The 122,348-nt window shown below is 44.4% G+C and overlaps 9 protein-coding genes across 13 annotated transcripts; 2 read left to right on the forward strand and 7 right to left on the reverse strand.

Moving 5' to 3' along the window:
* The first annotated feature begins 1,246 nt into the window (after window positions 1-1,246).
* Window positions 1,247-5,607, forward strand: LOC115046363 (V-type proton ATPase subunit S1-like). Its single transcript, XM_029506681.1, has 10 exons — window positions 1,247-1,378; window positions 2,369-2,489; window positions 2,854-2,928; window positions 3,021-3,214; window positions 3,332-3,369; window positions 3,465-3,550; window positions 3,634-3,860; window positions 3,990-4,025; window positions 4,199-4,430; window positions 4,565-5,607. The coding sequence occupies exons 1-10, from the start codon at window positions 1,257-1,259 to the stop codon at window positions 4,775-4,777; spliced, it is 1,344 nt and encodes a 447-aa protein (XP_029362541.1). The 5' UTR covers window positions 1,247-1,256; the 3' UTR covers window positions 4,778-5,607.
* Window positions 5,608-6,005: 398 nt separating this feature from the next.
* LOC115046686 (protein pitchfork) lies at window positions 6,006-8,314 on the forward strand. The gene is made up of 5 exons (XM_029507209.1): window positions 6,006-6,155; window positions 6,299-6,394; window positions 6,597-6,730; window positions 6,812-6,929; window positions 8,249-8,314. Exons 1-5 carry the CDS (start codon window positions 6,006-6,008, stop codon window positions 8,312-8,314), a joined length of 564 nt encoding a protein of 187 aa, XP_029363069.1.
* Window positions 8,315-8,396: 82 nt separating this feature from the next.
* On the reverse strand, window positions 8,397-13,412 carry taf8 (TAF8 RNA polymerase II, TATA box binding protein (TBP)-associated factor). The gene is made up of 8 exons (XM_029506891.1): window positions 13,264-13,412; window positions 11,940-12,099; window positions 11,124-11,222; window positions 10,978-11,040; window positions 10,205-10,329; window positions 9,868-10,015; window positions 9,646-9,788; window positions 8,397-8,898 (listed from the first exon to the last, which is right to left on the reverse strand). The coding sequence occupies exons 1-8, from the start codon at window positions 13,309-13,311 to the stop codon at window positions 8,758-8,760; spliced, it is 927 nt and encodes a 308-aa protein (XP_029362751.1). The 5' UTR covers window positions 13,312-13,412; the 3' UTR covers window positions 8,397-8,757.
* An 873-nt stretch (window positions 13,413-14,285) lies between these two features.
* g0s2 (G0/G1 switch 2) lies at window positions 14,286-15,153 on the reverse strand. The gene is made up of 2 exons (XM_029507020.1): window positions 15,041-15,153; window positions 14,286-14,917 (listed from the first exon to the last, which is right to left on the reverse strand). Exon 2 carries the CDS (start codon window positions 14,895-14,897, stop codon window positions 14,550-14,552), a length of 348 nt encoding a protein of 115 aa, XP_029362880.1. The 5' UTR covers window positions 14,898-14,917; window positions 15,041-15,153; the 3' UTR covers window positions 14,286-14,549.
* Window positions 15,154-17,710: 2,557 nt separating this feature from the next.
* camk1gb (calcium/calmodulin-dependent protein kinase IGb) lies at window positions 17,711-26,027 on the reverse strand. Its single transcript, XM_029506385.1, has 13 exons — window positions 25,901-26,027; window positions 24,538-24,649; window positions 21,767-21,892; window positions 21,590-21,664; window positions 21,358-21,496; window positions 20,615-20,738; window positions 20,449-20,524; window positions 20,133-20,245; window positions 19,946-20,024; window positions 19,632-19,719; window positions 19,030-19,364; window positions 18,825-18,922; window positions 17,711-18,528 (listed from the first exon to the last, which is right to left on the reverse strand). The coding sequence occupies exons 1-12, from the start codon at window positions 26,025-26,027 to the stop codon at window positions 18,865-18,867; spliced, it is 1,452 nt and encodes a 483-aa protein (XP_029362245.1). The 3' UTR covers window positions 17,711-18,528; window positions 18,825-18,864.
* Window positions 26,028-29,075: 3,048 nt separating this feature from the next.
* Window positions 29,076-46,792, reverse strand: mical1 (microtubule associated monooxygenase, calponin and LIM domain containing 1). 4 transcript variants are annotated; one of them, XM_029506260.1, is made up of 25 exons: window positions 46,708-46,792; window positions 46,220-46,310; window positions 43,468-43,778; window positions 42,303-42,510; window positions 41,290-41,397; window positions 41,114-41,209; window positions 40,771-40,926; window positions 40,052-40,152; window positions 39,550-39,807; window positions 38,898-39,013; window positions 38,191-38,317; window positions 37,944-38,022; window positions 37,624-37,771; window positions 36,027-36,217; window positions 34,931-35,037; window positions 34,673-34,735; window positions 34,336-34,573; window positions 34,076-34,143; window positions 33,022-33,802; window positions 32,779-32,888; window positions 32,583-32,696; window positions 31,825-31,918; window positions 31,190-31,283; window positions 30,910-30,983; window positions 29,076-30,403 (listed from the first exon to the last, which is right to left on the reverse strand). In XM_029506260.1, the coding sequence occupies exons 3-25, from the start codon at window positions 43,723-43,725 to the stop codon at window positions 30,210-30,212; spliced, it is 3,783 nt and encodes a 1,260-aa protein (XP_029362120.1). In that variant the 5' UTR covers window positions 43,726-43,778; window positions 46,220-46,310; window positions 46,708-46,792; the 3' UTR covers window positions 29,076-30,209. The 4 variants fall into 4 exon arrangements, with proteins under 4 accessions (XP_029362120.1, XP_029362118.1, XP_029362119.1 ...); XM_029506258.1 differs by having other exon boundaries at window positions 30,210-30,403; window positions 46,766-46,790; XM_029506259.1 differs by lacking the exon at window positions 46,708-46,792 and adding an exon at window positions 46,459-46,478 and having other exon boundaries at window positions 30,210-30,403.
* Window positions 46,793-48,959: 2,167 nt separating this feature from the next.
* src (v-src avian sarcoma (Schmidt-Ruppin A-2) viral oncogene homolog) lies at window positions 48,960-73,111 on the reverse strand. Its single transcript, XM_029505516.1, has 12 exons — window positions 72,826-73,111; window positions 57,570-57,831; window positions 57,379-57,478; window positions 55,788-55,886; window positions 54,433-54,536; window positions 53,361-53,510; window positions 53,019-53,174; window positions 52,076-52,255; window positions 51,680-51,756; window positions 51,452-51,605; window positions 50,483-50,614; window positions 48,960-50,361 (listed from the first exon to the last, which is right to left on the reverse strand). The coding sequence occupies exons 2-12, from the start codon at window positions 57,820-57,822 to the stop codon at window positions 50,153-50,155; spliced, it is 1,614 nt and encodes a 537-aa protein (XP_029361376.1). The 5' UTR covers window positions 57,823-57,831; window positions 72,826-73,111; the 3' UTR covers window positions 48,960-50,152.
* A 3,694-nt stretch (window positions 73,112-76,805) lies between these two features.
* kcng1 (potassium voltage-gated channel, subfamily G, member 1) lies at window positions 76,806-80,086 on the reverse strand. The gene is made up of 2 exons (XM_029507140.1): window positions 79,307-80,086; window positions 76,806-77,585 (listed from the first exon to the last, which is right to left on the reverse strand). Exons 1-2 carry the CDS (start codon window positions 80,084-80,086, stop codon window positions 76,806-76,808), a joined length of 1,560 nt encoding a protein of 519 aa, XP_029363000.1.
* Window positions 80,087-101,371: 21,285 nt separating this feature from the next.
* nfatc2a (nuclear factor of activated T cells 2a) lies at window positions 101,372-117,291 on the reverse strand. 2 transcript variants are annotated; one of them, XM_029506376.1, is made up of 10 exons: window positions 116,981-117,291; window positions 115,734-116,664; window positions 115,475-115,643; window positions 113,475-113,677; window positions 113,219-113,391; window positions 111,413-111,553; window positions 109,281-109,336; window positions 109,069-109,201; window positions 108,233-108,940; window positions 101,372-103,200 (listed from the first exon to the last, which is right to left on the reverse strand). In XM_029506376.1, the coding sequence occupies exons 1-10, from the start codon at window positions 117,111-117,113 to the stop codon at window positions 103,145-103,147; spliced, it is 2,703 nt and encodes a 900-aa protein (XP_029362236.1). In that variant the 5' UTR covers window positions 117,114-117,291; the 3' UTR covers window positions 101,372-103,144. The 2 variants fall into 2 exon arrangements, with proteins under 2 accessions (XP_029362236.1, XP_029362235.1); XM_029506375.1 differs by having other exon boundaries at window positions 108,227-108,940.
* Between the last annotated feature and the right edge of the window lie 5,057 nt (window positions 117,292-122,348).

Raw genomic sequence — 122,348 nt, forward strand, 5'->3', positions numbered from 1 at the left:
TTTGCTGATAAATTTATAGATGAAGTGAAAGTCAGCAATCGGAACAACTTTTGGGTTGTCGGTCTGTTTTATCATTTCCTCCAGGATGATATTCTAACTGTATTTCCAGGCGAAATAGCATGGACTACCATGGACCCTGAACATCTGTGGCCAAACAACAGATGTTGCCTGTTGCAAAACCCTTTATTAAGTGGAAACCTGCTAACTTATCAGAACACTGGACACCCAAAGTTTACAACCACTTACAGTTTAATAGCTGAGCTGGTGTTTAGTTGATGAGCATTGGTCATAAACAATAGCACACTGAATAATTTACTGAAGGTTTCTACATGTTAAAGGAGGGTTTTCCTTCCTCCCTGTTACCAACCGCTTGCACTTGGAGGAATTTGTGTGCTCTCTTTAAATGATCCCATAAAGAGTTTGGTTTATATATAAGTTTTATTTAATTTTTGCTTATCTGATTTATAAAGAACAACATGCAGTGACATAAATCAGTCACAAAAAATAAAAAGAGGGCCGCACCAGATTTAGCAAAACGTTAATTTCCATCTGTAGTCCTAACATAAAAGCCAGACACAGTGCACAGTACATAATTTACACCAATCCTATACAACGCCTTACAATAGATACATAATGCTCAGTATGAAGGATGTGAAATGTAATGTGCAAGATTTGCAAAAGTGCACAGATAAATAATATAAAGCGTGTGGCATAATGAATGTAACGTGTCTTGAAGTATATTTGTTATAAATACAATCTGATTTTATATTATTTGAATAAAGGCCTGTTAATCAGACATCCCCTTTCAGAACATTAGGCTGCCATTCAGTTTTTCTACACTTGGACCTTTGGATAATTAAATCACATTCACCTTCCCAACTATCAAATACTGAAAACAGTCGATTCATATTAAACACAGCTGGGAAAACACACTGGGTACTTTAAACTTGTCAGGATTTTTTTCCTTTCAGACAATTAACCAGCTGTGAAGAGAAATTGGTGTGTTTCCGGCGAACTGGGGAAATAATGAAACTACTCATCAGCGATCAACAGTAAACCTTTTGTTTTTCCAGGATGCTTTGGGAAGGGGGAAGTGACCTTGAAGACTAAAAGTGACAGTGACAGTCTTTAAGGGAGAAAACTAGTTTTTCGTGGAGCAGACTTCAGCAGCTGCAGCAGGAAGTGCGGCTCTGACCGCACATGATCGTCAGGTGGTCCGGATCACGTGACTGGAGCCTTTGCGGAAGAGCGGAACGATGTCCGGATCGAGGTGGCCGAGTAAAGCGGGACTGCCGGCTCTTTTGGCCGTTTTCTCCTCGCTTTTCGCCGCGGGGAGCTCCGCAGCTCAGGTGCCGCTTCTGCTGTGGTCCAGTGACGGGTAACTTAATTTAGTTTCCACTCTTTAAGTTGTCAAATCAGACTCGTTTGTTGTCACCTATCCTCGGCTAATGCTAATGCTAGCACTAGCACTCGTAGCTAGTCGTATTTCTCCTTCCAAGACTGTTTATTTTTATGTTATTAACCTGACAGTGTCATAAAAAATAAAAAAAGGCAGGCAGGTAAATCTTCAACTACTTGGTTAAAGTTCAATTACAATCAGAATAGGTTTTTTTTTTTAGCGGAAAGCTAAAGCAACATCTGCTGTGTAACTTATCTGCTACTTTTAACACGAAGGTGGTAAAGGAGGATTTTACTGAGCAGACAGATGTTAGGGAGAGAAAAGGTGGAAATGTAGTGACACAAGGCCACAGGATCTTTGTGTGTTAAGAGTGAAATCTCTGATATGAAACAACACAAAGGTCTGTAAGTCTCACACATTTGTTGCAGGCGGATATTTATCTTAAACTAGTGTTTGTTGGTGTTTATCAATACCCAAATACATTAAGTGTAATTGAAGTGTAAAGTGTAATGTGAAGAGACATCGAAAGGACACCGGCCTTCTCATCCTGATGTTAATATATGTTTGACTGAGCATGTGGTGAAGAAAAGACAAAGGGAGGACAAACGTGAGCTTCAGACTATAACAAAATGTAAAAATCAGATATGAAATAGATGCTGCAGAAACATTTCTACAGTAGGATTGTCATTTTTTAATATGACATCAAGGTTTATACTAACAATGAATTACTCTCGCATCATATAGATTCAGATTTTCTGTGGTGGATTATTGAGATGCTGTATCTAAGTGTGAATAAAAAACGTATTGTCAGCAGTGATTGATAGAAATGTTATTTTGGTGGCAGCGATTAGCTGACATGAGATACATGATTTCATTGGATGATGGCCTTTTGCAGGACTAATGAAATGTTCACTTATGTGTTGAGGTACAAGACGTCACAATTTGTCCTTGTCTTCCTTGCGTGTTTAGCCTACCACCACTGGCCACATCTGCCGAAGGTCACGTCACATCCATTGACCAGCTGACTGCCTATCTCACCGCTGCCTTGGGCTCTGGCCCCCACACTGTGCTGCTCTTCCTTCAGGACAAGGTCAGTCCCTTAGGGATGAGAATTGTATCGCTGCTCTGTAGTAAACAATGTACAGTAAGAGCTAAATCACTGAGATTTTCGACAGTTGGAAAGCTTGTCCTTGGATATGCCAGTAGTGAGTCATTTGTTGCTGCACTGCAGTCCCACGAGACACTGTGTAACAGTCTTTTTATTCTGGTTCTCCAAAGAGGTTTGGCCTTACTTCCCATATCCCAGTTCCTCTATTATACATCTATTGCTCCGGTTTGTTCTGTGTGTTTTACGCTCCTGGTCTTGATTAATGTTTCAGTCTTTACAATTTTCACAGCTTTAACATACTGATGTAGGCGGACTGTCATATTTTATTTTCTTTATCGGTGCTCAGCTAAGCAAAGATGACTTCACAGTCTTTGGTGGAGTGTTTGGAAACAAACAGGATGGTGCCTTTCAGAACCTTGAGGTAGGGCTTTTTTTTTATCATGTACATTGATCCTAAATGAAGATGATTTTTGTCAGACTGCCAGGCCTGATAATTCTCTGCACCTTTTACAGGCTGCTCTTCGATCGTCCTCCTCATCAGTCACGCTTCCAGCCTTAGAGTGGTCGGGCTCCTCTGCCGTCCTGCCTCTGCTGCAGGAGAAGCTTGGTGTCTCGCCTCTGCTTGTAGATGCTGACACTCTGTCACATTTGAGCATCAACACATCTGTCAGCAATCTGTTGCTCATCAATCTTCCTTATTGTTCTGGGTGAGACGTTTGTTCACTGCTGTGTTTCAGCTATTGTTCTCTTTTTAAACTAGACATGAAGAAAGTTAACAGTTTGGTTTTTTTTGTTGTTTTTTTGTGTTTTTTATCGTTTCGTAGCTCACACAAGTCTTGCAAAGAAGTTCTGCATAACAATGGTAAATTTTAACAGTTAAAAGAATTTCTGTGTCAAATTGTAAGCAGTGTGTAGTTGTTGACTTGGCATTACTTAAGTGTGTTTTATTTTCAACAGATCAGATAATTGGGAAAGTTCTTAGTATCATGAAATCCCAAAACATCTTATACACTGCGATCTACACAGGAATCCAGCCATCACGAGTAAGATATTCTCACAGGCATCATCACTGCTATCGTATTAAATCCATGGTGTAGTTTAGTAATACAATATCATGTTTTTACAGGTAATTTCAGAGATGTCAGTGCCTGAGCAGTCTGTGGGCCGCTCTTTGCTCCAAGAAGCTGTGACTAATGCCAGCATGCCCATCATATATCGTGTTTCTGGGAGTCCCTGCATAATGCTGTGGGCTGAGCATATCATCCTCACCCTCTCGCCGTCTGGGCCCGGGATCGACCTCGCTAAAGAAACGGCTTCTGTGGAAGGATCTATGTGTAACGGCAGTTACTCGCTGTAAGACAGTCTTTGAGTCCTACTGAGAGATATTAGTGTTAGTGTTGATTAGTGTTGATGAGGGAACTTCAGTTTATTGATATTTATTGACAGAAATTATTCCAAATGTATGTCTCTCTCCCTGTTTAGGCTCCACCTCAATTATTCATCAGGCATAACACTAAGGTAAGACATTGAACAACCTAAACACAGAGAGCTGTGAGGTAAAGAATTATTAATCCCGAAAATAACAATAGTAAACGTTCTTCACGTTCCTACCCATGAATACGAGTTGTGTTCCTGTATATTGTGTTGTGTGCTGTTGTTTTGGTACTCAGCAGTATTTTGTTGATCCCCAGTTTTGCCATGAGTCAGCGGTTATATCCCGTGTCTGCACGGAACTGGTTCACCCTGGACTCTGTGCAGCTGCAAGTTAACGACTCAACTGTGTCGTTCACTGGGAGGCGTGGCATCTACGCCCCTGCAGAGTATTCCTTCCACTGCCAGACCGTCAGAAACTACCAAGACGGGCTACTCGTGCCAGACCCGAAGACACCGAGCCAGTGGAGGCTTGATTTTGAGGACTTTCAGGTACAACTATTTTGTTGAATTTTCCTTAGTTCCTTTTTTGGACATCGTTTTTGGCTAAACAAATTAATATTTCAATGCTTCTTCTTCTTTTATTTATTTTTTTATTTTTTTATGTTTTTTTTTACTGAATACAGATTCAGGGCTTCGGTTTGGCAAATGGGACAAATTTCTCCTACGCCAGTGACTGTGCAGGGTTCTTCACCCCAGGGATTTGGATGGGGCTGCTGACCTCGCTGCTCATGTTGTTCATTTTCGTGTACGGTCTGCACATGATTATGCAGTTAAACACCATGGATCGATTTGACGACCCCAAAGGTCCATCGATTTCAGTGCCCCAGACAGAGTGAATCACTCATCACACACAGACACAAACTCCTCAGTCTTTCAGTGCCTCCTATTACATTGTGGACATGGAAAGTCCCTCTTGGCCATATAACATTTTTGTTGTTGTTGTTGTTGTTGTTGTTGTTTTTGGGCCTTTTTCATGGAAATTGTTTGTCGGGAAGAATTTCTTTTCCTCTCACATTCTTTCCTAGAGTTTTCTTTTCTGAATCTTCCCACAGATTGTATTTGGGATACTGTTATCCTGAATGGCACATTCCATTTAATCGCTTCACATTTGCAAGTGCCAAAACGGATGCACCTTTATCTTCCCACAATTCAAAGTTGATTTTGTGTGTCTGTGCTAAAAGATATTTTTCATGTTGCTGTTGGCCAAAGTGGACTTTTCTCCTTAAAATAATTTCCGCTCTCACCAGAGGATGCCTTCTGTGCCAATATGAATGTCATTGCTGAATGCTGCAGGACCTTTTTCAGACCTCAGTTATTTCTTTTATGTCTGTTCTAACTCAGCTGTAATTTAAAGACTACTGTTCATGAAAGGAGTGCCTGTACATAAAAATGAGACTGTAAATTTTCTGAAATGTTTGTTCTTCTGAAATTGCCTTACAGAAGCATGTTAATGCTTCCTCTTGGTTTAATTGTGTTTTCACTCGTTCGGTTCAATTACAGAGATGCATCTCTGAATCCAAAGTTATGCTTACACTTAATTTATTTAATGTCCTTTGTTGCATTAACAAATTCAACGATTTAACGATTACTCTGTTCTGCTTTTGTCAAATGTGCAATTAACAGCCTGTGATTTACATTGTGTTCAATTTAAAATAAAGCTAAAAATTAATTTAAGTGATTTTAGTTTTACATCTGTCATAATCTCTTCAGAAATTTTGAAAACGTTTTTAGGTGAAAAAAAAAAAAACACCTGCTAAAATTTGAAAGTCTTTTCTGAAAATGCTAAAGATGTTAAGTGATTGGAAGGAAACGAAAGGAATTTGACTTTCATTCTTTATTTTACTTTTTATTAATATTTTGATCGTTGAAAACAACATAAAAACGTGTAAATGACGTCAACACGGAAGTGCCACCCGCTCCGTCGCCATGGTTACAAACGGCAACACGACGCCAGTCATGGCCGCCCGTTCCGCTCACCGATTAGCTTAACGTCTCCTGCGGTGTTGTTTTTGGGTTGTTTTCTTATTTTCTTCAGTGTTTTCTCACCTCTGGATGTTGTCCCAAATGTCGGCCACTCCGCCTCAGAGAGTGTTTTTTGGCAGCTGTCAGGAGAGGAAGCTCCTTCCGCTCCATTATGCTCCGGATCGTCTGGGAAACCAAATGTTACGACAACAGGCGCCGCATATCGGCCCTGGTTGCTATGACAACCACCAGGTTTGTCTGTTATTTATCTCCACCAGGATTTAACTATTATTATTATTATTATTATTATCGTGCTCCTGTTGCCCATTTAAATTTTAAATGAACAATGTGCAGTTTATTATTATTATTACTAATTGTTTTCATTCTCCTCCCAGTTTGGCACCATCATGTATGACTTGGAGAAGATACCACAGAGTAAAAAAGGATATGGCCTCTCTGCGAGGACTGCAGCACGCTTCCCCTGTCAGAAGGTATTTATTTCATTTTATTTAACATGGTACATTGTAAAAGAGGCTGATGAGAGTGTCCGAAGTGTTTTTCGCAGCTTGGGTTTACAACACTTTATTTTAACCCAAGTGTTCATGTTTGTGTCCCCTTGTGAATCCTCCGACTTCATTCAGCTTTGATATAAAATTGCTGCAGAATCCCTTTAATGTGTGGTGGTGTCTCCAGACAGTGACCCCTTCGCCTCAGCAGTACCAGCAGGATCAAAGCCAGTCCAGGATCCCCCCTCCTGGGAAAGTACCTTTCAACTCAGCCACACAAAGGTTCAAAACCACATCACGTGGGGCTGAGGGCAGTCCAGGGTGAGATGTAGAGCAACACGGGCCCAGCTCTCTGCTGTGACACCACTGAGCTCAGCTGACATGTGCTGTTTCCTGATGCAGCCCTGGGACTTACCTCCATGATCCAGTAACAAACAGGAAAGTGTCCTGGCCGATGAGCTTTGGGAGACCAGACTGGTCCAGACTGCCTCAGCTGGAGAAGAAGTCACTTAGGGTGAAGGTGGGTACAGCAAACTCCATTTCATGGATATGATTGAGCTCCCTTTGCGTTTTGACTCCCATATGTGTGCATTCAAAGTTTTATGTTTTCTGTTCAATCAATACCGATAAAACTCTTGATTGTAGGCTTGATTTTAGACCCAAAAATGTTCATTTTATTTTCATAGAGCTGAATTTTCCTGCCTTGCACATTTGCCATATTTAATGAGATATGTGCATTTCCTTTCTGGTTTCATATCTGCTATAGGACGCCACAACCAGTAAATGTTTAGCAAAGTACAGCATAAACAGTGGTGTCTGGAATTAGAGGGAACCATCTGGATCTAGTTGTTCATCTCAAAAAGTAACAATTTCACCAACTAGTGTTTCTTAAATGTACAAATGAACATCGACCTCTTAACTTCGTTTGTTTCACCCAAACACAAGGCAGCGCGTTAAGATACCAACCTGCGGTTTGACAGGATTATGTGAGTGACTGTTTCTTGGCAAGGAGCAGTGACTTCCTGGAGTCACTGTGAGGTCGCTAGACAACCAGAGGAGGCTCCTGGTGGTGCCTGTGGCCAGCCAAGCAACAGTCCACTGTTAGTCCGTCTGTGTGGAGGAAACCATCTTGGCATATATTCATCAGAAAGCTTTATGCTACAACCATCCAACCAGTGGACACAGAGTTGTGCTAATGAAATACACAGAACCAGTTCTTGTTGACACTGTGGTATAGAGGAGCCTGCTGTTTGTGGATGTTAATTGTATTGCATTATACAGACTGCTCTTATTTTTCCAAGCATGTGTCATCCCATTGTGACACAACACATTGGTTTGAGTGTCACACTGTAGCCACACCCTTAAGGCATTCCCGGCTGTACCGTTATTTTTTTTTTCATTAAATGACACCTTAATATTAAAAATGAATATCACGTTTTACTGAAGAAGACTTGAAGCCAGAAGTTGAGACCGTGAACTCGTTAGGAAAATGATTGCTGAGGTAATAAATCCAGTAAGAAGTAATTTTTTACAGTCTGTGTTTTCACCCCATCTGTGTCAGTAAGGTTCAGCCAACTGACAGAAAATTCTCTGTGATGCAGTTCAGTCAAACTGTACCACAAATTGCAGCCTCTTCTAAGCGGTGTGACCAAAAACAACAAACCTCCATAGCTGATTAACAGGTTGAAACAATGTGCTGGTTGTGTTGAGTTTTAATTATAGGAGCGGTTTTGAGCTGTCATCGAATGCTGGGCCAAAAAATGGGAACCATTTCATGATTCCAAGTTGTGTGATGTGTTGTGTAACTCATTACCTGACACTCTTTCCTTTTCTTTCCAGCTAACCAATGAAAAGGACTTCCTGAAGCAGAGGAACAGGGTGGCCTACCTGAGTCTGTACTATTAACATAACAAGTCTTACTTTCCTAAACTTCCTTTCAGCAGAACAATGCTATGAGCCATTTCAAAGGGTAAGAAAAGCTGACTTAAAAAAAAAAAAGAAAAAGAAATTTATTTTTTCTTTATACACAGAGTGCCCAGACTCCTGTGTTTGTATATTACACTGTGATGTTCCTTACAAACCATGTAACACAAATTTTTAAACAAAGTGAGTGCCTTCTGGGGAAAAAAAAAAGATTAAACACAGAAAGGCAATAGAAGTCAGTCAGTAGGCCAAAGTCAACAGCAGTTCTGGTCCCAGCGTTGAGGAAAAGCAGCCTCTGGTCCGGGCCAACGCTGCAGGCATAAACACCAGGCCGCTCCTCCCCGCAGAGGGAATCGCTGACTGGACTGCTGAGAGCACCAACCACTGTGGCGAGTGTGAGTCTGTTGGTTCAGGCCAGTCCCATTTCATTTCTTCCTCCTCACTTTGGGTTTCTTGACCGGCCGGAGGTACGGGTTGTCGATCACGTTGTCCTCGCTGGCCTTCGTGGAGGGGACGCCGCCGCTGGGAGGAAGCATGGAGTTCTCTTTGTCGGCTCCTGGATCGTCCTGATTAAGGAAACGGAGAGAAGGATGGAAGTGGGCAGTTTAAAGGAAACGGGTTAATATGACCATTTAACTGATTCCATTTTCTGTGCATCTGATAAATATCATGTCTATGTGCTAAAGCTAAGCTAACTGTCTCCTGTCTCCATTCTTGACAAACAGTCCAACTCTGTCAGTTATTTTCTTAAATGTCATTAGTAACAAAAAACTTATTCATAACATAAATAACTGAAAGCAGTTATGAGAAAAGGCTAAATCATCCCCAAACTTTGATTCTGTAAAACACACAAATCTATTATGACCACCGACAGGGCCGGGAATTTGAATTCCAGCAACTCCACTGATTTCTGGGAAACCTACCCACAAAAACCAAAGATTTTTTATCCTGGTTATATGCAAATCTTTGTTCTCCAGTGACTGCTGCATGTACGAAAAACAAAGACGTCTTCTCTCACTGGCAGCATCGTGTAACTGCTGTAGCTCAATAAAACTAGACGAACCTTCATCTGGAGCAATTTCTGTTAATCTGATTTATTATTAAAATGTTACCACATAATCTAATATCTAATTACCTTAGAAAACCCTCAATTCTCCGTGTGAAGTTGAGTTTATGATGACAAATCCCAGAAAAACTGAGTTCACCCAGAATTTTAAACTTGAATGGGACCAACAATGTGTCTAAAACTCAGGGGTCAAAAACTCCTGACTGAATCAGATGGGAGGTGTAAAAAAAAAAAAAAAAAATCTTACATTGATGATGTTTCCTGTTGTGTTCTCGCTGTCGGTCTGGTCGTCCTGCTCAGAGGAATCCGTCTCCTCCAGCGTCTGCAGTTCCAGCTCAGATGGCAGGAGGGCGCTGAGATATGGGATGGTGCTCGGCCGCGCTGCGATCACTGACAGACAGTTTGAAGGGTTAGGAATCACGCTTCAACAGAGATGCACACGTCATATTTCAGTTTAAGAATGACTCACGTGGGAAGGCAGTGATGTCGTCTTTGAAGAGGCTCTGAGTTTCTCCGGTCTTGGCCATGAAGCGTGTGAGTGCTCGCTCCACGTCTCTCCTCTGAGTAGCTGCCTTCTCTCTCACCACCTGGTAGTCTGACACAGGTTCTCTGAATGTCTGCAGAAAGAACACATGTCACACATGATGGGTCATCATGCCTTTATAATGGATTCTGTTTTTTCTTTATATCAGATGAAATTTGGGGTTCAGCTTTGTGTCCTAAGACAAAAAGGGATTATGGACCGGCTCAATCTCCTGAATGGAAGCCAACCCGCAGTGATTTCTTTGAGAAAAGCTCTGACTCACTGGTGTTTTGATGTAGGTGTGAGGGTCAGGGAACTCTGGGAAGTGGCTGGGAATGTGAGCCGGATGTGTGCGTTTCTGTCCAGCTGACAGAGCTTTGGGAGTCACCGGGGAGTTCGTCACTGGGGCTGAAAACCAGAAAAAGAAATATTTGAAAACAACCTTATGTAAAGACCCAAAGCTATCTGAAAAAACAACTTTATTTCGTACGGAGTCCTTCTGGTGACATTCAACAAAAACAATAAGAAATAAAATGAAAATTATGGGTGGCCACAAGATAATTCTACTTTGTTAGCAGGAGAAATTAAGGATTCTACTAAATATTACTTCATGCTGAACTGCAATGGACTGAAGTATGCCACTGTAATTCATTCTGAAATGAAAATAAACTGAAAATTATTCTAAATTGCCCATATTTGTTGGAAAGAGCAACAACTTGCTCTGCACAACAGCCTCAGAATGAAAATGGAAATACTTAATCTCATGGCCTCGAGATAGTTAATGCGAAGCCGAGTTAATTATCTTGTGACTACGCATGTTTTTTTTTTTTTTTTTGTGAGCAGAGGGGCTACGTCATTTACTTCTCAATAAAACTAACTATACAAGTCAGATACAAATGTCAGCAACCAAACTTTAAATCTACAATCCCCCTTTATCTTATGCTGCTTCATCACTTCCTTTGTCTTCCTCTTGCGTCACCAAAACAAAAAGTTATAATTAAGTCAGTTTCAGAATTCATTACTGTCAGTAACGTGGAGGGCAGAGTGTGGACTCACGGGCAGTTATGACCATCCTCTGGGATCTTTTTGCATACACAGGCAGTGTGTCCACATTGAAACCTGCGGTGACACAAACAGATTAAACGGTGCTATGTTATGTTATGCTACCGGTGTATAATTCATCCGTGTCCTCCAAGACTTACCCATCTCAATGAGTGCGACCACAGTATCCGGCAGGGTGGGAATGCTCCTGGCTGTGTGCTCGCAATAAGCTTTTGCACATCGACCTATTTCAGTTATATCTGAGGGAAAAAAGGGCCAAAGCAGTATTTTAGAAATGTCTCTGCTAATAAACCTTAAAGATGCACAAAAAACTGCTGGGTGGTTATTTAAATTCATGTCTAGGTTTTTTATCCCACAGCAGAGACACTGTATATTTGAGACATCCGAGCTACGGTTGCATCTTTCTACGACATTAAATATTGATCCAGAACCACAGCTCTTTTTATTGTTATCTGTATGACTCCTAGTTTTGTCTTAGAAATGCAAATGTAGTCCTATATTTTCTGAGCGCTTCTTCTTCATCAAGTTTTTTGGACTCCACACTGACTACACATTTGGCATAAACACCTGAAGGCTAAACACCTAAACATCACATATGTGGCGGTGCAGCAGGTTAGTTAGCTTTGGACACTTGTATCTCTACTATGTGTGACTCTGTAACATGAAGAATATTGTTTGTTTTCCTCCCTGAATAAATACTGACAAACGACTTCAAGGGATAGTTTACACAGTCCATTATCTATTAATCAGTCATGCCATTTGTTCAGTATGTCACTGATACAGCATGCACTAAAAGCATCATTTGAATCTTTCCAAAATATCTCAAAGCGAAGTGAGCTGCGCTGGAGAAAAGCTGCAGAATATATTTAAATTTTGACACAAAAAAATATTCAAATATAGAGCTCTGAGGAAAACACACGTGTCACATCCTCAGTGCACGAGGGATTCATACATACAGCTCTGCATCATCTCAGTGAGCGTCTCCACCGCCGCCTTCTCGGCACTCTCGAAACCGCACTCCGTCAGCAGGGCGCTGACAGCAACCTGCAGGGTGCGGCGTCTGGCCAGGTGGTAGTTCTCTGCAGGGCTGGATGCTGCTTTGCTGCTGCCCCCCCGCTGATTAAAACACATGAAAGCACAGGAACGGGAGTGAGAAGATCCATCCTGGATGTTCAAACTACAATATTACTGTCTGTTTATTGTGTGCATTTGACATCTATTGCAGGTCTTTCCTGAAAAAGTCTCTCTGCTGCTCTTCCCATTTTCTGACATTTCTTTTCTCTGGTCTAAGGACTGAGGTTGCTGTATGCTGAAGCTTTTGATTTAAGAGGATATAAAAATGAACTAATTATAGATAGATTATTTATTGTCATTGCATAAAAATGAATGGAACTTTTATGGAAGCAATCCCCTCCACATATCAGCAATATATTTAAAATAATTTAACAGTTAACAAATAGTGGTCACAAAAAAGGGAATCAGTAACTTAACTACTGCTTCTAATGTTTGAATAAAGGCAGATTATTTGACTATTGGATGTTCTAAAAGATCTTACAAACTACAAAAAAATGCTTTTCAGATCAGCGGATTATGAGAACTGAATCTTGTATTTAAAGGTGGATTTTACAGGTCTAAGTCAGACTCTCACTTTCTGAACTGACCACAGGACATCACCGCTCTGGTGATATTTGGCAAATCAATCAGTGTAATAATTACAACTAATTTACTTTACATGTTTAGGTTCATCTGTATCAATGGATGATAAGATAGGATAGGATGCACCTGTATGGATGCCCCATTGAGCAAATTTAACTTTGGCACAGCAGCACAGTGGGAAACAAGAATAGAAACACAATCTAAAAATACATACACAATTAACATTAAATCTAGTCCTTTATGTGCAACATAGGGGGAAAAATCTTCATATTTCTATTGTTTAGACTGCAACAATCGCAAGCCTTCCGGTTCATGGCACATTAAGATGAAAAGAAAAGTTATTTCGGATGTTTGTGTACTTCATAATAAAAGTGATTTACAGACAGTAAACCACACTTCAGACTGACACATTAGCTTCATAAATACACGTCCCACAGCTTGTGCGGTGGCTCAGCAGCTTGGTGTTGGACTCAAATGTAAGATTAATTTAAGATATTCAAACGTTTCCCAACGTTTTGGGCTCCGGCGGGTCCGACCGCTAGCTTAAACCGCAGCAGACCCGAGTCTGGCGCTCAGGACGGCGGGATAAAAATAAAAATAAAATAAAAAAAGGGGGGTGCTCACCGCTCCGGCGGTCAGAGAACCTCCGGAAGACACCGCCGGATCCGCCATCGGTGTCCGTCTGCACTCAGCTGGTTGAAAAAGAGACGCCTTTACCAACAAAACAACTTTATTTCTCCGAGGAAAACCATTCAGCCGCCCGTTAGTAAACACGACTGGGACCGTGTGACGTCGCTTCCGCCCCCTGCACCGGAAGCGGAAGTTACAGCACCGCGTTCACTTCCGCCCTCTAGTGTTCGCTTTTTAAAGTCAACTTTTTTGGGTCAAATGGAGCTCAAATAAAGTTTTAAAAATAGAAACGAAATGTGTAGATTTAACAGCATTAAATTCGTCAGATGGAGGATCAAATGTATCAAATTAAGTGTTATCTTAACAAAAAAGGCTAATTAAAGGTAGCATGCAGGTTCCCTTTAATTAACAAACTACCAACTATATTTTATTCATGCTAAAATCAGAAAAATAAGTCTTGGTTAGTTAAATTAATCAAAGAATAAAATGTGACTTAATTAATGCTCACTATTAATAAACGTACTGTAGAAGCTTGTCCTTAAATATCCAAACTGACCGTTTATATTAATCTGTGGATTGAATATGTAAATGACCTCATTAGCTCGTTTTCTTGATTTGATGAAAGTTTAATAGGGAGAATTTGCTGAGAAGACGGCTCACCCAGTTGGAGTTTTGGGAGCGGTGTGGAGGTTCTTAACTCACAAACAATCTTTACCTTCTGCACTGTGAATCAATTTGTAGAGAAACCTTTGAAAATGGCATTTCTAGTCATGAAAACCAGCTCTTCCAGCGTAGTTCCACCTGTTTCTCCCTGCTGAAATGAATGTCTTGGGTTTTGGATCGTTGAAAAGTCAGTAATTTAAGATGTTTTTTATGTGCTCTCATGAGATAGTAGATGAATTGTTGAAGAAAATGATCCTTACTTGCAACCCTAATTCCGTTTAATCAAAAGACAGCTCTTTGAGGGATCCTCATAAAGTGCACAATAAGTTAAAATCACAACCTGAATCAGTTGCTCCCTGAAAAATAGGTTTATTAGATTGCAAGTTGCAAAATGACTTAACTCACACAGACTCCATCACATCACATCCACAATCATCTGCTGCCCAGCAGCCAGACTTTACTGTACCCTGCAGTGTTCAGCGTATCCACACATCTCAAATCTGATCTAAAACAACAAGTAAAAATGAACCAGTTCAACATGGTGATTTAATTTCCCACCACCTCCATCAACACTGTATCTGCAGCGTCCATTATTACATTAAGAGAGGAGAGTCTCCTTAAGCAGCATGTAAGCGGTTGGCAGAGTTTCTCCGCCCAGCAGTCACCAGATGTTTGGCCTTGGCTTCCATCACGACTGTCTCCATCGCATCGTTAACTTCAGGGTGAACCAAGGTAGTGTGTGACTTCACCACCAGCTTCTTCTTCTTCCTCTTCTCCATGATCGCCTCTACTGGTGCGTCCTCAAATGGCTCCGAAAAGGGCAGGAGAATCGTTTCCACCATTCCACCAATCATTCCCAGCATGGCCAGAGTGGAGCCAAGCATGTAGATCTTCACCAAGCTCCGGTTGGGCCTCTGGCTCAGCATCTCCTTAGCGAAGGGGATTATCTCGCTGATGGGTTCCATGTTTGTGTTTCTTGATTAGTCTGTTGTTGCAAAAACAGAAATGTTTGTCCAAGAAGCTTCAATTGACTTTAAAAAACTGGGCAGTCTGCATAAACAGAAGATCATCTGTACACTCTGTGAAATACTGATAGGCAGATACTCACATTATAAGCACCCCACAAGTTCTGACTCTGTGTTCAGTGCTCGGCCCAGTCAAGCGTTTGCAGGCAAAGTGGCCAGAGGCAGATCCGGCAATTTAAACACAAGTGGAGTCCCGTCAACTCCCACAGTGGTGACACAATGCATAATAATGAGGCCACTTGCACAGCAATTGCTTCTGGAGATGAGGGCTTGTTTGGGTGAAAGGGCAGCAGTTTCCAGGACAAGTAGCGAACCAAATGTTATATGTAGGTGAAACTGTGCATGTGTCATCAGGTGACTTAATTCTGTTTGTTCAAGAACTCCAGACATGCAGAGTGAGGCTAAAACAGAAAGCATCAAGGTGAAAACAATACCGGCTGCAACAGCAGCAATAAATCAGGTGAGCATTCAAACAACGCATGTTTCTGAACATTGAACAACACCAGTGATTGGTTTGTGTTGCGTGGCTTGTTACTATATACATTGACCTGAATCAGGAGAGCGTTAACGGTGTCCAATCACAGCAAAGGACGCCGCAGAAGGCCCGTCCCATTTATTGGTCCACAGATGCCTTTTTGACAACGGCATGGCTGCACATGGAATAACCCTTATTGAACACAGAGAGATAGGGTTTGTTAGAAGACAAGATTCAGCAGAATCCCCCTCATCATGCTGCCCTGAGCTGCTCAGGCTCACGTAAACAGTCTGTCAACGGAGCTGACAGTGGAGCAGTGAGATACTGCACGTCTGTGTGTCTCCTGGCCTGAAACACTCTTGCCCTTTGACCTCATTCGCTCACTGCAGGAGAGCGTGAAGTCAGATGTGAGTTGTGAAAAGTGTCTGATCTTTGGCACAAAGAGACATGTGTCACAAGTGGAGTGAAGATGACAGCTGGCCAACGCCATGAGGCGTCTGCATGCTGTGTATCCTCAACACGTGCACGCTGAGTGGGAGATGCTTTGTATCATAACAAACAGATGTGTGAGGTTGTTAGTCCTGACAGCAGCTTTATGGACCGTCTCTATAGCACCACGATCTTTGAAATGTCCCGGAAATGGCACATCCATGGTCCCATCAGCATGAATCTTAGTAACATTAGTGTTTTCATTTGTACAGTACTGATGGTTTATGGCCTTAATCGCTCAAAAACGAATCAAATCAGTCTCAGTTCTGCTTCATGTCTTGGAATAGCTCGCAAATATCAGCTATTTAAACGAAAATAGACCCAAAAACAAGGTGTGCACTGGAGGAGTGTGTGACTGACAGACGGTACAATCCCCTCCCTCCTCCTCAGCTCTGGCTTCTCTTGCAATATGTTTTATTCTGGTTTAAAAAGAAATCAGGATGATAACGGCCATATTATGAACTCAAGACTGCAAAACTGCAGGTCACAAACTCACAGGTAACAATGTGATCAATGCAAACATCATTGCTGTTAAACGTTAGCATGCTATCACCGTGAGCACGTTACATAATGATGTTTACGCAGGTCAGTTCCACACAAGTGCAAAGTAAGTGCCTCAAAATGGAAGAGGACAGGGCCAAAAAAGGTCGACCACCACCCAAAGAAATAATCACTAATTTCCAATATTAACTTATGAAATATCCACAATTGCAAAATTAAAAAAACAAAGCTTATGGTGCAATTTTTGTGCTGGTGGTTGTTGAGCAACACTTGAACTTTCGTTCTGCAGTGATGAAATGTGCCTGAATTCAAGAACAACCTTTCCCCCTGTTAATCAGTTCTGAACAAGGATTTTCCTCAGATGTTGTTTCTCATATCAACACAATTACTGCGTCCATAGCGTTCCTATATGTGAGATTCTGGGCATCTATGAAACGGCTGTTGGGAGACCTTTGCTCTAAATGTCTGGGCTCTTCTGCCTGAATGGAGGGTTTGTCTCCTCTTCTAGTGACCATGTTGTGTTTTGTGGGGCTCAACATGAGCTCAGGAGGAGAAAGGGGGTTGAGTGTAACACTGGCTTTAAAAAAAATATATATAAATACACATTGGAGAAGTGAGAATAGAATCGTTTTTCATTTTGTAAGCTGCATCAGAATGTTTCTATTCAGGACTAACAGTCATATAAAGTAATACAAAGTCCAAAACTGTTTTAAATTGAATCTGAAACTTTCATGTTGACCTCAGTTGTTGGGACATGTTTGGGAACGGCTGATTTAAAGTCTTCTGCTCTAAATACATGGCTCCTGGTAATCTTGGCTGTGCTTGAACTGCTGACGTGTTGTCTAATCTACTGAAGAAGTACAGTCTGCTAATTGGTTTGGAGGTTAGTTTAATTAGAAATACCTGGTCAGGTCAGAGAATCGTAATTTTTTCAGGTTAATTGTCTCTTCCCTTGTTGTTACCAAAACAATTTCTCACCAATGCGAACATCTACAGTCTCCAGGAACTGACACCATTTGAAAATCTTCCAGAGCATAATTTATAAAATGTTCTATCCTCAATTCAAAGCTCCCATTTATTTTTAATTAAAGTGTTACTGTCTTGCCCTGCGGTGGCAATAACTAAAGTACGTAATAGACGAGAACACAATTTTGTGCCTGATTTATGATCAATTATTTCAATGTGTATTTTTTTAAATTCATTTCCAAGAAAAGTGCAAGACAGTCCAAGCAAATAAAATCTGAACAGCACAGGCTTTATTTATGAGCATACAGTAATTAATATCTGCCGAACCCATCAATACAAAGCCACAAGAAGCTGACAGGCCAGAAAGAAGCACTTGAAGTAAATGAGGAAACATCCATTACAGTAAATATAAATGACATTTTACATGCTAGCCGGTTGATGGGATGGGTGAGCAAGTTGGCAAGTTGGGGAGATACTTGTGGCATTTACACTGTTACTGCTTCGTCGGTTTGAATACATGTCAAGTCTCCTTTTATCTTTAATTATTTACTGTTTGTTTTACTGATACTGGTTTTTATTAACAAAAGAAAGCAAACACTTTAGAAAAAAATAAAACTTTACAAGAAATATATGTGACCAGTATGGCTTATCTGTAGCAGTAAGCATGCAGGTATTCTATATATTTTACTGCAGTTGGGCTTTAGGCTAACGCTTTGCTTGTAATGAAGTGCAATATTTTACTTATTGCGTTGTGAATGTTTGATTTCATGACAGCTGGTGCTGTAAATCTGGACTCTAAGTGTTCTGATGACTGAGACTGCCCGGCCAGCCCGTCACACATCTGAGAGAGAGCCACTCTGAATACTGTCTGAAATATCCTCTTCAACTGAAGTCTACCCTGTGCGACTAAATCAAAGGGAGTCTTGTGCTTTTGTGTGTGTGTGTGTGTGTGTAAAAGTGCGGTTGTTGGGAAACTTCATATAGGCACTCTTTCCAAAAATAAATTGTCCCACAGACTGTGTGGCCCTCGCAGACCCGTTCAGGTCTGTCGGAGGATCATCAGCCACGTCTCATCCTCAGTACCTGGGGGAGCCGCTGACACAAAACAGCTGCATGCTGAGTCAGCGCAGCAATGCTGACCTGGGGGGGGACGGAAACACACTCCGGGTGAGACACACTGCTGATCTGAGGAGCTACACGTTTTCTTTAGTAGGGCAACAACACACCATGTGCTAAAACACAAAATATGGGAATAAAATGAGCACATCATATCATTATCACTGCCACTTTATATTTTTCTGTATCTGTTACCCGTGTTCCCATGTGTGGGATAAATAAAGTGCTATCTTTATCTTGTCTGCTCACAGCTGCAGCTTAAACGCTGTTATTTTTTGTGTTACTCTGTATTTGGTTATAATATTCCTGTAGATACTTACCGAGAAAAATGCTTTTCTCTGAGTAAACTTCATGCAGCCTTCACATGACCGAGCAAACTCCAGTCTGCGTGGGCTTCCCGTTGCGGTTCTTCACATACCTGAGAGGAAAAAAAAAAAAAAAAAAAAAAGGAAAGGTTTTAAAAGGTCATCGCTGCTGTGGTCAAAACTCACAGCTCATCGTACGTCAGGTGACGCTGACACAGACCCGTTGAGGTTGGCGGGCTCTGAGTGGTAGACGTGCTTGCCCTGCTCGGCTATGGTGGGTGCGTGGTGTGCGCCGCACTGGCTGTGCGTCGCTTTCAGTGGCTGATAGTGGCTCTTCAGCTCGGCCTGACTCACAGGGAGGGACATGTGACTCGTCCCCGCCACGCTGTCGCCAGCCTCCGCCGGCTTGGGATCGAGACGTTTGCGGTTCTTCCCTGGGGAGGACAGGTCGATCACCTTGATGTCCGGGATGCTGGCCTGCTTCATGACCAGCTCCGAGTGGGCCATCTGCAGCTTCTTCATGTGGTTGATGGCCACGGCGGCGTTGATGGCTTGCTGTTTGGTGAACACAGAGAAGAAGCTTTAATAGACTCACTCTTGAGGATGATTTAGAATTGTACAGAATGGCTTACATCATATTTTTATTTTTATATTCAAGTCCTCCTCCAACATCAACCCTCAGCCTCCTTGATTACAGAACACTATCTTATTAAATTGGCCCTAATCAGGAGGGATTGAGGAAGCCATCTGATTAATCTACTCTCGACTGCTGGTCCTCAAACAGCTTATCACATCAAAGCCAACGAATCAGTGACGACTGACCTTCCACTTGGATTTGGCAAAGTTCTTCTGGATCTGAACGCTGACGGAATAGTAGATGTCCTGGCTCCGAGCCGTCTTTCCGATAATCCTGGAAAACAGATGACGAAACAGAACAACTGCATTTATCACAAACTTCGGCCTCCTGAACTGCACGTGTTTCCTTCATGATCATAAATCATAAATAAATATCATTTCATTCTAAAACTTTATTAGCTTGTTTGTTTTTTGTTTTCGGTCGGGCCACTTGCAGTGCTTTCACAGGGTTAGGGTTAGGGGAAGTCCCGCTCAGTGCATTAGAGACAGGCGACACTCACCAGGGATGTCTGAGCGCCTGCTCAGTGCTGTAGCGCATGCTGGGGTTCTTCTGCATCATGTTGCGGATGAAATCTTTAGCTGCGGACACGAAGACGACACACATGAGGGCTGAGGGAAGAAGCTGCTGCAGCAGCTTACTCATAAAGGTGAAGGTTCGTTTGTTTTTGTTTTTTTTTTTTTTTTTACCAGATTCAGATATGTCGTCCCAGAAAGGCGAGTCAAACTCATACTGCGCCTTCATGATCTTGGAGAAGAGCCGTGTCTCGCTGTCTTCATAAAAAGGGGGGTATCCACAGAGTCTGCGGTGACAGGATGAGCATTTATCAGAATCTATGAATTATGTGAGCAGCCAGAAAGCACCAGCAACCTTGCACGTCTTCCTGATGCTCAACAGATGGTGCTATTGGTCATTATTCTGTATGTTTCGGACAGACGCAGCCTGCGTGGATTTTAATCCAAAGGAGAACGTTTAAGTTAACAGTTTTGTCGAGTTTCTACTTACAAGATGTAGGTGATGACTCCAATAGACCAGCAGTCCACGGCCTTACTGTACGGCTTCTGGGCCAAAACTTCAGGAGCTGAAATGGAGAGACACTCAGCTGGTGAGAACTCTGATTCGCCACAGTCTCACCTGGCTAACCTCTGTGTCTTACATTTCAGACCCTTACCTACGTATCCTGGGGTGCCGCAGGCCGTCGACATGATGCCGTTGTCCACCATCTTGGAGAGGCCAAAGTCGCTGATCATGATCTTGGAGTTTTCTTCCTGGCTGTAGTACAGGATGTTCTCCGGCTGCACGGGGACAAAGACAGCACAGACAATTCTACGATATATCTCACTTCCTATTAAAGCCGTGTGATGGACACTCATTCCTGCTTTCTTGAGTTAGTTCAGATGATTAACGGGATAAATATGAAGCTGCACAGAGTCTTGACAACCAAATTTTTTTAGCTTTTAGGCACTTTTTTTTTTTATAATTAAATATTGATGATGTCATTTTGAACTTTAAAAATACTAATACATTCATTTTGATACCGGACTGTGTTAAGTCTTTACACTAAGCTGAGATGAGCAAAGTTAACTGTCTGCTAGCTGCAGCTTAGTGAATATAAATAAATGAAAATAGCATTTCTCTTTTCAGCATGAGAGCACGAGTGTTTCTTTAAATGCCAAAATTCTTTCAGCATTAAGGGGTGAAGTCACGGTCGACCCTGTGACCCTGTAAAGCTGAAGCAGGTCGAGTTAATCAATGGACGGAGCTGTAATAAATGTTTTTCTGGAGGTGAGGGTGTTCCAAACCACACAAAAAAAATCTAAAGGGATTAAATGTGATGTAATAAGTGTCTGTAATGTGAAGACATTTCAGTAATTGTGCTTTATCCAAAAAATGCACCTGGTGTTTGGTTCGTACCTTGAGGTCTCGATGCACGATGCCGTTCTGGTGCAGATAGCTGACAGCCTGCAGCACCTGCTGGATCACCCTGCTGGCGTCCTTCTCCGAGTACACCCCCCGGTCCAGGATACGGTCAAAGAGCTCGCCGCCTGACACCCTGGTGAGGACAAATCACCCCCATCACAATCTGTGATCCTAAGTCAACTGACCGCGATCACATCAGCAATAAGCTCATGGGTGGAAAACTCACAGCTGCATGACAAGGTAGTAATGGGTCCGACTTTCGTAGAAATCCTCCATCCCCACAACGTTGTCGTGCTGGATTCTGTGCGAGAAAAGGTCCTGCCGTTACCATCTCACCACAAAATTCAAACACACTCAGGAATCAGACACGGCAGCTGAAAGAGGAAGGGAAGACCGGAATCACCTTCTCAACACGGTGATCTCGTTCTCCAGATTGAGGTCCCTCTTCTGCTTCTTCTTCACACACTTCATGGCGAACATCTTTCCCGTCTTCTTCTCCTTCACCATGTAGACCTCCGAGAAGGCCCCTCTGTTCGATGGCACACAAACAGAGTTACGGTTAGTTTGAAACGGCACAATGACTGATACCAAAGAAAAGTGGTCGTTGAACATTTCACGAGTAGATTAGTAGTCCAATATGATTTTATTTGGCAGAAGTTTGGTGTTCACTGCACGAGAAGTTATTTATAATAGAAGCAAATAAAACGGCCTGTTTTATTTGTCTGAATGCTAAACATGAAGCTCCAGTCTGCTCAGCAGTAAGTCTGGGAGACCACAACAATATCTGTCTGAAACAAACCAAATAAAATGTTTCAGGAAACAAAAACAAAAAAAAGATGCACTGAGGTCATTAAGCCAAAGCTCATAACAACTGCTTCATTTATAAAACTTTAATTTTACTCTGTAATTACTACGGCCTTTTGGTCTTATTTCTCACTTCCTAATTACATTATGCTGAAATGGAGAGCAGGAATCTGCTAATAATCGCAGAGCAAATAACAATATCAGGAGGTTCAATTAAGACCAACCCAATATCTCTGTTGCTCCACCATTGACATGTCAGAGGCTCATTAGGCCGTGCTATCTTCAGCGCTGTCTGGGAATAGTTGTTCTGCCGGGTGGATTAGACCCTTTATCCCTGACGCAATGGAAACGGCATGTACTCAGGTTGGGAACTGAGCATGTGCACCAGGGATCCTTCGGAGCAACAAGCTGGTACGTACAGCACAGGCTAGGTGACAGGTGGGGGTGGGGGTGTCAAAGGCCTGGGGCAAACCGCAACCTAATTGCTCTTTGCTGAAATCCGTTAATAAACGCAGAGGAAACAGCGATATCAGGGCCAGCCAAAGTTCTGACACTGACCCTGAGCTCCGGAGGAACGCACACTCGTGGAGAGAAGCGGCTTTTATCTCCTGCAACATGGGAAATAAACATTCTCAGCCTTATTTCCCATGTCGGATATTATTGCAAAACCGCCTGTCACACTCTCTCATACACGCCAGGTCAGGGAGGTGAGCAGTCGTCATCCTGCTTCCCATCCCATCAGTCCCCGGTTAAAAAAATCTCAATTTCCTTCCCAGCATCTCGTACAGGCTTACTGCGGCTCTTCAGAGAAATCATCAATCAGGCCCTGAGCATGAAAGGCACATTTAATCCGGCAATCAGCCGACTGACACACCGACTCAAGTGTCTACATTTGCAAGTTTAAAATCAAAAGATGTTGGCACTGAATTGAAATTGTGAGACGTTGTGGAGGTTCAGCTTCCCCGTGAATGCTGATTGCTAAGAAACCATCAGGATGTTGTTTACGCCATGGAGCCCAACGGGGAAAGGATGTATTCGTTCCCTCAGGACTCTCTTTTTATTGGTCACAAAAGACAAAAACAGAACACTGAGGCAAACATCTGAGTCCGGACCAGAGCAGCTCACCAGAAATCAACTGTCTCCATCTCTTTTGGGTCGCTGTGGTTTTGCTCGGGGAAATAAATAGATTTGCTGCAGACTAATTGCAAAGCATGTTGGATCACATTAGATTGTGCTGCTGTCTGGATGGCCTCGTGTCCTCCACAGCCCTCCAATCACATTAAACCTGAATGAAATCTCTCGAAGCCTCCTCGTCCCTCAGCGAGGAGCCGCTCTGTTGTTTGCAGCAACAGGCTGATGTCAGTCCGGCAGCGCTCAGACCTTTATTTACTTCTGTTCTCCAGCCGCTCACTAATTACTCAACAGGGCTGGAAGACCTGCTGATTAATAACGCTGACTGCACCAAAAAAAAAAAAAAAAAAAAAATAGGTCAGCACAGCAGACTGTTAACTGTGTGTGCACAATATACACTGATGTTATCAGCAACATTAACTTCAGGGACACCTAAATGGGCCGCAAACAACTGGCGCTTTATCACTTTCCTCAGATGTTACTGTTGATTAATTCAGAACTTATTTACTAACTTACTACTTACTTAGTTACTTACTTACTAACCCTAGCCCTAACCCTATAATACCCTGTTTTATTCATTAAATGTTTTGTCTGTTAAGTGAATGAAAATACTGAGAAAAGTACCATCCATCTGCTGAATCCATTTCAAAGATATTTAGTTTATCATCCCATTGAGAAAAAAGGAGAAAGTTTCTCAGAAAATCCTGAGAAACTGGAACCAGAACCAAGAGATCTGATTTTAAATTGACAGCGCAGTTAAGTAAATCGCTGATGATCATTTTTCACAACTAATCGACATTTTTCACAGTTTTCTGATCTCTCTGCAGCTGATCAGATTTTTTTTGTACATTTCTTCTCTTTTTGTGTGTGACTGCTGTATAATGAATTGTTTATTTTGTGAATGAACTGCTGGGATGATTTCTCGGCCAGTCAGACTAACTCTCTAACACTCACAGCGTCTTGTTGTCTAAGGCTTCAGCAAAGTAGGCTTCTTCCTGTTAATCCAATTAAACTGGCATTCTGTCCTGCAACTCAAGTTAAGAGTCTTGGTCCTTAATATTTCAACATTAAGTAAAATCTCCTGCAGCTTCTCTCTAACTTCTCTCTAAAATATTCCCAGAGGGTTGCAGGAAAAACAGGAGGAAACTGGAAATCAGAAGCAGCTTAGTCAACATGTGTTTGGATTTCTTTAATGGATCGACACCTTTAAATGAAGGCTGCTGAGTCGAATGTACTTACGATCCCAACTCCTCCATAAAGTGAAACACCTCCTGTATGTTGTCCGTGTCCTTCTTCCACACGAAGTCGGCTTCCTGGCGGCCCATGTCTGCAGACGCTGTTACAGGGATTTCTTTCAGGAGCAAGGAGAAAGAAAAGGCATAAGAGCAGATATCACTCATCACAGAAGTCCCACAGTGTCCCTGTTTCCTGAGAGGATGAGCAACTTCTGCAAGCAGCTGCATCAAGGAGGCGACAGTAATCCTCGCTTAATGTCCAGACACTGTCATCATCACAAACACAAGGTCCTGTGGGATTACTGAGCAGTCAGTCAGAGCGGCTGTGAAGGCTGGTCAGTCTGCTGCGCCGCTCAGACTGTCTTTGTCTGGAAGACAAAAGGTTAACGCGCTAATCTGCACAGCAGCGCCGGACCCGGTCCAGTCCGGGGGGCCACGATATGCTCTGACAGAACCTGAGCCATAATCTGCCACACTCTGCTTTCTTTCTATTAGAAACATACAATTCCAGCCAATCAGCTGTTTTTTCTTACACAGTGACCACAGATGAGGATTACAGAGTTGGAGAAAATGAAACTTATATAACTTGAGGTACTGAGCGGGATTAGGAGCGCTTTAAATGAACAGGTTACCCAGTTTGGTTTGGTGCCCTCTTTTCTCTTATATAAGGGATTAGTAACTCTTCATCTGGAGACCTGATCTGGTCACAGAAAACCCTCCACAGGATCTCCTCAAATGCAACTGACACAGAAAGCCACTTGTTGAACACACAAGCACAAGAAGCACATGGACGTCTATAATGCTGGTTCAGATTCATTCAGACATCCACTGTGAGACTGGATCTAAAAAAAGGATCTATCACGTTCCATCACGTTGACACACAACAGACTCTCATTTGCATCAAACACTGATTCGGACATCAACCGTGAAAACAAACGTCGCAACTTCAACACTTCAGCGTGCAGGTTTGTTGTCTTTTCAGATCATCTCATCACACCTGCAGGTTCAGAGTCCATCTGAACATGCAGCTCTGCCCCCCCTCACTCCTTTTTTATTTTTTTGTCCTCCCACTCTCCCACCACATGCAGGACCAAGCTTGCAGAAGCATATCTGTGGACAGATGACTGCGGCAAACCGATCAGGCATTCAGATCAGAGCAGAAAATGACTCATGATCCTGGATGTTAGGTCACATCACAAAATACTGGCAGAATACAAATCAGGCAGCAGCAGCGCACTGACTGATTCTGGGGCTGCAGACACATCCCCACAGACAAAGAATAAATAAATGAAGAAAATAATAATGTTAACAACATCGAAAGCCGCAATTTTTGCAATCAGTGTTTTGAGATTGAAATAGAGACTCACCAAGAGACTCTGCTGCGCTGCAGGAGCTGCACTCTGACTCTCCTGCCAAAAGCTCTCCGCGGTCTGGACGGATTAGTTTGTCTGGGACGTCGCATTTACCTGTTGTCAGGTCGGAGATTACATCCATGGAGAGAGGAGGGAGGAGGATGAGGAGGGGGAGGGAAGAGGAGGGAGGAGGGGGAGGGAGGAGGGAGGAGGAGGAGGGGTTCCCTTTAGGCTGCTGCTGGAGGATCACTCATCTTCCTTCATGGCTGCAGAGAGGAGCAAGGAAAAAACAAACACACACCACCACCACCACTGAGAACAATAACAACAACAAAACTGTGCGATTCATTCACAACAGCCCTGCGTGCATGTGCACGTGCACGCACACGGGCACTTTTACCGAATGAATGCTGATGAATAATGAAATGGGTTCCTCTGGGTTCCAACTAATGGACCCATCAGTTATTGCCAAGGACAGATCACGTGGTCCGAACAGAAACAGGAAGTTTGATGTCAGTTAACAAAATAAAAAATAAAATCTGATTTACTCAATAAAGGTCCCACATTTTGATAAGAGGTACAGAGAAAATGCTCTCAGCCTTAAAACCAGCCATCAGGACTTCTGTAACTTTGTGATGTCACAACAAAGCAGCAATGTTAAGGTTGTTCTTTAGCCTTTTTATCAAGACTCCAAATAAAACATTAGAAAAATGTTCCACACAGGGCCGTTGACAGAAAACACTAAGTTCTTGTCAGCATGAGCTTGCAGCTCCTTACGACTCTATTAAGATCAACCCATTAGCTGTGCCAGTGATTGCGGGGGAGAATAGTTTGCATCAGCGTGTCATTTGGTCATTAAATCTTAACAGATTCACAAACACATTAACATTTCATAGCACTGTTAATGTGTTTGAGAATAGCTTTTTTGCGGGCACTGTAATTAATACTTCCTTAGTGATTTATAGATCTGTCACTATTCTGTGACAAAGTGGTGAAAAGCTTTTTCCATTTTGTGTTAATGCGCTCATAAATGCATGGAAATAATTGGACAAATCTTGTGTCTTAAAGTTAAATAGTCCACCATAGTGGTTTACCCGATGAACTGAAATGTATTAATGATGAAAAAAACATTAAAAACACATTACAATCCATAATCTATTATTAAAAAGAGAGTGGGGCGTTAACCTTTGAAGGATTATCTTACTCTAAGAGGGCAACAGGTCAAACTAGTTCAACTTTTGCACTTGGGCTCGGATGGCGATTGTGTTGAGAGGAAACAGGTTTCTGCACCTTCTGAATCGCACAGGAAGCTGACAAAGGACGGGCCACATTTGTAACACAGTTGGCCGCCTGTGTTTCTCTATTTACTGCACACAAAGCAATTCTGCTTGTGCCACGCAAAATAAATTATCCGTAAATATTTCAAACCAAAATGTCTGACTCAGCTGCAGGTGTGTGTGAAGTCAACAGGAACTTGTGTTAATGACTCCACTGCGAGTCCACGGCCTCTGATGCACCCTACCTGAGAGCAGGACATCGATATCTGGGCCGAGTCATCGTGTTGTCACAGTCAATCCTCAGGTGTGCTTTGGTAATTAAAGCTTCAGGCTGGATGATGGATGTTCAACTGCAGCAGCACAATCACAGCAGCTTTGACCAGGAAAAAAAAAATGTCCAGGAAAATCTTTATCCAATTAAATATTTCAGCTTTACTGCTGGACCGTGGAGTGTCCTCCCCTTTCTGAGCCGTTCACCAAACACGACAGCTACTGAATGCATTTTTTATTCACTGGCGGCGGTGTGCAGCCAGGTTGATGTTTTAGAGACTAACAGGACTCTGAGATCTGCAGGAGCCGGTCAGTTAGTGGAGCTCAGGGTTCAATTCGAACAGGTCCAAATCAGATCAGCAGAAACCGTCATCGCTCTCTGCTAAATTCATTTAACCCCCTTTTCATTGTAGATTATATAATCTGCATTTTTATTCAAAATTTATTGCATTTCAATCAATATGCCCTTCACCACTAGTTTTGTGTTTTTATTTTTCCTCAAAGCACATTTCACAAACTCTACAAATAAACTCTGCATAACACGTTTAAGTAAGCTTAAGTTTAATTGATTTTAAATTCAGGATTTTAGTAGAAAGCGAAATAAAAGAGCTGTGAAACGCAACTGATGCTTTAAAACATCAGCTAAAATCTCCTACTAGAATGGAAAAGGCCATTATGCAGAATAAATATCTTTACATTTGATCACTTTCAACAGCTTCTACTTAAATAAATTTCATATTAAGGACATTTACTCACATCAGGGAGAGAATCTGCATTATCTAAGAGTTTCGAAGAGAAAAACAGGATCAGATTGAACTTTCTGACCCTTCTAATTGGGATTTATCAGGACTGCAGCTTTGGTTATGTCATTAAAGTGATGTAAAACAAAGACGCCCACCCCTCCCTCAGAGAAAAACAATTAACACAGGCCTTAAGCTCTATTGAGAATAAATTAATGGTCAAGAGGATTACACTAAAGGGATCGGGTAAACGTTCAATGGCTTATATAACCTTGGTGGCAACGGAGCACTACAACTCATCACATTTTCAGACCGGCAATTCAAGATTAAGCAAAGGTGAACAACATTTAAGCCCATCAAACAAAAACCGAGTCGTTCCGGTCCATAAAAGTTGAACGTTAAAAGTGAATTAAACAGTTGCTGAAAGCGTTCATTGCTCACACAAGATGAGGTTAAATTTAAATCAGTGCACGAAATCAGATAATTTATTTTCCAGATGTCCATTTACTTTACATCCTCTCTTTGGATGCTTTTTGTTGGACTACGCAACAGAAATTCATTTTAGCTTTTCAATATTATTTACTCTACAAAAGGTTAATGATTAAATCATTTCATTTTGGAGGACATAAACTGAAGAGGATATATTGAGTCTAATTGAATTAGTTCTGAATTCTCTGGTGAGTAAATAACTGCTAATGTTAAAATACATTTTGTTGACACTCTTTTTGTTTACTTACAACTCATGAATGACTTTTAATTGGAGCAGAATATTTTTAGTTTTGCATTTTTTTACATTGGTAAATGATCTGAGTGTTTCCTACACTGGTTTAGTGAGCTTGAAGGAGATGTTACAGCAACAGCCACGCCTGGATTGGATCATCAGAAGGAGAAAAACCGCAACAGCAAAGTGCATGAACTTTATTTGATTTGATATACTGTGAAGTGCTGCCTGGACGGCACAAAATGGCAGCGGAGCAATGAATATATAAGGCTCCTTTTCACTAACAACATACTGCTCTCTCTCTGGATTTTGTCAGCAATAGAATAGAACACCAGCAAATTATAAATGACAGCATTTTATAAATAGATGAACCTGTCCAGCCAGGTCTCTCTTCTTCTTCTTTTTTTTTTTTTTTTCACCCCCCCCCCAAAAAAATCTCCCGTGTTCATATAATACACCAGCACTTAAGAAGCAGCCAACTGTTGAAGGCCATCAGTGAAATAAGCCTAACTCTGATCCTAGAGGACTGAACTACCGACCCCTGAGATTAGCTATCCAACGTGCTGTCAGGTGAACATTGTGAACAGCAGGAAGTGCTACAAAATTCATTGACATTCAGAATGGAAAACTTGAAAACAAACGAAAATAACTAGTCATCGTATTTGACTGAATATAATAATTCTAATATTTTTAAACTACCTTTTATATTTTAAGCGCCATCATATTTCTATTAGGTATGCAAATACCAAACGTAGAATTATGATATGTGATCTAATATATCTATGTGCACTGCGGCACTTATTCATGATGACACAATCAGAAGGATTTTTTAAACCCTGCTTCACCATCCAATGTTTTCAACCTCATCATGCTGCTTCGTTTCAGTTTCTGACACCAAACCCGGTAAAGTCCGAGGCTTGGTACTGATTACCTGCTGAGTGGTGGTTGTTGAACAGTGTAGCAGGCACTAGAGATCCTTTTTATTTATTTATTTTTTTTAAATGGGTCTGTTGTTGTGACTCCATGATCCCAGCAGGTAGAGCTGAGCCAGAGAGATCTCCAGGTTTATGTCTCCCTCTAGGGGCTGCTTCTGCAAATGGTACTCACTCAGCCTCCCGCTCGAAAGCCTGAACTCTTCACCCTTCGTCACAGAGCGGCCCACTCGCGTCGGGTCGCCCTCCGCAACGACACCGTAACATCTTTGGCTTTTGCAAAAGTTTCAGGTTCCAAGTCTGAAAGCAGCTGGTCTCACATGTAGCAGATGTGAGCGCATCCGAAGGGGTTCATGCCGAGTACGGGTGCATGTGTGAAAAGCCTTACGCCCAGTGAACCTGAGCTCCCGCCTTCGAGTGCCGCTTGGCCTCCCTGAGGGAGAAGGCCTCCTGCTCCTCGCTTATCTCCTTCAGCCTCTTCTCGTCCAGAAACGACACCAGGGAGTCCCTCATGTCCACCACCTCGATCATCTGCTGAAGGACTCGCTCCTCTTCAGCCTGCTGCTCTGGTGTCTTGTCTGCAGAAAAAAAAAACAAAAAAAAAAAAACAAAACAACGCTTTAAAGTCGATCTGAGCAAAATTCACACGAAGACCACATCGATGAGAATGTGAAATAGCACCACACAGCAGACACACACACACAGTTTGTCCCTGCTCCTGAACACTGCGGAGAATTAAGCAGCTACACGTTTCCATCCTAACGTGCTCTGTAGCTCGTCTTCAAACTGTGACGATGACGTGTGTCAATGTTGTGTTGACAACTTGTTTCTGCTACCCCCAAGTGGCCAAAATATCGTGTTACTGCAGGTTTCAGTCTGACTACAAGACACCTAGTTGGGAAAATAGCTTTTCCCAAAGATTCTTGTTTTTACTTGTCAGGAACTTATTTCCTCTTGAGCAGCCTCTGTAGGTAAAACGTGTGCTTCAGGGCGCTATTTAAATGCACCGCTTGCATTCAGGTGGGCTGCCCCCTTTAAATGCATAAAAAAAAAGTCAACAACAAATGTTTTCGCGTGTGCACACCGTTCAGCTCCATGTATTTCCTGAGCTCCAACTCCAGCATGCTCTGCTTGTCTTCCAGTTCCAGCTGCCGAGACCTGAGAGAAAAAGCAAACATCAGCCGGGCCATGTCAACATTGCATCTCGCTGTAGCTGCAGGTCACTCTGGTGACACGCGACAAATGCTTCTATTAGGTATGCAAATACATCCATTAACCCTTTACTGCAAATAAAAGCTGTGACCACACGGGATTTCACTGTGTTTTGGGTTTTATAAGCGAGCCAACATAAGGGGCGGACTCACGCAACCATGAGGTCAGACTCCTCAGACACCAGTGCGTTCTTCTCATGGACAAGCTGGATCCAGTGCTCAATCATATCAGGAGAGCCGCTGCTTCCTGTGAAAGTGGAAAACACACTGTTGAGGAGCTGTGCTGCACACGTGTGTGAATATTTTTAAAATAAGAAAGAGGAAGAGAGGCTCTGTGGAAACTTTGGATATAGATCGACGGAAAAACATGCTGTGGTCTGTGCTGTATGTGAAATAACATCCAGCATGAAGATAAGATTCCTGGACGCCGTTAGCCATAAACTCATCAACACATCATTTCTATCATGAATCATAATCAGCTTTAATGGAAACATCTGGTGTTTGTTTATGAGATATTTTACAGAGCAGCCACTAAAATCCACACAAGCTCGTTTTCACTTTTCGTCCATTGTTATCTTGACTTTCTTTCTTTCTTTCTTTCAGAGAAGTCCTCTTTCACTGTGAACTGCAATAATTAGCATGTTCTGGCAGCAGGAAATTATACTTTTAATTGCTGTGCAAACAATTCTCTTGACACACATTAAGTACAACAGAACAAATTAATAATACATGAATAAATACAAATATAAATATAATATAAAAACAAGCCCACATGATGTGGATCTTACCAGCTTCTCCCCGCAGACGCTGCTCCAGTACCACGCCTTTCTCCTCCAACTCCTTGAAGGTCACCTCAATCTCCTCCAGTCTCCTCTGGATGGACTTCAGACCACAAAAATAAGAACAAATGAGAAAGAAACTTCAGAGTCAGGGAAGAGACTTCAAACCTGGAGTCGACATCCATTTTTGTATGCAGACCTTATTAAAGTCACATCATTAATTTCCTGCCGCTGCTGCTTCACATTAAAGAACATTCAGCTGGTGGACATCAAAATGTCTCTTATGATGACATACGTATTCTGTGGCTACTGCATTTGTCTTATGTCAGAAACCTTCTAGATAATGACTCAGCCGTAAATATTGAAAGGAGTTCTGCCAAGGAGACGGGAAGGAGAAGCCAGAGACGTCTGCTGTGGCCGCCGCGGAGAACATGAAACCAGAGCCTGATGGGAAAATGGCTTGACTATTGATCGGCTCAAGTTCGACTTGTTTGCGCTGTAAACTGATTCACCAGCTGCTCTTCTGTTTGTGTTTTGGACAGACTATCATTTTAAGGAGCATTTTGTTCCCCTGCTGAGTGCTGGGGGATGGAGTATTAATCCAAAATTGTTTTATCGCCATGGTAACCTCAGGTGGTTGTGTAATGTAAAAGATACAGCACATATCATGAAACCAAGTGGCACTGACGTTTAACCTTGATGTGTTGACAAATTATATTCATGATACCGACAAAACACGGCTGTAATTCTGTGAGAGAGACACCGACCTGTGCTTTGCGCAGTCGCTGTAGCTCGCTCATCTTGGCCCGTCGCTCCAGCGTCCTCATCTTCATCAGCTCCATCTTCTCAGCCTCGATGGGGTCTGATGGCACCGTCTGAAACTACAGGTGATGACTGAGGTGAACACGTTGCGGCTCAACCTCACGTAAAACGAAAACATCGCAGTTCACGTCCTCTCCTTACTTTCTCGTCATATAGGTCGTCAAACATCTCGTCGCAGTTGTCGTCATCGTCGTCGTCATCTCCATCAGCGCCTTCTTCTGAGGCGCTGTGAACGTGTCTGAATGTTGTTTCTGCAGATAAAAAAAAAAAAGGCTGTAAGTATCACGAAACACGAAATCTCACAGCACAGAAAACGTGTTTCTTCTCTGAAAGAGTTGTTCTTCATCCAAGATGACGAGACGAGGAGGAGAGACGTGTCCTTACCCACTCTCCCAGGATGATTAATGAGGACACTGAGGCGGCTGTCTCTGCTGATCCTCGGGGAGGAGAGATTCCAGGGGGAGAACTTGGATCTCACTCTGGTCTGTCCGCTTGGCATCTCTTTCCTCCTGAAGCAGCGTCGGTTCTTCTTCTCCCGGACACGGCCGGCAGTGCTGCCGCTCCAGTAGCCCTCCTCTTCTTGCCCATCCAGCCCCTCCGGTTTGGGAGGGCTCGGGCCGCCTGCTGTCGCCGAAGAAGACGAGCAGGACGAGGACCCACCGGGGGTCTCTGAATCTGAGTCGGCGCTGAAGCTCTGAAGATTCACCAGCTGGCTTTTCTCCTCGTCAGTCAGCTGAAGCTTCCGCAGAGACTGTTTGGGACGGGAGTCTGGTGCCGCATTAGGGATCTCATTTGGTGGAGTTGAGGGAATAACGTGGTGGATTTTGCGAGGTTTTGCAATTGGAGGGGACGGCTGAGGGCTGGGTGTGGTCTGCCGGGAGAGGCGGGGCTTAGGGACAGGGTGCGGTATAATGGGAGGAAGCTCTTCAAAATCCTCCTCAGTCGGCGCCATTATCTTAGGAGAAGAGGGAGTCTCGGGTTCTCGGGACTCTTCTTTGGATTCAAGTGTGAGCTGGTCCCGTTCATCAGGACTGGGTGACTTTGTGTGCAATGAGGGACCGCAGTCCACAGTGTGCTCATCCTCATCCTCATCCTCATCTGATGGAGACAGTGTGTAATCATCACTGGAGTGTCCATTCTCTTCTTTGTGGAAGTCTTTGACGTCCTGAATTGAGAAATAAATGAACATGCAAAGAAAAAAAAAACAAAACAAAACACAAAGTTTAACATGAACTCATTCACAGACTGCATATGTTTTTCTTAAACAAATATTAATTAGTTGTGTGAAAACTGCCTGCCGTCATGTGAGCCCGGCAGCCATCTGACATCAGACCAGGCAGCAGAAGGATGATGCATCATGCAACAGAAGATTGCGTAACACGAGGACTCAACATGGAGTCTGGACGGGGATGCAAGAGAATGCTTTACATCTGCTCACCTCACAACATGTTTCAGCCCCATTTCCCAGCACCAGCTCCTCAGAGTGCAGCTCACAGTAAAATCTCCCTGAGAAGACGTCACAGATAAAAACAATCAAAGGAGTCAGAAAGTCAGAAACTACAGAAACTTTTCTTAAATTAAAGATTCTCAGTGCAAATTATTAACTGCACAAATAAATGCTGATGCTAAATGTGTGGCAGAAAAGTGTTATTCTGGCTTTGAGGAGTAAGAACATACGACAGTTTCTTTACTATTCACCTGTGCTCTGGTCGAAGGCGTATCCGCCCAGCCTGAGTGTGATGCCACATTCGTGGCAGCTGAAGCAGCTTCGATGGAAGAACTTGCCCTCAGCACTGACGCGCTCCAACACGTAGACCCTGTGACCGCAAAAGTAGCACTCTTCGCTGTTTGTCATGGAACCGCCCGTGTTGGGTTCGGGCTCGGGAGCAGAATCTGGTACGAGTGTGAGCTCGGGGGACACAGGAGGCGCCGGCGTCTGAGGGCAAAGGTCGCAAGGCTGAATCATACTCATCAAAACAATCACAACAATCATGAAGCGAGACAAGCAGAATCGGACGAGAAAGCCTAAACTCACATTGTCGTCATCTCCCATCCTCATCTCTCTTTCTCTTGCTTGTTTATCTGCTGCAAACTTTTCCTGCAGAGAGAAATCATGAAAACTATTAACTACCTTGTGACACGATTATGTGGAGAGTGAGACTGAACCACCGAGTCACCGAAAGTTCAAGAATCACAGACTGAGGGCCGCTGCTCGCCAGTGTGTGGGAAAACATCTTTATCAAACATTTCTTGTTGCTGTGTAAACACTGAACTCCAGTCACGGTGGGCGTACCTTGCGTCTTTGCAGGGAGTTGTGCTTCAGCTTATTCAGGAAGAAGACAGCCGACTGCGTCTGGAAGAGAGTCAGAGGCTTGGACGACGGCAGGAAGCCTGCAGGGTCTGTAGCCGACAGAGAAAATGTCAACACTCACCAAATTCAGTTTGACATCATGTTACACGGGTCGGAAAACCTCTAAAGACACCCGGACCTGCCTTTGGCCTGCTCGCAGCTTCTTCCAATATCCACTGCAACTTTTCACAGTGACGTACGAATGTGGACAGATGACATTGCTCTTAGTTGCAATAAAACATCATGTCACGGCAGAAGAAGCTGAATTGAACTTATCGATCCACATAAAAACTCCTCAGCTGCTGCTCTGAATAACACACCCCCTCTCTCTCTCTCTCATCATTCAGACGAGGTTACTGGAGAGTGACAGCTCCCTCCTGCTGCCTGCACATCAGCCAGCAGCAGCACGGCATCACAGGCACGGAGAGCGTAGATGTATATGTGTGTGTGTGTGTGTGTGTGTATATTAATTCATCCAAACGCTGGGCTCACATCTAAGCGGCACAAACTCCTCATGCAGCAAAGGCTTAAAAATGAATAAATAAACTACCTCTGCCCCCGAACAGTCGAGGGAAAATCCTCCTTCGGTGCAGGAATAGTAGATCCTGTCAAAGAGACGCTAGTCCCATCAGACCCTGATCAGCCAGCTGGACACCGTGCCTGTTAGCTCTGCCTGCTGCTGGGCTGGTTCAGTGCAGGAAAGGCTCCTGGCTCTGAACAACAGCACTGGCCACTTAAGCCCAATGAATTCTGGGTAACATGCTCTTAAAGAGACAGCAGTGATTTGATTGCCTCTCCAAACACCAAACACATTTCAGTGGGAGGACGCCTGACCCTTTTAAGGTGATGCTAATGCCTTGCAGTGTCTAAGCAACCGAGTTATGCAAGATTGGTGCTGCTGTCTCCTGACAGAACATCAGAACATGAATGACTTTAAAAAGCCATTAGCTGTGGAGAGTTTTCTTTTTTGGCTTTTCAGTTTTGACTTTCTTCCTTTTTTTAACCTTTAAAAAAAAATAACCAATGCCCGATCTTTCACCTTTTGCTGGCGATGAGAAGGCCTTTTGGACTTGTGTGAGGTAGAGGACCATGGATAACTTGTCTATCTCACTGCTGTTGGCCAAATCAGCTGCAGACATGACGGGTTGGATGCCCAGCTCCTTCTCCAAGATGCTGAAGGCCAGATGGAAGTTGTGAGCAGCACTGGACTCATCCAGAGCAGACATGTCACTGCGGAGGAATTAGAAAGCAGGGTTTTGTTTTGTTTGGGTTTTTTTTTTCAAGGTGATTTCAAATACTTTGATTTACTTGCTTTGTTTCGCTCAGTTTGTAGATCCCTGTGAGATTCTGATTATGTTATTTGATCCCATAATAATGACGCTCAGCACAAGTTCAATATGAGAGTCTATTTCTATACTACACGTGTGCATACACATTCTTTTAGTCAGAGTTATCAAGGTGTACGTAAAGATTTTCAAAAAACAAATATCACTGGTTAAGATATTAGGTGCATGTGCCCAAGCCTAATTTCCAGTCCCATAATTAGCCATAAACGGATGAAGACGCTGCCTTTATACATCAGCTGGCATACAAAAACGCCACCTGTTATCAGACATGGCACAGAAAAGAACATCCAAAGAGCTTGAGGTCAGTGATTGTTGGTCGGATTACAAACTGAGCGCCAAACTAGACTGTATTTCTGTCTAAATTCATTGGTCAGGAGCAGAGACGTCTTCATTTAGCTACAGAAAGGCTCTGAAACTGTGATTAAAATCATATCTCAGTGTTTTACAGTGATCAGAATGAACTATTAATGAACCGGCTATATAAAATATAAAGCTTATAGTGATAATCAAAATCAGAAAAAAATTCAGGAAGCACAACTTTTGCATCATTTGTGCATCCGGCCGCTGATGAATTTCCACCAGCCAATCACATTTTCTCGGGCATTAAATTAAATGACATTAAAATCTGTTCTCCTCAGCTCCCCTCTGTCATTTCAGTGGATTTTCCTTCAACCCTCCTCCAGCATCCAGCTAAGCTCATCACATACAGATCTCCAGCTTCTCTTCTACTCATCAACAGGACCACTGATGTCTGAACTTCCCCCTTTGGCCTTTTTTTTTTTTTTATTTTATTAATTTTTTTTTTTTTTTTAAACATACAATGCCATTACGATGGGGTTCATCTGCCTCTTGTCAATAAAGTTTATTTGCTAACATAAATTGGGTCTCTCCTGCTGTTTGCTTTCATTTTTTTCCCCCCAAACCAAAATACATAAAAAGGTCTGTCCTGGGGCTTTTGTTAGTTTAACTCAGAGAATAAAATGAGAGTAAACACGAAAATGAATCCACTGTATCTATTTAACCAAATCACAAACATTCAAACTAATTACCATGCTCTCTTTTTCAGAGCTAATGTAATATTTTTAACCTCCAGTGCTGCTGAGTCAGCCTCCCACTATATATACACATGAAGATTACATCAGGTTTTAGGTACTCTTTGTTTAGCTGTGGATTTCTATGAAATGCTAATTTCTTTACTGGGTCACATTTTAAACCAGTAAAAGTTAATTACGGGGCATCCTGTCGTATTAGCGGATGACGTCAAGCGAGAACGTCAAAGCAGCCACTCACATGAGGTGAGATCTGAAGTGGTGGATCAGAGCGCACAGCGCCAGCCCGGATCTCCAGGAATGGGTGAAATCCTTCACGTGCACGTTTGCGTAACCTGCGGTGTGATTCTGACACCATTTCAACAGCTCTTCGGACCCACTGAAGGACTCTGAGAGAGCAAACACAGACAAGTCAAATGGACAGCTGGATTTTTACCTCTTTGTGGTTTCCTGCTGATAAAAAAAGTGCATTACAAGTTTCACACAACGCAGCAGAAAGTGAAAGAAAAAAGCAGATTAACCGCCACTTAGGCCCGACCGGCTGCGCAGTGAAGGACCCACCTTGACGCATGATAGACCACATGTCCCTCAGTTTCTTGGTCGAAGATCGGGATTTATCAACATCATACAGGTGCTGCACCTTTAAGTCAGTGACAGGTTGATTTAGCGAATAGATTCAGAGAGCACAGAACAAAAAAATTAACCCTTAGAACAGCAGGATTTTCTGAAGACCAACTGAAAACTTCATTTTGCTGTGAAAACCTGACTGTGATCTCCACCTGTGACTCAGATCTCTGACATTCCTGACCTGGTTGCTGTGGATGGCTGAGAGGTTGACCCTCTGGTAACGTGTTTTGGGGTCGATGCTGTAAGCAGCGTAGTTTTTGCTGGTGTTCTCCGGCGTGGTCTGGGAAAGGAGCTGGTAGACGCTCTCTCTGCGTGTTGGTGACAGATTGAGAGTGATTCAGAGCAAAGACACACAGAAAGATGCACTGAAATGTAAAAAATACACAGGGAAAAAAAAAAAATGCAATTTGGGACCTTTTTTTTTTTTTTTTTTGAAGGCATGAGTTAAAATAACAAGTTTACCTGTCAGGTTTCTCATTAACATGTTTGTCTGAGCTACTTGTACTTGTCAATACTAAACTCCTTATATTTGCATTTTTCTGGAGTTTTCTTCAAGCACAAAAGCCTCATTATTTCATTCTTGTCACAGACTAATCATAATAATTATCAAAATGATTATTACTTCGCAATCCAAAACACCTATCCATCATATTTGCTATCTCAGGAGAGGGAGGTGTTGCTGATGAGGCAATCCGCAGGCAGTTTGAGATGTTTTTACACTTTAAATCCAATAATCTAATAGATAACTGTAGATTTTCAGTCAGCGCAGGTGGTAAAAAAAAAAAAAAAAAAAAAAGAAGGACTGATAAGTTGATAAGTGTTTCTAATTGTTTGTAATCATAAGACTACAGTGTGTACTGCATTGGAGTAGCATGAAACTTTGCTCACCGCTCAGCCAGGACCTTGAGATGTGGGATCCCCATGCCCCAGCTTCTCACCATCCAGGCCGTGTCAAAGGCAGCTAGAAACCCGCGAGCTATGCCTGTTCCCAGAGGCCAGAACGGCTGCAGAGGACAGAGCACAGGAACTCCCAATTAAGTGAATCAGACACATTTTTATCCACAGAGTGATTACCACACCAGGATGCTTTGAAGCAGGAAACAGCTGCCTTCCTGCAGTTTCTGCACAGTCATTATCTTTGTGTAAACACACTGACAGCTCTGTGGAGCTCTGAGAAGGTATCAAGGCTCCACCGTCTGAGTTCGGTCTGGTGTCTTAGCGTGCCGACACAGCTCAGTCAAGGCTGATGCCAATGACAATAAGATCTATTGTGCAAAAAGTTTATATTAAATATATTAAAATATTATATATATATATATATATATATATATATATAATGTCATGACAAGTCATGAAGAGTAGTCATGACATCATCTGTATTGAGCCAGGAAAGAAAAGAGATGAAAGTCGACGGGACATAAAATGTGCCAATTCGTCCTGCAGACGCTGAGATATTTCACTGAATTCCATCCATCCAATAAATGTTGAGATATTTCAGTATGGACTGACTAATGCTGCCCCCCCACATCATGTGCTCTACCTCCACCAGGCAATCTCCAACAAGAGCCATCAACAGTTTCTTCCCCCTCCTCTCCTTGACGAACGAGGCGTTCTCGGCGCGGTGCATGCAGGTGAAGTCGAACATGGCCACGTCTGGCTGGCCACTTTGGCTCCTAGCAAATTGGAGGTCGGGCAGCTTGCCGCCGGTGGAGAAGTGGGCGGCGTCGTGGGCATAGCTGTGCAAAGCCTCGCGGTCCACATTCACTGGAGCCAGCAGCTCGTCGGCATTGCTGTAGTCCTGTAGAGACACAGGGGTTATCTGATGAATCACAGCACCTTCTCTGACAGACTGACATGTCTCATATTTGGTTTTTGTCTCTTAGCAGCATTGGTTAATAGGCCAGGCTGCAGAGGAAGAGCCAATGAGTGACAGTATACCACTGCTTGTCTCATTCATTCAGTTTGGATTCATTTTTTCCTTTCCAGAAATGCAGCCAGGAAGAATCACACTCTTCCCTCTGTAATGGATGTGTTTGTCTCACCTGTTTAATGACCCCCTTCTTCAGCAGGCTCTTCTTCTTGGCAGTCATGACAAAGTAGTGGGTGTCGTCTTTATAGTAGACAATGTTCTCCAAATCAATACCTGGAATGGAAAAAGGGAGAGAGAGCACGGTGGGTAAACAGAGAGAGAGAGACCGTTGAAAGAGAGTGGGAGAATCAGGAGAGCTGAGAGTGAAGTGTGATGTTTTTCTATATCACTAGCCTGTTTGTTTGTACATTTTTATTGATTTTACTGGCTTCTGGATGAGCAGGGGTTACACAGGTACGAGCAAAAGAAGGATTGCTCGAAGGGTTCTCAAGGTGGCGCATGATTCCTGCAACGTTTGTTCAGAAATGAAAGAGCAGTAGACCCAGAGCCATTTGTAGCGGAAGGGAAGATCATCAGTTAACGCTGCCACAAGTAAATAAATGAATGAATGAATGAGGCATTATCAGATTATCAGCAACATGCTTTCTTTCACACTTCATGTTAAAGCGGATCTGAAGGTGTGAAAGTTCATGTTAAAGCCTTGAGGCAGAGGGTTGTGCTTGCTGAGACAAGGAGACGCAGATAAAAACCTGCCACGTGCTGCATATGTGACTTTACTTCATAATTCATGTTGCTTTTGCTTCGAACATCATACTGAAATACAGCAAACGGCTGGTTCCCTGCAGATCAGCTTGTCCACCTCTGTCCAAACTCACACCACTGGCTTCCTACCAGTCTGGGCGAGCAGGTCTTGGAAGAACTTCTGGTTGTAGATGCGCGCGACACCGCTGATCTCAGCCACCTGGGCCTCTTCGGCCGTGTTCCTGTTAATGAAGTTGGCTGTGATGCCGATGGCCAGCTTGCCTCTCAGCTCCTTATGTTTAAACCCTTAGAGTTTTTGGAAGGAAGCAAAAACAAAAGAAAAGTGAGCTCATGTGCTGAAGAAAGTTGTCACAGGAAGTTTGTGTTCTGTTATGGTGATGCGCAACAGCCCAGCCTTGCAAAACGTGTCTCTGCAGCTGATTGTGGCACCTGCTGCAACAGTGGGAGTGGAAGTGATGTGTGTTTGTCTCACCATCAGGGACAAACCTGCCTCCCCCAGCAGAGATGAAGACGTCAAACTGGAAGGCTGAAGCGGGATGTGATCTGGGCTGCAGATTGGCCGTCCAACCTGCAGGAAACACATCAAACTTTTCTGTCTGGAATGATTTACATGAGAACCAGTGGGGAGAGTCGTATAAATCTACGTACCGCTGTCTCCTGAGGGCTCAATCAGGCCCTGAAACTCCACTCCAGTGTGAACCTCCACCCCGAGGAGAAGGGACACTTTCAATAAGATCAACTGCAGCTGACGAATGCCTGCAAACACACATGTATATTTCAGTGGAAGTGCACACGAGACAACCAAGACGCTCAGACATGCACACAGATAGAGCTGTGGCCAAATTTTATCTTAATGCCATAAAGTAGCACAGGAATCCGATTTAAAAAAAAAACAGTGACAGCAACCAAGATCTAACAAGTGCGCTGCGAATATGTGGCTTAAAAATGGATTAAGAGTGAATTTTGATGTTTTGATGCAGAGAACCACAACGCTGATGCATGTGCACAGAAGGTATGAACAAATCAAGCAAACTCTTACTAAGATTCAAATCATAGATTCCTCTGGGTTTCAAATATGATGATAACATTTAGGGTGCTTTAAAAATATACGTAAAATAGATGTAATCATGAGCAGCAGATTGTTTTCAGCGCTCTGGTTGTTAATGTGTTAATCACAGTAAACACAGTAATATCAATAATAATGCACCTTAAAATTTCCATCACATCCGATCAGTGAATTTTACATACGTGTATTAAATGTTTTTGTTTGCACCAGGGCTGCACAATTTATTTGCAATTAATTTTCACTTAAGTATAAATAATAAAAAAGTATAAACAAGTGATGAAATTCATTAACAAGTTTACGTCTTAACATCTTTTTATTTGGCACATTTTATCTTGATTAAAGATGATTGTTTTCTTTATTTACATCAGATTAATTGTGATGCCGTCGTTTGGTGCCCGATAACTAAGGTGTTTCACACAGTAAGAGATTATGTAATTAGAAAGAGCCTCAGTGAGTGAGTAAATAATCTGTTACGAATGCCAGCAGGAGCCGCAGAGTTAATCAAAATAATACCGGCTGACAGTAAAGTCAAACAGAAGTTACACATTTTCTGTTCCTGATTTGATGAGCAGCACTCGAACCCAAAGTCACTCACTGATGTGATCCAGGGAGCCCGTGCAGAATTTGCCATAGAACTTCTTGGCTCCGAGTGCACGCAGGTCGCAGATGGTGTAGGGCCACAGGTGGAGGACGTTGTTCCTGGTGAAGGCTTCTCTCTTCTCCAACACCACCACCTGAGCCCCCAGCAGGGACAACTCGATGGCCACCCTGAGCCCGCATGGTCCAGCGCCCAATACGAGACACTGACAGAGAGGAGGAGGAGGAGGAAATCAGAAAGGTATCACCAGTCACTGTGATTTTATATCCTCTTCCTGGGTTATTACTGCTAAGATCAAATGGAGCCATGTGATGATTCAGGCTTCACATAAAGACCTCACGTGACGAAAAGACAAGTGCTGAAGTGCCCCTTGAAGAAGGAACGTGGTCTGAATTTTATTATCAACAGACAAAAATGGATCTGAAGGCATTTCACAATAAATTTTTAATATTAATCATCAACCAAACAAATGGAGGCTTGTGCCAATATTCAAAATGGATCTACTTGTTTATCATTAGGGAGAACTGCTGCATCAGCAGTTTTTAAAATTTAAGGCTACTCTTATTAAAAGATTTATACTGTTACCGTCACCCTGATACTTCACTTCCAATTCTAAATCTAATTCTGAACATCTTCATTTTTACCCACAGAATTCAGCAAGCTCCCAGAAATCACGGTGCTCCCCAAAACAGCCAAACTTCCTTTTATTTGCAGCCTTTAGTATGGATGTGTTACTGTTGCTCAAACACCATCTCTGGATAAAGATCATTTCATGCAGTTGAAAAGTCCACCATCTTTTATTGCGTTTCAACAGGAAACTCCGTTATTGCACCGTCTTACTGTCATACCTTAATCAAGGTATAAAGTCCTGTTTATCTAATGATAACGGAAATAAACAGACTCTTACCAACTGGAATTAGTTCCTCCACAGAGGAACTCCACACGTTTCATGTTTTTACATCAAACCTTTTATCTGCTTACCTGTCTCCCCTTCTGTCTTCTTCTTTATTTTATGTCATGGTCATTGTGTTTTTTTGCTGCTTAAATTTACCCCAGGATCAATAAAGTTTTTAATCAATCCATCTATCTATCTAGAAATCTAATTGCACAACATAAAGATGGCAGTCAAAAGTCAAGTCAGGGAAATCAGCAGTAACGGTACCTTGTTTTTGGTGCAGGCTTTTCCTTGCTGGTAATCTGCGTGAGATGCTCTTTTGTCCAACTTGGCCCACAGAGCTTTGGCCTTCCAGTAGTTCAGTCTCTCCTTCAACTTGCCATAGAAGCTCCTGAAATCCTTGGGGTTGATGTCCAGCTGCTTGCAGAGCTCGGCAAAGTGGTGCTTCACATCCTTACAGCTCTGGGCTTGGACGAAGAGGTCGAAGGTGGCGTGCGAAGGATTCACGGGGTCCTGGGTCGCCATAGTGGAGGATGACGGGTGCACCGGGTCCTGTGGTCGCTGGGTTTGATGGCCGACTGAAAAGAGGAGGTTATATTGTGGGATTAGCGCTTCCTGTCTGCAAACAACTGCGCTGTGGGGAAAGGTTGACGGTAAACAATCAAAGGGTTGCAAAGCGCTTGTTGTTGTTGTTGTTTGCTGCAGGCCAGTCTCCCACCTACTGCTCTCTAATTATAGGCCAGATGTTTAAGTGTTGACAGCCTCTTGTCACCTGGTCGGTCGAGTCATCACTAACTTCCTCACTGTGTTTTTTTATTTGCGAAAGGCCCCTTTACAGTTAATAACCCGCCCATACATACATGATGTGTCATTCTCTCACATGATACCTGCCTGCCTGAAACATTTGGCAAAAACATTTTATGATTACAAACTACTTTTTCATGTTTGGATACAAATAGCTGGTCAAACTCATACTTAAAAAAAAAAAAAAGAAACCCTACTTGAAATTGAAGTTGATAAACAATATTAATAAAAACATTTTACAACAATTATTTTCTTCTCTTACGTCTAGAAAATACATGTTCCATCTTCTCACAGCCCAAGATTATGTGTTTATTTTTGCGACCTTAAAATGAAAGTGGCGAATGAATGAAGATTAACCATCTATAAAGATTCTTTATGCAGCAATAAAAATCGAGACATCACATTTGAAACATCTCACGAACGGAAACATGTGATGCAAAATGTGAACTCAACATATTTGTCACTTATTTACTGAAGGTGGGTTACTTTAAAAAAACGTCAGGCCACCTCAGGTTTGAAACAGACAAAGCTAATCTTTAAGTCAACATCATGTTCAAACAAAACAAACACTGAAACAGCACATTGTCACCACATGTTACCTTTTCTCTTGCAGAAACGTCAAATGTGAAAACTCGCCAACGTGCCGTAGCAACACAGCTCAGAGTGTGAGGTGAACGTGTTGCAGCAAACATTTCCTGTGACAAACAGTCATACATTACTTCCTGATAAGATTACGCACACAGTGACTCCCCTCTGCAGCTTTTAACCTCCAACTATAATTACATTCAGGGGCAGCTGCAGCATGTGCATGCATGACTCAGCGTACGTGTGCGGACCTGATGGAAACTGCATTTAAGCTGTTATGTTCTTTTACTGCCGACTTTAGACATTCACTGGTCTTGCTGTCTGGTTTTAACCCACAAACTAAAAATCCCTCCCTCTGTTCCTGTTTGTGCTGCTGCTTTTTCTTCCTGTTGTACCTGGTTACAATTGCACGAATGCCTGCGATGTAGCCAGAGCCAACGACTCTGGAGAAGTTTATATTAAAGAGACGTAAACACATCTGAAGAAAGATTTACCAAAATATCTTTGTGGGGTTTCCAGAGGGCGGATGATTATGTATAAAATGATCTTTGTCATTGTGTCCCCTTCTTCAGCCTCCAACCCTGAACCACTGGGGAGGGCCACAAAACCCCCACCATCAATCCACTGACCAGAACGGGCAAAGCAATCTGTCGGAGAGACTCCCGGCCTTTTGCAATCGACTCCATGTGGGGAGGATCATCGTGAGTCACGTTCAGACGGTCACATCTTAAGACCCCGTCCGGTCCGCATATAGACCCAGCAAGTCCACAAAGTCGACAACAATACGCACAATCCTCACACACCTGGAGAACAGGGATAGCTGTGTTCACCTGCCGTTGACAATTATCGCTCGGCCTTCAATACCGAGCTCTCCACCCTGATTGTGCCCCCCCCCCCTCCCGTAACCAGGTCCAGGACTCAGTGGACATCCAGAACATTAATCACGAACACTGAGTCCTCTGAGGCTCGCTGTTATTTTCTATTTAATCTCTTATTACTGTTCTGTCTTAATTCTGCTGCTCGTCTTTTTTACTTCCCAATGTTGTGCCTTTTTTTGCTGAGAGGACTCTTAGACAGAATAAGACATTCACTCAGGTTTGCCACGATGATTGCCCGCAGACAAATAAGCCTCCTGACAAGATGAAATGTTTAATCAAACTTCAATCAGGGTAAAAGTTTACAGGCTGCAAACGTAAAAAAAAACAAAAAAAAACGAGGCCTTTAAAGACAAGACAGTCTGTCAATGCTAAAAATATCTCAGACGCTCGTCTTGACGTTTTTGTCTCGTTCTCAAATTGGTTGGTGTATTTATATTCCGTTTTTTTTTTCTTCTTCTTCTTCTTCTTCTTCTTTCTGTTATCCAGCTTTAAATATGCAACTTGACAAACAGAGAAACAAGAAAGCGCATGCTTGAAGTAACCCTTTGTGACACTGCTGGATGAAATGAGGACGGTCATGCTGATTTTTAGCGTCAGACAAACAAGAAGGCCATCTGATCATTTGACTTGTGTTTGGCTGTTCTGAGGACGAGGAGGGTCGAAGCGTGAACGTGGCGGGCTGGTTGAGACGGAAAGAAGCAGACCTGACTTTCCTCAGAGGTGGCAGATTGGATTGGATTGGATTGACTCACCTTAACACATGTGCAGGTTCAGAGCTGCAGGTCTGCCAACGCGCTGCGTGATTCTGGATGTTGGACCAAACTCTGATCTGCAGCCTGGCAGCTTGTTGTTGTTGTTGTTGTTGTACAGTCACAGACAGACACACAGACAGAAAAAAAAAGGAGAAATACATGTAATTTCCTGAACTCATCAGCCCCTGACACACATCCACTGTTTGAACGGGGACATTAAAACAACCCAAAGAGCTCACAATGATAGGAAGCTGTGATACGAAGAGGAAGGTGTGGCTGCCAGATTTATCAGAGAGGAAAGCGACAACTGAAAGATTAAAAACACAAACACATCACCAAAAATCTCTTTCACGCGTTGTTAAAATGGAGGTGAATAACACAAACAACACACAAATCTCTGCGCTGCGCGAACTTTCAAACTCACAAAAGAACACAAAGATTCCTGTCGCCATGCAAAAGATATGTATTTCTACGAAAAGTCAAATTACCGGAGTCATGCTGGTTTCCGTGAATCCTTCTTTGTTTACAGGTAGAGACCCGACTCACCTGAAACCGGCGCGTGCACCGCGCGAGTACTGGGGAGCCGCTTCCGGGAGCTTCTGGTAGAGCTCGAGCATCGTCATACGTCACGGGAGGGGGGGGGCGTGGGGGGGGGGGGGGGGGGGGGGGGGGGGGTTAGTCATCCTAATAAGCATTTAACAATAATATTAATAATAATAATAATGATGATAACGATGATGATAATGATGATGATGATAATAATAATAATAATGCTAACAACAACAATAATAATAATAATAATAATAATAATAATAATAATAATAAAATAACTATGATAAAAATAATGGTAATACGTACATTTTTCAAGTTCCTCACATTCACTAACTTACACTGCGGTTGGTATCGGGGAAAAGTACTGCTGTGGTATTATCATCAAAGTTTGTTCATCTTTACTTCCTGTTGATTTATTACAGAGGTGTGTTCGTACACTGCTTTACATGGGAGGGTGGTAATCATGTATGAATTTCTTTTTCATCATTGGATCTTTTTAGACTCTTTTCAATAAATGTCTGTTTGGTAAAATTGAAGTTTGTGGAACAAACCTAAAAAGGCATTGGATCTCATTTAATATTTAACAACACACTATAATTTTAACTGATATGATTCGCACATTGAGCTTCGTAGAATGACAACCAATAAATTAACAACAGTTGAGATGATTATCAGCTGCTGTTCCAGTAATGATTTCCTTAAAACTAACTGTCATAACAGTGACCAGTTCAGGGAAACAAAGATCTTAAAAGCTTCAATTTGTCTTATTCTCTTTGCTGAAAATAATTTTTCTTTAACTTTCCATACATAACATTTCTTTGATGAATTTTCTTGAATTGTGACACATACAACGTTTTGCTTCACATTTCATTTTAAGGCTGTTGCATATTCTAGTGTTACATGACTAAAGCTGTTGAAAACATGATCACAGTCAATCACCAGGAGAGGAAACTGTCGGCATGATACAAATTTTTATTCAAACAAACTGTCAATTTTAAGCAATACTCAGGATTTAACAAAGAAAAATCCCCCGTTGAATACAATAGAAAAGAGAATATATATATATAGATATATATATATATATATCTATATATCTATATATATATATAGATATATATCTATATATATCTATATATATATATAGATATATATATAGAGAGAGAGAGAGTGTAAAATATCTGCATAGCCAGAAAAGGAACCCAAACACCCCCACAGGAAATGTCTTGGCTTGTAATCCAAGCTGCATTTAGACAACATGACCCTCTATATTCTTGCTCCTTGACATTCTTGAAAAGGAAGAGGAAGAAGAAGAACAAGCGGGGAGGACCCCAGATGACCTGACCCGCTCCACGTGTACAGGACGCCATCAACGCTGCACACGTGTCAAACTCCCTCCATTTGCAGTCACATGATCCTCTGATGGGAAGTTATTGAGTCGCAAGGTAAAACCAACAAGTGCCTCCTGAAGTCCAAACTGGAGAGGCCGACCATCAGGACCATTCAGAGGATGGTACCACACACACACACACACACACACACACAGATATACAACACACACTGTGCTGGGTTGAAATGGACAAGAATGACACTTGGTTACCTGCTCACCTCCCGGCCTCTGAGGCAGCACCAACATGTTCTGGAGATTATCACGAGGTTTTGGATTGTATTGTTTGAAGGAAGAAATGATCAGTAACCAGCAAATTATTCAATCAGGTGGATCAGGAATTATGGAAACAGCTAACCAGTTCTGTCAGTCGTATTGGAAATGTGACTGAGGGCTAAAAACAAAAACATACTTGTTATTGAAAAGTGTCTTACACACACACACACACACACACACACACACACATAAATTGTAATTTAACCCATGAAAAGTACCATAAAAATTAAAATTTCAACAATGATGCCAACAGAAAAATAAACAGTTGGGTTATTCTAAGGAATAAATTATAAAGGTGATATATACATTAAAAGAATTAATATATTTACAATTCAGTTTCAAGATGCCAATTTATTTGCTATACATGCTGCTTAAAAGGAGGAAAGTTCCTAGTCTGCCCCCTACAGGCTGGAGGAAGGTGTGACCAGAGCAGACAAAATGGGCTCTCCAGTGTAAGGTTGTGCTCACAGTTGCACTAAATTATTAGGCAAGTACTGAGGCAGCTTCAAAATAGATTCAGGCAAGAAAGAAAATCCACCTGATTTAATTCATGAGGAACAACAAGAAAAAGTAAAAATGGACCACAGGATGGTGCTCAGGATCAAAACTATGTATTACTCTTTGGGGAGCTCTACAGATCCTCCGCTCACGACTCAGAATTCATTGTCAGAAAAGTTCAGAGCAGTAAAATACACTTTAAAAGAGAATACAAAAGTGATTTTTTTTTCTTTCCCCCCCATTCACACACACTCACACACACACACACACACACCCACACACAAACACACAGCAGAACTCGAGTCCATCTCCGTCCTGATCAGTGGCATATCGTTCGTAAGAAAATAGAGAGACAAACTCTGCCTCGCCTCTTCTTTGTGTCGAGCTGTATGTTGGCGCTTGTGTTCACACATAGCACATGTACACACACAAACACAAACACACAGATTTAGCCTCATTCTCAGATCAGTCACCAAACTTGTCTAAAGGTTGCACAGGAAGTGTGTGTGTGTCGGATATGGTTATCAAGTAAAAATCTTCCAATTGATCCAGGGTGAATCACAAAAAAAAAAAACAAACAAACCCAAACAAGTCAACATCTGAAACATCGTGGAAATTTACTAAACTTGTTTCCTCAAGTGGCAAAATTGGAAGACAAAGTCTGAGCACGGTGTGTTTGAATCCACAGAAAGTCTGGTAAAAATAGAAACGGCGCTTTCAGCAGGACAACTCTCATCTTTCTGTCTTCTAATCTTTCAGTCTGGTGTTGAAACTACAAGATCAGGAGGAATGTCTGAGGGATGAATATAATTATAATTATAAGGGCGCCTTACAAACACAAGGAAGGTAGAAAAACCTGCTCGTCTGTCTTAACAGTTGGAATGACTGACAAACAAAGCTCTGCATGACAAATAATCGCCCCCTCTTCTGAAAACAGTCCCTGGAAGATGACCTGGTTGACGGGATGGAAAGTGTGACAGTGACTTTGGAGAGAGGCAGGAAGCGAGCGTGGCTGATTGTGTCGATGTGCCGCTGACGATCCCTGACGTCAGAGAGATGCTGATTGTCCCCAGACTGCTGATGTCTTTTTTTTTTCTTTTTTTTTTTAAAAACACATACTGGCTCATGCACTCTCAAGCAGATGCTCAGTTTTGTTTTGTTTTGTTTTGTTTTGTTTTCCCGTGCATGCGTTAACACATGCACATATTCACTCTGTGCGCCGGTTACAGGTTTTCTCCTGGCTGGTACTGAGGCTCTGTGGATGTGAAGTAATCCTCCAGGAAGCCCTGCAGGTACTCGAAGGTGGGCCTCTCCTCGGGCTCCTTCCTCCAGCAGGTCAGCATCAGCTCGTGCAGAGAATCGGGGCACTCTGCTGGGCACGGCATCCGGTACCCACGCTCCACCTGGTCCAGCACCTCCCGATTCACCATACCTGGGCGCAGCAAAACACACTATTAGACTGATAAATCTCCAATCTGACTGTCTAAAATAAACAGATTAACTCCTCCAATCTCACAAGGCTTGCAGAAAAAAAAAAAAAGAAAGATCCCTACCTGGATAGGGCACTCGGCCTTTGGTGGCCAACTCGGTGAGCAGGATCCCGAACGACCAGACGTCAGATTTGATGGTGAAGCGGCCGTACAGGGCGGCCTCAGGAGCCGTCCACTTGATGGGAAATTTGGCCCCTGCAAGAGTTTATCAGCAGGTTAAAATTAGATCACTGTAGCTAACTGAGACAAGATTATTGTCATTATACAGCTATACAACGAGATTGGAGAACTTGGAGAACTTGGAGAACTTCCTTTTTCAGCGCAAAAAAAAGGCATATATATATATATATATATATATATATAACAAACATAAAAATAGAAGCATAAAAGTATAAAATAGAAGGCTAAAGTGTTGATGTGTAATTGCCTTATTTACAGTGGATGAACCGAAATGTACAGATGTATTGTACAGGGCAGGATAAATAATAAATACATTGCACTGGTGGCAGTACACAGTATTTTACACATTAAATGTTATATTAAATTTGCTGCATTAAAAAGTGTAAACTCATATAGCAACAGACACAAACACAAAATATGTCCCCAAAATATGAGGTGAAGAAGACAAAAACATTTGCTCCTTTTAAACAAACATATGTATTTTCACCAAATCTTTTTCATTTAAACCCCTTAAAGAACTCATGTTGAATAAATCTATGATTATAAACCAGGTCCGAATCACGCTCAGGAACTAAGCCATGATCCACAAAACCATCCCACCTGGAGCCTCCATCCAACAGTGAAGGATTCAGTTTTTCAGAGAGTTGAAATGTAATATATATATATTTTACAATTAACGTTATTCAACAAGGTTTTTAAAATTAGACAGTCGCGAGAAAGGAGATTGAAAACTACCCTGAGGTACATTTGGGTTCTTAGAATGACAAATATATCAGTAAAAATTCCTGCCAACAAAGAGCACAAAATAAATCAAGCACTACCACCACAGCCTGCGCCCCCCTGTGGTCTCACCTTGTCTGGCAGTGTATTCGTTATCCTCAATGAGGCGAGCCAGACCAAAATCAGCCACTTTGCAAACCAGGTTATCTCCCACCAGGATGTTAGCGGCTCGGAGGTCTCTGTGCACGTAGTTCATCCTCTCCACGTACGCCATCCCTGAAGCAATCTGACCAAGAGGGAATCTTTAACTGTTGTCCCTTCAGATCATTTAAATGAAAGAGCAGGAAACGATTGGCTCACCTGTGAGGCCATGTCCACCAGCTGGGGGAGGCGGAGCATCTTACTCATGTCACCTTTCAGGAAGTCCAGTAAGCTACCTGTTAGAATAGAACAGAATAGAATAAATCTTTATTGTCCGCCACGTTGGAAACATTATCTTCGTCAAGAACATGACTGTAAGACTGTATCTGAGCTCTACTCAGAGTCACCCAGAGGATCACGCTGTTGGAGCTTTAAAGATGTTTAATGTTCCTGATGTGAAATGTCACGGCACCTTCAAAAGATTTTGAAGTTGGTAATCTGACGCAGAAGCAGGAGCGGCCCATCTTTCACTGCCTCTGGAACTCCAGGACTAATCTTCAGACGAACTTAAATACTATTTCACGGCGGTTTTAAATGACACCAGTCCACGCTCACCTTGCCCCATGTACTCAGTGACGATGTAGATGGGCTCCTCGGAAACCACCGCGTACAGCTGAACCAGCTTCTCGTGCCTCAGTTTCTTCATGACCTGAGCCTCCTGGAGGAACGCCTCGGGGGACATGGTGCCGGGCTTCAAAGTCTTGATCGCCACACGTGTTGTGCCGTTCCAAGTTCCTGACAAGACAAAGAATAAAAAAAAAAAAATTACTGATTGTTACAACTCACTGAATTCACGTAAGACTAAAGAGAAAATTGTCTTTCGTTTAAAATTCTATCAGGCTTGATAGTCACACGTTTAATTTGTGTGCAAACTCATTATGTGTGAAAGATGTGAGAGGACAAATTGAGCTTGTGTGTCACACACTTTGGGTTTGATTGTCACTTTGTCATTTCAAAATGGGGAAAATGGAAGAAATGCAGGCCTTGTTTTGTTTTTTTTTAAAGCACTTTTTTCCCCCCACAATTGCAATGAGACCACATAAGAAGGCAAAAGGTGAATTTTTATCCTAATATCTAAATAACAGCTCTTGCTTTTGTTGTTTCGTTTCTGATATTTACATCTCTTTTCCTTTTTCCAGAAATGTCTTTGCATGTGACCTCTGACCCCAATTTTTTAATTTTCTTTTCGTCTTTTTATAGCAGCAGCCTCTAGTGAGCAAGATTTGATGAATGTGACAGCCAACCCCGTTCTCCTCTACTGATTGGGATCATGATATGTGGTGTTGTTTTTTTATGGGGAGTCAGTTATCAGCAACAATAACAACAAAAAGGATCAAATAAAAAGAACGCGTAATGCACCTTTCACAAAAAGCCAACGTGCATTTTAACCCCTCAGCTTTTGGATTTTTATTTTGGGAAACTGAAAAAATCTGCAACAACGGCCTGCAGGAGGGCTTTTCTTTTGTTTCTACTGAGGTTTGCAAAAATCACTGCTTACCCATCCAGACCTCTCCGAAGCAGCCCTGTCCGAGCTTGAGGTCAAGACGGAGCGACTCTCTGGGGATCTCCCAGGCGTCCTTGGCCAGCCCCTGAGTCTGAGGCTTCAGTACAGGACAAATTTCTGTCAGGCTGTGACACAGCCCATCAGCGTGCTCTGGGGAACACAAGCCAAGACAGCGTTTGGTGTTAAAACAAACCCGACTTCCTTTTTACTCACAGAACCTGTGACTGTAAAATAATAATAAAAAAAAACAGGAAGCATCTGAGAAAATATAATAAATGTATGATACCTAACGGGAACAAGAAGGGAACAGAAGCAGTGCTTGTGTGGTGGACTCACTGCGGTAATGATTGACGAGCTGCTGCAGGGTGCTGAACTGTGTGCGCGATGTGATGTAGAAGCCTCCGCTGTCCAGCTTCCTGATCTTGTAGTGCTTCACATTCAGCCCTTTGGTGTTGTCGTAGTCCAATACAGAAAGACAGTAGGCACCTGGAAGTGTGAGTTATGTTGGACATGTTTAAGGATGAGGGACAATTCGCTTCGTCTGCCAGAAGAGGGCAGTGTCAGCCAAGTGTAAAAAAAAAAAAACCCAAACCAAAACAAAACAAAAACAAAAACCAAACAAAAAGCAGTCTGAGTCAGCAGGCAGTCCCCAGGCGATGCCCCTCCCTTCTGTTGGCGTTTGAACCGGGTGATATGGCTTGTGGCAGTACGGTCTTCAGCTTCAGCTCCACGTTGACCTGATTCTGTCTGCTTCACCCACCCAGCACCTCTCCACTGCTGCTGCTCACCCATCCCTTTCTCATGCGCCACAGAACTTAATGTACATATCCCATAATAGTAATAATCTCTGCACATCACAAACACACAGAGTCCCAATATGGACTCTGCTCACTGCATCAGCAGCTGCCTATCAGAACATCTCCAGACTGAGTCCCACAGGCGTCACGTCCAACCTCCTTCCATCTGCCTGATTCGTCTCTCTTTGGTACTCTCGCTGCCACGCAGACCGAGGCAGCGCAGCGGGGCGTCACGTCTTACTGCTGAAAAGGGTTTGCTTTCTTCCCCTTGGTGCATTTTTTAGTGAGACACGTCGTCGGATTCAAACTGCACTTCATGATCAGATCTGAACATTTTTCAAGGTCAACAAAAAAAAGAACAAGAAGATGCCGATACATGTACATGACTACATGTGTAAGAGTCACAACTGGATGCTCAATAGTTATGTCTCCTTTATTTGGGAGGGTGAGAGTTTGGCACCTTTGCAAGCGACAGATAGAAAGAAAAAACATGTTTCAAGAACTGAACTGTTAATTATTACATTTACTGACCAGTCAGACTCGTTTGTCTTCAGGATGTTTATGCAAGAGACACTTCAAGGTTTGTTTCTTTGTATAAACGTCAGGCTTACCTTTGGTGGTCTCACTCTCCCTCACCAGGAAAGTCCCCCTTCGGTTCTCTAAACTTAGCAGCAGCCTCTCAGAGTCGCGGCGTGTGATTTTGCCAAAGTACCACCTGGTGATGTTGGGAAAAGAAAAACAAAAACATTAGAGCAGGTTGGTGAAGGGAAGACGATGCACGTAGGTGGAAGGGAAGCGAGGGTTAGTTGTTGTTTTTCAGATTCTGCCTTTGCCTGATAGCATTTCAGATGCTTTGCATACTAATGCCAAGAGAGCATCAGCTGCTTACCTGGACTCCAGGGTCAGTCTGAGATGGCTGCAGCAACAGGAGGCAAAGATGAGAAAGGGAGGTGTTACATAAAGTTAGCTGTATTTATAAGGAAGCAGGTTAGCACGCAAAGATCAGACGAGTAGAAAACAGGGAGGGGGCGTTCAACAACAGCAGTTAGATGAGACCACTGATGCTACTCTTGCAGCCAGCAGGTGGTTAGCTTATCGTAGCATAATACTGAGGGGGAAACAGGGGAAACAGCTTGTCTGGCTCCGTCCCAAAGAATCTGCCCACCAGCTGGGGGTTTATGTGCAGGTCTATTTCTCAGCCGGGCAAAGTGACTTCCAGGAGTCTTTCTGGCCGGCCGAAAAATGTTTTATAGCTCAGGTTTCTAATTGATTGCATATCAGCAACGGTCTTTATGGTTTGGGGGTCATGGGCTGGAAGAGAGCCAGTCTCAGCTGGCGGTGGGGAAAAAGATGGCGGGGCTCTTTCACAATCATCCACACCGACACTCACACTTATGAGTCGCCAAGGAGGTGACAGTGCCAACGCACTGTCCCACTGTGCCCCCCATTAATTGAAAAGAAGGTGCTATCACATGTTAATTAGTGAACTTGTGAGATTCTGGTAGAAGCCAGGATAGCTGTTTATGCTAAGCTAGGCTAATCAACTGCAAGACATAGGCTTAAATTGATGGCACTGATCCTCTTTTTTCTTTTTCTAATGCTACGCGAAGCTAATCAGTTGTTGGATGCAGCCTTATGCTGAACAAATAAGCATTACTGTATGGAACAGAAGCTAAGTTCCCCTTCTCTTCAAGTCTTTATGCTAAGCTACCTGACTGCTAATGCATCTGAGTGGTGTCGATCTTCTAACTTACAAACATATTTCAACAAAATATGTTCCCAAAATAAATTTAAGAGCTCATTTAAAGACAAGGAGACAAAAAGCTGAAAAAAAAACAAACTTAAAGGCCAAACTTTAGAGGATTAATTCCTCCATGCAAAAAAAAAAACAAAAAAAACAAAACAAATAAATAAATAAATAAAAACAGATAAAAGACAGAGCATGAAAAAGAAGTTAGGCATTTACTCTTCTGCTTGGATGGAGTCTGATGGAGCCACATAATTGCTGGGGATGTAACCGCTCTCTCCAGTGGTCAGGGAACGTGCCAGCCACCAGTCCCCTTCTCTGAAACGGTGAAAACGATAAGACAAACTTCATAAAGGCTCATCAGACATCCGAAAAACAATGCTTCCTTTTAGGGCTGATGTTTATCAAGTGTCCCAGAGTAAAAGCAGAAAGACGCAGACTTTCTGTTTTTGGGTGTAACTACAACAATAGTTTAAAATGAAGTGACTCACGGATAAGCTTGATAAATATAAGCCCAAGTGCTTCTAATGTTAAAAAAATAATAATAATTGGAGGTTACATAATGATATACAACCATGCATTCATGTGGGTATGACATAAGTGAGGGATGGTGCTTGTATCTTTAGACATTGGCATGGAGTGAGCTGCTGGAGCTTTGCAGCACTAGTTTCGCTCAGAAAATCTCGAGAAGAGTCGTCAATAGTTTACCCAAATCCTTTCTGGTGGACGTGCATTGATTATAGTGCTGCAAAGCTTCACACCAACTCCCCTGCTGCGCTAAAGGGATCACAGGGCATGAGCTATGAGTTATGTGGTTCGTGCCGTTCTAGTGAAGTGGTATTACGGTGCACAAAGTATATACACTTTAGGTGACACAAACACGCAGGCAGACAAACGGCACGGGTCAAATTGGATTCCAGGGAAGCTCCACCAACCTGCAGTTCACCTTCCTCCTGTAAAGCAATGCGATGGTTTGTGTCGGAGAGATGGAAGGGATGTAGTGAAGAATAAGAAAAGTAAAGAAATACAGAGACTGTGTTATGAGCAGTGGGAGCAGAGCAGAGCGAACAGATCAGGCCATTAAAGTGCACATAATAAAGTTATGAATCTGAAATATTTAAACCATAAACCAACTCCAGCATAACCTGGAGACCACGAAGGAGCAACCAGGAGATAAAAAAATAAAAAATGAGTTTGAGAGGTAATTAAACTAACAGATAACTCCACATGGCTACATTTAACTCCACCAATCAGACCTGTGAGAACATCATGGAGCTGGTCTGTGGATTCTGGGTGTACTTGACCCAGTAATGAACCAGGTCTTTAGCTTAAGGGGCCAGATGCAGCGATAATCCACTATTGTCCTCAGCTCCAGCCTTCTAGGTCAGTAGTTTGTAACTAGGCAAACAGCACTGGGGCTGCAGCACTGTAGTATATGGTTCACTGCACCGCTATTGATTCACAGAGCGAGCACCCTGTTTTGGAGACGAGCAGGTCTCCCCTTAAACAGAATAGTTACGTACGGACTCGCGAGGTCCCTGTGTAGCAGTAAACAAAGCCACAGTGAGCTCAGCGAAGCTTTTGGTGAATGAAGGAAAGGTTTGTGCAGGAGGAGAAAAAAATAAAACAGAATCCAGCACCGCCGAGGTGTTTTCATGGTAATGGGAGGTTTTATTGAGATTCAGCCTGTGAGGAAACCAAGCAGCATCTCTGTCGACAAAAAGAGGGTCTATTCTTGAGATAAACAGGAGTCAGAGGGCAATAAACACAAAAAAGAAAAGAAAAAATAAAAACAAAGTAAGTTCCTTACGTGTTGTTGACTATCTGGAGCCGTTCGCCCTTCCTGAAAGACAGATCTGAGGCCGTTCGAGACTCGTAGTCATACAACGCCACGAAGGTCGTCACACCTCCTGGTGGAACAACAACAAAAACAACAACAAAAAGTTCAAAAGGGAATTCCCACACAAATAAAAGCCTGAGCCGCTGAGCTGAGCTTCTCACCTGCTAGTGTGATTCTGTTGGGAGAGGTGATGCTGTTATTGTCCACGCCTCCAAAAAGGGCCAGCTCCGCGTTGTTGGCCAACGACTGGCCGCCAACCAGACCGCCGTCCATGGTGGGGCTGCGGTTGGGTGTTAGGGACTGCTGATTGGAGTTGAGGTGGTGGCCTCCCGCCCCTCCTCCAGAGCCGAGGTTGCCATCCAGGCTGCGGGTCCGGTGGCCTGATTCCTTGGGCTTGCTCTTGGATCCTCCCATGGCCGAGGCCTGTGCAGGTGAGAGACAGAGAAGCGTGTGAGACTCCTGCAGACGAAGGCCCTTCAATTAAAAATTCCATTTCATTGAGCCGCCGGAGATCAATTACATCATCGGCATCAAACAGACGCTGCGCTTTCTTATGTCATTTCCACAGAAAACATTCTCTGGAAAAAATTCCTCCGACTGCCACGAGACCAGATGCCGAAACCGGAGATGAACTGCAGACCACGACTCTAAACCCGCCGAGACTCGCTGCTATGTAGACCACGAGAAGCAACACGTCCCCACGGACGGCGGAGCAGCTGCCACTCTTTGGTTTCAACACAAACATGAGATCCACTTCACCCTGCTGCCACCAGCTGAGCGCACACACACACACACACACACACACACCCAGCAGACATGTGCCACATGCCTGCATGCACATGTTTCAGACACTGATGCACAGACAGAGAAATGCTCCAGCAATTTGTGGTGCCATAGTCGTTCTTTTGGTTTTATTCACGCTGATCATTTGCAGATGAGTTTGTTCATTCAGTTAATGCACCAAACCGCGTTCATGTCCTCGTCCCTTCAGTCATGACGTGAGAACGCTGCCAGGATATTCATCTTTTAGTAGAACTGCTGACTGGTTTATTTGTTGAAAATGTTTCAGTTTATGACGTAATTATTTATGCAATTTAAAAACAAAGCAAAACATTCAATCTCTATCTTATCTTGAACTGCAGGTTGAAACTGGAAATGACAAATTGGGAACTAAACAAATAATGAATGAAGGCAGGACTCAACATTTAAAAGAATAAATGATCACCTTATAAAATTGCTGCATTGAATGTCTTCAGAATCAGAGACTGAACATGGTTATCGTTCATATTATGGTCATGTGACACGTGACGTGTCACAGTCTGATATTCATTTGTCCCCCTTTTTTTTTTTTTAACGTTCTCTGAGACAGAAACATCTGGCTGCTTTAGCAGCAGAACCCATGTTTACCAGTCTGCTTTTTGGTAATGGTGCAATGTTAATCAGAGCTTGTTTGTGGAAAACACCTCCCTGCTGAACCTGGAAATGAAGCCAGAGAGAGAGAGAGAGAGAGAGAGAGAGAGAGAGAGAGAGAGAGAGAGAGAGAGAGAGAGAGGGAGCTGTTGCCAGGAGGATCAAAACAATGCACTAAAAGAGGCAAAACCACTTCACCGAGCTGAGCAATGTTTTCTGTGGTTTCCTCCATAAAACCAACCACATTTGCCAACTTTAACAGTTGAAACAATAATGATTCATTAGCTGCAGCTGTCCCCGTGTTGCCCACTTCAGTTTAGCTTCCATGCAGATGATTGTAAAGCTTTTGGGTGAAGAAGTGGTTACAGACTCAGGAAAATCTAAGATCTGGAGCCGTGAGCTGACGAGAACAGGCCAAGGTCGAGAGGGCAGCTTCTTTTTTTTGTCTGTCTGCGACTCTTCATTTCTGAAGCTTTCCCCGCCCACTCGGGTGCACCGAGTAGCTCTAATCACAGCTTAGTGCCGCCAATTCATTATACTAAGCCACGGATAATTTAGGGAGTCAAGCCCGTGCTATCATGGGTAGATATAGCCACAGGGAGTCCGCTAGGAAATGCTAATTTACAGAAAACACCGAGGTAGGGTGGCGCCGAGCCCTGCTGATAAGCAGATAGAGGACAGAGTGGATGCTGGTGAGTGTCAGGCCGCCACCGCCGCCCCCCCCCAGAGCCCTGTGCATCTGTTGGATGCAACACTACGCAGAGCACGCTCTCATTCACAAGCCAAGAGTCCAATCCAGAACGAGAGAGCAGCTACGTGACGCAGGCCTGCAGTCAGCGTGAATGTAGTGACTTATGGTGGGAAATGTGAAGCACAAAGAAGAGCACAGTTGGCTACACCACAGAGCGAGATGAGCGAGGCTCTCACTGGGTCTTGTGGGCCATTTTGGATGACCCCCCCCCCCCCCCCCAACAGCTTGCTGTGGAGTCACAGAGAGTTTACTGCTGCCGGTTTATTGTCGATGTGCAGTTTGTGAAAACGGAGAGATTTAAATTTTAGAGCAGAAGAAAACAGGTAGCGATAATGAGATGAGAAGAGGAGCGAGGATCGCAACATTGGTTGGCATCATGAACGGACGAGTTGGGGGGGGTGGAGGAGGAGGAGGGGTCAATGGGTCCGGACAGTCGATATCCCCCACCCCGCCCTGGGGCATGTCTGCATAAAGGGGGTCGCATCCCAGTAAGTGTGACAGTGCAGTGCAGGTCGACGAACAGACACAAAGATGACGGGTGGCTCAGGGAGTCGCTCTTTGTGTGTCTTTGTGCGTGTCTCCCTGAGCAGGCTGGTTGCATAGTTAATGAGCTGTTTGAAGCAGAGCACAGCAGAGACTCTTCCTCTCTCATCTCTTCTTGTCCCCAAATCCACAGATGATGCTTCCACTGAAGAGATGTCGAAGATGATACGGCGGTGCTTCAATAACACACCACTCCTCCATAATGTTGTCTTTTTCTGAATATTCTTAAAGGACACCGACTGTGCATGTGACAGAGCAACAACAAAAGGAAAGAAACCCATTTCCCCCCCGAGACTGAACAGAATTTAATTCCTTTGGCCGACAGTGTGCTAATGCTCAGACCCAGACAAATACACTGAAAACTGAACAGAGCCAGAGCATTAAAGGGAGTCTCTGGTCTTTTTTCACACTCAGTTTCCAACAAAGCCATCTTTTGTCAGCTCACAGCAGGCGGCACAATCAAGACACAGAAGTGGCCTGGCGGTTTTTTTTTTTTTTTTTTTTTTTTTTGCGGGGCTGCCAGATCCTTGCATGTTTCAGCTCCAAGAGCCAGTAGGAAAGTATGGAAACGAGGGAAGTCACGAAGCCAAACAATGTCATGTTTTGCTGCAGAGTAAGTGGAGTCATGTCTGTGTGTGTTTGTCTGTGTCGTTCACAGTAACTAATGATAATTAGAGGCTTATTCTGGCCTAATAGCACTGAGGTACTGTAACAAGCTCCCGCTGTCTGGAGAGGCAGAGATGCATGAAAATCCCTCTGGCGAGGTGGGGGTGTGGCTTGGTAGGTGGGTGGGGGATTTGCTTAATTATGCATAAGATAAGGCAATGAATTCCGAATCCTTTCGGTCTCCTGGGCTTTTGGTAAATGGGAATAGTCTTTTAATATTGCTGTCAGGGTTGGCCCCCTCTCTTCGCCCCCGCTGTCCTCCTCCTCATCATCCTCACAGGATGCTGCATATCCCTGATTTGATTCTTTTTTTCCCATTTCATGTGAAAGCAAAACAATTACACCCTTTGAACGTTGCCCGCTCATTGAAATAATAGGAGCAGAGGTGGAGCCGGTCGCTGATGGGAGTCAGGATCATGACACCGGTCCGTTTCCTCCCCAGAAAAAAAGAATTAAAAAACAACAACACAGGCTTCGCAATGAACTCTACTGTGCTTTGTCTCATTAAAGAAAGACAGAAAGAAAGCAAAAAAGAAATCTTTTGGGAATCCTGAACATCCAAACTGAAAGTGCTTCAGATGTTCATGCAGTCTTTATGAGAGAGACGACTCAGTAATACTGAAACTCTGCTGTGTGAATCGGCACGTTTGGACTTGTCTGTAGCGATGACAGTTACAGCAGACCCCTCACTTCGATCCCACAGCGCCTGCTGCTATACAGCTGTGATCTAATACACAGATTGGGCAAGTTCTGACAATCCACCTTCATTCAGGGACTAAGACTCAGGAACGTCACAGTCTAAAGGTTACAAATAAGCTTTCCAACAATGAAACGGTTGTATAAACACTGATGTTCCTCTCCAGTGATCTTTGATGATCGATCACTGAGGGTAAGCAACGCATTAGTTCGAAAGCTGCGATACTGCAGCATTGAGACTGAACTGTGACCTTTATAGCATTATAAAGTTATACCACAACAGTGTTTAACTGACATACGTGTTCTGGTTTCCATTTACTTTAACTGGTATGTAATTTCCTCACTGCACTGAAATTGAGATTGAAGAAGCTACAGGACTGAAATGCAGAGACAGACTGAGATACGATGAGAATCTGAAGTGAAGTGTTTTTTTTTTTTTTTGAGGAGGGGGCACTTTTACGCCCATTTTGCAGACATGTTTAGTCCAGCTAGTAGCCAGTTGCCTACAGTTCTGATATGTGCAGGGCATTGCAGGGCGTGGGCAGGGGGTTGAAAGACCGCCCCTGGATGGACCTGTGACTGTACGGAGACAAATCACTATTCATGCTCACACTCAGCTGGCGGGCGGGCGGGCGGCCCAGAGTCACTGATCTTACAGAAAGGCTCCAGATCTTGGGGGGGGTTCTGCTCTCAGGGTCATCCAGTCTTATTTTCCAGAATCCACCCTTTGAGTCCTCGTGCCTTTCAGCTTGGTCCATCACGACCACCACGCAACAACTGGACACCAGCACATTGCTATAACTATGCTAATAAGCTAATAAGCATTATTCCTAAACAGCACCAAGTGTCCTCTTCTAGTCTGGTGACTTCACTCACTGCCTTAGAGACCAGCAGGAACTTGCTGAGCTTGGTCGTTTAAAAGGTAAATTTAGGAGCAGAGAAGCCAGATGATGTGATCCTGACATCTCTCGCAGTGTGTAACAGAACTGCATTAACATTTAACCTCAACAGGCCTCCTCTTTCCGTCTGGCTGAGTGAACAACAGGTACCAGACTGCAGAGAGATAACATCCTGTTTTTATAGCATTTGCATAGGCAGACATCAAACGTTGAAAGCGTTATGTGCGTGTGCGTGTGTGTGTGTGTGTGTGTACGTTGGGCACGCATGCTGGAGAGCATGAACTTGCGTGGATAAATGAACAGGCTGTACTCATAGTCAAAGTCTGAATGGTGCAAACACACTCACACTTGACCGATTGCGACCTCATTCCAAAATGGTTTTACATACAAGAGCAAGTGATTTAGCACAGGGGATAGCAAGAGTGTGTGTGCGTGTGTGTGTGTGTGTACACGGAAGGCATGCACGTGTCTTTGCCTGAGTGAGCGAGTGCATGTGATCCTAATGTCAGCCTGGTGGATGTATTCCTTCATCTTAATGCTCTCTATGTAATTACGATGGTTGAGGGGAAAGTGGGGAGGCTTTGGCTCCTGCGTCAACAGCCACCAGTCGCAGCGTAATCCAGTCCTGCTTGTTCTGTCCAGATTATCTACATCTATTCCCTAATCGTATTGGCCCCAAACGCGGTGATGACATTCCATCTGGGGCCTGCAAACAACACGAGACGGGATGGACCGGTCAGACCACAACTGCTGCTGCCGCCGCCTCTGCTGCTGCTGTTGGCCCTCCAAGCACTCCTCTCGTCGTGTCTCAACAAATCCATCTGCTGTGGGAAAGCAGTGTGAAAGATCAACTGTGAGCAGCAGCGGCCAGGAGTGGTTGGTTTGATTAGGTAACGTATGGCAGCAGGAGGGCAGGTGCCCCGGCTCCGAGCGAACACCGGGTGTAGCTGGAAGTCACTTTGTTTCTCTTCTCCTTCAACAAAAATGAATAAGAGGAACTGGGTACAAGGGCGTATTTGCACATCACTACGTTTTCCCCGTGCAGGTTTCTAAGACTGAACCGGCATTCATCCACACTTCCCATTCTGTTAGCCGCTGGGTTGATCATTACAAAGAGCCGAGATAAAGTAACACAACAGAGTGTAACACAAAGCTGTTGGCATTTCACCTACTTTGCATTGTAAGTGTGAGCCACCGCTCAGGGCGACCCAGAGCACTCCTCCATGTTTGGAGGTCTGAAGGTAAACCCCCCCCCCACCCACCACCTCCTCCTCCCCTCTGATGGCAGCAGGACTTTGCTGAGTCCTGGAGAAAGCATCTGTACCAACCCCCCCGCCCCGTTCCCCAGCCCAGCCTGGGCTCCTGTCACGGACAGACACAGCAATATGGGGAGGTGGTGAAGTCAATATTTACCACCGCACACACACACACACACACACACACACACACAGCTGTTGCCATGGAGGCAATTCCGAGCATTCCACAAAGCAACAAACTGCACAGATAGTTGCAGGCACACACACATTTTCTGGGCCAAAACACTCACTGCATGCCTATCTGATGAAGACCCTGATGAAGAGAAAAGCCAAGCCTCCCCATGAGCCGAGTCTGCGGCTCGCTGAAAACATTTGGCTGAAGCAGAAAAAGGAGAGAGCGAGCGAGAGAAGGTGAGATCACCTGGAAAACAAACAAACAAACAAAAAAAAAGCCCATTAATGTTTCCATTATGATGGTTGACCCTGCCAAGCCTGAGCAGAGGCCATGAGCCATGATTCCTTTCACTGTGTGCATCTCTCAGCACTGGTATTTTTTTATTTGTTTAAAAAAAAAACAAAAAAAAAACTGTCACAGTCACGTCACCTTTTGTTTGCCAAGTGCGACAGCCGACCTCAACTTTTAAAATCATATGACATCTCTGGGCTCATGGAGCTGAGCAGCTGGCCGCTCCATCTTAACCCCCCCCGCCTGCTTACAGGCACTTTTTTTTGTCCACTTCCAAACAACAAACACGGCTGGCACCAACTGCAGGTTCATGGATTTTCTGTTATCCCCTGCTTCTAATCCGTGTATGACATACATCAAATTATTTTGGGATTGAGGCTCAGTGAGAAAATATCTGGGCCATTTTAGATGAGGTGATCTGTTAAAGGGATAGTCGGACATTTGGGGAGGGAATACACTTATTTGTTTTCTTGTCAGGGGTTAAGTGAGAAGATCAACAGCACTGCTGTAATCTGTCTGTTCATTATAAGGCTACACGCAGGAAAGGATTCATTTATGTCGTCTGGCTAAAATTCACCTAGCAGCACCTGTAAAGCTCACTAATTAACATTTTATGGCTCCTTTATATAATCTGTTAAAAACTTTTCTGTGAACTTTGCAGGATACTATTTCCTGACTAGGACTTCAGCAAATTGTCATTTCTTATCTTTTTGTGTTAAATTTATGAGCTTCTGGGGTGCTGTTACATTTCAACAGAGCCAATTTTCCCATTCTTAGTTTTCTTGCTAAGCTAATTGCTAACCAGCTGCAGGCTTTAGCCCTTTATGTAATGGAAATATGAGATATTACCAATTTTCTTGTCTAACTCTCGCCAAGATCAAGAGTGAGAGCACTTGTCAAATTTCCAAGTTGTTCCTTTAAGAGAACAAGAAGACACATGGGCTTTATTTTCCACCTCATTTCAATTTATGCCCCGCTTCTTTCCATCTTCTGTCTTCTCCTTCTTCTCGTCTGGATCCGACACCTTCGGAGTCCACAAGGCCAAGCTGAAGCCCAGAAAACTTCCCAGTTTTGGGATTTTTAAACTGGAGAAGACGCCACATCTCTGCGAGGTACATCTGAACACGCCAACCCGTCCTGTCCCTGGGGGGACTGTACCTGTGAGTGTGTGAGCTTCATCACGCTGTCCTCTGTGGTCGCTTCTGATCGGCCTGCTCTGGGGGAATAAAGTCAGTCCAGTACGGACCCCCTCTCACCTCATTTCTCTGAGAACCGTCCTAGACTGGGTGTGACCGGGCCGGCTTAGACCGGACCTGACTGTGATTTCCTCTGCTTAGCTCAACAGGTTTTTGTTACAAAACAGCATCTAAATTCTAGCGCACCAAGCGTGCTGTTGCCCAATGAAACATTTCACAGTTTCTGTGTTTGGAAAGAGCTGAGAGCTTAATGTCCAACAGCTCATTAAGCAATTGTTAGCGAATTAACCTTATCTAAAAAAAACAAAAGAAAAGTTTAAAAAGCGTTGTTTTACAGTTCGAGGTCTCCCAGCTGTTCCCCTGTCACTCGCCATAGATTCAGACACACAACCAGCAGCAGCAGACATCTCTCCGCCTGAGAAACTATGAGCTCTGAGGCATCTGTGGCATGCATGGCGCTCTGACTGTGGCGAACGGACCCTCAGGTATTCACCGCATTGTGTTGACAGTCTGAGAATCCACACTTTGTTCTTTTGTGGTGCATTAAATACCGCGAATAGCCAGAATGGCTTACTACTGTACTACTTCTTGACTTAAATCCAGGTTTACTTTGCTTCTGGGTCTTCGTTACGACATCAGCCCTCTCATCCTCTCTCTCTCTCTCTCTGCTGCTCTAATCTAAATATGGTCATTATGTGAACTGAGACTGATGAGCTGTGGTCATGTGTTCAAATGAAGAAATGGAGAGCAGGGAGAGGGAGCGAGATGGAGGAGAGGAGAAGAAAAAAAAAGAAAAAGATAATCCTCAAGGGCTTTGCCTCCCGCCCCCCCTTCAAGTCTTCTTACTCGCTCTCTTTCGTGCTCTTTCCCCCCCATTCTTGCTCCAATTCTTTCAGGAGATTTCCACGGTGGGGAAAATGGTGCAAGCAAAGGAATCCAACTCCTCTGATGTGTCACGTGAGGAGGAAGAACATAATTTCTCCAAATATTATTGAACTCGGAGTCAAGTTAAAGAATGTCCCTGCTGAGAGAAAGATGTGACACATGGAAAAAAAAAAAAAAAAAAGAAGGATCTAAAGTCTGACTGGCAACGCTGTGACAAATGTATTAGAGCTGCGGCTTCAAGCAGGACGCCGGTATCATACAGGGCTGTGTTTTAACGCGTCTCAGTAGCTGTATGGTGCCTACAGTGATGGCAAACCCTTAAATTCATCTCCTATCATCACATTTCAAAGAGGCAGCATTTGATCTGCTGAAGTCTGCAGAGACTCCCAGTAACCCAAAGGCCTTCACCGTTTAACGTCTCATCAGCAAGGCCAGTCGGTGAGAGACATCTGTTAAGCCCTGAAATCCACCCGACCTAACCCAAATGTTCACACACATACACATATATATAGTTACTGCCAGTCACGAGCAGCTGCTCATTTTTTATATTTTCCATTTAGATCATTTAAATGTATTTCTTGAAGTTATTTTATGCTTTTTATGGACAGGGACAGTGCTGAAAAACAGGAAATGGGAGGAGAGGGTGAGGGATCGACAAACAGTAATTGCTCCATCTTGTCAGGAGTCATCCTGCTGACCTGCTGAACGCTCAGTGTGGCCTTAGTAAGATGCTTTTTTTTTTCCCCTGTTGTGTAGATTGTGTGTTGTGTGTAGAGTGACACCCTCCCAGCTAAGCCACAGAAGAATCCGTTATTTCGATAAAAATGATAGTTACAGTTATGTCTTTCTCCAGTTTTCACTGTAATGAAAGAAATTAAGAAGAAGCAGTAGAAGAATTGAATGAAGCCGTTCCCCTCAGGCCTCCCAGGTGTTTCTTACAAACCCTCTCTGGGGCACAAAGGCTTTGTAGGAACAGGCCTTGTTACGACACCCTCTGAAGGATTATTTGGGCAATAATGCATTGCAGGAAGGAGCTCAGCGTATTGTCATACTGGCGAGAAAAAAGAAGCAGTTAGGAGAGGAAGACAGACTGGTTGTTCAGGGGTTTATCCTGCAGGAAGAACCTGAAACAAACAAACAAAACAAAAAAAAAAAAAAAAGACTTCACAGCAGTATCAGTTTGGGATGAGACGGACTGAAGGCGAAAGCAAAGAAGGCCGCGTTATATTTACATTTCAGAGAGCCATAAGTGTCTCGAGGTGTTGAATCAGTTTCACACAGTACATTGAGATATTATGATGTAAATTTAAACAGCCACCTAATCTTTTGGGTGGGAATGTAGGTGGCACGTCACCTAAGCATGTAAACTTTTGGAGTATGAGAAAACGGCAGGCCCCGTTACTCTGGCATTCCCAGCTCAGTCGCAGCGGAGCCCAGTCACGGCTGAGGAATGTAAGAGTGGAGGACGAGACGAGTTTCAACTCCTCTCCCGCTCACACAGCCCAGAGCAGGAATGTACGGGGAGCAGGTAGAGACACCGTCCGCTCAGGATGTTCAGATGCTCGGGCTAGCCGCGAGCGACGCCCGCCACCCGCCTCGGCACATTCCCGTTACCATCTGCCAGGGAGAGGGAACGCGGTGGCATCGAGCAGCCAAGTTTCACACAACGTTAGAACAAGAATGCAAGTCAAGGTCGCAGCAACAGCACACACCAACGGCTGCTCATCCCGTCGTGGAAGAGACTCCAGACTTTATTGTGTTTATTGTCAACACAAAGCGAACCGCACGCTGAGGCGTCATATGCTCGAGGCTGATCCTCAGCTGATTCTCCATTATCGTTTCAAAATATGTGAGGTTGTTTTCCGGTGACTGAGCAGGACACAAGTGTGAAAAAGAAAAGTGGCTGCAAATGCAAGAAAGCATTTTAAGAGCGATGGGAACAGCACAAGCTTTGTGCTTATGTGCAGAGGCATAAATAAAGCCTGCTGTTCTGACATTTCTATGGCTGCTGTGGCTGAATTGAAACTGAAAACAAGACACAAAGATCCCAGTATTGGGCCCCTGCTTCCTTGGAGATAGACAAATAAGAGCAACAGAGAAGCAGAAACACCCACCAGGGTTTGCCATTAAAATTTTAAAATGTGCCCATGTCACGCTTCATCATGAAAACATAACTGCTCCCTGCCGTGACATTTCCATAAGAGATTGGAGGGCAAGGCCTCCTAACACTGATGAGATTTCCTCCATCCCTTTTAAACCACCCCTTTGTTCAGCAGGGCCTGATTTCAATATTCAAATGCAGCACGGCGGGCGGCGAGGCAGCGAGAGAGCGAGACGCTGCCTGCGAGGCAATCAGCGGAGAGCCGCCAGTTTGGTCGCAGCTTCAATGAGAAACAGAGGGGTGGGTTCAGTGAACGGAGGAAGGTGACCCCACTCTTCCTCTTATCCGGACTCACATCAGGACAGGAAGGGGGCGACACCACAGGAGGAGAGACAAAAAAGAAAAAAAAAAACAAAAACCCAAAACAAATCAGATATTGCACTTCCTGCAACACACACATGGCAGGCCAACTCTAATCTTCATGAAGTCACATTGATCAGAGTTAGCCAAGTTCACTCCACCGAAGCGGGATGAAACAACACAGGAATAATAACACAGTCGCTTGGTGTCCATCAGTCCGGCTAAAAATGCAGCTATGTGGAAAGTGAACATATCGTTAAACGGCCGGTGTTGAACTGTTTCTCCAAAACGGGCTCTGAGCGGTGAAGCCAAATTTGAAAGTGAGAAATTACAGCAATTGGAAAAGGCAACGAGTGAGTCATTGTTTAGTCACAGTTCAGCAACGTCTCCACAGGTATATCATCCCCTGTTAAAGGAAAACCATTATTTATCACCCCTGAACTTAAGTGTCTGCTACCTGCATGTGCAGCTGCAAACAAAACAAAAATCATCCTGAAAATGTTACAGCAGATATTCAGATTTCATTTTCATTGAAAAAAGTACAAAAATATAACATTCCTTGGAGAATATGATTTATAAATGGGAGGCTTCTCTGAAGCATCCCAAAACTCACATATTGGAATTTATAGTTTGGTTTATTGTGCAGGCTAAAATGGAACTAAGGATTATTTCTAACATATTATTATTTTCTTTTCTCTAAAAAGTGAAAACAATAATCTTTCTTCTTTAATTCCACGTCTTCACAGATTCTTTGCTTGCTGCCCAAACTCCAACATCCAGAGATATTTAACTATTAATCAATAAAAAAAAAAAAAAGAGAAAAGCTGCAGATTAATTATGTGTTGAAGGGCAGCAGCACAACTTCTTGTCTTCAATCTGATTCTGCATGACAGACAACAGAGATCTTATCGTGTGCCCACATGTCTTCACGCAGATTTTTTTCTTAGGAAATGCCACACAGACATATTTGTGTTATCTGGTTTCAGATGGAATTAAAAAAATCTTCCTGGGCCACAGCTTGACACCCACAAGCTGGAGCACAATCTGCAGAAAAAAAAAACCCCAAAAAACTCCTGCGTCAACTTGCATGGCGCCGATTCTCAAAGGATGAGGAGGGGGAGCCTCAGAGTTTTAAGAGCTGGGAGAAGCAGCATGTGCTCTTCCCAGCATCTCATCATCCTGACCGGCACTCGCACAGCTGCACCCACACAAAGCCGCACATAGAGGCATCTTTCTAAATGCCAAAGATGCTTTTCCTGTCACAAGAAATGTGCACGGAGCGATGGGAAAGAGGGTGTGAGAGTGATCGCTTTTCCACAGAGGCAACAGTGGGTGGATTGAGTGGAGATGCGTGGCCTGTGTCACCCTGGCCCATTCCCAGAGCAGAGGGACAGGAAGTGGCCGGGGATCCTGGGAGGATACAAGCCCTCCTCTGTTTGGCTGTATCAAACCACCATCAGATACTTCATTTAAATGGCCGGCCAGCACAGGCCCCTCTGACACTGAGCTTCGGAGAGATATGTCGGAGCGCTTCAGATCTGCATCTTTGTCACTCAGCTGCCTTTTACTGGGCGTATTTGAAAGCTCTGTGGCTTCATGTTTGAACAGCGTGCACATCTAGTTCCCTCCTGTGGTTACCGATTCAGGTAGTGACACAATGCAGCTTGGACGCAAGTGAAGCTCGTGACCTTTAGGCCAATACCTGGAAAAGGGTACAATAAAAAGGAGACAACAATGGCCGACAAAAAACACAGAGAGAGATGGGCGGATAAGGCCCAACAGGCTGCCGGAGACGCGAGACAGAGGGAAAGAGCGAGAGAACAGGTGGCAGCGGCATTCCCATGCTCAACCGTATGCCCTTGAACATCGCCGGGCACTAATTAGCACTGAATCTGGGCCAGAGCAACAGAAGTTTGGTATCTGCTGCATGAAAAATTCAAAGGCGTTTGTCAGCGGGAGGCCGTCACAAATCTCATGGCCCCCTTTCGTTCGTACAATCCCTCTCTGCTTCGCTCCCTTCTGAGAATATCGCACATCTCTTTGCCTGACTGAAGAGAGCGGCTGACACTGGCATCAGACAAATGTTTTGTTTGTTAAGTGCTCCAAAGCCAAAGGGGAATTGTGTGTTCATTCAACAAAGAAGTGGCAGCCTACGACTATTACCACAAATATGAGCGCAATTAGTGGACTCGCTTACTGACGTCCCCCCGTCAAGCTCTTTGTCAGCCCACTGCTGGCTCTAACGGCCAATGAGCTCCTTTCTCTTTTGCAATATCATAAGCTATCACAATATGTCCTGGCCGCTCGATGCCAATTAATCCTCATCTGACCTGAACGAAAGTGGGACACTTGTTAGATCAAATGATGAACTCGACAAACTGCCAGCGCCAACCGAGTTTGGTTGAGGCAGCTGCAGCTCAGGACGGAAGCAAATACACTCATGGCTCTACAGACCGCCGCTGAAAGGATCCTTTTCCACCTTTATCAGGGGAGGAAGGCCACGAAGGCAAATTTTTTACAATGTGGAAGTTAGTTGTCTTGATGCTGCTGATTCTCCAGGAATTGGTTGGAAGAAGAAGAAGGGGGGGGGGGGGGGGGGGGGGGGGGGGTTATAGCTGCGGAAACAAGCAGTTCATTGATGTCAAGCTCAGTGTATCACCCTGATGGACAGAACAGTCCAGTATGACACACACACACACACACACACACACACACACACACACACACACACACACACACACACACACACACACACACACACACACACACACACACACACACACACACAAAGGGGCCAGTCCTCAGCCACGTTGCCAATTAGCAGGAATTTTCAGCCTGGAGAGCCACTTTCCACCAATCTCGTTGGAGCTGACATAAACATCCACAGCTTTCACTGGGAGGCATTCATGGGATTCCAAGGAGCATTAGGGTCCCTCTCCGCGGAGCCTGGAGCCCGGCAGCCGGAGAGCAACACAATGAACCGTCTCGGACCACTTTGAGAAAGATTCACTCGCTGGTTGGCTGCCTCGGCCCGGTGTAGGATGAATGCTAATAGGCTAGTGAAACTGGCAGCGTTTTGTCTTTACTGTAGGTGGAAGCATTTACTGTGAATCCAGAGCGTAGATGGGAATCCTGCCCGTCCCCGGGTGTTTATCCCCCTCCACCACTGGCCCAATATTAAATTTAAGGATATTGAGTCCATGGGGTAATATGTTTTCGCCTGCCTGCTCTCAGACATCCTAATTCCTTCAGGAGAAAAATCTGCAGGGGGATTAGTCTAATGCACGACTGATAATGAAACTTAATGGCAAATTTTTATTTTCCTTTAAGAATTATTGACGTCGCTGCCTCTCTCTGGAATGTGTTTTCTGGAGAAATGCTTCAGATTTCACAAGAGGGATTATTGTGGGATATTTAGGTGGTAGGACGATCAAAAATCCACAACAACACACCTCAAATAGCGGCGCCGCTGGTTCAAGGGTGCACAGATCCTGATCCAAAGAGTCAGGCCTGACACCACCCAACGTAAACTCAGAATATTAAGACACAGTATGGATGGTGAGGACGAGTGTGTATGTTCAAGGACGTGGCCTCAATAAATTACAGACTATACACCTAAACTCTGAGGCCTGTGCTTACCTCTTTTCTATTATTAGGGCCCCGCCACATTAGAGTCAATATTTGGGCCTTTGAGTCATGTCCAGTGGGAGAGACTAATCCCAAGCATATGACAGCCTGTCTTTAAAGTGTGTGGGACGTTGGGCAGGAAACTCTGTGGTAGACTGAGACTGAACAACCAAACTGTGGCAAACTATTATTCTCCTCATTTGCACACACAGCAGCACAGTAAAGTGCAGCAGGTGGCCAATAAAACAAAAAAAAAAAAAATAAAATAAAAAGAACTGCAGAGGCGCTCCAGCTGCCAAATCTCAGTTTGTGTTTAGGGGTTTTCTACCCAGGGAGCCATTTTTCCTCTAAATAATGTGAAATGTGATGACTGTAGTTTGGATCTCATGAAGCCTCTGTAACTCTGTGGCCTCCATCAATAATAATAATAATAATAAAATAACAGCAAACATCCAACAAGTTCAGAATAAAAAATAAATAAATAAATAAAGGAAGGTTTGAACACAGATGTCATTTCTCAACAAGCTCCAGGAGTCACAATAACAAGTTGAGGCCACTCACCCTGACGCGCAGGTTACCGGCGGAGATTCGGCGTCGTCGTCTTCCCTTCTCTGCTCTTCAGATCAGTCGGGGCGGATTTCTCATTAAAAGCATCAATGAGCTGATCGCAGAGACCAGATGTTCATAGATCCAAAAAAAAAAACCCCTCAGTTTCAGAAAACCAGGATCCGGATCAGGACCTGCAGCAGAACAGACTGTCGGTGCCCAGACGCGGGGAGAGAGCCCATTCAGCTGGAGGTTCGGCCCGGCGGAGTCATGACGGGTCCGGTGGACGGGCAGCTGCCGAGCAGGAAACAACAAATCACGACCAAAACACCGGGATATGAGAGAGACGGGAGGGGGCGGGGCCTCCGGGCCGCTGCCGCACTCTGATTGGACGGATCGGTTTATGCATAATTGACATGTGAATTAGATGAATGGCGTCTAATGGAAGCCACGCCCACTCAGAGAGCGCACTTTCAAACTCTCTCAATGTGGATGTTTTTATTATTATGGGAGGATTTTCTCTGAATATTACATCTATTTGTCTTTTCTTGAAATCCACCAAATAATTTCCAGTTTAGATCTGAAATTCTAAAGTCATGAGTCTTTGTTGCCTGTGTGCAGATGATTTAAGATAAATTAAAGAGCTGCACTCTTTAATAAAACCCGAATGATCTTTGATTGGAGTGGAAACGTGATAAAAAAAAAAGAGTAAACAATCATGAAACAAATAAAAAACTCCTGCCCTGAAGTTATTAAAGTTTATAAGACAATGCTGCCACCTCCTGTTGAAATGAGATTTAACCGCCACATGAGAAATGAAAGATTTAAAGTCAAAAGGCCGCATTCAAAAGACATTTATTTAATTTATATTATTGTGTACAAGATAAATATATAATGATGTTTTTATCACCTGATGCAGTTTGTATTTTATTATCTCATCATTTGGTTTGTATGTGACTTCCATTCCAGAAGAATTTCACTTTAACTTTAACACAGCCAAAAGGCAAAGTATCTGTATAATAATATCAATATTAAAGGAAGTATTAATATTATATAGCAGAGCCCAAATGTGACTCTAGTTGAAGCAGAAAGTAGCAGAAGAAGGAAATATTCAAACGATGAAGTTATAAGTCTTCAGGTCGGAGTCTCTCCTTCACTTGTCACATGACCTCAGTACGTTTACATGACACCTAAGAAACCGAATTAGACCGACCAAAGCTGGACTAAACTGTACTGTAGGAACTCTTTTGTTCAGTATTCACAGTACAGTAACAGCACCGACGCTGTCTGTGGTCTGTGTGTACTCCGGTCTGTGGAGGGGGGGTCTGGTCTGGTCTCTGGTCTGTGGAGGGGTCCGGTCTGGTCTCTGGTCTGTGGAGGGGGGGTCCGGTCTGGTCTCTGGTCTGTGGGGGGGTCTGGTCTGGTCTCTGGTCTGTGGAGGGGTCCGGTCTGGTCTCTGGTCTGTGGAGGGGGGGGGTCCGGTCTGGTCTCTGGTCTATGGGGGGGTCCAGTCTGGTCTCTGGTCTGTGGAGAGGGGGGTCCGGTCTGGTCTCTGGTCTATGGGGGGGTCCAGTCTGGTCTCTGGTCTGTGGAGGGGTCTGGTCTAGTCACTGGTCTGTGGAGGGGGGGTCCAGTCTGGTCTCTGGTCTGTGGAGGGGGGGGTCCGGTCTGGTCTCTGGTCTATGGGGGGGTCCAGTCTGGTCTCTGGTCTGTGGAGGGGAGGTCCGGTCTAGTCTCTGGTCTGTGGGGGGGGGGTCCGGTTTAGTCTCTGGTCTGTGGTGGGGGGGTCTGGTCCGGTCTGGTATCTGGATGGGTCTGGTCTAGTCTCTGGTCTGTGGGGCGGGGGGGGTCCGGTCTGGTATCTGGATGGGTCCGGTCTAGTCTCAGGTCTGTGGTGGGGGGGTCTGGTCTGGTCTCTGGTCTGTGGGGGGGGGGGTCCGGTCTGGTCTCTGGAGGGGTTCGGTCTAGTCTCTGGCCTGTGGAGGGGGGGTCCTGTCTAGTCTCAGGTCTGTGGAGGGGGGGTCCGGTCTAGTCTCTGGTCTGTGGGGGGGGGGTCCAGTCTGGTATCTGGATGGGTCCGGTCTAGTCTCTGGTCTGTGGGGGGGGGTCTGGTCTAGTCTCTGGTCTGTGGGGGGGGGGTCTGGTCTAGTCTCTGGTCTCCATATATCATGTTTTGTGACTGACTCCTGCTGGATAGGAAGTAAAAAACAAAAGCAGACATTCAGACTGCAGTTTTCTGCCTCTCCCCTAAAGGGGAGCTGTGTGGATTATTAACCAGCTGTTTTAGCACAATATCAACACACATTTTATTATTTTGTGTTTGTAAACCTTTCTTCATTATGTCTGTCATGCTGGGAAGTGAACACTCTGCAGTGTAAAGGTGAGGCAGCATGTCTTTGTGTGTCTTTTTGTGTGAATGATGCATGTAATTGAATTTCCCTCAGGACAAATAAAGTGTAGATCTTTGATATTTATAATTTTTATAATAAAAATAAATAAATAAATAAATAAATATAATATTGCACCTGCATATGAACGGTGGTTAGTGATGTTGCCCCCCCCCGACAACAAGGTCGTGGGTTCTATTCCCAGTTTGGGCACCTGAACATGTCTCGGTTAATTGGTGATATGATGTAAATGAAACGCAACGAGAAGGTCGCGGTTCAATTCCCTGTTTGGGTCTATGTAAAGTAAAGGGAACCCCCCCCAAGAGACTAGACAAGACATTACTAGGCCGGGCCAGAGACTAGACCGGACCCCTCCGGTTCTTGTAGGGCCTCTTTAACAGAATCACATCATATCATATTGTATAATGACAATAAAACTACTTTCATTTTTTTTCTGTACTTTTACTGAAGTAGGAAAGTTGTGTACTCTGCTATTTACTAAAGAAACACAAACACAGTACACACCAACATCACTGATGGTAAAAATGTAGTTCACGTAGGAACTGAGTAAAATCTAAAATGTCACTTTGTTTGTTTGGATTTAAGGAAACAGGACAAAAATAATTTCTTATAAAGCACCAGACAATATTTTCTCGGCCAGATGGCTTTAGTTCCTTTCCTTGTATAAACACTTCAGGGGGGAGAAACTGTGTGCTGTTGTGTTGTGTTTTGCTTATATGTTGTATTGTTTTCTTTCCGGTTGTGTGTGATGAAGGTCGTGCTGTTAAAATCAGAGGCATCAGTGAAACAGAAGACACATTTCAGTTTAAATCACCTTTAAAGAGAGAAATAAATTATAAACAGCTACGCACAGCGACTGCAGAAATTGCAAGCACAATAACGCAAAATATTCAAAAGTATTTTAAAAACTCTAAACGGAGCCACCTCAGAGACGGAGAAGGACAGTTAGCACGTCATAATTAACATCTGGAGCCTGACGGTGTCAGAGTGGGGGGGGCTAGAAAGAGCTTCCAGAGTTATATTCAGAGAAAATCATCGGTGAACTGAAGGTTACAGTTTAGCTTAGACAGAATTTCCATTTAACCTTCGTGACACAACAGAAGCGGAGAGCATCTTCCTTTAATCACAACATCTAATCAGTAACAGCTTTGTCGTCGTGTTCGTGATCTGCAGTGATTTCTGATGTCACTTCACACATTTCACATCACATATATCTGAATATACGGGTACGATTACAGGGATCGTTTTCTTAATGAGGTATGGGTATTATGGGTATTGTAGTTGTGATTAGCTTATATTTGGCATTCTGTGACTATATGATGCTTTTTGTTTTTGTTATTTTTGCTCATGTGCGTCTTCTCATCCTCTGTGGATTCTTCTTGTTGAGTCTGAGGTTCACTGCTACACAGCAAGGCTGCATTTGTGGGAAGAGTTAAATAAAAATCCCTTTTTTCCTCCTGTAGTTTCTTCACAGAGATGCTCCTCTCCATCTTTCAGTTCGTCTGAAACTCTCTCTCTGGCTTTTGAACCTCACAGATACTTTGCCCTGTTTTTCTTTGTTGGCTCTCCTCTCCCGTCCAATGGGTCTCAGTCGTCCATGTCTCTGGTGTCAGAGGACCCCAGGGGGAAGAGCATGTCGCTGTCCAGGGAGAGGTTGCTGCCCAGACCGGCCATGCGGCTCCGCAGCAGGAAGTGCGTCCTCCTCTGCAGCAGCCGCTGCTGCTCCTGCTTCAGCTCCACGTAGGAGCGTGAGAAGGTGTGGAAGATGGACGTGACGGGGAAAGCCATGAGGAGGATGCCGCTCAGGATGCTGCTCAGAGCCACCACCTGGCCCGGGATGCTCCTCGGCACCATGTCCCCGTATCCCACCGTTGTCATGGTGATGACCGCCCACCAGTAGGTGGCTGGGATGCTGGTGAACTCCTGCGTGGTGGCCATCTCGTTCTCGATCAAGTACAGCAAGGGGGAGTAGAGGGCGATGGCCACGCACAGGAAGAGGAGGAGCAGTCCGAACTCCCGTGTGCAGCGGCGGGCTGTCAGGCCCAGAGTCTGCAGGCCCAGCGAATGGCGAGCGAGCCGCATCACGTACAGGATGCGAAGGGCTCTGAGGACACGCAGCACCAAGCCCACTTTGTCCAAGTAGCTGCTGCCGGAGCCCAGACGCTTCTCCCCCTTGGAGGTGCTGTCCACCAGCAGGGTGATGTAGTACGGCAGGATGGCCACCACGTCGATCAGGTTCAGGGGCTGCCGGAGGAAGGTCAGCTTGCTGCGATCCTGAATGAAGCGCAGGCTGAACTCCAGGGAGAACCAGGCCACGCACACCGTCTCCACGATGAAGATGTTGTAGCACATCTGGGAGCACGTGCCCTGGTGAGCACAGAAACAGAGCACGTGTGAGCGGTCGCTGCGATCACTAGAGGGAGCCACAGAAACAGGAAATCCACCTCGGCTGCAGAGTCGATCAAAAGATAACTGTGGACATATTAGGAGCTGTGGTGGAAAAATATGCTTTTAACATTTTATATCACACAATAGCTCAGATTCTTGGCTGTGTGCAGACGCTGAATTCAGCTTTCTAAAAGATACTGTTGACTTTTGATTTATTCTAGAAATTGGACCTATAGAGTCTCAATCATGGCACTTATAAAAGTCACTGCTGCTGAATATCTATGAAATCAGCCTTTTGTCTTTCATCACATGTTTTTCTTTTCCCAGAGTCTGGTCATGTCAGAGGGGGGGGGGGTTAGAGTCGCTCAGGGCTGTGAGAGCAGGCCATCCCAGAGAAAAGCATCACTACCTGACACACTCCCCCAGAAGAGCAAAGTGTCCAAGCACATGATAACTCAGGTGAGTCTGTTAACGCAACACTTTGTTGTCTGGCAGGGAGGAATCAGAGCTGCTGAGAGTGAGAGTCTTGGCACTTTTAATTAAACAGCTCAATTCAGTCAGGCAGAGTGTGTCAGGGCAAATTTAATACTGTGGCTTTCTTCCTCTTTTTGTAGTTTACAGATTGTGTGTGTGAGTTTGCGTGTCTTTAAAAAAAACAAAAACAACCACTTTGTAAGAGACGGTGTTGAACTCATTACAACACTGAGGGAGCTGCATGACTAAATGAGACATACAGAGTTGGAACAAAAGGCCCGCTGGACTGAAACTTGAGTCAACAGCTTGAAAAGCCGCTCGCAGTTACTGTCAAACGAAAACAGTTGATATCTTTCGTTTTCCCGTCCACCCACAGCCACTCGTACAGTAACTGTACAAGTGATTTCCTGAAGCTCCCGAGAAAGTAGTCTGTGTGAAAACCGCTGCACCAAATTCTACTCAAACATGGAAAGTAAAAGTGCTTTCCACTCACTCTCAATTTCCACCAAAAAAGGAGATAACATTTTTTAAAAATCTAAATAAAATAAATTAATTAAAAACTTGTTGTAGTGAAATATTACATTTTCCTCTGATTTAACTAAAGAGACCAGAGTGCTGATTGAGGTCAGACATAATAATGAAAGCAGACTGAGACTTCAGATATTTTTTCTAATTATGTAAAACAACTCTCTCTCTGTCAGTCATGACACAATCGCTTTTCTGCAAAACACAGCAATTTTCCTCAATTTGGCTTTTGAATTCAGTTTTAAATTGATATTGATTATTTTTAATGATTGATTATTTTTATTGATTATAAATCAGGTTCATGTTCTGCATTAATAGTGTGAAAGAATTCAAAGTCTCAGTCCACAGAGAAATGCTCAGAAGTGGACCTTAAAATGAGCGTCCACCATCCATCATTCTAATTGCAGTGATTGTTACACACACACACACACACACACACACACAAACCTCAGCCAATCAGAAAAGAGCATTGATTCTCTTCTGATTGGCTCACTGACCTGTCGTTGCTTAGAAAGCCTTAGAGAGCAGATGCAAAACTGCATTAAGATGATTTTTGGTTCGCAAAACCAGAAATGTATGTGTCAACTTTGGGCCCTTTAGATGATCTTCTCTTACATGAGCACATTTCTGTGCATCGTCAGATCTCATCAACTTGGTTTTCCAGGCAGTGACTTTGACTTGTTAAGTGTCTTTGAACTCACCGCCTCCTCCTCCTCCCTCATGGCAGGCATGGTGCTGATGGACAGGTTGACGGCAGTGATGGTGACGAACAGCACCGACAAACAGGCGAAGATCTTCCCAGGGAGGCCCGAGTGAGGCCTCTCCACCATGTCCCTCAGCCTGCTCATGCACCGGCCGACTCTGGACTCGGCCGCAGGCCCGCCGTGGCCGCTCTCTGAGACCAGCAGGTCCTCCAGGAGCTCCTCCTCCTCCGCTCTCTCCATGGCTTCGAACTCCTCCACGCTCTGCAGGAGACGCCGGCGACAGCACCACTCCAGGTTCTCCTCGGGGACCCCCCAGTAGAGCAGCTCCTCCCTGAAGGACAGGGCGCACATCTCCCTGAGGGACCTCAGCTTACCCGCCCGCAGGAAGGTCAGAATGGTCCGGAAGGCACAGGGACTGCGGTCGAAGAAGAACTCGTTGTGTGTGACGTCATAGTCGTCGCAGATGCACATGATCTCGTCGAAGCTGCTGCAGAGGTGCAGCTGGCCCAGACGGGACAGGGGAAAGTCCTCCAAGGTGGTCCAAGGCAGCTGGTAACGCAGGCCGCCCACATTGATGATGGCGTGGTGTCTGCGGGCTCCAGAGAGGCAAGAGTCGTCACGGATGGCGCCGAGCTCAGGAGCGCGCTGGGCCCTCTTGTAGAAAGCCCCCTTTCTGGCCTCCTCCTCTTGTGCGGGGGGCCGGTTGAGGGAGGTGTCGGAGGCACAGCTCAGGGCGCTGTAGTCGTAGTCGGAGCCATCACCCGCCAGCAGGGCCATCTTTACTGGCCCGCTCACATTCCTGAGCTCAATCTGGCACCAGCACGCTGTCGCCTTCAGAGGGGAAAACGCAAAACAAACAGATCAATGTCTTTTATTTTTCACTTTAAAAGGAACAGACTCATTTCTCAGCCACTAAAAACACAGTGGAGTGGGTGATCCTTTCACCCGAGAGAGAGTAATGCTGCTGTGGAGGTACTTATGAATTATTTGCATTTTAATTCTAATGGCCTCTTGTCACTATATGAAAGTCTAACACAATGTAAACAACCCACCCACTGGAGAAATGTAATGAAAGCAGGAGCGCCGCTGGAAATATTCCACCTGACAAGGACACTCCAACAAAGCTTGTACAAAACAAAAGTCAACCTTTTTTCATTCACATCAAAGGTTTCATTTAAAACGTTGAACTCTTTAATGCTAAAAAAAAAAAGGTATTCACACGTGGCCAAGTGAATTGATGGTCAATGCAGTTTTTTTAAAGGTGACAGAGTTGGTTTGACAGTGTTTCCTTACAGCTGCTGTCAATTAGCTTAGCTTAGCATAAGGACTGTAGGGGAACAGCTAGCCCGATGAAAAGACTCCAGGAAATCACTGAACCAGGTTCAAACTAATTCAGCTGGAGCTTTCCTGTTTCTGGCCAGCTGTCACCGTTTGTTTTCAGTTACAGTTGATCATCTGTGGGGCTGCACTGTAGCTCCCAGCGGCGTCGATCTGCTCAGTTTCATGGATCATGAATGTCAAACTCAGGCATCATTGCACCCGTGCTGTTGAAATACCAGCAGCTTTTACTCTTACAACCGTCTCATACTGCAAAACATCTCTCCTAAGTATCAGAGCCGAGAGGCCAACTTTGGAGTCCGCAGAATCTTTTTAAGAATCATCAGTTCTCCAACTCCCCCGATGGCACAAAGAGAAAATTAAATTAAGCTTCTTTTTGAAGCCGTTGTAATGCAAACGCTGTATGAATATGTCATTTATGCACCATTAAACATGGCGACGGAGCTACATACGTTGCACATTAAGGGCTAACAGTTTTTACTCCCCGCAGTGTGCACGAACATCTGTTATCCGCAGCATTCTGGGAATTATAAATAATGGCTGCTGTTAGATAATTCACTGTTCTATATTTAAACAGAGAAAAATCTGTGTGTTTTTCTTTTTTAATGCAATCATTGCGCTCATGTGCTCACGCTTTGACTTGCAGTCACTCTGTCAGACCCCAAAAACAAACACAGACGCTTTGTTCTCAGCAATCAGCATCTTTTTCAAGCAAAACTGTCAGCAGAGAACAATATCAAAAAAAGAAATGTTTACTGTACGTCACCAGTGCAGCGAGGACCTCGTGGCCTGTGTTCAAACTAATTTAATCAATTACAGTCATTTAGGGGGAGGCAGGTTAGACAGTCGGGAATTAAGATGTCAGTGTCAGGATTTGCTGCAGCACCATTTCTGGGTCAGGAAGGAGGCCTCGGCTTCTAAAACGGGGATGTGAATGTGTCGCTGAATGGTTATTAGGCACCTGCGCTGTCAGCCTCTGTGAGCTGCTGATTACAGTCAGCAGCATCCAGCGCCCATGAAATTAGAGCAAACTCACCCTGAGCTCGTCTCTCCGACACTCGACATGGCTGCATTCACAATTGTCGAATCGTAGTGACCGACAGAAAGAAGAATTAAAAGGTCTTCAGGCTTCTTTCTATATACTGAAAGTCCAAACTCCAAACCAACACATGGCACATTTAACAGAACCACAACACGAGAATGAAAATTATTTCTAAAAAAAATATTGTCCAATTGCTCCTTTCTGCTGCTATGAATCCATGAACTCTCACACTCCCGCCCTCCCAAGCGGCGGAGGTAATCGATACGCCTACAATGCATCACCAGTGTGGACGTGCACAGGCCTACACCACTCTCCTACCAGATTAAATCACACTTAACCCCCTTGAGGCTGTTGGATTCCCTCACTTTGCCTTTAAACCGATTTTTTTTTTTTTTACACTCTTGTTGTGTTTTGTTTTGTTTTTTTTTTTTCCTCCTCTCTGATCTGTTATTCCTCAGATGCCTCCTCTGAGGGACGGACTCTATCTTGGAAGGAGAGATGAAACACTACAAAGACAGCGGAGCCTGTTCTCCCCACCAGATCGGCTGAGGTCTGGCCTCTCTCTGTGCCAGCGTTATCGCAGCTAAGCTACGGGGCATGTTCTCCAGATTGCCTGGTGAGTCACCGGGTTGTGAATCTGACTGCATTGTGCACGCCTTCCCCCACTGCGCCCTCTTCAACAGTCTTCGGAGAGCTTCAGTAGCACCAGTATCGATCGAGATGATTTAAATGAGAGGAATAATGATCACCATCACTACAGGCATTAAAAAAAAACAGAAGAAAAGTTACCAACATGTCTGCAGAGACACGTGCTGCAGTCCTGATTGGAGGAAATCTGGTATTTAAATATTAACATGAGTGAAGCAGCAACGTGTCCTACAAAGAGAAATGAATAGCTCATTTATTAATAATGACTATTTATGGCTGCAGACTTGGAAACATGTGTTTCCAATCTGCCACTGAATTAAACACTTCTAGTTGACACCGTCTGTGAAACACAAACAGACGGTCATCTGATGAGCGATCGGTACGTCTGAGCCTCGGGGACTTTAAACGAAGGAAACATCCAGCAGTGTGTAACAAGCGTTCACACCTCTCTTTTTACTTTCTCATCACACAGACACGGACTATTTATATAACAATGATGCATCTCTGAATGTTTGCTGTCCTCGTGTTCTCTGCCTCTCTGGCCAAACCGTATGATGTCCCTCTGTTCTCACCAACAACCAACTCCCTTCCTATTCCCTTAACAGCTCGCTGTTCTCTAATGGACTTTAAGAGCTTCTGTTTCCAGAAATGGACCTAAACCACAAGAGCTGCCAAGACCGGAGTCCCTCTGTTTCTCTCTGAAATCTGGTTAAACACTGAAACAGTCAGGCATGCCAGGAGCAGTTTCCCCCAGAAGACCTTTCCTTACAGTAACTCCGGCAGGAATAGTTGTAAACAAAGATGTCTCTTTTTCGTTGGAGGTGGGCGGTTTTAATGCATACATGCAGAAAACCCTGGAAAAAGCTGCACCTCCAGGGCAGTAACTGTCTCCCCCTAACTCTCATCTGCAGTCCGCCACAATCTTCTGTGGAAAAACAGGCTTCAATATCGAGCTGTGTTTGCACTAATGGCCTGTTTATTTGCTGTTCTGTTAACCATTCCGTTTTCAACCTGGATGCAACGCTCACGTGCATTAAGGAGCGAATCAGAGCTGATTTATCCATCTAATGCATCAGTTCTTCATTGAACAACAATCCGTTGTGATATCCGCAGAATCCACACGAAGAGTGTAGAAAAATCTGTTGAAATTTTTACTTTAATTCTTCACGGGGCTGTCCTGTAAATATGAAACACGTTTCAACCCACCGTGACGTCAACCATTAGTTTATTTTTTGTTTTTGTAAACCAGAAGAAGCCACACTTGGAGGAAAAGGTGGAGTTGAGCAGCCACACCCTGTTAAAGACTGAAATCATTCTTCAGTACAATCTGACTTCTTCTTCCAGTCTTCAGTCAGGATGAGCCCACAAAACACAAGATTTCCATTTTTTACTTGTGTCATTTCTGACTTGCGACGCCTTTTCTTTAGTTTTGTGTTGTCTGCTCACCGATCTGCGGATGTAAATTAGCACTTTTCTGAAAATCTAGCATGCTTACGTCCGTTTTGAATGATCTTCTTTGACATGAGTTGTCTCTTTCAAGCAAACAAACGAATAAAATAAACAGCCCAGGTTGTTTAGATCATCCGTGACATAATTAACCATCCTATTATTATAACCATGGCAACGAAGCTCATCTAATGTTGAGGAAGCACTTATCTTAAACAAAAAGAATGATGAGAATGAGCCGATCAAGGCCAAGACGATAAAGGCAGCTCTGTGTGAATAGACACTCCCCGGGTTGTGCGTTCACTTTGGATTGAATAAAAAGAGAACAATTATATTAATTTTCTCTTTATAGCCATCACTTATTGTCAACATAACACAAACCCATCTTGAATTCGACAAAGACAGTAACCTCTCGAGCAGCCCTTGAGTGAAACGTTTCCATAACTCTAAGCAAACAAGAATCACACCTCTGTCATTGTCACTCCCCCCGTTATTTCCCAGCTCGTCCCCTGGCTGTCCATCCTCTTAAAGCGCTCTATCCCCCAGACGGGGTCTGAGCCGGCTCGCCAAATCCCCACATTTCTGCACCGTCGCTCCACATTATGCCTCAGCCCCTGATTCATCCCCTCCACTTTGCACCTATGCAAACAAATTCAGGGTGTATTTTTCATCGCAGGAATTTTTCTTGTTTGAGTGGATGATTGTTTCCTCTCACCATTTATGAGTGCTAGACTAACTTGATTACATAAAGATTGCATAACATTAAGTCCTCTGCTCCGTCTGTGTGTGTGTTAACCGACACTTTTCGTCTTTTGATGCCATTTTCCTGCTGAGCTGCAGTCTTTTGGCCACCTTGTCAACGTTTAGACAGCTGATTAAAGAGAAGCCAGGTATACCTCATACGGGTGCAGACCTTCAGACGGAGCGTTTCAAAAGACCTCAGGTCCCGGTGGGATGAGGTGACACAGTTAGAGTGAGGAAGTACTTCAGCTGATGAAATGGAATAAGTGGAGAAGACAAACTGCCACACAGTTAGATGGATGTGACACAAAGCTGCTTGAAGAAATAAGATACGCGGTCGATGGTGAGGACTTGAAATGCTTCGTTTTGAGTGCAGAAAATTAGAGCTTTCCTGTCACTGAATAAAAACAAGTCACGGCTTTCAAGCGTGGTGCAAATGGGGGTGGGAAAGTGGTAGACTCTTAAAAACAGTTCTGTAATGGCTCAGATGAAACGGGATATGAAGGGGGATCGCTCCATCTATCACTCCATTGGTGTGGAGTCTGAACCCTGACTGGAGATCTCTGTGGGAAACAGAGACGCTGGCGGGACTGCAGCGCTTCGATCTGCCTTAACAACACTTCAGGATCTCTATCTCAGGTACCTCACACTTAAAGACACCTGGGAATAGCATTTTATAATTACTTTGTGAGTCTCTCTATGTGGAGGAGAATCAGACAGCCACTATTAGCTATTAGAAGAGGAAAAAAAGTCATTAGTTCATCTCATTATGGTCACAATTACCTGGAGGAGGGAGCGAGGATGATCTATTACGTATCATATAACACTGATCCAAAGTCAGAGGAAGGCATTTGCATTGTGGACTCATAACTGCATTATGGTTCCACAATCTCACATCAACACAACTCAGGCGGTGTGCTGTTTCCAAAATGAATCGCTCACGGAGTCACTAAAACACCATGAATCACTGTTCGAGGAGATAAAGTGGCCGCCAGACTCAAAAGTTTCTCCTCCATCAGTTTTCATTTGCAGCTGCAAACATTATATCCACATTTATCATTTATCAGTATCACTGCCACTTTATATTTTCTCTATGCTGCTGTAACGACGAAGTGCTTTTTATCTGAATATATGTGATTTTACATTTATGTGTGTGTGATCCCTGCCTGTGGAGAGGCAGAAAAACTGCCTCTCTCCGGCACTGGACCTTGTCTCTGATGAGATATCAGTAAATGTTGACAGATCATAACACAGCGTAATGTAGCTGCAGCCTTGTTTCCATGGTGTACATGCAGCGTTTCCAGTATGCAAATCACTATCATCTGTTCAACACATACTGTAGATGGATTAAAAAAAAGTATATGTAGATATAAAGTGTTGGTTTTAATCTTAATGACCTTTTGTTGTTGTTGTTGTTGTTTGATTTTTCCTTCAAGGTTGCACTGCATACTCACACAGATGTGGTTCTTTTTACAGCATCAGGGGCTGAGAGCTACAGTAACACAAAGTAAACACACAATCCAACAACCCTGCTGCACATCCAGCTGCAGATGAAGTCAAAGTCCCTGCGCTTTCACTCCCTGTCAAAACAACTAACAACTAACAAAAGTGTGAGAAAAAGCTGAAGTTTGAATGAATGAATAATGCAAAAGAAATACTCACTGCTCCTCCCGGATCACCTCACGGGGAGCTGTTAGTTTGTCGGAGGCTCGGAGAAGAACACACATGAAGGGAAAACATGAACTGCTCCTGCTGCCGCCTCCTTTAACTCTGCCCCATCTCTGCACAGGCGTGAGGCTGCTGGAGTAAGAGGAGCTTATTAGATGATCATGAGCAACAGGCTGCATCCTCCACCCCCCTCCCATACTTCCCCAACTCCTCTCCTCCCTCGTTCCCTCCTTCTCTTCCCTTCCTTCCCCTCTTTCAACTGCTTCTCCTCCTCACCCACCCTTTCCTCCGGCACTGACATCAGAAGTGGGATGTGCCATTATACCAAATGCTTTTGAGAGGAATCCATGGCAACCGGCGTGCAGAAAGCCGCGCTTCCCTTCCAGCCTTTAAACGGGGAATAGTCTCAGTCTTCTGATTGCAGAGTCACATAAAGGTTCATATTAGTCCGGTGGGTTACCCGGCTGAGGGGGGGAGGGAAGAGGAGGAGGAGAGGAGGGGGAGGTTGCTGTAGGCTGGCTCAGACTCACCAGGGTGTCCAATTTTAGACAAGTGGTGGGAAATGCTATCATGAGGTATGATGATGATGATGATGATGATGATGATGGGAGGAGGAGGGCTTGGCTCGAAACAGTGGATGTTTATCACCACTCCAGCAAATGCTGCCATGCCGCCTCGTGTTCTTTACGATTTAAACAGTCATTTGTTTCCGGTTCACCACCAAGTCTGTGATGTCTTGTGTTTAGCGTACATCGTTCCATATGAAGTTAAGATAACAATCTTAATACAATCAATCTCCAAAAATACAATCTTATCTATAACAAGCCTAGTTATGGATGTATGATATGTGTGTGTGTGTGAGTGTGTGTGTGTGTGCATGGCTCAGCATTACCTTGAAACTGTGCTCTGTTATTCTTTTGTCGATCTACCTGAGCTGGACTAAATGGAAAGTGAAAACACGTATATCAATTTCAAGTGCAGTGTTTTCATTTTCTGAAGCATGCAGGCTGAATTTTCGTTCAAAGTCGAAAGTGTATCATGAAATCATAAAGCACACTGAGTTATCATGTCTTTAGAGAGAACCACGTTCTCGTTGGCTGACTAACAACAACAGAAGATGATGACTCAGAACAAATATAGATTTGAGTCCTGCGCCAACAAAACAAAGAAACAAAAATCTTCCTGATCGTGTGCTTAAATGATATTTTTCTGATTCCATTCTGACGGATATGAAGCGACGTGGTCTTTGTCAAATCAAACAAAGTTACAGAATCATCGTTCCACGTGCACTGCTGCATCATCCAGACGGCGTGTCGGTTTTGTTTTGACTGAGCTTACGCAGCACAGAGCTGCAGAGAGCTGTGCGATTTATAACTGTCCAAGAAGAGCTGAATCCGGGCCAGCTGGACCGGAGCTGGAGACGTTTCCCTTTTCATACGAGAGGATTCCTCAGTTCTGACCGTCTGGAGCTAAACGGCTGATGGCTGATGTTATAGAAGAGCTAATCATCTTCAAAGCCCCCCCACAAAATACACATCGTACAAAAAAAAACATTTCTTATGTCTGTTGGTGCCAAAGACGGTGAAGCTGAACTGCCTTGAACCTGAAACAAAAGGGAATAATTCATCTCTAATTTTACCTCACTAAAACATTTTCATGATGAGTTTTGGGTCTCAGCCTCCTTCAGTACAATGTGATGTTTTCATTTTTTAAATTGTGGTCCAATAGAACCAAAAGTACGCTTTAGGACACGGCAAACGCCGACTTCCTGTCAGTTTCTTCTGGTTTCAGAAGACTAAATTACAAACTCCAAAACGAGAACCGATGCGTGATGTCACTGTGGGTCGTCACTTGGTTGGTGCTGAAGGTTTTAATGATCCAGAATCTTTAAATATAATTCTTTGGTTAAATAAATAAATAAATAAAGATACATTACTCACCCCTTTATTCTGATCTTCTATCTGCATTTCCATGGATTATAAATGGTACAAAAGAAATAAAAAATTAACGCAACGGCATCCAGAAATCCTTCAAACTGAAAGTGACTTGTGACTTACTCTGTGGAGAAGGCGAGTAATGGCTGCTCTCTCTCAGTAATATGTCTGTCCTGTAAATAATAATAATAATAATAATATTCAGTTTGTAACAATGAAAAACATCCAAAGCGAAGAACTGACGCTGAACAGACCAACACTGCATTTTTATACTAAAGCCGGTTCATGACTAAGTCTTTATATGCTAATGCTGACTTGACTTGAGTGGGCCAGTTTACGGCTGCCAAACTGCATCGCACAAACGTCGTCTCTAAATCCAACTGGAAATCACATCAGTGATGTTTTTTTTGCCAATCGTAAATATCAAGGACAGTAAATGTTTTTGTCATCGAGTCAGCCGCGACAGAGACTGTACCTGCAGATATTTACCTGCCGGAGATACAGTTTTAACCTTCTGCCATCGCAGACTGCCTTTCCTCACTGCTCCAGTTTCAAAAAGGCCAAGCATTCAGTCTTTCCTGAAGACTCTCAGGTCCCCTGGTGCTTCACAATCAAATGTCAATTTCAAAGAAACCTTTTATCTCTAAGACTGCAGATTCTGGGGGAAAAAAAAAGACTGAGTTCTGTCTTTGACGGAGAAAACCTCCTTCGACCTTTCAAGGTCAGAAATGTGAGCTTCAGATGCTGCTCAGAGTCTCTGGGTTTTACTGGCAGACAGAAATCTGAAGTCTTTCTTAAATCATCTTTGCTAGAACACAAAATGTCAGCTGTTCGTCTATCTTGTTCAATATGTTACCTTATAGATTAAAAACTGTAGAAGACTAAAATAAATAATAATCTCAAGTACAAAGTGAGAGATGGAAAATATTAACAAACAGTGCAGTACATACTGAGAAGCATCTCCAAAAGGGGCAAAATATTCCTGCATATTTAAAAACCTTCTGCTACACAGACAGAGACACAGAGATGATGCACGAGAGTCAGATTGTGTTCCAGCGCTAAACTAATTGATCTAACGACAACAAAAGGAGTGCATCAAGTCATTTCATGGAGGTTTGTAAGCCGCCGACGGTTTGTTTTCAAACCACATGTGAACTGTGTATATCCACTCCAACGCTCTTTATGGTGTCGCCCTGTGGCTGCTAATGCTCTCATGTACATCCGCTTTACTTCCTTGCACATTTCCAATCAGCGGTGCATTAACAGTGCTGGACATTGCGCAAACGTCACCCTTTTTTTTTTTTACTTCGCATCTCACATCCACTGTAAATGAGACTTGGGCAAAAGCCGTGACTGAGTGGAAAAGCACAAAACTGTAATTATTTTAGTAAAGTGCGCTGTTCGCTGCTGCTCGGTGAAATGAACCCGGTGACTCGAGTCCAGACAATCCTGAAGGCCGATTTGCTCCGATTTGCTTTTTTATCTAAATATAAATGCCAGTTGTGTGATTTAAGACAAAGATGTACAACCAGAATCATTATTTCACTTGACGTTCATTGATCTGCAGGACAAGATCCCTCCTACTCTGCTGTTTGAAGAAATTGACCTGAAACCACCACAACAAGGTCTGCTAATAACCATCTGAATCCTGCTTCTGCACATTCGCTGGCATTTTAACATTTTACTGGCGAGGACTGAGCTGTAATAAGTAATAAGAGCCTCTGTTTACTCTATGGTTAACACCAAAATGGGGTGAATACTTTGTGGGAGGCGTTCTCTGAATAAAAACCGACGCGGTCTTTATTTCCGTGCAGGCAGACAAACAAGCTCTTTCACATTATCGCACAAAGTGAGCAGCTGTTGTTTCCAGCCTTTGTCATCAGAGTAATTTAAACGCTCTTTGTTTGTTATTGGCAGGTCTCGGTTATGTGGCACTCCTGATGAGATTAATTAGACATCACCTGCATCAGCAGAAAGACAAAAGCCCCGGAGTTAACGAGAGTCACCCTCATTATCCCTTTGCTTTTAAATCGGCGTTTTGGCTAACGGGAGACTGGGGTTCTCCAAATGGCAAACATTCGGTGTGCTCCATCCAGCCTGTGATGAATTAAGAATCTGAATGAGTGTGGGAGGAGTAAACGAGATTGATCATCTAATTTTCCTCATAAGCTGACCGGTTGTGGCAGGAAAAGTATATTACTCTGCCAGCAGCCCGGCACAGAGGTCGATACAACAGCAACAAGGTAATGTGCAGCCGGCAGCGATGATTACAGCTGCTTTGCTGTGGTGGACAAAGAGCTCAAATCCTTTCTGAGGTAAACGTACAGACTGGCGTAGTTGCACACACACACACAACACAACTATAGGAAAATATGCATAAACAGTGAATGGCTCCTCCGCCTATTATCACAGGCCCGTGCTGAGAGCTGATTGAGGATTCACCGGAGCAGATTGGAGCGGGTGGAGCTTGTGCCAACACGTACAGCCCGGTGAGTCCACCTGATGTTGGCCGGACGTTAAAAACAGGCAGGAAGCTCAGACCGATCTGCGTCTGACATCCAGACAGCTAAACGTGGCCGTGCCATTTTAATGCCCCTGCTCACCTCTGCATGTTCAAAGGTTTGCCCCTCCCTTCCTATTTTGCAGGACTAGCGTTGCTTTACACATGGGACTGAGCAGCAGGCAGTGGGTTAGGGTTAGGGTTAGGTCATAACTATCCTGACGAAGGGATAAAGACTTCTGTAGTATTTTTAATTGTGGATAAAGTGTTGATCATTTCAATGATGTGAAGTGTCTCTTTGACAGAACTGATAACGACTTCAAAACCCAAAATGTGGCTCCAGTTTTAACGCTGTTTGGATCCAATCATCTGATCTTTAATAATTTATTTTGCATTAAAAGTAACTAACTAATTAACAAAATCACAAAAGCAGCGGTGGGAGAGCGCAATCACACATTTCAGAGCCTCGACTGTTCTGCAGTGAAGCTCAGAAACTGATGCATGATTTTCATCATCTGTCAAACTCCTGATGAAAATGTGTTTCAGGTGCCAAAGAGGCTCAGCTGTGCGTGTCTGTGTGCGTTGTGTGAGCGTAAACTCAACTTTGAGTTGATTTGGCACCGCAGCAGTCAATATTGTTGCTTCTCGGAGCGTGAACACAAACCAAAGATAACTTTGGTGTGCGCTGGAATCAATGAAATGAAAAATGAGCATATAGTACAGCGAGACCTGCAGAGACCGAGAACAGAGCGTGGGAGCCGTCTGTGACCTCAAACTATTTCTGAAATCACCAGCTATTCACATACACAACACGCTGTTCATGCGTTGATGACAAAGGATTGTGTCCTTGAACACACCAGGCTCCGTACCATCGATGGCAAGCGCTTTGGAAACATGCAGATCTTCCTGATATTAAACAGTGCAACATCTTTGCAGGAATGACATCAACACAACGTCTCCCTTTCCCCTCCGGTGTCATGAAATGTTAAATCGTCCACCTGGATGCTCTAAAAACTGCATTTTTCCGAGGATCTATTTAAAAGCGCTTTTTGTGGGCAGGTAATCGAGGTCCATCTGCTGCATCAACCCTTTTAGGTCGTTTCTAAAATATCAGCTCATTTCTCCTCTTCCAACAATGTGTTATTAAGCAGCAGCAGTACAAAGTTTCCGGTGTTTCAGGTTTAAAAGCAGCCGGATCGATCAGACTGACTGGAGAGTTTGATGGTAGAACAAACATTCAAGTTCAGGCTTTTAAAATAGCTTCATTAACAGTGAGTAAAATCTGTTCCTGTTATTTTACAGCAGATCGCACGGAGCCTTCGGGGTCGTGGCTCTTCTCTAAAGGTTTCAGATGTGTGGCGTTAAAACTGAGGGAGCGATGAACACTTTCATCTGCAAAGGAAGGCGAGACAAGTCGCACCATCTCCGTCTGCAGTCACACACAGAGCTTCTTGGTGAGCTGTTCAAACGTTACAGTGATATCAGTCACCCCCTTTTATTAGTTTCAACGCGTCTGTAACCTTTTGTGTAAGTTGAGATAGCATCTATAGCTCTGCATCAAACCGAAGAGCCGCCTCTGTGTCGTAAAAACACTTAAACCAGAACAACTGTCGTCTCTGTTGATGTCGCCCTGAGTCTAATTGTACATTTCATAAATCACACTAATAATAAAAACAGTTTGGAGAAGCAGGAAAATCTTCTGCAGCATCCAACAACATTGTCCACTTATTCAAAATGTCAATCAACTCCCCCCTGCTCTGCAGAGGTGAAAATTGTGTGTGATTTGGCTGTCATATTGTTCAGGATGAGCGACAAAGACTGCACCGCTTGCTTTTTTTTTTTTTTTGTGTGTGTGTGTGTGTGTCTCTGAAAAACAAATCAAATCACTCAGCAGAGTGCAACCTGCTCATGCTTCAGATAACAACGTGATTGTGTTCTCACCCATTACCTGCTGCCCCAGTGAGACATTGTTCTGCGACGTCCACGTCCACACTGTGATACCTGGATTACATATCGCAGAGCTCCCAATGCCGTCACAAAGACAGAAAATTACCGGTTGTGGAGAAAAGCGCAGGGTTGTTGTTGTTGTTGTTGTTGTTGTTGTTGCTGCAAACATAAGTGGTCAAAACGTTGCGGATGAAAATTGCCTTGTGAAAAGACATAATTGATCGTGAGGCTTACATCTTAAAGCCCAGCTAAAAGCATTTATTTAAGGAATCTTTCTATTTCTGTTTTGTTTTATGACGGACTAACCCTAACCCTATCAGGCCAGGTGTTTGACAAACCTGCAGTTGTATTGTCGTTACTTTTCCTGATATCCAGTCTAATTAGTTCAGTGATTCTCTTTCTTCCCCGTCACTCCAACAAAATTTAAAATGAAAGATACCAAGCTTACAGTTTTTAAATTTAAAGAAGTAGCATACTGTTCTGTGTAACACCCGATCAGCTGGAGTTGGAGACCATGTTGGAGACCAACATTAGCCACTACGATGAGAACCAAAACCTTCCTCTTTCTATCCAAAGCAAAGTCCTTCCCCAGCCATAACCAAGCCTTTACCTGTGCTCAAACCATGATGTCTGACTGCATCAGACCCCCCCCCAAAAAAAAAAAAAAAAAATCACTTAAGGAGAAACAGATCAGGAGACTGTTGTAGTTCTGCCGGGAAAGGATTTCAAATCAGTACATTTTCAAACACATTCACTTTCAATCTAGTCTCAAAACAGAGGAATGACCTTTTAATCTAAAATATCTGTTTCATCAAAAAAAGAAGATGAACTTTTCCACCCAGGGTACGAAACGTTACTGAAGCAAGATGGTCAAGACTCCACCAGAACAGCAGAGCAAAATGATGTGTTGGACAACAACCGCTGCTTCATGTGTTTAATGAACCGAGACTTTTCTGCGTGTTTCACGCTCCTCAGCAGACAGATGATTCCTGTAAAAGCCCCTCAGGTCGGCGCTGCAGCATGAGAAGACTTCATAACAGAAGGTAATTATATCACTGTGCCACAAATAAAATAAAAAAAAAAACAAAAACCCCACAGCTGGTGTGGTGACATCATAACTTCATGTGTCAGGAGTTCACCTGACTCGATGCCAGAAATAGAAAAAAGGTCCCACAATTTAGTCAAGATAATGATTTGTGTTTTCATCGCTGTGTTATTAGTTGTGTTGTTGCCATGGACTAAAATGCGTCTTCCCCCCCAGCTTCCTCTCTGGAGACTGTAGATTCAGCTTGACCTGCATGACTTCATCCTCAATTCCCGCAGCAGGCTAATCTTAGCGCTCGCATTGCTGTTGGAGCGCACGGTGCCATTAGCCGGCTGATATGCAGACACAAATCTGAGGCCTGCATCTTCGGTTTATTGTCCCCCGAGAGCTCAGCTGACGTTTCGGTTGTGTTGTGAGGACAAAAAAATTAAAAATAAAATAAAAAAAGAAACGGTGTGTCTCAGTCTGAGATGACGACGACAATCAGCAGTTTTTTGAATGTTCAGCTGACTCCAACTGAACTCGTTCTCAGCTCGGGGCACGACAAACAGAAAAACACCAAAAAGAAACTCTGGAACAATTAGAAATTAATTTAAGTCGTAAATCAGCATTGGATGAATTATTTATGCTCCCATCTAGTAAATTATGAAGGAACCGAATGCGATGCAATAGAATAAAACAGGAAACAGCAGGACATCAGAATTAAAATGAACAGGTTGATTTTTTTAATGAGCATTGACTGTTCAGGATGTTTTTGCCTCCTGTTTGTCAGGAAATATGACTTTCTTGTGAAGGAGCTGTTTTACGGAGCTCCAACTGTCCCCGCTCTCATGAGCAGCTGATGACCTTTGGCTTGGCAGACAGCAGCGGGACTCACAGCGGAGGAAATGGCGTCATCTGAACGCCGGGGGAGTTTGTGAAAACAAAAAAACAACGGCAGAGTCGAGCCGGTGACAGAGAGCTGACGTGTTCATCAAAAAATACCCGAGCAGTTCATTTGGAGAGGCCGTCGTTCAAAGACACCAACAGGATGAAGAGCACTTGACATTCTCCGTCTCTGACAACATAATGAATCTCCACAGCCATGTTGAATCGGACGGCTTTATTTTGATGAAATGATGCTAAATATTACTCCGCTCTCTGACCGGCTGCCAGGACTCGGAGGCCTGTTGACCTTCAGCCGAACTATCTAATCACAGAGCGTTTCACACTCAGGATGCTGCTGGATTAGAAAATCAGCGACACCGTAGATCCGGCAGATCAGAGCCGGGTCGTTCTGGTGAAGCCTCGTGTCGGCCCACTTAATCCCTAAAAATTTATTTTCAGCAATCAACTTTCCATCCCAAGAATTAGTCCGCTCCAAAAAAAAAAAATTTGTGGAGCAACAATTTTTGTAACAAGAATGTGAAAATACGTCGACAATAAAAACAGAACGGCAGCAAAATTCAGAGTTGCACAGTTAAATGGAAGTTTTGGGTTCCGGTGCAACTAGACAGATCGTAAAGCTGAACCTGTAGTCTATCTAAAGACCATCAGAGGGCTTAAAAAGGAGTCAGTTGTATTGAAATCTATGGGAAAATGCCTTCACTTCTCTCTAGCTCACAGACTCTAGGTGCAAGTTTCCTTCAGTATAACTCAAGTTTGATTATTTAATGATGGTTCCATTTAAATGACGTGAACATGACAGCTGGCTGGAGTTCACAGTGTTCTGAGTGAGACACCATGTTTATGCTTCTATCAAACAAAATCTTCTTTACCAAATATTCTGTCGCAAGATTGAAGATATGTTTAGTCGATATTATAATAAAACAAGTATAGTTTTATTTTCTAGGAAAAAAAAAACAAAAAGGTAGCAACTTGACAAAGAGCACGTTTCCCTCAGGAAATGATACATCTCTCAGGAGTGAGTCATTTATGATTCAACAGCTCTTTCTGAGTACAACAATTAATATCAGTCTTGTGGTTGTTGCAGCAACAAAGTCCTCAGTTGATAATCCTTTTGTTTTTATAGATTTGATTGCTGTGTAATTAAAGGAGAACATCTGAGGGCAGGAAACGTGTGCCAGCAAACAAGGAACCACCTTTCCAAAAATATCCACAACTATTTACAGAATTATTATCGCAGAAGATGAGAGAACAAGATCCTTTGGTTTAAGTTTGATTCAGTTTCTATGGAGACCCACATTGTTGCTATGTGATGGCGTTGAAGAACAGCTTACAGTTTATATAATTTTATGGAAAACTGCAAACCACGGCCGTTCCTGTTTTCATTACAACAACAACAACGTGACTGAGTTTCTTTGGTGTTTTTAAAATCCTGTTAAAAAATGCAGATTTTTAGCTTCAGGTCATTTCAGTAACAAGTTACAGACGAAAAGCAAATATTTTACTTCTCAGAACTAATTAGACTGAAGTTGGCTTTAGGCTGAACACTGAATATGACCCGTTTGTCAAAGGGCTGAGATTAGCTCAACGCTTAATTAGTCCAGGTTCATTAATTCAGTAAAACCAGGTTCCTGCTTTTCCTCTTTCTTGCTGGCTTAGCTGGAGCCCCTTTGTTTTTGTGATTAGGCTTCACAGACACACAGCCATTCAAAGAAAGAGAAAAGAATTGAGTTATTCACCAAAAACACAAACGAACCAGAGCAAGCTTTTCTGTCTTTCCCTCTCTCTCCTTCTGTTTCATCTCGGCCCACTTCAGGCGTGAGAAGTGACCGTCTGCTGTCGGTGTTAAAAACACGTCGGCTTACAACTCAGCAGGTCGGTTGATTATAGCGGTGCAGGATTACAGCTCCTCTCTCAGTGCAATCTGTGCAGGCTTTCATCTCTCTGCTGTGTGCCATTTAATGGGGCCTTTAGTTTCTGTGATAATGGGTGCTATTAGCAATGTATCAGTTCCTTTTCTCCATCCTGTCTGGTTGGATATTATAAAAAAGAAAGAGATAAAGAAAGAAATCACACTTTATGAATGAACAGTGTAATTAAACATCCTGAGAAAGACCTTTTTTGAAATGACTGCATACAAATACAGCTCAACCAAATCGAGGCCTGGCTGCAGAAACCTGCCAAAGCTCAACGTCATGATACGGCGTTTGATTTCTGTGCGGCCTCAGAGACTCTGGCTGTCGTTAAAAGTCGCCAGCTCCTCGTGTCCAAGGTTAGTCGCACCGTTTTGGACTCGAGTTCAGGCCGTTAGACGCCATCTGTCCGATGCAGATGAGGTCTTCGACCCAACATGCAACTGGACTGACTCTGCAGATGGACTATTTTCCCCCTTCGCAGTCATTTTTTAAAAAAGACACAATCCGTTGGATTTGTGATTAGAAAAAGCTGAAACGCAAACATTTTCAGCACAAATGATTTGCTTTAGTTTGATTCCTTGACCTGCTGGTCAAAAACACTGCAATCACTTTGACCATCGACAGTTTCCATAGATTCCATCTAAACCCGAATAGAATACAGACAACAATCCAAATGTGACAATGAAAAAAGTAGAAAGTGGCTGTGAAAGTCCTCCAACCTCACACAAAGATGAAAGACAATAAAAAGAAATATTCAACACGACATTTTAACTATAATAGTTTTGGTATTTTTGCTATAAAAAAAAAAAGTTTAAGAAATGAATCAAATATTATAATTGACCCTCATGGCCAAACGAAGGTCAACATCAGAACAGCTGTGGCTGAATAATCTTAAATCTTAAAATCCAAGAGCTTCATGTTGTCTGACACAAACTCACAAACAGAACAGACCAACAACATTATCGCACAAAATGATGCACGACTGTTTCAGACTGAATTGGTATAATTATTCTAAAACTTCTCAGTTTATACTTTTGAAAAATAAAAAGGAAGGGAAGTGACAGTTGATGGGATCTGAAAGATTAAAGTTCTGACAGCTTTCTCTTTAAATCTGAATTACACCTGCCGACATGTTGGTAATATTTACCGACCGTATGAAGCAGAGAAAGACGAGAACTGCAGGTGGGAAGATAGTTGTTGTTGGTAAACGGTTTCATTTCTGATGAAACCTAGATGTCACTTTGAAGCGCCCCGGCAGCAGAGTGCATGTGAAGCCTGAGGGACCATCATCGGGACACAGCGAAGCCGGCAGAACTTAATACAACACTGAAAACACTCACACACACTATGGGGCAACAAGACACACACTATTGCAAGTAAATGCTTTCACACCGTTAACGCACATTTGCTGCTGTTGTGTCCGGATGGCGGGGATGTAAAGAAACAGATACAGATAAGGAATAACAGATTCCCGACCGTGAACGGAGAAGTCACTCCATTACAGCCGTTTGTTGACTCTCCATTTAAAGACGGCACGTGTAAAAAAAATAAATAAAAATAAAAAGAAATTAAGAAATTAAGCTCTTACAGGTGCAGGCCTGATGGTGAAGGATACCACACCTGCACCCACGCACACCCACCTTTGGCTGAAAGCAGCAAGTGCACGCTTTCTGAGAGTTGCTGCGGTGAAACTCAGGAAATAACAGTACAAAGTGAAACAGCGATATGAGGCATATTTAGGGGAACTCGTCAGCAAACCAAGAAACACCTAACTAAATCTGGGAAGCTTGATTTATGATAACTCATTCTGATCTTGTGCCACAATAAAACATCACACCATCGTACTTTAACTGCAAAAGAAAAAAAAAGCCAATACACATATCTGCCGACGTGTACAACAGAAATATAAGGATTTATTCATTTGCTTAAAAAAAATATATATATCTGATTTTATTATATAATTGCAGAGACTCTCTATGAATAACCTGCCAATTACTTTGCTGTCAGGAGCGAAGCATTATGTAAACACGGGGCCCCTGACCCCGGAGCCGGTGGAGGGAACTATAGAAATGAACCGTGGAGCGCCGTGCTGGTGGGCGGCAGCTGTATTTACCACTGCAGCCTGTTGTTTCCTCCGATTTAATGAGCTGATGTCACCGCTCACCTCGGAGCAGGAGCGGGATTTTAAAGCAACTGGTGATCACAGAAAGTAATAAAGCTGCACTGAGCAGTTTGACTGTGACATTTTATGGGTGAACTCATAAAGGGAGTGTGACGGCTGACGGGAGTTGATTTGCTTGATGAAAGGTTCAGTTCAAACTCTATCTGTGTCCGTCTGCTCGGCTTAGATTTGGTCCTGTTCATCTGCAGTAAAGCTGCAAGAGGCTGGATGTTAAAGTTTAAAGATGCTGAGCACAAAAACAGAGCGGACTAAGATGGTACATGCAAAAAGAAAAAAAAGAAGAAGAAGAAGAAGAAGTTTAGTTTAACCAAAGAAAACAAAAACTGAGAGAAAGTCTGTGATCCAGTTGAAAGTCAAAAACTCACTTCACTGGAAGTCGAGTGACGAGACAGGAAACATGGCTGACGCCTGACAGACTTACAAAAGGGAGGCAAGTTTAATGACCACAGGTGGATGGCATTAAGGCGAGGCAGGCAATCAACAAGACCAAAACAGGAAGTGATGAACACACTTCAAAATAAAAGAGGCCGAGCATCAGGATGCTTTTCGAACTGTCCAAAGTAAAATGAAAAGAAATCGAAGTCCGCAGAAACAGACCCTCATTAAATAAAGCAGATATAGAAATGATTTTACATTTTTACAAGCAGCAAAGAAAATGAATGTGGATAAAAATGAACAATGTGCATTTAAAATCTATAGCTCATATTGATGTTTTTCCTTTATCTGATTCTTCCCCCACTTCTCCAGCTTTGTGTTGAGTCCAGCTAAATGCCGTAATGCGGCGAGGCGGCGCTCGCTGATCAGGCCTGAGACTCAGCATGTTCCTCGTGGACGTTGACAGAGCTTAAATATTTGTGCAGAGCTTTACAGCTACGCCAGCTGATACAAACGTCATCAAATGCACCATCAAGTTTGCGGATTAAGATGAGTGAACTGTGCAGATGCACACTTTGAATAAAGAAGCTTTACAGCATCAGATCTTTTTTTTTCCATGTCCGCTCCTTTTATATCATTTCCCGCCTTCTTCCCTTTTCTTTCTCTCACGTCTTTTGTTGTGCGTCTGCTTATACCAGACTGGCTGATTTTGGGCTGACAGAAAGAAAAGGTATCTTAGAATTTCATCTCCAGCGTTTCAAATGTTTTAAGTGTCTTTGGAAAACTAATTACAGCTGCGGCTGTTTTGTCCAAGACGCACGTGTTAGCTGCTGATGTGTGCGTCTTTTTGTGCTTCATTAGATCCAATTCAGCGTGTTAAAGTATTTCCATCGCACAACTGTGTCTTCAGGGTACCTCAGTCCTGCCTCTGGTGGAGGCCTTCTGGTTTCCATTCGCAGGTCCTTGTCTCCCTCTGCAGGACGCTGGCAGAGCTCGACAGTCAGTGTGAGTCTCCTCCGGCTGCACTAGCTGTCACTGTAACACAGAGTATGAGAGGCAGCAGCTCGGTTCCTCTTCTGTTCACATCCAGCTCACATGGCGTGATCATTTCACCCAGTGACTGAAATCAAAACACAAAGCTGGTTGTTGTTTAATATGGAAGGAAGGCAACAGGCTGACAATCACCTCATCCATCTGCAAGACTGACACGTTGAGTCGACGCTTTCATGCAAATTGTGCGTCCGCAGTTGCACACCTGAAGCCCAGGAAAGTGACTCACGTCTCAGGGAAAATTATGCTGAGTTTTCAGAACTGTCTGCAAACGCACAAAGTCATATTTATTCCACACAAACAGCTCTTTATGCTGCAGCTTTTTCGTCCTGTAACATCAGATCAGTTCGTTGGAATAATTAAAATCTGATTGATTCGACATCAAATTAGCACCAATGTGGAAACATGAGCTCGATGCTCTTTTCTGTCAGGATGAGTCATCAGACACTGTTTTTTTTTTTTTGTTTGCTGTTGTTGTTCTGCTTTTTGACGAAACACACACACACACAAAAAGGCGCACTGAATGAAATGCCAAGCTCATCGTGTATTTCATTCTTGTTGGATTTCGCACAGCAGCAGGCCTTGTGAATGCGGTCCTAACTCATTACGCCATCGCCTGCTAAAGGCCGCATGAGTCACCATGTGGTGTATCTGTAGAGTAGGCCGCAGACGGCTCATGCAGCGGAACCCACGTGCTGCCTCTTTTTTTTTTTCTTCCAGCGCTGATGTCATAACTAGAGACTTCCTGAACACAGGGTTCATTGACAGAGGCCTTTCCCAGCTCGCCGACCCAACACCAAACAAGCCCGTCGCCGTGGCAACTGCAGCCACCGGGGCATGTGAGTCTCCTTTCTTGTTGTTATTTGTTGTTTGAGGGCGCATCAGTTTGTTTGTTTGTTTGTTTTCTGTGCTGGTCACGTGCACCTGAGTAAACCTGAGCTCAACTTTAATGTTCTTCTTCAAAGCCACCCCCCCCCCAAAAAAAAAAAAAAAAAAAACCCAACAAAAACAAACATCCTGGGAGGATGGGGAGGTGGTGATGGGGGGGGGGGGTCTCTTTTCCTGGCTCAGGATAGGAGGGGATCGTTTGATGAGTCACTGTCTGCTGTGAGTCCACCAATTTTCATTTTTCTCCTCATAACTGAAGGAGCTGTGTCTGCTGCTCACAGCGGCCGGACGCTGCTGATGAAACGTAACATTCAGTTTATTTACTTTGTTGTTAACAAATGCAAAGGCGAGAGGAAGTCTTGCTGCCTTTACCACATTAAAGACGAGAAAAATGACCTAACTGCAAAGGTCAATGCATAAAAAAACCCCAAAAACAACAACAACAGCAACGACGAACTGGATGTATACGGTTATTATTTATTTCTACTTTTAAGGATACAAAAATAGCATGAAACATGGAATTTTTAGGAGGCACAAAGACTCAATGCGGAACAAACACAAGACAACCATCAACACAGAAAATAAAATAAGGCAGTATTAATAACCCTTTCTTTACCAAAGAGACTGTAAAATAACAATAACAAATGCACAAACAAAAATATCACCTAATAAAGGGAACAAGTTTTAGGTCATGTATCATTATTCCCACAGAGACTTTTACATTGTAATAAAACTGATGAACAATATAATGGCAGCTAAATTATAAACAGATACAGAACAGTCTACTCAAACGTTAACACACTCACAGAATCTAATATTTACAGGAAATATTAGGGGAAAAATATATTTCATATAGATTACATTCAAGAAATGTCAAATGCACTTGTGCTGTACTGGCTCAATGAAAAATATCATTAATAGATCAACATTAGCTTCACTAATATTGATTAATAAAATCTTGTTATCTGATAAAGTCATATAAAATATGAAACATTGAGATTCAGTCTTACATTTTACTTCTATTATGTTTTTTTTTTTATCATTTGCATAATTTCTTTTTTTTTACAACCCCATAAACGGCAAATGGTACTTTTAAGGAGCTCCAATTCACTCAGTGAAATATTTCCATATTATAAAAATATGTTTCTAAACAACAACGCCAGCTGTGCGAGCACATCAGCAGTCACTGCATCTCTGCTGACCGTGTGACGGCAGGGAAAGAAAATAAAGAGCGGGCTCTTTACGTCAGCAAGGACCGAAATTCTGCTCAGGCAGGCACTTAACTTTGAGTATACTGATTGTCATTACAGGTATACACAAAACACACAATACACACAGTATAGGCTTTGGTTATTTTTGTGTTGCACGGACGTTATTACAATCAACAAATAGAGACTTAAAAAAGAAAAAGAGGAAACCACCATCAGAGTTTAGGAAACCTCTCACTCTTCAGCTTTCACGGTGGATTTCACATCTGTTTTTAAATGATGTTAAATGCAAAATAATAATAATAATAATAAAAAAGAAACGTTGTCACTGTTGCATCGCACCACCTTCTGTATATATATATATATAAAAAAACGGTGCATTACTCACATGACATGATATGAAACGTAAATGATTTTTTAACCCCCTGTCATTGAAAGCAGTGCATATTAGGAGGCGTCACAATAGTTCAAAGCTGTGTGCGTTTAACTTCCATCAGAAAAAACTGCACTTTGATTGAGATGATCAGCATGTGAGCAGGAAATGTTACACACGAACAACAAACACACTTTGTGCAAGAAGAATTAAACAAACCTTTGGCCACATGTGATGTATAACTTGTACACTTTTTGGTGTGATATTAACAAATACATTTGCGGGGTCATTTTATTTGTCCTGATTTGACTCTTTTTGTTTTGTTTCCCCCCTCATCAATGCAAAGAGGAAACTGAAGAGCAAACAAACAAAAATAAGGCACATTGGCCAAATATATTTCTCGCTGGTTGTTTGGAGAGCTGCTGTGCGTGGCAGACATCATGCAGGTCAGATGAATTCTGCTGTTTGGCGTGCGCAGGAAAACATCCAAAGCAAGTCTGTTCGCTCTCTGCGGGGAAAGAAAATGAGGAAGTGTCTCATCCCACTCGAAGGTTGAAGACCATCAGTGTTTGTGTGTATTTTGGTGTGTTTGGGTGGGTGGGGGGGTGGGGGTGGGGGGCTGTTGTCATTTCCTGCTGGAGTCCGTCCTCTATGTCTGCCCTCTGGCCTGCACGCCTGTCAGATCCTTTCTTATGATCTCATTCACTGCAAGGCAAAAGAAAGAGACGGCTTGTTACACACTGACAATAACATCCCACATCTCAACATGCGAAAGATCACACTCCCATAACACCGTCCACAGCAGTGCATTGTGGTCCGACTTAACGTTTCTGGGTGGCTGCATTGAAACCGAGTCTCCACTAGAGGTAGAGATGCGCAAGAGCCTGTGAGATGACTACTTCCTGTTGCACAGATCACTACGAGCTGGTGCTCACACACATCAAGAGAACAGGAAGGGTGTTGAAATGGAAACTTTCACAGTGTCATGTTTCTAAAAATAGAGGCACCCAGAGCGGGGGAGGGAGGCCGGGGGTGGTTTTGGTCTTGAAACAAGTCAAAATGAAATGAAATTTTGCATTTGCGGCTTGAATGGATGATGTTTCTTTACACCTGCTCGCATGCAAACAACAGGTTTGGAGGTTGATAAGGTAACGACGGCGCAGAGGAAGCTAAGCTGCCAACTGTCACACACTCGAGCGTTCAACAGGTAGTTCAGCATAGAGCGGGAAGGAATGATGAACATGTGCGGCATGTCGTCTCTCCAGATCTGTCACACGGCCTGTGTTTGGCTCTGGGAGCAGAGGCCTGGAAGTGTGTGTGTGTGTGTGTGTGTGTGTAGACTGGCACTTGGACACATTATTGGCTGGTGCCACTGGTCCAGCTCTGCCCTGGGGGAGCTCATTAGGGCCGATGAGTAATATGAGTATTTCAAAGTGAGCCAAAAAAGCTCTTTGCCTGCAAAGAGAAAATCATTTCTGTGACTTCGCAGCCATGGAGATGGGCAACACTCGGGGTATTCAGCTAAAGTCCAAAAATGTGCACATGCCACAAGATGACTGTCAGAAAAGAAATCCAGAAAGTGGAATAAATAATGTTCAGTTTGTTTGTCTCTCCCTCGCTCGGCTGATTTTTAAGAGCAGAGGGACTTTCTGTGAGCAGATAAAAGGCAGAGCAGCTCATCACAGTATTAGCTAAAAAAAAAAAAAACAAGGAAAACACAGAAAAAGCAACATATTCGTATTTAAAGAGCTGTGGCTGAAAAAACGACACGGACAGGCGAGGAAAATGTTATTTCTGACTGAAATGATCGAGAAGCACCAAATGAGGCAGAAACGATCCACCATCCAACAGCCGGATCTTTGTGTGTCTGTCTGACTTTCTATCTGATCACTTGCAGATGTGAAGGAGCAACGTCCCGACACGCCGGGCGGCCAGGCTGCCAAACCGGGCTGCTCTGCTGTCGTCACGACATCGGCGTTCATGTTTATTTTTGTCTGTAGTGGAATTCCCTCTGACACCTTACGCCTTAAAGACACTTTCATCTCCCCTGGAGTTTTTTCCTGAGCATAGACGGAGCTCAGAGAAGCGGTGGGAGCGCCGCAGTGGGTCTAATGAAGGGTTGGCACGGACCGCCTGAGCGAACACTAGTCTCTTCAATAGGTGAGCGTCTGGCTCCTGAAGCCTCCACCAATGAGCCGCTCTGTGTGCCAACTGATGGGGGGGGGGGGGGGGGGGGGGGGGTGAGAGAGGGGGGAGAGGAGGAGAGAGAGAGAGAGGGAGGGGGGGAGAGAGGAGGAGAGAGAGGGAGAGAGGGGGAGAGAGGAGGAGAGAGGGAGAGAGAAGGAGAGAGAGAGGAGGAGAGAGAGGGAGAGAGAGAGGGGGAGAGAGGGGAGAAAGGGAGAGAGGAGGAGAGAGAGAGAGAGAGAGGGAGGGAGAGAAGAGGAGAGAGAGAGAGAGGGAGGGGGGGAGAGAGGGGGAGAGAGGGGAGAAAGGGAGAGAGGAGGAGAGAGAGAGAGAGAGAGGGAGGGAGAGAGGAGGAGAGAGAGAGAGAGGGAGGGGGGAGAGAGGAGGAGAGAGAGGGAGAGAGGGGGAGAGAGGAGGAGAGAGAGAGGAGGAGAGAGAGAGAGACGGGGGGGAGAGAGACAGAGATTGAGACAGGGGGGGAGAAAGAGGGAGAGAGGTAGGGGGGAGGGAGGGGGAGAGAGAGGGGAGAGAGGTAGGGAGAGAGAGAGGGAGAGAGGGAGAGAGGGGGGAGAGAGAGGGAGGGGGAGGGAGGGGGAGGGAGAAAGGGAGAGAGGAGGAGAGAGAGAGAGAGAGAGGGAGAGAGAGAGGAGGAGAGAGAGACGGGGGGGAGAGAGACAGAGATTGAGACGGGGGGGAGAAAGAGGGGGAGAAAGAGGGAGAGAGGTAGGGGGGAGGGAGCGAGGGGGGGAGAGAGAGGGGAGAGAGACAGAGAGAGAGGGGGGGGAGAGAGAGACACCTCGTACAGTAGCTGACTCAGTCGCTCAGGCTGCCTGCTGCGAGCTGGAATGTGTGTGTTGTTTGCATTTGCAAGTTCAGGCGGTGTGTGTGTGTGTTTTTTTTTGTGTAAGTTGTGTTGGACTGCGTTGATTGAATCAGGCCGGCGTGTGACTGTAACAACAGCGGCAGGCTGAAAAAAAAAAAAAAAAAAAACCACACAGAGAAAAAGTGGAGTAACTGGACTGACAGTGAACCACCGAGCCAACCACAGAAACAATGAAACACACACACACACACACACACACACACACACACACGGCCAAAGAGATGTTATTGTTCCTTCTCACCCTGCTGGCTCTAATAGAGGAAATGGAGAATAGAGACAGTTAATATGGAGTTTCAGCTCTCAGGTGTCCGAGGACAGTGAGTCCTCTTTCTGCTCCGTCATGTTTCGCTTGCTCCAGACCAAAACATCTCACACTCAGATTCTCACCTTCTGACTTTTGGATTCGAGTTAAACGTTGATTTTTCATTGATTTTACTCTCACACCGACGATCCTTTGACTTTTAGGTTAGCACCACCGTCAGGTCAAAGTTGTCACAATCTGCGAGAAAAAGTCCTTTTGTTCGAATCCCAGAAGGGAAGAATCAAAACAAAATGTTTTTAAGAAGGAACATTTTGAAGCCACGTCGCTCAGCCCTCGATGAAATACATGTCAACACGCTGTTGTTTGCGTTGAGCTCAAAAACAACACTAAACTCACAACTCGATGTTGTTCTGCATGAGGAATGAGGATTTTACGGATCCACTTCGATCCCAAAGTAACCAAAACAAAGGCAGGGCGATCTGCGGTGTTGTTTTAGGGAACATGAACAAACCTGAATGAAATGACACGGAGGCCTGGACGCCGCGGCTGCAGGTCTGAGCTGTTTATTCGACGGAGGATGGAAGTGAGCTGAGACTAATGCGTGTCCACCGGCCGTTGCTATGTGCTTTATCTCTGCTGCCCTGATCTCTACCTGCTGGAACAATTTCACCTGCTCCACTGCCTCTGGGCTTTATTCCACACCCACTAAATCCGTCTCCCTCGGCCAGACGTCGTATGTCCGAACACATTCTGCACAAATGACACGGGACAAACTCCGGCTGGTTTGTTGGCACTGGCGGAGATTATGAGCCACATTTGGACGCAGCATGAAAGGTTGACACAGTTCAGGCACCTCTGAGACACGACAGTTACACACCACGACGCCGTGACGATACCAGGATGTGGCACCAGCCTTCTTTTTTCCCAAAAACGACTACAGACTCTCTTGTGGCCAAGATCACACCTCACACCTCTGCAGTCATACAGCAGAAGGGATTTTTCTGACCTAATCTGTGTTCTCGCCCTTTTGTTTAGAGCAAATCTTTCGACTATCGGGAAGTCCCCCTTGTTTTACTCGTTGAAGGTGAAAATGTGATCGTACGGTGATTTCTTGATACAAAAACACTGCAGTAGTAGTTATAAAATAATAAAACCTGAAATTTCCAGGGAGAAGGTGCTGTGCTTTTCGAATTTTAACAAATGCAAAGCACCCTGGGAAACTGTCATCACCTTTTAAAGATGAGAGGACCGACTGGAGGCTCAGTGTGACTGTTCCTCACACTCCTTGTTAATTCACAAACTCACAGCCTGTTGCTGTTTACTGCGGAGGGAAACCCTGCAAGGTCCATCCAAAAAACACAAATTCCACCGCCGGCTTTTTTTTATTTTTTATTTTTTTTTTTGCTCTCTTCGTTTCATTTTTTCCATTGAAGCACGCAAACACATGCACAGACACACAGCGCCTTTCCTTTTCCTGCAAACTAACCTCCACCCTCCTGCTATCTTACAGGGATCAGGCTGGATTTCTGGGGGAGAGCAGCTGCAAATAGGAATTTCTTGTGCCAGATTGGCAGAATCCCGCGGTCGGAAAAAAAGCTAATCCTCTGGTGGGTTCCCCCAACAGAATCGAGGGGCGTAAGGCCAAGGAGGATCCGCGGCCAACTACAACAAACAAAGAGGCTTTCCCCAGCTCTCCCAGGCAGCTCGTTCCACTGTTTGACAATGGTTACCATGGAGGTTGTTTTTCCTCTTCATAACAGTGTCAACATGTCGAGGCGGTCAGGAGAGTGACACTTTTTTCTCCTTCCCTCATCGTCTTTTAATGCCATCGAGAGAGCGAGAGAGAGAAAAGAGCTTGTTTCCTGACGTGAGGCGGTGCCAGACTAAACCCCCACGTCCAGCAGGACGACCTCACCTGACTGACACGGGCTTCAGAAAAGAAAAATATTGCATCACTTTGTCTTGTGTTACAAAACATAATATAATTTGTAAAGCCTTTAACTCCAAAATAAGGAAGAGGTTTGACCTGCTGCTTGTCGCCCGGCTGACATTAATTCTGTCAGAGGGTAATGAGGCTGACAAGCATAAGTATAAACATATGACTCATAATCCCTGTTTTTCCACCTTTGGCATGGATTGTTTTAACAGTCTGAGCTTGTTCTGTTGACTCTGTTCAGAGGGATACTGTGGCACTTAGATAGGATCAGGATATGTGAGAAGGAGATGGCGCGGTTTCTGTAAATATCCTTGAATTGTTCTGAGGGAGAGTCGAACCTCTGCTGCCGTTTCTTATCACCCATCTCTTTCACAAAGGAGAATTGTACAAATCCATCAATTTGTCGGTCTGTTTACTTTCACCTCATCACACTGCACTCACTCGGAGTATAAAAGCAACAACTTACACTCACCATCATCTAGGTAGGCCTGGTCCAGGTTCTCCTCTTTGACCGTCACCCTCCGCTGTCCGTCTCCGGGAGCCTCCATCTGCCCGGTGCCGGGGGGAGCCCGGCTCTTCTGCTGCCCCTTCTGCACGTAGGGCTGCTGCTGGATCACGGTGGGGTAGTGCTGAGGGTGGCTGACCGCCACTTGAGCCTGCGGGGATGCGGGCGAGTGGGAGGTGGCCGCCTGGGGGGAGTAGCCGTCGCAGTAGATGACCTGCTGGGTGTCAGGCTGCGAGGCGGCGAGAGGTTGAGGGTCCCCCGCCCGAAGTAGGTGGTGGTTGGTCGGGGAGAACTGGATGATGGAAGGGTGCTGGCCTGCACTGATTGGACCTCCAGACTGAGCCGGGGAGCCCGTGTGCACCAGGACCGACCGGTGGGGGTCGGGCATCATCCCTCCGCTCTGCTGATAAAGGCTGGGGCTGCCGCTCAGGCTCTTGCCCCCGCGAGAGTAGACGATGGCCGGACTCTGCTGCTGGAAACGTGTGTCCTGGCTGGGGAGGCTGGAGCTGAGACGCTGGCAGGAGGCCATGCCGGACACAAGGCCGTTGTCAGGGTGGAGGACGCCACGTGGGTTGTGGTAGTAGGAATGAGGGGACAGACCTAAAATCTGAGGCACAGCGAAGCCCATGTGGTCCGCTTCATATTCATCTATCGGCTCTGTCTTGATGGACGGAGCTGCAGGATGACAAAATATCAAACAGACGGCGCAGCGTGAAACCGTTTCCAGCACAATAGAATCATTTTTACTGAAAATCTCAGTTTGTGACTCAGCATACCACAGACAGGCAGACTAGCTCTCTTACATGCCAGCGGTGTGTAGGCGAAATGTTGCGGCTGGCTGCGCTTCCTCTTGCCGTTGATGACGTAGAAGTTCACTTTGACAAGATGGCACACGGACGTGTTTCGGTAGGACGGCACCTCCACGAACAACATGTTCTGCGAAAGACAGCACAGCGTGATGCGTGACGTGTTCGATCGGCATCGCCGGGAGTCTAACGCACAGTGACATACGTACAGGCTGGCTCTTATCTTTGTCCACCGTTGCTTCCATTTCCCAGATTTGCTGCCCGTCTAGAAAGAAGGAAAGAGAGAGAGAGAAAACATTGTGGTCATTAACTCTGCAGGAAAGTAAGTAAGGCTGATTGCTTCAAGATGGACTAGACAGGGATGAAATCTTTGGGCCTGCACATTTGGAAATAGCTGAATGCTAACCAACGGAAGAATGACCTTGTTCTGTTATGTAGAGGAGAAGATTTTATTTCAAATTCACATGGACAGAAAAGACGATCTGAGGGTTGACCCCAACGGAGCGCCGGCTCAACAGGAAGCAGAAACACAACGTTGGCCGGGAAGCCATGACAACTGCGGGCGTCTGCACTCACGATGGGGCCATGTCATGTTACATCACACCTCATCGCATCGCATTGGAGCTGTGAAAAGGTTAAAAAGCTAAATGTGGAACTTCAACTCCGCGTGGCCCCGACACATGGTGTGACATGTGCTGCAGCAGGCTTGTTACTGTAGGTGGGAAACCCTCTCACAGATTGCAATGAAAAACACATGGCTTAAATGAGTCAGCAGGAGGAAGGGGGATTCCACACACTTGGCCAACTTTTGTTTCAAACTGTAAGCTTTATGATCAACTCTCTCCACTTCTCGTACAAAACGTGATGACTGCTGCTTTCTTGGCGTTTGTTTTTGTTTGTGTTTCTACGCTAAGGGATACCCCGACTGTCGTTGTCCAGCATGAGATAAGTTAGTGAGGAGGTGGAAAGGGTGGAGAGGAGCAGCTGGACAGAGAGACAGAAGAGTTTAACCGGGCTCGACTTGGCCGGGGGGAAGCTTTCCATCCCTCTGTACAGCTCCCCGTGTCCAAGCACAAGATCCAGGAGAGCTCAGGCCAGAAGCAGCTGTCTGTGATTCTGAAGGATTTCACAGCTGCTCTGGTCCAGGACTCGGTGTCATACAGAAACTCTCCAAAACAACAGCAATCCCTCTTCATAAGGTTTCTTTTTCCGTCTCTTTCTCTCCATCCGTTATTGTGGCGTGCTGGTGTGTGTCGTAACACAGCGGCAGGGAACCCCGCACAAAAAAAAAAAAAAAAAAAAAGCATCAGGTCCAAGTTTTAGTCGAGGTAGCCTGTGAAGTGCCTGTGAAGCGCCTGAAGCTAGGAGGCCAAACTCCAGCAGTGGAGTCAGTGAGTCACAAGATCACACAGTGAGTATAGTTCCAGCTTTGAAAAAAGTCATTTTACATAACTCTCCATCTCAAAGACACAAAGCTGCTGTTCGGTTTAATCAGCAGGTTTTTGATTATGAATCAGGCCCAGGTTCTGTATCTATACAGAGAAAAGCTCACCGTCTGCATTCAGAGACCGAGCCTTAAAAACTGGGATCCGTTTGTGATGTCACAACACAGCAGTGTCCTCAGCCACGCCCACCTATTAACAAACTAAAGGCCAACCTGATCCGCCGTAGAAGTTTACAGAGATTGAGTTTCTTTGACAGTTTTTCGCCCAATCAGAGTAAAAGATCAGATCCCCTCCTCCTCCGATTGGCTCAGCACTCCAGAGGGATGAAAATGGACCGGCTGTTAAATAATTCCATTTTCCATATTGACCGATAAATCTTAGCAAAATATTCAAAGACATTAATCATAATTTCCATTACTCTACTGGCATTACATAACGAGAGGCTCCAAAACAAAAATTATTTCATTTCCATGAAGGGACATGAAAGTAAATCCTTTAGTCCGGGATGAAACAACATTTCATGTGACACACAGTCCCACTAATCAAACAACAAAAGGCTCATCTGAGCGGTGATAAGACATAATGGAAGTCAGTGAGGAAGAAAATGGCAAAAGGGAAGTCAGGCAGCGGCGTTATCATTCGGATCATGCAAATGAGCTCATCTTTACAATGAAGAAGGCGAAATATGAACGGCACGGAGCAGCTCGTGAGTCATCGGCTATCACTCTTGTTGTGGTGACACTGTGTAGTGTAACAACCGGATCAACAGATGCACAGACCGGAGAATTTATAGGTTTAGTCATAGGTTTGTGTTTCCTGGCAGTGTGCGTCTCCATAGGTGACCTAAATGTTGGCGCTGATTTGCATGTGTGTGTGTGTGTGTTGACGCAGCTCACCCTGGGTTTTCTCCATAAAAATGACTTTGGAATCAGAGCTGAAGTTTTGTCCCGTCAGGATCATCTGCTGGCCGCCCAGGACGGAGCAGCTGTCCATGTCCTGCTTCTCCACCATGGGAAGCTCGTGAGCTGAGCGCTGGGCTGTGGGGACACACAGACACACAGCCAGTGTGTTACTTTCACACACCAAAGACCTAATGAGCCCATTTTTCTCTTTTGTCTGTTTCATATCTCCAAGCTTTGAATTCAGTCACCGCTTTTTCTACGTTCATGAAGCGACATGTGAAATAATCTTTTCCTGCAATTTCAGCATTTTCCTCTACAGTAAAAGAAAGTACACTGACTATGAAAGCTCTTTGTTGGTTTCTGCATAATTATTTATTCCAAAGAAGTGACACCGTTTCTCAACAACACAAGATGATGATGAGTCATTCGACGATGAAAGACTAACTCTCGTTTTAAATAAGCTGCAACATGAATCTGTGGGGTTACAACGTGGGGAAAGTTCATGAGCGTGATAGTGAAATTTCAGGTTGTACAATGTGAGGAAACAGCACCGCAGTGGCGACCCTATGTGAAGATTTAAATTACAATAAATCCCAATTAAACACCGCACAATCTCACAGAACTTCATTTTAAAAGCGCCAAAACGATCATATCTAAGACTGGATTTTTGCGACGTGTGCACGGCATGATGCAGACGTTTGCGTGTCTCAGAACGTATCCACGTCCAGCAGAGACATGGACGGTCGGTCCTGCACTGTGTCAACTTCTGCTTCCTCATCTCGCAGCGTATTATCACCCCTTCGCTGAGCTGAAACTCTGCACCAGCCGAGACGTCAACAAACAAACTCTCTGACCTTTGGACAGCTCGCACAGATAAACCACCAGCGGCGGGTCGCGCCTCCTCAAACACACCGTTGCCGTCGCCGTCGCCGCCTGACAGATGCACCTCGTGTGTCATTGTGAGCAACTTCACGCTCAAATGGTTTTCAGACGCTGATTGTTTTTACATTTCGTCGTGCAGCTGACGGACACTGACGACGGTTTGTGCCGCAGCTGTGACAGGGAAACAGATGGGAGGCTACAATTATAAAATTTGTGTTCTGCATCATAACAAGAGCATATTGCATTCAGCCCGTCACACATAATACGTTGGTGTCTTAAGCTGAGGTGTTAGCCAAAGCCAGATAAAGGGGCCTTCTTGTTTGAGATTTGATTACACCAGGTGCTTTAATAACGCTGTGTACACATGCACAGATGTACGCAAACGCTGACTTTACTACTGCACACATACAAACAGGTACACACACGCCATGCCCACCTACTGGATGGATGCCCTGGCTGCATAAAGACATCTTTGTGCTCAGGACTATCTGCCAAATTCCAAACTCATTTGAATGTTAGTTCCTTTTTTTTTTTTTTGAATGTTTATTTTGTATAAAATTTTGTTAACTGGTGAAAACGTTTGGGGAATTCAAAAAGGCTACACTGTACCAGAACTTAAATATTAAAAGATCCCATATGATACAAGCGAGATGCCTTCGCTGATAATAAATGAGCTCCTGGTTTTATATTAACACTGAGAAACGCACACAGCCTGCATTCAGAGACTGAGCCTTGAAACGAGCCGTCACGACGAGCTGTCACAGAGAAGCACGCTCTCAGGCTCTGCAGGATTTGTTTGAAGCGCGTTTTTCTCTTTTTTTCCTCCTCTGATTGGCTCATAGATGGCACTAAGATAGATTTAGGTTAAAAACTAAAATGGAAAAAAAGGCGCATCTCGAATGTTGTGCGTTTCCTTACAGCACTCGATGGGATGCGAGGCCACTTGGAGGGAGAGGTGCTGTCCTGTGGGCTGAGGTATGTGCACCCGAAACACCAGGCGGACTCGGGTGTTTTTCCGGCCGACGTCCGTCTCGCCTTTCCTCAGCTCGATGTCGGCGTTCCGGAGCTTCAGGATCCCGGCGCAGTCGATTCTACGATGAGGAATAAAAACAGAGCATAAGCGACGACGGCAAAAACCAAGTTAGATTAAAGGGAGGTTTTCTGATTTTCTCACATTGCTTTCATGTTGTTCTTTGGCTCCAGGGGGATCTCGAGGACTTTGGTGCCGTTGATGATCTTCTCGAAGCTGGTGGTCGTCACCGTCTTGCCCGTGATGCGATGGACTTGATAGAAGGCGTGGGGCTTGAGGATGCGCTCGTCTGCCGTACCGATGAAGATCTGCAGGCCCAGCGGCTCTTTTCCTCTGTAGCCGTGAAGCTGCAGACACACACAAAAAAAAGAAACCTTTCCCTCAAATCTCCTGCTGTCGGGGCCTCTAAACAGCGCCGTATGCGGAAAATGCTTCAGACATTTTAAACTGCTTGTGTTTCTCCGTAGCCTCTTTCCAGATGTTGTTTCCCCCCTAATCAGCGTCAGGCCCACGTGTACCAGCATGAGTCTTCCATCTACAGCCTTGAGCTGAGGCCAGCAGAGAGCTCACATCCCTGCGGCCTTGCAGCGGCTCTAACTGGATAAAGGGTTTAGCAGCAAACTTCTCTTTTCACTCGGGGGACTAAAAATGACAGTAACCGCCCAGACTGACCACTTTTTGACCTCCTGCTGCAGAAATGACAGACTGTGCAGAACTGAAAATGTGAAACTGAAGCTACACCGCGGAGCTGGTGGGGAGAGACAGAGAGGTGTCACTTAAAACCTGAGACCGCCTCCTGAGAAAAGCTGCAAAAACCACAAAGCACCAGCTTGCATCTAAATGCGGCTTTTGTACAAACAGTGCATAACCTTTATGACTGAATTAGGTGGTTGCAGGATGATGGAGGTGTCAATTTAAAGTCACTATCGCTGAAGCTCAGCCCTACAAAGTAATGGTTTCATAAAACTAGAATAAAGGCTGCTCCTTCTAATTTTGGCCAGAAACAAAAATAAGCAACCATCCAAGATTTGTGTGGAGCGATGATCCAAGTGGATGAAGCTGCTGGACTGCGCTGCAGCTGCTGAGTGTGAGCAGAAACTATGGCAACATGAACGAGCACGCTGGGTCCATTTCCAGGTAGCTAACACACGGAGTGAAACAGAGGAAGCTGGCTGCAAACACTCGCCGGGCCATGTGAGCGGCCGGGCCGGTTGTCATGGCAGTGGCAGGAGCAGTGAGTCATGACGGAGCAGAGCGGCGTAGGAAAAGTAAAGTGGAGGCTAGAAGACTCAAAGAGGAAGGAGGGAAAAACATAGAGAGCCGACGAGGTGTTGGAGTGCAGCCGTGGCTAGCCAGCCCTGACCATCTGATTGGCCGGGCAAACCGGGCAGAACTGACCTCGGGGCGAGGCGGACCGGGAATGGAAAAGGGAGCGAGGGGAGCTTTGCTTCCTTTCGAGCATCCACCACCACCACCAACAAAAACAGCCTGGAAATGTTGCCATGGTGACGCGAAGAAAGGGAAGTTGAACTTTGCCTCGGACAGTAAAGTCAAACTCAGTGTGTCAAAGCTCACTTCGACATGCTGCGTTTGAGTTCAGTGTCAGAGAAACATCTCAATTTCTTTTTTGTCATTCCTGCCAAATCTTCTTTTATTTTGACCGCAGACTCTGCAATTAACTTCTACGCATGTCTAGAAAGGCTGAGTGTTTCAGCTGCTCAATCTGACTCTCAAACAATCAACAAACCAAGAGTCGAAGAGGAAGTTGGGGGGGGGGGGGGGCTGATCTGTTTGTGTGGTCATGGCATACAGCAGCAGACTATGTTCAGCTGGGAGGCAGGAAGCGTTTCCAAATAGCAACATCTTAAGAGCTTGTGTTGCTCACAGACCTCAGTTCAGTTCTGGGGGTTTCGCGAGGCCACAGGTTGGTTTCAGTGTCTCGGTCTTAGTCAGTCATGCGGTTCTTTAGTAATTAACTTCCAAAGGCAAAGAGAAAGGAAAGGTGCTCTGAGAGGAGCTGATCCAGAGTCATTTTCATACCCCCCCCCCCAATAACATCAAGGAAATACCATTACACACAAGCTCTCCCATCAGGGCTGCCCGAGGCTTCGTGCTGCTCTGATAAACGTCTTTAGTCGGTGTACCTGTACGACAGGATGTCCGCCTGTGGGCGCTTTGACGGCCCCTCGGCTCCCCTCCGTCTCGTAGTGGGCTCTGTGGTGAGGCTTGGGCTGCACCTCGATGTGGAGCTCATACTGGTCGGTGCGACTGGGGACGGGCCACTCCAGCGGAGGGAGAGAAGCCACGGGGATGCTGCAGAAACAAAAAGGGATGCAGAAAGTTGTGTGAATCAGGCCGTTTCTGAAACGAAGCTCAAGGCTCTGGCTTTTCGGGTCAGTTCACCTGCAGAAGCTGGAAACCAGAGGCTTGGCCCAGAGGGGGGGCATTACAAAGAAGGGCTCTGCAGCAGGTTTGGTTTTCACCTCCTGCTCGCAGGACACCGAGTAGTTCCCTTCTCCGTGGTTCTCTGGGAACAGAGTGTACACCTGGTTGGTAGTTTTGACTATTTTAGTGGGCACCAGGCCGGGGGGAGCGGGGCCAAAGCCGTTCAGGGCGTCCACCAGGGTGCTGTGTGTGTACTGGGCGCCAGTGTTGTGGTCTTCGTGGCCGCTGTGGGGGGAGGGACTGCGGGAGCGGTGTCCAGGGACCAAGCTTGGGTTCCGGTACATGTCGTAGGTGCGTTTGCCCTGCGGGGAGGTGGAGCGGGAGCCGGCTCTGGGGGAGGGCGAGCGGTGCCCCAGGCCGTCCTCGCCTAGGCTGGTGCGGGGAGAGGTGCCCGGAGAGGTGCGGGGGGAGCCAGTGTGGATGTTCTGCAAGCGGGGGCAGAGGTCTCCGGGGTTCTGGCCGCTGCTGGGGGACACGCAGGGGGACGCCCAGGGGGAGTAGCTCTCCGAGTGCCAGCTGGTGGAGGAGTTGCTGCTGGCGGGGCTCAGGCACTGGGGCTCCCGGTAGGGCAGGTTGTCGTGGCCGGGCACGGTCAGCGTGGGCCGGGGGCTGATGTTCAGGTGCTGGTTCTGCAGGGAGTCCCGGCCGTGGCTGTAGTGCTCACGGGAGGGGGTGATCTCGATCCGGGGGCTCAGAGCCAGGCCTGGGGGCCGGGTGCTGTCCAGGTAGTTTCTGGCCTCCTGGTTGTCATATCCTGACAGGACTTCAGCGTTGTGTTCGCCGTAGGACGGGCTGCAGGACTTGATTCCGTACGGGGAGGCCTCCTCCAGAGGGAAGACCTGCTCCGACTCCGGGGTGAGGACTTTGTGAGATGCGAGGTTGGGGTCATCTGCAGGAGAACAGAGAACACACGTTTGGAAAATCTTGATATTTCCCATAATGTCACATTAAAACTTCTTTTTCATAAATATATCAGCTGGAGGAAAAAAAAAAAAACTTCCTCGTGTTGACATTTTCTCACGTGGCGATCAGATGTCACATCTCATTAAGATACCTGTCACGTTTACTTCCTGGTTTTTTTTATTTTGCATTAATGGACCTCTTAGTCTGTTTTGTTTTATTTTAGGGCAGCAAATAACCGAAAGAGTGAGAGCAGCCAAAGAAAGAAGAAGAAGAAGAAGAAGAAGAAGAAGCTGCGGACAGACCTCGATCTCCCGCAGCGAAGTCGCTGCAAGGTGGCTCATATTCAAACAAGTACTCAAACTCCAAATCGTCTTCGGGGTACCCGACCGGACCGAGCTCTCCCTCCAGGTCCTTGTCGTGGAAGAAGGAGGTCATCTGTGTGAGTCTTCTGTGCGGGGTCCGGGCGAAGAGCTGCGGCGCTTTGGGGAGGCTGCTCTGCCGTCAGATGAGGCATCGGAGAGCGGCGGGAGGCGAAGCGCACAGGTTTCCTGTTCCAGCTTCACAGCCGCAGTTATTTACAGAGGAAGGCGGGTCTGTCATCTTTATAACACTGAATGAGGGCTTTTTTTTTTTTTTTTTTAACTAGTTCACCTCTCGGATCCGGCCGCCCAATCGGTGGATGAGGAGGAGGAGGAGGATGGGGAGGTGGAGGAGGGAGAAAAAAAAAAAATGTGAAGCTTGGAGGTGACGAAGTGAGCAGAGGTGGATGTGTGTGTGTGGCTGAGCAGCCTGCTGCTGCCCCCGGGTGTCTGACAGGCTGCAGTGACACAGCAGGGTGCCGTGGGCTTCTCATCTGGTCCACATCCAGGCGTGTAAACAGGATGGATGTGGACTGGCAACCCCCAAAACCAAACCGCCTCCTCTCCTTTTCTCCTCCAGCAGCCGGTTTGGATTGGACTTCCTGCTGTTTAACTATCAGTGAGGACGCTCAGGCTCCACCGGGGGAACCCCCAAATTTACGCAAGGCGCAGCGGCGCGCACCAGCAGGGCGTTCCTTCCAGTTGTAGCCTGACACCCAACACATGCTCCGTCAGCAAAAACAACATCAGCAAGACGCCAACCTTCGCATTTTCCTGCTCTTTTATTTTGGCAGCGGGATATAAAAATGCTACTTTAATTATTATATTGATAATTGCGTAATGATCGAGAGCCGGAGCTAAGGCAACAATCATCGTCATATAAACAAGACAAACATGTGACACAGTCTTACAGCAGATTTCGGATTGTTTGGGGGGAGAAAAAATAGCATTATTAGTCTTTTGGCTCGATGATAATAGAGGACACGTTGGTCAAACTCTGTTTAGCTGCTGCTCACCAGATATAATCAGGTGGACTCACGTGATTCGACAAACCCCCCTCCTGGTTCTCCAGCTGTTAACTTATATGATCAGCTGTACGTGCACAACTCCACAGACACTCTGAACGCTAATGGTGCCCTTATTTTGTTTGAATGAATTCAAATATCCCTTAAATGTGACACATAACTGAGCACATGAACGCACCACAGCCAAACATCAACATCCCGGCTCCCCCACACACGTTACACACATGACAGTCCTAAACACCCCCCAGGCTATCGATTAAAAATCAAATGGGTTGTTTACCAGATAATCACAACACTTCAGCAGTACCTTGATCCATGGACCTCATGGTGTGGTACTGTGCCAGCCTCCAAGTATCTCTGAACATCTGGAGAGGGGGCAAAAAAAAAAAAAAGTGGAAAAAAAAAATAAATGAAAAAAATCTGATAAAAAAAAAATCACTCTCCTCTCGCGACCATAGCCAAAGAAGGGCTCTTTGGGTTTTTTTTTTTTAAAAAAGGCTCGATACTGAGAAAAATAAAAAAGTAAAGAAGTCGGTACAAGTTAAAAAAAGTAGGAGCTGCGGCACAGCAGCTGAGCGCAGAGTCCGTCTCTGCTCACAAACATGCGGCAGCAGCAGCTCCAGCAGCCGGTCTGGTATGAAGTCCCGCTTCCTAGAGCTCTATAAGGATTACTTGAGTATCAAGAGCGGCTTCCTTCCCCGCTCTGGGTGTTTATAATGGTCCAATGCTGTAAAATAACGGGATTCCCTCAGTGTTTCCTCCTGTTTGTGCGCCTTTGCCATGGAAACCTGGAGCCGGTCCATGTCGGAGACTCAGGGCTTTCCTGCAAAGCCCCACACTCAGGAATCCATGACGTCTCCAGCTCCCGAGCCAAGGCATTTCTGCGGCTTCTCTCAGACAGTAGCGCACAAGAACTTCATTGTAGGGATGAAGAAATCACTGTAGGACACAGAGAACGAGAGAGAGGAGGAGGAGGAGGAGGAAGGGGGGGGGGGGGGGGGGTAAAGAAAAGAAAAATAACCTCTGAGGTTTGATTGCAGGATTTACTACATCACATTTTTCTTAACACTTTTAACAGACTTTTTCATTTGTAAATACAACAAACCAGACAGCTGAGAAAAATAAATAGTTGACCCCCCCCCCTTCTTTTTTTTTTTTTTTTTTTTTTTAAAGGGCCGTGGCTCGTTTTGAACATGGAATATAGAGAATTCCATTGTCCCCATTGAGGGAAGAGGCTGCCATTCATTTCCATGTCCTAATGGAAAACTGCAGCATCTTCTAATACTGAAGGAAGGGAACAAGACCAACACATAGACTGACCCCCAACAGTCACATGGACAAACTCTCCATTGCCATAAAAGTTACATAAGGTAACATCAAATGGAGGGGAAAAAATAAGAAAAGAATATTTACAGGCTATCTTGGATTCATTTTTTATTTGCGTCTCTGGTTTCCTGAGAAACACCCAAAGCTGAAGACTCACCTTTCTCAGCTCGACATGAAGCTGGATGAGCTGCTGGTGATTTGAGAGGACGTGTGTCAACACGTGAATTTAAAATTTAAGCCGTGGAGACCCAGACTGGACTCTCTGCGAAGGGAAAAATCTCTGATGATGGCTGACTTCAAATCCCATCACATCTCCAGTGCTGGCAAACAAATCCCTCACACGTGTTTTGAGTCATGATTCAGTTCATGTGCTGTCAGGTATATTGATAGAGAGTTCACAGAGGAGGAGGAGGGGTTTCTTATCTGATGAGGTCCCTTTTTGATTTCTAAATGGCTAATGAATAAAAATCTGGGAGGAGAAACATCATAAATCTTCAGCAGGTGGCGTAAGAGCTGACACAGCAGCAGTCTTTGTGCCCCACCTGGGCACAGAATCGAATGTTTACCTGTGGGACAGTAAAAGGCCACGGCTTTATGAAAAACTGTGGCCTCCTCAGACGGACAGAAACACACACACATAAAGTTAACTATCCTCAGTGCATTTGCTTAAGTCAAGAAACAGGTTGTTGAAACGGCTTCAAGAGACGCTGTGTTTAACATTAACAAGTTCTCTTGCTGGCCAGAAGAGGAAGCTGTAGAATAAACCCTCCGGAGCAGCCAAGTCAAACTATACATTTCTGTTTCTGTGCCATGAATTGCCGCCTGTGAGTGCGGTGCTGCTGAGCTGTGCAGACCTCCCTAAACGCTCTCACTTTTTATTTTTAAATGTTTGGATTCAGCTGATGACTGTCCTGCGAGCAGTCACAGCCGATACAATTGAGTTTAATTATTTTCAGTTTCACACAAATGCTTGTTTTCATCCTAACCGCAAACAGAAACGACTGATACTGTTCGCTTTTCTGTCAAATGTGAAGCTACAGCTGAGAAACGCTGGCTGAGATGGGAAACAGCGAGGCCAGCTCGACCAAAAGCACCAGTTAACACTCTGCGCCTTAATAAAGCCGCTGTTTTGTGTTTGTCGTGAATCTGCGAGGTCTAACTTTTGGACAGAGCCACAGTCTCCAGTCTGCCTCATGCTCAGATAAGCTAACTGCCTGCTGGCTATAGCTAGAAAGTAAATAAACTTATTTTCCAAGATGCCAAAATCTCAAATAAAGTACACAATTTATACCTGACGTGTGCACTCAAGATAAAGATAAACCTGGTGTAAAGACATATTTACTCAGTTTCACTTGCTGAGCTCCTCAGAAGGTCACAGCGAATGAACCTGAGCTTGCATCAGTCGTGGCCGACTCAAGGCCCTCAGTAGGAAAATGTGTGTCCCCCGACTGAAGGAAGGATGGGTGTGCTGTAATCAGACACACGGATAAGTCTGAGTGAGGGTGTCTGTGCTAGACAGCCGGGTGAACAAGGTGACTGCGATGAGTCTGCTAACCACACTGGACGCTCTGAGGTCAACCGTCCAGCAGCCGTGTCTACCAGATGTTAATCCGTCCGCTCTGATGGAACACTTATGCAACTCGAATCACGAATGAGTAAAATGAACACGGCACACATTTAAGAAAGGAAAACTGCCTCTGTCCAGACGGCCAAGTTTGAACTTCCGCTTTTCTCTCTCTCTCTTTCTCTCTTCACCCACTTTTTCCAAGTTCATGCAGGATTTTCCATCACTGTAAAACAGCTCACTGAGGTAGAGTTGTCTGGGTTAGGGCATTGCCCTCTTTTAGTTTTCCAAGTGTAACATATGCGACTGAGTTTTCAAACCCATGCAGTGGAGCTTTGATATGGAAATGATCCCGTCTCTGAGGAAACTCAGGGGGCAAAGAGTCACGTGCTCTTTTGATCGGCTCTTTTATACGCCAGGTACACTCTACTTTTCTGCTTTGCATTAACTCGGATTATTCTCTTCACCTGGTGATGGTTTTTGGATTAAACCATCCATCCAGGATGGCAGTGACCTGGAAAATGTGCCAGCATGCACCAGGTGACCTCTGTCCATTAAAGCAATACCACGTTTAACATCAAGACGATTTGTTCAAGTCGTGAAACGTCTTCATTTTGGCGAAATATCACTCTTGTTGTCAAGAGGTCAGTTGAGCCATGTCTGTCAGCTAAACGTGCCGTTGAAGGTAGTAGACAGCTAGCAACAGTTGGCCTAAATGTTTCCATCCCAGCACCTCGTGAACTTTTTGTACCGAGGAAACGTTAAAAATCAAATCAATACAACTGCCATTTTAGTTAGATCTTTAATGGATCCTCCAAACCACTAAAAGGAGGATCAGAGATACATCTAGACAGAACCCAGCTAACTAAATTAGCCTTAGCTGCTACACCCAGATTGTAGATTGGCATCAATCAAAGAAAATGATGAAATCTTTTGTCCAACTTTTATTCTGAAGCATGTTTATACAGGAAATGCTCCTTTTCACTGAAGTAATCGAAAGCTCAGCCTAAGTTTCTGGTCCCCTTGTTCTACGTTACTTTTTGGATTGATTGGCTTGCCAACTTTGTGAAATCAAATGATTCATCTTCTGTGCAGCTCAAACTCAGATCAACTTTCCCTTTTCGGATGATGAATTTGAAAACAGGGCGCCAAACATTCAAACTTTTCTGCAGCAGCACACGAGTTGGACGGATCATTAAAAAAGCTGCTCAAGCAGCCCAATAAAATTGGTTCACATTTCATAATTAACAGTCCGTGTTAAACAAGCAGCGCTGGAGATGCTGATGGGATCGCAGTGTGGAGAGAGTGCTGGCACATCATTGTGAAATAAGGAATCTTATTTCCTTCCTGCCACAACTTGAAATCCCTGGAAAACATTCTGCCTCTTTTTCCGAAT

Source organism: Echeneis naucrates, chromosome 7 (genome assembly GCF_900963305.1).
Source record: "Echeneis naucrates chromosome 7, fEcheNa1.1, whole genome shotgun sequence".
Taxonomy (NCBI): Eukaryota; Metazoa; Chordata; class Actinopteri; order Carangiformes; family Echeneidae; genus Echeneis; species Echeneis naucrates.

Excerpts from the sequence above, each read along its gene's own strand:
- LOC115046686 (XM_029507209.1), top strand. The coding sequence starts at position 6,006 with ATGTCGGCCACTCCGCCTCAGAGAGTGTTTTTTGGCAGCTGTCAGGAG. Across the intron at positions 6,395-6,596 it reads CACGCTTCCCCTGTCAGAAG|ACAGTGACCCCTTCGCCTCA; the intron begins GTATTTATTTCA and ends TGGTGTCTCCAG. Across the intron at positions 6,731-6,811 it reads GGGGCTGAGGGCAGTCCAGG|CCCTGGGACTTACCTCCATG; the intron begins GTGAGATGTAGA and ends TTCCTGATGCAG.
- nfatc2a (XM_029506375.1), bottom strand. The coding sequence starts at position 117,113 with ATGACCTCCTTCTTCCACGACAAGGACCTGGAGGGAGAGCTCGGTCCG. Across the intron at positions 116,665-116,980 it reads CTTCGCTGCGGGAGATCGAG|ATGACCCCAACCTCGCATCT; the intron begins GTCTGTCCGCAG and ends GTTCTCCTGCAG. Across the intron at positions 111,554-113,218 it reads CTCGCATCCCATCGAGTGCT|CCCAGCGCTCAGCTCACGAG; the intron begins GTAAGGAAACGC and ends GTGTCCCCACAG.
- mical1 (XM_029506260.1), bottom strand. The coding sequence starts at position 43,725 with ATGGCGACCCAGGACCCCGTGAATCCTTCGCACGCCACCTTCGACCTC. Across the intron at positions 38,318-38,897 it reads CTCAAGGTCCTGGCTGAGCG|AGAGAGCGTCTACCAGCTCC; the intron begins GTGAGCAAAGTT and ends ACCAACACGCAG. Across the intron at positions 30,984-31,189 it reads GAGTCTGACCTCATGGTTGC|GTCTCGGCAGCTGGAACTGG; the intron begins GTGAGTCCGCCC and ends TTTTTCTCTCAG.
- src (XM_029505516.1), bottom strand. The coding sequence starts at position 57,822 with ATGGGAGGATCCAAGAGCAAGCCCAAGGAATCAGGCCACCGGACCCGC. Across the intron at positions 57,479-57,569 it reads CAACAGAATCACACTAGCAG|GAGGTGTGACGACCTTCGTG; the intron begins GTGAGAAGCTCA and ends TTGTTCCACCAG. Across the intron at positions 53,511-54,432 it reads GGAGAGTGAGACCACCAAAG|GTGCCTACTGTCTTTCTGTA; the intron begins GTAAGCCTGACG and ends TCACACTTCCAG.
- camk1gb (XM_029506385.1), bottom strand. The coding sequence starts at position 26,027 with ATGGATGTAATCTCCGACCTGACAACAGGTAAATGCGACGTCCCAGAC. Across the intron at positions 20,739-21,357 it reads TCGTGCATCGAGACCTCAAG|CCGGAGAACATCCTGTACTA; the intron begins GTACGAACCAAA and ends GTCCCCGTGCAG. Across the intron at positions 20,525-20,614 it reads CGGCACCCCAGGATACGTAG|CTCCTGAAGTTTTGGCCCAG; the intron begins GTAAGGGTCTGA and ends TCTCCATTTCAG.
- g0s2 (XM_029507020.1), bottom strand. The coding sequence starts at position 14,897 with ATGGAACCCATCAGCGAGATAATCCCCTTCGCTAAGGAGATGCTGAGC.
- kcng1 (XM_029507140.1), bottom strand. The coding sequence starts at position 80,086 with ATGGCCCTGCTGGCGGGTGATGGCTCCGACTACGACTACAGCGCCCTG. Across the intron at positions 77,586-79,306 it reads TGAGGGAGGAGGAGGAGGCG|GGCACGTGCTCCCAGATGTG; the intron begins GTGAGTTCAAAG and ends TGTGCTCACCAG.
- LOC115046363 (XM_029506681.1), top strand. The coding sequence starts at position 1,257 with ATGTCCGGATCGAGGTGGCCGAGTAAAGCGGGACTGCCGGCTCTTTTG. Across the intron at positions 2,490-2,853 it reads TGCTCTTCCTTCAGGACAAG|CTAAGCAAAGATGACTTCAC; the intron begins GTCAGTCCCTTA and ends ATCGGTGCTCAG. Across the intron at positions 3,551-3,633 it reads CAGGAATCCAGCCATCACGA|GTAATTTCAGAGATGTCAGT; the intron begins GTAAGATATTCT and ends ATGTTTTTACAG.
- taf8 (XM_029506891.1), bottom strand. The coding sequence starts at position 13,311 with ATGGCGGATCCGGCGGTGTCTTCCGGAGGTTCTCTGACCGCCGGAGCG. Across the intron at positions 12,100-13,263 it reads GTTCTCTGACCGCCGGAGCG|CGGGGGGGCAGCAGCAAAGC; the intron begins GTGAGCACCCCC and ends TGTTTTAATCAG. Across the intron at positions 8,899-9,645 it reads CAACAGGAAACATCATCAAT|GACGATCCAGGAGCCGACAA; the intron begins GTAAGATTTTTT and ends TTCCTTAATCAG.